At 38.5% G+C, this 121,896-nt stretch overlaps 5 protein-coding genes across 14 annotated transcripts; 4 read left to right on the forward strand and 1 right to left on the reverse strand.

The window, feature by feature from the left end:
- Nucleotides 1-9,020: 9,020 nt before the first annotated feature.
- Nucleotides 9,021-11,152, forward strand: LOC121634180 (melanocortin-2 receptor accessory protein 2A-like). 2 transcript variants are annotated; one of them, XM_041976693.1, is made up of 4 exons: nucleotides 9,021-9,209; nucleotides 9,369-9,509; nucleotides 9,980-10,079; nucleotides 10,619-11,152. In XM_041976693.1, the coding sequence occupies exons 2-4, from the start codon at nucleotides 9,392-9,394 to the stop codon at nucleotides 11,079-11,081; spliced, it is 681 nt and encodes a 226-aa protein (XP_041832627.1). In that variant the 5' UTR covers nucleotides 9,021-9,209; nucleotides 9,369-9,391; the 3' UTR covers nucleotides 11,082-11,152. The 2 variants fall into 2 exon arrangements, with proteins under 2 accessions (XP_041832627.1, XP_041832626.1); XM_041976692.1 differs by having other exon boundaries at nucleotides 9,021-9,509.
- A 4,402-nt stretch (nucleotides 11,153-15,554) lies between these two features.
- On the forward strand, nucleotides 15,555-46,816 carry LOC121634165 (beta/gamma crystallin domain-containing protein 1-like). Of its 3 annotated transcripts, none has more exons than XM_041976667.1 (22): nucleotides 15,555-15,853; nucleotides 20,258-21,651; nucleotides 22,168-25,615; nucleotides 25,784-25,963; nucleotides 27,169-27,207; nucleotides 27,987-28,105; nucleotides 29,870-30,026; nucleotides 30,245-30,384; nucleotides 32,289-32,415; nucleotides 33,472-33,507; nucleotides 34,036-34,196; nucleotides 34,321-34,441; nucleotides 35,978-36,123; nucleotides 37,381-37,507; nucleotides 38,963-38,992; nucleotides 39,112-39,224; nucleotides 39,747-39,879; nucleotides 42,446-42,585; nucleotides 44,732-44,855; nucleotides 45,036-45,194; nucleotides 45,591-45,753; nucleotides 46,260-46,816. In XM_041976667.1, the coding sequence occupies exons 1-22, from the start codon at nucleotides 15,851-15,853 to the stop codon at nucleotides 46,346-46,348; spliced, it is 7,149 nt and encodes a 2,382-aa protein (XP_041832601.1). In that variant the 5' UTR covers nucleotides 15,555-15,850; the 3' UTR covers nucleotides 46,349-46,816. The 3 variants fall into 3 exon arrangements, with proteins under 3 accessions (XP_041832601.1, XP_041832602.1, XP_041832600.1); XM_041976666.1 differs by lacking the exon at nucleotides 15,555-15,853 and adding an exon at nucleotides 19,909-19,977; XM_041976668.1 differs by lacking the exons at nucleotides 15,555-15,853; nucleotides 38,963-38,992; nucleotides 39,112-39,224; ... (4 more) ...; nucleotides 45,591-45,753; nucleotides 46,260-46,816 and adding exons at nucleotides 19,906-19,977; nucleotides 37,677-38,904.
- Nucleotides 46,817-46,837: 21 nt separating this feature from the next.
- Nucleotides 46,838-54,976, reverse strand: LOC121634176 (reticulon-4-interacting protein 1 homolog, mitochondrial-like). Of its 2 annotated transcripts, none has more exons than XM_041976687.1 (9): nucleotides 54,384-54,976; nucleotides 54,115-54,266; nucleotides 52,570-52,638; nucleotides 52,113-52,237; nucleotides 51,942-51,990; nucleotides 51,701-51,837; nucleotides 51,146-51,329; nucleotides 48,884-48,979; nucleotides 46,838-47,448 (listed from the first exon to the last, which is right to left on the reverse strand). In XM_041976687.1, exons 1-9 carry the CDS (start codon nucleotides 54,658-54,660, stop codon nucleotides 47,272-47,274), a joined length of 1,266 nt encoding a protein of 421 aa, XP_041832621.1. In that variant the 5' UTR covers nucleotides 54,661-54,976; the 3' UTR covers nucleotides 46,838-47,271. The 2 variants fall into 2 exon arrangements, with proteins under 2 accessions (XP_041832621.1, XP_041832620.1); XM_041976686.1 differs by having other exon boundaries at nucleotides 51,146-51,332.
- A 21,869-nt stretch (nucleotides 54,977-76,845) lies between these two features.
- LOC121634169 (sine oculis-binding protein homolog) lies at nucleotides 76,846-89,636 on the forward strand. 3 transcript variants are annotated; one of them, XM_041976672.1, is made up of 7 exons: nucleotides 76,846-77,182; nucleotides 79,741-79,870; nucleotides 80,122-80,316; nucleotides 81,811-81,962; nucleotides 83,140-83,235; nucleotides 83,342-85,285; nucleotides 87,419-89,636. In XM_041976672.1, exons 1-6 carry the CDS (start codon nucleotides 77,090-77,092, stop codon nucleotides 85,274-85,276), a joined length of 2,601 nt encoding a protein of 866 aa, XP_041832606.1. In that variant the 5' UTR covers nucleotides 76,846-77,089; the 3' UTR covers nucleotides 85,277-85,285; nucleotides 87,419-89,636. The 3 variants fall into 3 exon arrangements, with proteins under 3 accessions (XP_041832606.1, XP_041832607.1, XP_041832608.1); XM_041976673.1 differs by having other exon boundaries at nucleotides 83,363-85,285; XM_041976674.1 differs by having other exon boundaries at nucleotides 77,109-77,193.
- An 879-nt stretch (nucleotides 89,637-90,515) lies between these two features.
- LOC121634166 (rho-associated protein kinase 2-like) lies at nucleotides 90,516-121,623 on the forward strand. Of its 4 annotated transcripts, none has more exons than XR_006009197.1 (34): nucleotides 90,516-90,606; nucleotides 90,716-90,970; nucleotides 95,912-95,993; nucleotides 98,693-98,793; nucleotides 99,403-99,540; nucleotides 101,006-101,266; nucleotides 101,812-101,956; nucleotides 102,177-102,315; nucleotides 103,670-103,761; nucleotides 106,179-106,338; nucleotides 107,448-107,544; nucleotides 107,645-107,724; nucleotides 108,322-108,370; nucleotides 108,472-108,607; nucleotides 108,811-108,902; nucleotides 109,557-109,803; nucleotides 110,654-110,760; nucleotides 110,855-111,014; nucleotides 111,358-111,518; nucleotides 111,793-111,977; nucleotides 112,277-112,346; nucleotides 112,563-112,666; nucleotides 113,224-113,410; nucleotides 114,506-114,599; nucleotides 114,878-114,972; nucleotides 115,268-115,456; nucleotides 115,833-116,001; nucleotides 117,060-117,127; nucleotides 117,219-117,307; nucleotides 117,539-117,617; nucleotides 117,758-118,025; nucleotides 118,302-118,581; nucleotides 120,043-120,133; nucleotides 120,945-121,623. XR_006009197.1 is itself a non-coding variant. In XM_041976669.1 (32 exons), the coding sequence occupies exons 1-32, from the start codon at nucleotides 90,875-90,877 to the stop codon at nucleotides 120,946-120,948; spliced, it is 4,224 nt and encodes a 1,407-aa protein (XP_041832603.1). In that variant the 5' UTR covers nucleotides 90,525-90,874; the 3' UTR covers nucleotides 120,949-121,623. The 4 variants fall into 4 exon arrangements, 1 of the variants encoding a protein (XP_041832603.1); XR_006009198.1 differs by having other exon boundaries at nucleotides 90,539-90,606; nucleotides 90,722-90,970; XR_006009196.1 differs by having other exon boundaries at nucleotides 90,525-90,970.
- Nucleotides 121,624-121,896: the final 273 nt, after the last annotated feature.

Here is a 121,896-nt window from a genome sequence, read left to right on the forward strand (position 1 = left end):
AACAAACAAAAAAGAAATTAAAAACAAAACAACGGGGAAGCATTAAAATAGTGAAAGTTAAGAGAACCTGAGACAAAGTCACAGAAAAATAGAAAAATTGTTACTGACACAGCCTCCACATTGCAGACTTAGCCACATTTTATTTATATTGTGTTTATTATGTCTTTAATAATGAACCATATTCTTTGCTTGTTACAACATTTGACATGACCCATATACTGCTGAGACATCTAACTGGCATTGTTCCAATTTGAAAAAGAAAAAATTAACAGTGACTTTTAGCCAGGAGACTCCTGCTGGCACTAATGACTTCCAGTACTCTTATGTCTTGCAGCAGATCTGACAAATCCTCTCAAAACACACTGTTTACTCCTCTCCGTGTTGTGCAGAGGGCGTAAAGAATTTGCAGTATTCTTCTCTGTACAATCAGCTCAAGCAGCCATGGTTACTTCAGTGTCGAGTCAGCCTTGTTGATGAGTTTGTTCAGTTTCTTCAAGTCTCTGACTTTGATGCTGCTGCTCCAACAGCAAAGTAAAAAAGACTTTACAGAACAGACTTCTAGAAGATATGAAACATATTGGTGAAGACACTAAAGGACCTCAGCTTCCTCAATAAGTTGAGTCTCCTCCATCCTTTCTTGGCTTCCGTAGATAGATGGATGGATGGATGGATGGATGGATGGATGGATGGATGGATGGATGGACAGACTTTTCTTTAGAAACCATTTGACTCCACTGCAGTTCTGCATTTGCAACACCTCAAACATGTTTAAATTTAGGCAACAACATAGCCCTTCAGGCTTGGAAAAGGATCATGTTTTGGCATAAAATGCAGCATTTTAAACCCAATGCATGAGATTTACTGACTTTGGATATGTAGTAAAGTTTTATTCACAGGACCACTATAGAAGACTTGATAGCAAAACATATTCAGAAGCTGCAAAAATAGCTTTCAAAAATAATTTCTTGTGATATTTTTTAGGGGTAAGACTGCCTCAGATTGTCGATAAAGCTTATATATCTTGAACGTACATTACCTCCTAAATACACAACATATTTTATACATCTTTCTCCTATTTAAAGCCGGTTTTAACCCTTTAAAGTTCACACAGGGGAAAAGGCAAGATAAAAATCATTGTTTTTAGCAAACAGTTGGGATGAAGGTTAATAATAACAAAACAGTAAAACGTTCAAAATTAAGACACTTACTTCAAGTGTTACATACCAAAAGCAATTAGTCAAGGTGGCTCAGGCAGGTTTATTCTCACAATTATTTTAATAAAATTCACCATTTTGAGAGCAAGAGTTAAGACACTGCCTGACCAGGTTTTTTTTTTTCTTTTAACATCTGCATGCTGAAGAGAATGTTTCTTTTATGCCCTATCTTCAAAGAAAATCAGATGATCAATGACCACCGAGGCACACAGCCTGGAGGTAGATAATTGCAGCCAAGCAACAGGGCTAATAATGCATCTTTTACCCATCAATAATCCAGTGGTATTTTAATTAACTCTATTTGGCATTCAGATCCTCATCCTCAAGGAGCTGCAATTCAATAATATTATGGCACATAATGTCTAAAATTTACTTCAAGATTTGTACTTGATGTTATATGATGCATTTATGTTGTCATAAAACAAACAGTACACGTTTACTGAGAATGGCTGTAGAAAGGGTCAAGCTGGTCCAAAGCCCAGTAAACTGAAGTCCAGAGTGTTCCCTAGGAAACCATCTGATGGTGGAAAAATTAAGTGTTAGTAGAAGGAAGCATGACTCAGAGAAAGATATGTGAAAAACAAGATGCAAGCAATTCAACCAAATAATAGAACTTGGAACAGATCAGGATATTGGAAACAAAGAAGATAAAATGAAGTCAGGGAGACTATTGAAGCTAGAAATTGTTTTTTTTTTTATGAATTTAGGTAATTGATTTATGTTTTTATTGTTTTGTTCGCTCAGTGCTTTCTTCCTCACTCGACTCACTTTCACTGTTCAGATCCAAATTTAAGACTCATCTTTTCAAACTCTGCTACTCCCTATCATCCTTAATTTGTCTCTTCTGTGATGTTTTTTTATTTTTTAATGTTGCCTCATGTTTATTTAACTTATTTATTTCACTGTATTCTTCTTCATTTTTAATATCTTTTATTGTAACATGACCTTGATTGTCATGAAAGGCCCCCAATTATTATTATTATTAGTAGTAGTAGTAGTAGTAGTATTAGTATTATTATTAGTCCATTAGCTTGATTCCAGACACCATCCATCCATCACAAAATTACCTTAAGCCAGAAAACTCAAAGCAAGGGTCAAGATGACAGTGCGCTGTCTTTTCCTTCTGCTCTAGGCAGCTGCTCAATATGCAGCACAGTTTTTGGTTTATGCTGACAGAGACAGAATTGGGACACTGCCATTTATAAGCTGATGCACTGAAAAATAGCACTTGTGAGAGTCAATTTAGATGACAAGGGAAGAAAGAGGGAGTTTTTAAGATTGATTTTGCAAATCAAAAGAAGTTTGAAGTAAAAATGTGAGTTTAGAAATCTTGGTTGGGGTGCATGTGCAATGTACAAGCCTCAGTATAATCAGCTGAGTGAGTATGTGCTTTTTGAAAGCTTAAAAATTAAATGAATCCATTACCACACATATAAGGGAAACATTTTGATATGTAACAAATGCATGAGTAAATCTTTTTTCTGTCTAAAAACAAGAAGTACTAAAAGTAAGGCCTTAAAGAAACCTGAATAGTCTGGATAATATTTCACTGCAAGTAAATGAAAGGTTGAAGTTCATCTCAGCAACCTGCGCAGAATTATGCACTGCACGTAGTAGCAGTGCTGGTAGAAGATCTATGAATATTTAACAATATCTGTTTAGGTGTCTTCAATGTTTTTATCTTCTCTAGAGCAGTCAACGTGCTGGGTGGTAGCAGCTTTAAAGCTACAGCAGATATGTGATCAGCATGTAATTCTGCATGATGTGGAAATGAAGAAAACAAAATAAGCATCAACACAGGAATTTGTATTGACTCTATGTTTTTGTGTACACTTGCAGAGTATTGATGAAAGAAAGTGAATTGGAGGGGTTATATATAAATATATACCCCATTTCTTTTTAAGAGGAAAAGAATCTTCTGTGTTGAATGGTACTGAATCTCAATTGTGTGTCAGAGAGACCAGAGTCCGGCAGTCAGTCATTTAAATGCAGCAAAAGTCTGCAAGCTTCTTGGAAAGGTTTGAGCCTCATTATTGTAGATTATTTTGCATCAAGATGGCTGTGATCATCATATGCTGGCAACAGGGTGAGCTTTAACACAGGCAGTTATTTAAAACTATTAGGTTAGCTTATGGTTATTGTTGTCCATCAAATCTGATGATGACATTCACATGTGTCCTTCAACGGTGAGTTCTTTGATGGCTAAAAAGGCCAATGCGGGAGCCACATATTTATTGCAGGTATGTGAGTTGCTGTGGTGCTGGTAGTAAGGGGTGGGTTCCTCTTGTGTTTCTCTCGTCTTTTCCGCTCTCTCCTGGCTGTCCTTTCCTCCTCCAGCCTGTAATCAAGGCAGAGAGCAGCAACAGTCTCCAGTTCCTCAGGCTTGATGTTGCACTTCCTCAGGGAAGTTTTTAGCTGGTCTTGCCTCTGGCTGAGCTCTGGCCATGGTGGAACTGGCCATACAGCATTCTGCGGGGTAGACGATGTTGGGGCATCCAGATCACATGTCCAAGCCAGCATAGTTGGTGATGGGCAATACTTCTGCAGTTTGCTCTATCAAGTATCTCAGAATGAGGCACAAAATCATGCCAGGTGAGTTCCTGGATGTGCCATAGATATCAAATGTGGAAGTGCTCCAGGGACTTGATGTAGTGGCTATATATGGTCCTTCATAGCTATAGAGGAGGTTAGTGATGCAGACAGCCTGGTAGTTGGCAACCTTGGTGGGGGGATTGAGATTTTTGTTTTGAAAGACACGGCATCAGAGTCTCCCAAAGGCAGCCTCCTCCGGTTTTGTATTTCGTGGTCCACGTTGCAGTCCACAGAAAGGATACTACTCCGATATTTGAAGGAACCGTTACCAGCTGGTTATGGTTAATGGTGAAGATGGGCAGGGTGTGTAGGATAGTGGAACTCCATTAGGAGACCACTTCTGTCTTGGCGATGTTGACCAGCAGTCCCATCCCGCTGTAGGCCTGTACAGCTACATCAAGGATGAACTGACGGTCCTGTGGAGAGTGAGCCACTATAGCACAGTCATCTGCATACTGCAGCTGTAGGACCTGCTCCTGAGATAGCTTGGTGGTGGGTTGGAGCCTCCTGATATTAAAGGGGTTTCCACTGCAGCACCACTTCTGTCCTAAAGCTCCTTATGGAGAAGTCGGGTGACACATAGGAGGAAAATGTTAAAGATCACAGATACCAGTACACAGCCTTGTCTCATCCCTGTATGTACAGGGAAGGATGTGGACTCTTGGCCGCCAATGGTGACTCGATCCAACATGCTGTCATGCAACATGTTGGCAGCATGCATAGGCAGGCCACGACAGACTGAGGCACTGGCAGCTGTCTGCAGCTGGTGGAGGATGCTGGCTGTCTTCAGCCTCCTTTGCCACTGGAATTCACCCTTCCACAGTCAAACAGCGCTACTGAGAAAAGCACACTCTCTGGGGCACTTTAAAAACCTCTTTGCGCAGGTCTCCACTCTGACCTTTGTGAGAGAACATCTGGAGCCGCGGAAAACTATTACTGTAACACTGTCACACAGTTTCAGAAACCTCCAAGATCTCTGAAAAGATAATATAATTTAATTTCCAGTGTATTTTAGATCTAAATTAACAGGTACAACATTCATTTTGATTTTATTTGCAGTAATAAAATTTTGCTCTTGGTTATGAAAGCAAAGAGAGGTGGAGTCTAGTGAGGTTACTTTCAGAAACACTTTGGCTGACAAATAAAAAGATATAAATTACACATGTAACAATCAGCATTCTGAGAGTAAAAGAGAACGTATACCAGATGTAACTTTAAATGAGTGGCTAGACACCACGCAGCAAAAAATGAAAACAGAGCAGAAGATTTACAAGACTTTAAAAACACACACACATATTTTATTATTACAAAGGCAGCACAGCTAACACTTGTCTCATGTTAAATGAAAATAAAAAGGTGAACAAAAAGAAAATTATTTTACACATGTAATTAAATGTTGATTACTGTATGTATTTCAGTGACTGTACAGCACATTGATTTAATCCTGTTGCAAATAAATTTGGACTGAACTAGACTGGCTATCGGTGAGATTTAATGTATGTACAATCTGTGACTAGAACTTGATGTCTTAAGTTTCTACTGCAAACTATCAGCTGAGCTTAGATGCCATTTAGATTAATAAAGTTAATGAGATGGTTTGATGTTTCATCTTTAGTGTGCCTCTGTTTTAAAGTATACAATTATATTAGCAGTGACAAAGAAATTCCAATTCATTAAAAGACTGAACTAAATCAATATCACTGAACTTGACATTTTGGCTGCTGTTTACATTTTATAACAGATAAAGTCATTAAGGAGATTTACCTTGTTGGTATCCACACAAAATTATTGTTTTATTATGTGCCTAAAACACAATGAGATGGGGAATCAGATGATGAAGTCAGGGGGTTCTCAAGGGAGGAGAGACAGTGAATCAAAACATAAGATTTGATCTTGTATAATTAATATAGGCTGATAAGAATTAATTAATTTGAATCCATTGTTGTGTCCTGTTAATATAAATTAAAGAAAAAATCAAACATCAGGGTGGTGCAGCTTTTCTTTTGATCAATTATGACAGTAAATCTTCATTCTTGCTTTCCAGTGTGAATAAAATTAGCATATATATATATATATTTATTCAGTCCTGTATTTTGCTGATTGTAGTAGAGACGCAATAAGCTTTTTCATGGTGGAGTGTCTGAGTCATTTTGATATCAGCAACCATTTGAAGCACTTCTTCTGATCAAAGCCCTTCTAAGATTTGCTGTGAAAATAACAGTGCATTACATCTTTACAGATCCCTACAACTAGAGGAGAACAAAGCAGATCCTGTGGGACAGCAATGAGAAAGTCTGTGTTATTGAAATATGCATTATTGATTCTCAGTTGAATATAAAACAGAAAAATGCTGTACGCCAGCTTTAATGCATTTTAATGTCCATTTCAGCTTTTTGCCAAATGGATACAGACAAAAAGACAAACTGAGTAAATATATGTAATCTAGTTATGATCTCAAATTACTGAAAAAATATATTAACATTTCTTCATTATCATTATTTCATATGTCCTTTAAAAGAGATGAAAGATGTGACGATACCAAGTGGAGGAGGGGTGCATGAGGATGTTAATGGCCCAGGATGGCAGAGAGAGCTGAGGGAATCAAATAGATCAAGAAATGTAAGTTGTGAGCAGACGATGGAGCCTGACTGACAGAAAGGCTGATCACCTGAGACACAAGAAGAAATGTGTTAAACCCAAAGCCCCTACAAAACGTAACAAATGATTAACTAGAAATATAACCTATGGCAAAAAATATCACAGTGGGAAAAAGAACAAACAGGTGATGACTTAAAAAAGACCAGGCAGGTAGAACACTGCAGGGCATAGAAAAAGATGAAAAGCTGTGCTGGTAAACAGAAAAAATAAGAAACACACAAGACACAAGAAAAAGGAAAAAGAGAGGGATCACAGGAAAAAATAAACTTACAAAGGAGGTTATGATTTATCTTACTTCCATTTTATAGGGTAAAGAGGCACAACTAGTATAGATGGTGAAAGTAAAGAAAAATAACATTAGAAACATGGAGACATTTTTTAAGTCTTTTGAAATTACATCTGCAGATCCAGGAGTTTTCTTCCCTTTCTTTAACACTTTATATACAAAAACATATTTCAGGGTTGAATCTATCAAGAAACTATCTGTCCAGTTGTGCCAGGATAACAAGCTGCAACACTACCAGGTTCTGGGGCCATCTAATCCATCTCATGCAAGTAAAAACTGCCATTGCAGTAGATTCTGCTACACTGGGGACCTCATTTTTGTAGCTATATAATAATTTGACACAATATAACTTGACGCAGAAAAGCAGTAAATGAGAGAAGTGTGAAGCTTAACTTAATAATCATGATCAGTTGGATGCTTATCTGTCTTAGGACTGTACAGTGGTGTGGTTGTTAGCAGTACAGTGGTGTGGTTGTTAGCGGTACAGTGGTGTGGTTGTTAGCATTGTCACCTAACAAGAAGGTTCCTGGCTTGAATCCATTTCAAATCTGTGTGGAGTTGCAAGCTGTCCTAGTTGCAAATTCTCCATGCACACTTACATGCACATCGTTAACCATGATTGCCTAAATAATTTTTAAGGTTAGCCTAAATATGACTTAGGGAATTGTGCTATGAGGCTAATGAGATGTAAGTGTGCATGTTTGTCTCCTTTGTGTCTGTGTTGGCCATGTGACAGACTGGCAACCTGTCCTGGGACCTGGCTCTTGCCTGAGATAGGCTCCACCCACTTGTGCAGCACTCTTCTGTGTTCAACAGCTCAAGAAGAACCCCCATTGCTGAGTCAGCCTCCTTAATCAGTTTGTTCAGTATCTTTAGGTCTCTGGCTCTGATGCTGCTGTACCAGCATGCTGCAAAGTAGAAAACACTTCCCACATAAAACTTTTAGAAGATATGAATCATCTTGCAGAGATTGAAGGACATCAGCTTCCTCAAGAAGTTGAGTCTGCTCCATCCTTTCTTGGCTTCTGGGTTGGATGGACTTGGATGGATGGATGTTAATGTTAACCGAGTGTTGTTGTTAGAAAATATTAACAACAACTCAGTATTAGTCACTACTGGTCATTGGCCATTACTGATACAACCACTACATAGAGCATGGTTAAGACTTTTTAGAGTTCAACATGGATTACAAGAAAAAGAAAAAGAATATCTGTAAGAGTATAATCAATACTTTGCCTTGGTACTATAAAAACTGTGTCAGCTCTACCAATGAAGGTACTTTAAACCAGGAGAGGGCAGACATGATGGTGCGAATTTCTGATTTCTTATTCACTGGCATCATTCCAACATAGTAAGTTAATCAAAAAGCACTTAAAGCACTGAGATGTGAATGTTTTATCAACATTTGACATTTTTTACATAGGGACTGCCATTTTCATAATATGGAAAATAGACTTTGGTTGAGTATTAATGCTTTAATCCTGCTCTCTGATCAATCTCGCTGCTCAACAGGCATTTTAGAAATTTCAGTAATATGGGACTTCTAATTAAGCCTGTTGCTTGAAAAGATTAATCAAAAGAAAAAAAATATGTAATTTAATGATGGATGGATGGATGGATGGATGGATGGATGGATGGATGGATGGATGGATTGTAGTTTTAATCAGAAACTCATTCCTATATTTTCTTATTAACTTATTACTTAACCTTTGAATGATTCTTCTATCCATTAAAATGTCACTATGTATGGTCATTTTATATGCTAGCAGGAATGATTTGCTATACCTTTCTGTCTTGCATTAGACTTGATGAAGCCTCACATCGAACAAACTATTGTTTCTTCACTGTGTTGTTTAGAGGATTAAATACTGTATGAAATACTGTACCATACATCTGGTCAATAATAATTCAGAAAACTGTTTGAAAGATTTGTTTATGATTTTTTTTTATAGATCCTGCAAAAACAATGTATTTTCATGGTGTCATTATTCAAAATTGTAAGTGTAAGTGTAACTTGATCATAAGTGACTGTTGCCGTATTTATCCAAATAAACTAATCAATTTTCATCTTTGCTGAATCTTACCACCAACAATTTTTCATAAAAGCAAATATGCAAAGAAAAAAAATCAGACCACCTTCATTCATACGTCTTTTTATTCATGTGACTATAGGTTGGAAAAACATTATGAACGCGAGAATAATTACATCTTGTTTAAAGCATCTCTGCAGTGTGTGGATCTCCCACTCAGGAGAGAGTGCGCCACCCCACGCTGTAGGATGGGCTGATGCGCACAGAGCTGCTCAACAAAAGCCTCCTGCTTCACTTGCAGGACTTACATGACCATGGACAGAGTTTTCGCGTAATGGTAAAGCGATGGATTTTCCTGCTCCGGATTGCAATTTGAGCGCTTTGTTAATAAATTACAACTGGAAATAACATCTCAAGACATCGCTCGCGGTAATCCCAAAATTTTTTTAGGCTTTAAATTTGTTTACAACAGCAGATAGATTTAATCCAGTCCAATGTACAGACTGCGGATTGCAAACTTAACGGATATAACATCCTGTTTATACGATGCTTTCTTTGGATTGATTTAATTTACCTTCTGTTGTTAAGGTACGTAAAAATATCGGTTTGAAATGTCCGACTTCCACAACCGAAGCCAAATCAGCGCACGTCGCAGTGACTACGTGTGGCAGTACGAATATTATGATGATGAAGAACCTGTGTCTTTTGAGGGACTCAAAGCACACAGATGTAAGCTGATTCATATATTGAGAGCATGTAGTATTATGTTGACTCTTCTTCACATAGCCAATTGGAAAAGTGTGCGTGCTTGTGTTTGCGTGTGCCTGTTAGTAGACTTTTAATTCATTAGGATTCATTTGTCCCGCATTATCTTTATTGCTTTAGCTGGAAGGTGACATGTTCTACCCGTTTTAGAGTGACACTGACCAAAGGGAACATTTGATGCAGCACCTGAGTAGTTTTTTTCTCCTCAGACAATTATGAATCCACCTAATGAGACAAAATTGGCTTATACTGCTAACAACCTATTACTGTAATCAAATATTGAGGAAAAATGTCTACTATAAATTTGGATTCATGGATTTTGCCCTCAGAGCAAGGGTCCCTAGAAGAAATTAAACTCCCATATAGAATATGCATGAAGAGATTAAATCAAATAAATAAAGCACTCTGTAAGAATTCCCTTTCTGACCTTTCAGACTCCATCGTCATTGGCTTCTGGGTTGGACTAGCAGTATTCGTCATTTTCATGTTCTTTGTTCTCACGCTGCTCACAAAGACTGGAGCACCACATCAGGAGTGAGTATAAGTCTTCTCTTTCTTTTAACTTTTAAATCTGGTTTCAGAACCAAAGAGAGCTCCCTTTATTTAATCAGTGGGTGGTGATGTCATGATGTGTGAGATGATGGTTAAAGGGTGCTTCTGCTTATACAGATGAAAGCATAAGACTTACTGTGAGTAAACCATGACTGAAATTTGGAGATAAAATTTATTTTAGGAGCTGTTGGTTCATTTCATCTCAAGCAAATGCCAGTTATTAAGACTATAAGGTCTGTCTGACAGTAGAGCCCCAAGGATAAGGCAGGATAAAAGTGGAAGTTTATTTGTTATCTATAAATAAATATCTACCCTCCATTTCTCAAAAGGCTGCTAGATTACATTTGATGATCATTTTCAGATAGCCTAGAGACAAAGAAAGAAAGTCATGTTAAGAATTTATGACATCAGAAGTCCTCATATTCTCAGAGCCTTTGTGGTTTTTTTTTTTATTTTATTTCATTTTATTTTTTTTTTTTTTTTTTTGCTCTCACTCTGATTCTTTATTTGATCCTTCACAGAAACCCAGACTCAGCTGAGAAGCGTCATCGACCAGGGAGCTGTCTGGTGGACATCAACGGCCACCAGGATGAAAATGTCAAGGCCTTCTCTCGCCCGCTGTTAGCAGGGTCCCGCTCATATTTTAATTTCTATATCAACGAGGAGGATCAAGGTCAAGGCAAGCAAAGAGAAGGAGACAACAGGAGTTCTACCAAAGACAAAAGAAGCAGATGTATCAGTACCTCTGGGATGGACGAGATGGAGGAGGACATTGAGGAAGTTGGGGGACACCAACCCCTTAATGGACTAATAAAGGAGAATAAGATGGACAGAGAATGTGCTTTTCTGTCTCACTTCAACATCCCCAACTTTGTGAACTTGGATCACAGTTCTACACTTGGAGAGGATGATCTGCTGTATGAGCCATCAGTTGTACTGGAGCATCAGTCTCAAGCTCGCCATGTTCACTGTGACCCCCACTGAGGCTGCTTCTACAAAAAAAAAAAGCATTGCTATAGCGGTAGTGTAATGTTATTTGCTTTCCATTCAGGCGTCAGTAATGAAGGGACAGAGGGAAATACATGCCCCTTGGAGACATGAGTTTTTCCCATAAAGCATTTGAATTGAGTTATAAAAAAGAATAGCATTCAGATTAACATGCAAAAGGGCACAGAAATAGTAGCTCACACCTGCATAACATTTTCCTTCTGTAGATGAGATTGCTTTAGAAATGATAACTGCTATTTTGATTACTTAAGCTTGAATTTTGAGTTGTGCTGCATCTGGAATTTATTTTCCACTCAGCAGTGGAAAATAATGAAAGAGCAATAGGGTTATGGGGGAGAGAAGCTTTGTAAAATTCATTCAGCTGTTTTTGCTTTCAACTTGTTCCAAGCAGTTCTGAACTCTGGGCAATATCCATCACAAATGTAAACTGGTAGACCAACAACATGAAAAGCATCGAACACAATGATTGTTGTCCTCAAATAAAATGCCTTCTATTACAAAAAGTAGAGCGTGCGCTGTTTTAATATCATGTTTTAATATCGAGTTTTAATATCATGAGTCACTTTTTCTGTCTTTTTGCTTACAAATGATAAATGGTGAATAAAGATGAAATCATTTTCAATGTGAGCTTCACATTTGTGTGGTGCAGAAAAGAAGAACTTAAAGCAGCATTGCTTATTGCATACTGCGCTGGATCAAATGCAGCATGCGTTTAGTCATCATGGAAATGTAAGGTGAGTGTTTTGCACAAGCTCTCATAGTCACCGACCTAGATGACCCAATGAAAATCTTTGGGTCAACCCAAGAATATCCTAGAACCAGAAACACTATGCATGAAAAATGTCTCAAAAGTTCCTAAACAAGCACTGAAAATAGTACAGGTTAAAAAAACTTACCTAATGAAAGTTTTTTACTATTCATGTAAATACTTTAGTAACACAAGCTGCTAGCCACTGAGCAGACAGACAAATTAACATGAAACTGATGAACAGAGCGGAGTGTTTTGCAGCCTAAGAGCCGGATGCTTCTCTCAGGAATCAATGGAGCTGGAAACTGAACTATAAAAGCTTTTTGATCTTGCATACGAGTCAGGTGAAGAAAATGAGTGGAATAAGACAGCTGTCTTACACACAAAACTGAATGCAGGTTTAAATCAAGCTTGACATTTACTAATATTTTCTCTATGGTAAAATCTTCAGTTTGGAGAAATCTGATGGAAAAGCTCAGCCAGTAAGACAGAGTATCATTTCTTAATTCATGCAGAAAATCATATTACACCAGTCAAAACAAAATAAAATTTGTTTTGAACAACACCAGTTGATGATTATACAAAAGAACATTGCTAGTTATCATTATCAGTTATCAGGAAAATTCAGAACATGAGCTACACACACTCCACTTCTCTGACAGAAGGATGTGCCGGGAATGCCAGAGTGCCCATCAACTTCAATGCAACACTGACTCAAACAAATCAATCTTTCATATTTTGACAAACAGTTCATTAAATTCTATTTGAGATGTTGCAAGGAACATAAATATAAAAATGATAATAGAAAGCAGATGTTTGTCATATCAAATGTTATTTGTTGCGCAAAACCATTTGCAAGAAAGCCTTATGCACTCAAGCATCTTTTGTCTGAACTCACTACAGGGAGCATGTTATTCCATTAGTATTTTTGTGGATTATCACATTCTAAAATAAAATGCATTTAAATATTTTCTTACCAGTGGGTTACCGTAGAAGGTTTTCTGGAGAAAACAGCAGGATATCAGTCAGAAAACCTTCATTATATTTAAAAAGCTACTATAACTCACATTTTCTTCTTTTCTTTAGTGTACCTGCAATAATGTTGTTGTTACTAGCAAGAAAGGCTGATACAGCCATTCACTATCCTTGAACTGTCACTTTATCAGAAGTAGTAATAGTAAGAGGTTTTGTTCAGGTGAACACTGAAAAACATTGATGCTCTAAAAACAAGTATTTCTAGTTCACTCAGGGTGCTGTAAGCTCTGAAATAGCGCCAGCAAAGTTCAGATGACAACAAGTAGTTTATACAGCAAACAGATCAACATGTGATAGATACACTTTTTAACTATGAGATCCACAAACAAACTGAAGGACATGTGTAACTTGAGACGATATCTGCAACACTGTATCACTGTATCACTATTACCTGAATGAATAATCTACACATCAGTGGCGATGGTTGCTGTGGTGATGCAAAATTTAATGGTTTGGAAGTAAAAAAGGGAGCAGCAGTGAATCACGTTCTTTTTTACCTTGTGAGTGAGAGGTGTTCAGTCATAATGTGCAATTCCAAAGACTAGTGGGTTGGCAGGTTGTTAGTGTGGAGAACTATTCAGAGAAAACTAAATCTTCATTTGTTTATTACATTTTCTTCATACGTAACCATGCTTTCATTCCCAAATGCCTCATATAGCTGAGTCTAACTCCTGACTGTAAAAAACTATTTGATCCACACAGCTGGGTTTGTGTCTCTCTAAGGGGGCTGGCATCCAAAAGTGTAGTGAGCAGGAATAATCAGTGGGTAGCGCAGTGGAGTTATACCACCTCCATGCACAAGTCTCCAAAAGTCCCAGAGATTTCCGCCCATGGCATTGTGGCTGCCAGTTGGTGGATTACAGTAATGACTCAACAAATGAGCAGTCGCTGGGAGGGACATGCAAGGCCGAAGAAGAGCAAACATTTGGCTGTTTAAATAAACTTTTCAATGATTTGGTTGGTGTTAAAAAAGATGTGCAATTCAAACTTGCTTGTAAGAAAATAGGGTAGGCAACATATTTATAACATTCATGCCCTGATATGATCAAGGACAATGTTATATATTAATTACTAAGAAATGCCACGCCCACTTCTGTTCTTATAGGTGTATTGCATACACACATAAAAGTACAATGAAGATGACAGCCTCCTAAGTAACACTCTGTGCCTGTACATCTGACTCATCTAAGTAAGTTTTGATTCTACATTAGCTTTTCATTGTTTATTTAAATGTCATGTAAGTGACTCAGATGAAACTCATTAATCTTTTTCAAGATGGTGAAATTGTCTGCAACTTAACTATTGTACTGTATGTTGCCTGTAAGCTAACAATCAAGCTGCCTTACTTATTGTTCAAGAACTGCAACTCAAATACGCTCTGGAGTTGGCAATGAGTCCCTGCACCCATATGTAACAAGTGCATCTTGCATAACATCTTGCGTAAGTTGCCAGTTTTAATGCATTTAAGCCTTATTTAGGTTAGTAGTGGCCACAGTAAACACATCAGAACCTTTTGCTGTACTCATAAGCCACCATATGAAGTTAATTTGAGCACACTCACTCTACAACTGCAATTAAATCTGAAAAGTCCACAAAAGAAAAGAAAAGAAAAGAAAACAAGATGACTGAGATGAAAAAAAACAACAAAAAAAACAAGATGGTTGAGATGCCAAGGAACTGCTCAAAACCTTCCCATAGTTACAGCACATCAGAAAAAGCAACTTTCTAATGGAAAACTCAGTTCGTGTCTCATAACCCTGACCATTCAAATCTCCTCTCTTTAGTAAACAGTATGAAAGCAGCTGTTAACACAACCCCAGAGGCAAAACAACAAAAGGAGGCCACTTGTAGAGAGCAGCTGCCAGGTATGTGTGGCTGCAACTGGAAGAGAGAGAGTGAAAGCTGGAAACCAATTCTTACACACACTTTATTGCTTCTTGGATGATGCAGTTCCTGAATATCTTCTTTTTACACCACTAATCATGACTGGACATACTGTTCAATACAATAAAATTGGTGTCTGTTGGATTAGTTCAGATCCAGTAAAGCTGGACTTCCATTAATTGTGATGCAAATAAATGCTAATTTAGATAAATTACATGATTTTCAGAATTTCTCTTCCAGCTGAGCAGGTCAATGTCAACGATTTATGTTTGCAATGCTTTAAATGTGGAAATCCCAATGTGCAAACAGACAACATGTAGGGCAAAAAAGGTGCTTTTAATCATTAGCACCAACCACTGTGTCAGCATTTGTTTTGTTGTAAAATGGTAAATCTGTCAAAGGAAGGTGTAAATTTTTCATAGGATGGAGAAGGAGACAGGTTTCAGTTGCTGCAGCTCATTAATAAGATATAGGAGATAGAAAACAGAGAGGGGGTGTAATCATGACAGCTAGTGTGCTGCTCAGTAGTTTACTGTTTATAAATAAAAGGAGCTCATATGCCAACAGCCTTTAAGTTAGTAGTCAGACAAAATTCCTGCATAAGGGCTGCACTAATTAAGACAGAATCTGATTTTTGTCTCGTTGTTTTCTCTTGAATTTTTTCCAAAGATCCATTACTCAGGCTGTGTCTTAAGCTGTTTATGAGCAAAAAGCGACCATAGTGTGCGTCTCACCATGGTTGCACAACCATTGCTGACTGTCGAGCTCAAAGCCTCGGGGTGTGTTACCTGGTCCAGGCAGATTCCTCTGCTGTTTCTTCCCACTTACTTGGGGAGGGGGGGGATAACGCAACATTCACAACAGTATCAATTCGACGCAACTCAAAAGTTAGCCGTGAAATTCTTTTATTTTAGACCACACTAAATATTAATAAGGTAGTGTGGTGCAGGTTCTGAGTGAGGGCCGGGTTACCTCTGCAAAGCAGCGGCTCTCCGAAAGGTCTCATTCGCTTCACAGCTTTTACAGCGGGCTACATTTGATCGGTTTATTCCCTAGAAAGCCAAGAGAGACTGTAATCATGGTAAGATCTCGCTCTCTGTCTCAGTTGACGTGCTTGTGAAGAAATGAAGTTGGAGCCTTGTGGGCTCTTCGGTCGATAGACTATTTGGCATGAATAACAGCTTCAGGGCGACCGCTTAACTTTTATGGAAAACAGACTGTGCAGAAACTGCGAGGGTTGTCAAAACCGTTTTATGTCAGTTGCTTTATTTTAGAGCTGGGCAAACACTTGAAACTTCAAAAACTCAAAGTTAAACGTATGTTTTTGAGAAAATAACTCGTGACACGAGTATTGTAAGAAAAAAGAAAGTAAAACAACAAATACTTTTCAAATAAGCAAAGACCACTCCCATATCAGCGGGTGGAGTTGGTGGTGCAGGGTTTTACACTGAGAAGAGAGCCCATCTGAAACCATGTCATGGCAAAGTCTGTATATTTGTTCCTTTATTTAAATACGAAATTAGATAATATATAAATGATCAAGTCAGTGGAAGTTAAATGGTTAATTTGCTCCACTAAACCGCATGGAAAGTCTGAGCTGAGCTGCTCGCCAAATGAAAACAGGCTACACAGATTTGGGAAACCAAAAAAACTGAATTTAACATGCTTCGAAAGCCACACGAGCAGTGCGTCATTTCCCCTGGAAAACTTAGTTTGGACACGGCTTCCTGCTGCATTCACTTGTTAAAATAAATGTCGGAATTCTCAAGAAGCCACGTATTGCAATGCTTTTCCTTTTTATTTCATGATACCACTGTGGTTTAATTTCAAGGGGACATGTTTACAACTAATCGGCCTATGTCGCGGATAGTAGGCCTAAGCGCATTTTGGACCAGTTTTATTCTCAACTGCCTGGTTTTGTTAATAAAACTATGAGTTCCAATCAAACTCTGTAGCTTTACAGGTATATGGAAAAAAATTACAGAAGTAAAAATGGACTAATTTATCTCAAGTGTAAGCACGTCTCAAAGTTGACATTGGAGCGAGACGGTTTCTTGTGCGTAGGTGTACTGTGTCAACATGTGTATCCTATTTGTGGCACGCTTTAACGCTGAATGCTAATCTTTATTGTTGCATAATGCTGTTTCATTGTTCGCTTTGTTGAATTCATTAAACAGAAATGAATTCGACTAATTTGTTTAGTGGATTAGGTCAAACCCACTTGTTCTCCATTCTGCTCTTGTGCAGCAAAGCTTTTTGACTGTGTTGCACAGTTTCTGAAGCAGAAGTATAATCTGCAGAGACCCAAATGCAAATTATATTAAATGATACATTCACTGTTGATGGCTCTTTCAGTTTCATGTTAAATATTGGATACCACATTAACATTTGACATCTCTGTAATGGCTTCGCATCAGTACAACAGAACATCTAAACTGTAGAGATTAAAATAAAATGATTAGGCAAATTAGCTGGTAAAGAGTCTAGAGTTGCCAGAGTTTCTTGTCTGTTTAGTGTCTGAGGAGGGTAATTTCTTTCATACAGCTCATTCAAGGCTATACTGATTCAAGTTAACTCAAATTAAAGCATATAATTGGCACTTAAATTAATTTCAAACTGCATTTGCTAAAATTCTGAGCTTAGAGCAAAAGGTTTTGACCGCAGGGCTAAATAGGTAATTCACATAAACATTCCTGTTAGCCTTTCAAACAGCATATGTAAACAGCTGTACGCAATCCTTGTTGCTTTAAAGAGGTCATACTATGGTTGGGTACATGGTTTCTACTGTCACAAATCAATTGGAATTCTGCAGATGTGCATTCTTTCCTAATTAAATTATCTTTCGTGTCAGCTGCACCAAAGCTTTCCATGCATGGGTGTGTAATTGGTTTGGACAGTGCCAATGCTGTCTCCTCAAAAGAAGTTTCCATGTTATTCTGCTCTTCTTAATCAAGTTTGGCAAGAACAGGGATCTCAGACTCCGATCCAGGAGGGCCATTGACCTGCAGCTTTTAATAATTTTCCTGCTTCAACACCTAATTCAAATTAAATAATCATTTAGAAAAACTTGACAAGGTGTCTTCAGCAGGGAATCATCTAAAATCTGCAAGATAGTGGCGTTTGAGATCACTGTTGTTTTTTTATTTTTCTTTCTGAATGGAGATGGTGTTTGTTGGTTGATGATAAAGTTTATGTCATACAGGCCTCACATGAGCAAATGTGGGGAAAATAGTAGGGATGCAGGATATATCGGCATTAATATCGGTATCGGCCGATGTTATTAATTTTTTAACATATTGGTATCGGTCCGATAAGCAAAACTGGGCCGATATTTACAGCCAATATTTATTTTCATATAATTGCTGATTGTGTACGTGTGTCGGAAGGTTTGGCCATGCAGCCATGTTTGGACAAGTGACAGCGATGCAGCACTACATTCTGGGATGTAACTAAAGCAAGAAGCAATTTCAGCTGTGTGGTAATTTTTACAGTGTAGAAAGAAGGTACTCGAAAAGCAGTATGCAATATCTGCAAAGTTGAAGTAATGCGAGGAGGATGCCGTGTGAACTCGTTCAGCACCACAAATTTGATATGTCATCTGAAAAACTGCCATCCAGAACTTCATAAACAATGGTGGGAAGCTAACACCCCTAACGTTAGCCTTATTTTCACTTTGTACAGAATTTGATTATCTTAAACCTTTTAAAACAAAATATATATATCGACATCGGTAAATATCGATTATCAGCCATAACAACAATATTAATATCGGATATCGGTATCGGCCAAAATTTTCATATCGGTGCATCCCTAGAAAATAGTATTTGTTTCACTCTTGGGGATTTCCCCCCTCTTGTTTACCATATTATTATTTCTTTGTTTATCTGTGGAGAGCTGGTTTTCAAATAAAGTCCACTCCATGCCAAAGACAGTTATCGCATAGAGGTAACTTCACCTGATCTCACTGAAATGTGTCAGTGACAGACAAGCATTTTCTTATTTTAGGTCTCTGCATCACAATGTGACACATTGTGAATACCTGTACAGTGGCTGGCTTGGATTAAAAACCATTTTTAAAAATGAAAAATTTCTTCTCATGCCACACTTTTGAGCAATCAAACAGAAAGGCCCCAGAATTCAATCTAAAAATGTTGCAGACAGAAGGTGGCATGAGAAGCTCTCTCCCTCTCCCTCTCTCTCTCTCTCTCTCTCTCTCTCTCTCTCTCTCTCTCTCACACACACACACACACACATATATATTGTTTGACATTATCATGTCTAACATGGTGTTGTCAAAACAGTTCCCTTATGTGGGTGGAATTAACACAGGTCTATCAAAAGTGACCAATAGCCAAAATTAAAGTGTCAGCCTCAAAATAAGCATAGCCTACCTCAGGCCCTTCAAAGTCTTAATGCTGGAATGGCTGGCATTATTGTAATGTTTCACAATAAAACAGAATACTATATTGGTACTAAGAATAACAGCTTGTGTTGCTTTAAAATTTACTCTTAAATTACAAACTAACCTAATTTATTTAAAGCAAACAGGCTAAAATGACTGATGATTACAGCCAAATTGAGTTTCTAAAACATAGCTTTCATAAGTTGGCCATGAGCCCCACTAACAAATAACTCGCAAAAAAAGAAACTGCTGCTGGGTGACTGCGTGGGAAAATCACTGGATGACTCGTCGGCTTCATTAGTGACGTTTAAAGTTTACGAGCCGCATTTGAAGGCATCATTTTAACCTCTGGGGCTGCGCGCGCTCTTGAAGGGCTGCACTTCAGTTGCACGCATACTTCGATCCTACAGTTTGGGGATGCTTAACTGGAGACAAGAAGGACAAACTCAACATGTCCATCAGTTAGACATGCATTTTAGAGAAGATCTTATTCAGGACTCATTTACAGCGGTTTACACTTAAGAGGTGAGAGAAAAGTTTTCTTCAAGTAAATAAGGGTGAGTTGATCTTGGATTGACGATGAAGACAGCTCTAATTTAGAAAGTTTTTGTATGATCTGTCACTTTGCTGAGGCAGATTGTTTGTCTCTTTATTATGTGTTTTTTCTGCTCTTTCACACTGTTCTAGTTTATTCTGGTGAAATGATTTTGTGTTTGTTTTATGCTCTGTAGGAGTTTTTGTTCTAAACCAAAATCATGTTCACAACCTACATAAAGAGTCTGAATGATATGGTATTTTCTACGGTAAGCTTACAGGTTATAAGCACCACTGCATGTCTTATATGCTAAGAGATGCATGGCTGCGTCAAAAATGTCTGAATATTATGACATATTTTCTTTGAGTCCTAAGCCTGCATACTCTTTCTTTGCTCATAGACATCATATTTGTACTATCACCTGTGATTACTATTATTTACATTTTAACTTAAGTTTGCGCATATTCAATTGAAATATGCATGTTTATAAACAGTAGCTGTATGCATAAGTAGACATTTATGTAAGCTATTTTTCTGGTTTACTTTAGTCTGAGAACCCTGAAGAGCAGCCGAGCACCGGAGTCTTGGGTCGTATTGGCAGTTGGTTCTCCCCATGGAAGGGAAAAGCTCCAAAGTCTGTCAGTGAAAATGCCTCCTCAAGTAGTGACTGTAGTCAGAAGATCGAAGGGGGAGAGGAAAGTGAGGATTCTGTGAGAACCAAGGCAGGGGAACAAAAGTGGCAAGAGGAGAATCCCAGTTCTCTGGATCTCTTCAGAAACATTCTCCCTTGTGAGGAGGAGGACGCCACGCAGTCTCCCCACAGAGACAGCTCTGTTGTGAGCAGCACTGAGACAGGAGGTCCAAAAGAGGAGGAGCTTGTGGAGTGCAGGAAGCAAAGAACAGGGCTGGGCAAGGAGAGGGAGGAGAGCAGCAACGATTCTTCAGCAAGTGGGAATCTTGTGAAAAATGTCAGTCATCTGACAGATCACTCTTCCTCCTTTAAACAGGGAGTGGTATGGGACTCTGACCGGGTCCACACCCAGACTCACACACAGAAACAAGCACATGTCCAAACAGGTAAAAAGCTCCAAGTGTACCTGGAGGAGACCAGTGTGATTCAGTGTGAGGAAGGCCCTTGTGTTGGACAGGAAGTTGTCTGCACTACAGTCAAAAAAAGCCTGCACGTCCTCCCAAAGGCAAAGTCTCCAGCACGTATTGATTCACCAAATAGCTCAAGCCTAACAAGTGCAAAAAATGTGAGGCCTGCAGTTGGGGCACAGAGTTATTATAGTGCTGTAGTGGGAGTGTCACTGAAACCGCACAAAGACTCACAGTTAGAGCCTGAACCTGAAAAAAAACAAACAGAAGCTGAAAGCATGGGGCGTAAAAATTCAGCCAGAAGGAAAGTCAGAAGGAGCTCACAGGGAGATGGAGGAAACAGTCCTCGGGAAAAAAAGCCTGCAAATGCTCATCCTGCTGAAGGATTCCCTCTACCAGGTAACTCAAAGGCCAGCCCCCAGGGCAAAAGTCCAGACACCCACATGAGAGAGGCATCTACAGACTCCTCCCTCAAGCTTAACCCCACCTTACAGGCCTCATCTGAAGGAGGGGAAAGTAAGATTACCTGCCCTGATACGGTCAAGCAGTTGGACAACCTCCAGAATTTAGCCTCAGTCACTCCCGCCACTCAGACAAATGAGGTGGATAGAAGTGCAGACATGGAGGACGATGACAGCAATTACAATGTTGAGAGGAAAACAGAGACACCAGAGTCCAAACGCAGGAGTATTAAGTGTTCTTACAGTGAAATGAAGATTTACCCAAAGTGTGTGCCTTTGAATCCAAAGAAAAATGAAGCAGAAGACCAACAGGATTTCAATGCAGCATTGAAGAATACCAGAGCTGAAGCAAAGGATGAGCCCAGAACAGAGATTGATGCAAGGTAAGTAGTAGTTAAGAGGGAAATGTTTATTAATAAAAAAAAAAACAATATATTTATTACACTTCCAATGCAGTACAATGTTTTAACAGTTGTACAGTCCACCCAGAATGCCAGTTTGTTGGCTGCTTCAGGGCTAAATATTTAACATTTTCAACATGTCTCCAATTGATGTCATTTTATCAAACTGTTTCTTTTGTCTAACATGACGATGTCAACACTGTTAAGTTATGTGGGTGGAATTAACACAGGTGTATCAAGAGTAAAAGCTGTGAGTCATAACACAAAGTTCAGCTCTGTGTTTTAGGGCAGGACTTATAAAGCACAGATTAGATTTAAAATGAGGTTATTCTTATCTTTGGGTAATTAAATAATTATAATAATTTAGCCTGTCATTTAGCCTGTTAATTATTTAAGAATTAAAGTAATATTAATCTGTGGCAAGTGCCATGGCTCGAGGTACTGTTGCAAATTATTATTTATCTTTTTTATTTGAAACATTTCTCTTGTTCTACACAGACGTCATGGCTTAAAGAAGATTTTGGAGGATTCTAAGCCAGCTAATGGCAGGATTGCAGATAAAATCAGCCTGTTTGAGCGGCACCAGCTTGATGGGGGTCACTACAAGACCTTTCAAACCCCAAGGAGTGCTGATGTCTCTCCAAGCAGAACTGTGACAGGCAAGTTTAAAGCAGACGTTCTTTTGTCAGAGCAGAGGTCAAGATCGACTGAACGTTACAGCTCGACCAGATCAAGCTCTGCGTCACCTGCAAGGGAGAAGCTGATATCGATAAAGGAACGAGCAAAGATATTTGCACAGGGTTCTAGGTCAGAAGCCAAAGCAGCATCGACTCAGATGCCAGCTAAGACAGGAATGTCTCAGAAATTCACCTCGTCTGTGGCAGTTGCGTCATCGAAGTCACAAGAACTGGACAATCAGGGTAAACTGGATACTAAAGAGCAGACATGTAGAAAAACAAATTCAGGGATAACAGCAGAACCAGATAGACGAGATAACTCTGCTACCGGGGTACAGATTTGCATACCAGAGGTACAACCAACAAACTCTGAAACAAAGGAAACGGTAGTTTCAAAAACAGCAGACCAAGATACGGAGTCAAAAGGTGTTGAGAGAGCTGGGGATCCAGATGATCCTGCAAATCTAACTAACAATACAAAACCACATCCCAAAGGCCCAAACAGAACAGGCTCCCGCTCTAAAAAGAGGAGAAGTAAAGAACCAGCCAGTCCCACCAGCCCAAATATCCTAAACAAACCAAAGGATGCCGCTGTAAAACAAAAGCAGGTGGATGATACAGAGGAGACTCCTATTGCCTCCAAACAACTTTCAGAGGAAGTCTCATTAGCATCTCCTAAACTTCCAGAGGCTACATCAGACAAACAACCACTGAATGACACTAAACAGAAGGCGTCTAAAAAGGAATCAGAGAAACCAGTGAAACAGAAGGATTCTTCATTTGAAAAGAGTGAGATTAAAAAAACAGCTAACAGGCAGAAGGGATTGCCTGAACTGCCTGTCAACAAAGATGAACCTGATACTGCTCCTTGTAGCAGTGGAACAAAGAAGCCTATTGACAAGGAGCCCATTATTTTACCCCAAAAGGAGGTAAAATCAGAGGAACACAGCCTTGCATTCACACCGGAAAGAAAAAATGCCTTGGAGGACAGCAGTGAAACTTCAGCTATCTCAACAACAACCTCATCAGGTGATCAGCCTCATGAAAAGTTTCCTGCAGCGAAGCAGGAGTCACCTGTTGAACAACCTACATTACATACAGAATCACCAAAGCAGCTTGAATCAAAAAGTGAAGGAAAAGGAACGATGCCTGCTAAAGACAAAACAGGAAAAACACAACAATCTCAAAGCAAGGCCACAGAGCTAGAATATCAAGCTGAGGCCGAAGCTGTGAAGAAATTAGACATGATAGGCAGTGAGAAAACAAATCACAGCGAGGAGAAGAGCAAAGAAAATACACAGCAGCCACTTCATTTAGACAAAAGCACCACAAAGGACAAGGTTTCATTAAAAGGACAAGCAACTCTAGGAAAAGAAGAGGGCATTAAAAAAGTCAAGCAACCAGAAACCCCAGGTCAGTCATCAGAAAACACAAGCAAATCATCTGCACTCTCTGTTCAAACACAGCATGCTGGTCAGATTGTGGCTGCACAGGTATTAAAAGCTGCTATTTGTACCATCACCCACACTGATGAGGCTGCCAGTGGCACAGAAAAGGATAAAAACCCTCAGATAGTAGAGACAGCTACAAATGTGCCCGATGAGCAGCAAATACAGCCTACAGAAAGCCCTGGAACACAAAGAGAGCTGGTGGTGATTACAGCAGAGCCCCCATCTGATTCTCTGTCTGTGGAAAAAACAGAAATTTCACTCGATGACTCATGTACACATGGAGCTAATGATGCTGAATTCTCCAAGTCAAAGCATATTACAGAAGCAACTATAGCAGATGAGGGAGTGAGTGCAAAAGTCCCCAATGGCAGTCCTGCACTTAGTGCACATAGTGGCACAACTCACAAGGTAAAGAAAGATTTATCTGCTGAGGAGCCCTCGCCTGTTTCTGACTGTAAATCTACTGTTGCAGGAGGCAGGCAGGATGATGGAGTAAAAAGTTCCACTGTCCAATCTGTGCTCTCAGAGGATAAAATCTCAGGAGACAAATTGAAAGCATCTTTGAGCCACACAAATGCAGAGGAGTCCAAACGTGCAGAGAGCAGCAGTAATATAGCCTCACTCAAGGATCAAGGAAAAATAACTCAGAGTCTCTCTGATAGCATCACTTCCACCTCCACAGTTAATGAAAAAGAAAATACAACGGAGAAAAGATTCACACTGCCAGTGAGTGAACTTTCACCTGTAGCTAATGGGGATTTTTCTTCACGTTCACTCAACAGATTACACAGATTTAAAAAGGAACCAGTTAAAGACAATACAAGTCCAAATTTAAAAGCTCCAAATTTCCCAGAGGCTAACAAGCTGATCCCTCGTACAAATCAGCATCCATCCTTGAAGAGGCTCCAGTTATCACCAGGATTTACCCAAGATGATTCATCAACACAGCAAGATGCCCCCTCTAGCTGGCTGGATGTAGACTTTCCCAAACGCAAGCTTAAACTCCAAGAGCGTAAACTGACCTCCTCTGGAAGCGAGAGCAATCTTCTGGACACTTCTGGTGAGCTAGATGATAATGATTTCGTTGAGAGAATTAAGAAACTTTGTGCTCCATTTTCCCTCCCACCACGTAAGCACAACCACCTCCGTACACCTCAGCCCCCCTTTGCAATGCCAGCCATCAGAGAGGACCACTTTGAAAAGACGTTTGACCCTGAGGAGTTTACATTTGGTTTGAGTAAGAAGAAACAGTCCACCTTGGACACAATTCCAAGCTTTTTAGGCAAGCTCCAGAGCACAGAGACTAAATCTGGCCAGCTACCTGCCAGAGCTAGTTTTGCTGAAAGGAGCATGTTGTTTAGTAGCCTGGAGAATCACTCTCGCCTCAGGGACAAGGATGAGGAGGATGTGAAGGAAGAAAAAGATGATCAGATCAAAGTGAGGTCTCGCTTGGAGAGGAGTTGTATCCTCAGCAGTCTCACCTCCTCCACCTTAAGAGGGAAGAGGAAAGGAATTCAACCCCAGGCAGAGGGAACCAGCTCAGGGGATTTGTCACCTGGTGAAGCCCCCCAGCTCAGCCCATTACCTCTACCCCAGCCAGCCACTCCAAGCCCCACAGCTAAAACTGGAATCAAAGACATTCTGGCCAAGCAGAGCAGAGGGGAAGTCCAGACTGCAGAGGCTGTGGTCAGTGACTCAGGTCCTCCACTTCCTTCTTTTAACGACATCAAGTTGCCGGACTATTTAGAGAAGTACCTCCCACTAGATCAAGCAACACCAGTGCAAAGCACACAAGGACAGGATCAAGTCAAACCAGAGGTTAGTGTTACTCTATGTAACTGAAAATGATCTGAATCATTAGGTAGGTGAGCTAAACGCAAAGATAAGTGTAAGAATAACATGTAAATAGCAACAAAGACCACTACAATACATTTTATAACCAGTCAAACTAATAACTTATTTGATTGTTTTTATTTTGTCCCTCAGTTTATTGGGAAAATGACTACGCTAGTTTCTGGAGGTAAGACGGACATAATCACAAAACCAAGTCCAGTGCTTCCTGAGACACTGCCTCCATGTCTTCCTGGTATTCCTTCAACCACACACCCTACACTCCCTGAGTTCAAACAGACTTTGACTCAGCCACAAGGAATAGTAAGAGATAATGTAAGTGTGCTTTATGCTTCACATACTCTTTTTTTTCACAGGATGCTTCATAGTTTAGTATTATAAATAAGCTTTGTATTACCTAGAAGCACAAAAGTCATCTTAGACTTTTAGTGGAATACTTGCCAGCTTGCAGTGTTGGCAGGAAACAATGTTTTTCCATAGTTTTCTTTAAAGCTGTACGACAAAGGATTTTCTTGGAAATGATTTTGTCTCACTTCTGTTTGTTCTTTGATTGTTTTAAATAAATAAGCAATGCAGCAACTAATATTTAATTGGTGAATCTGTCTTGTGTTGCCGTTACTAATTATTAAAACATTTCTCCACCAAATTTATTTACCTTTTACTTGTTTTCTTCTGGTGAAAGATGAATCTATATAACACAAAAAAACGTTGATTATTACGCTACACCTACCTTTACTAGATCATCTTCACAATTTCCACCAGAGCTACAAAGCAAGTTGAAAAGGCTCATTTTAAATGTCAGAAAGTAAAAAAATTTAGTTTAGTCTTTTTTTTACAAACAGATAACTGCTGGGCTGCAATGTCTGGGATATTTTGGTACATCTTATCAAAATTTTAATTAGATACAGGAACTGACCTTGGGTCTGCGCACAGTGTAGTAAGGTCACGCCTGGTCAAAAATAGTTGAAGATATTCAACTACTTATTGTTCTCATACTTTACAACAAATAATGTCAATATCTGCTAAGTTTATAGGTCACATGTTGTTCAGATTGACAGAAATATACTCATTTAATTATGGGTATACAATTTTCAAGCAGAGGCCTTAAAGGGTAGGAAAAGGGGGTTTGCATAAAGTGATAAAGTACAATTAAATATGCTCACTAACTTGAAGTTATACCAGTTAATAAAAGTCTTTCATCTCAGCTTATGTGAACTATTTTATTAAAACTTTCTTTCAGAAAGAAAGAAATGCTTCACCTTCCTTTTACTGCTATCTGAATGTCTCCTCAGAAGGTTCAAACAACATTCTCTTTAGCTGGTCTGTCTCCAGAGTGGTGTTTTATTGTAAAAACCCAGCTGTGTATTGCCAACAGACCCACTGTGTCTCTGTAAGTTTTGATCAAGGTTCTCCAGAAGCCTGGAGCTGCTGCAAAACAGCAATGCAGAACAGCGTGGTTAGCATTTCATAGATATTTGCTGTGTTTGTCACAATCATAATTATGTGCCTTTGCATTCCAGGTAAAATCTGTCAAGGGATTTCACAAACGCCCTGGAAAGGTATGGTTGGCACAACTTTGCCTTCACAGAATAGAAACAAGATGGAGAGAAGAATCTCAACAGACATCTCTCTGTTCTGTTAAAACATCTGCTTTTCATATGGTGTTCTTGGGGGTAAATAGAGCATTAAAAAACAAAGAGTCTAGTCCAAAATGCTCAGCTGGGTACTGTTACCATCATGAGTTTCAGTGCTGCTAACACAGTTTAAACTTGTGGATTCTTCATTACCCCTAAACTTCATTATAGCTGTAAAGGTATATATTTCCCCAGCACTCAGTATTTTCTAGACTCTTGCTTATGTCTTAGTGATGCATTAATTTAGTCAACTTGCTTCAGCTATGCTGGGGATCCACTGTCTGGAAATTAGAAATTTAGAAATGGAGTTTGAGTTTTGAGAAGCGCTTTAGGAATTAAAAAAAGAAAAAAAGAAAGCCTTATTCTCCTGAGAGGCATTTTTTCTGGTTAATTTCTTTGTCCTTCACCAGCCTCAATATTCTCTTGGAAAATTTTACAGCATATTGAAGTGACTCATTACATTAACAGTGCACTCTGTTAGGTGTCATAATTAAGTCCCTGTACGGGCTTTTTGGTGTGGATAAACAGCAGTATGCTCTAAATGTAGCAAAATAAGAATGCAAAGAATAGTGCAATTCTATTAGGCTGCTCTTAAAACCTGGTGAATTATTGTTTAATATAGAAGATTTAGCATTTAATGTTTTTTGCCATTTTTCTTTTCTTTCCATGCAGTTTTTTTCCATGCCTTTTGTGTCTCTATGCAGATGGTGTTGTTTGAAAAAGCTCAGCTCAACGGCCAAGCATATGAGATTTACAGGGATGTAGCAGATGCTTCGTCGCTGCAGCTCTCACCAGTCATATCAGTAAAGGTTGTTCGAGGATGGTAAGCATCAGTACACTGTACAGTCAAAACTTTCAGATGATGCACAGAAAATTTGTTGTGGAGTGTAGTTCTAATTAATGTCTAATTAAGTGTCTTTGGGAGGCTAGTGTTGGCTCTTAAGGCTTCTCAGTGGACTAATTTGGTGTAATATCTGAAGTGATATTATACCAAAGAGTCTCATCTTTGCTAACCACTCTCATCCTCCATAAATCCTCTTTAGAAAGGTTTTTATTTGCATTAGATATGTACATCCATATGTTCTTCGGGGGCTATTTCACAAAATTAGGAGAGGATTAAGCCAAGATTTTCTTTATTATTTCTTCCTGAATTTGACTTGGTGTCATGAAACCAATTATATATGCAGCTACAGACCAGACCAGCAGCTGGGCTTTATTATTCCTGTTGCCTTGCTTGTTCTCTCAGCACTCACTCCAATCATTTAAAATTGCCTATGTCCAAGCAGTTTATGATAAATTTCTTAGTTACATTAACGGCCAGGGGAAAGTGTAAAGATGTTGTTTCATACAAGAGGCCAATTACTTCTGAAATATAATGCATATAATGGCTTTACTTAAAGTGGTTAGTAAATATGTATTTTTTGGCCAATCATTAGGTCAGGGGTGGCCAACGTCGGTCCTCAAGAGCCACAATTGCTGGTTTTCCATGCATCCCTGCACCAACATATCTGACTCAAATTAAATGGATTCAACAGCCTATAAGGATCTGCACAATGACTCATTAGTTTAAGTCAGGTGTGTCGGTGCAGGGATGCATGGAAAACCTGCAGGATTGTGGCTCTCGAGGACCGACTTTGGCCCCCCCTGCATTAGGTCCACTATTTTTGTCTGCTACCACCCCACCCCTTTTTTTTTTTTTTTTTTTTTTGCAACATCATTATGCATTTTTGTTTCAGCATCAGTAAATCTCAGTGGCTTCAGTGTTAGGAAAATAAAGCCACTAACCCCATTAATCTAAATTACTTCAACCTGCTTCAATTAGTTAGACCTCCAGCACCTTTTCTTTAGCGTGGAATGAATAAAGCCAGGATTTCAATTATTTTGCATCTCTAAATACTGCATTTGTTTAATCGTGCTCTGGAAGTCAAGTTGAATACATCTCATTTGTTTGTACATTTTTATTTTGTATGTGCATCCTTTTGCTGAAGCACAAACTACAAGGATGCAGTCAAAGAATACCTCTTCAGTGTACCTTTGTAATACCTTTGACATTCAAGCTACATCTCTACAGTACAATGGTGCTCGACCAAAAATAGCACAAGGGAGAGTTATATACATCTGTCTGTTTTTGGAAAGCAATTAAGAACAAGTAGATATATTGATGCCAAAATATACCTTATAGTTTTATAAAGGCAGAAAGTCTTTGTCTACTGTTTCTATTGTGATAATAAGTAAAAAGAAAATTAGATACGGCCTTCTGCAGACACATCAGGGCATTTTATATCAAAGTTTTAACCTATGAAAGAAAGAAGTAAAAAATGGGGAAAGTCATATTCAAGTAAAATTTAGAGACACTCATTTAAGCCTATTTCTAGTTTGCAGAGAGATGTTTTCTTTTTTTAACATATCTTTGCAGCAGAATAATCAGACAACATTAATTGGGGAGCTTTAGAGATGTTGCTCTAGTCAGCCATATATGAGAGTAATCATTTGTCTGCAAGGAGCCAAATAATTGCATTTGCTAAATTGACAGTGTATTTTTACATCACATCTGCCTCATCTTTCATATTTGTTTTGTGCCTGCCAGCTGGGTGCTCTATGAGAAGCCTGATTTTCAGGGGCGCATCATTGCTTTGGAGGAGGGGGGCATTGATTTGGAAAATGTGTGGGCAGAGCCAGGACCAGAGACTGACCCACACAACAGTCCGCCAATGCAGATCGGCTCTATTCGACTTGCTGTCAGGGTGAGTGCACCGATTGTACACCCTGCACCTCATATTGCCTTCAGTATTTACATCATCTTTACCTGACAGCGAATTTTTTTTACTGATATACAGCCCGCTCCAGAAGAGAAAAGAAAACGATCTAGCTTGTTACTCTTTTCTATTCACAGGAAAAGATTATTGAAGGAGTGGTGAGGGCTACTGCTGATAGTTGTTTTGTTTGTTTCTCCTCTCTGTAGGATTACAGCATCCCCCATATTGATCTATTCACTGAACCAGAGGGCCGTGGCAGAGTAACACCTTACCATGACGACATTATAGAGACAGGCTCGTACGGCATTCCCCTGAGTACTGCTTCCATCCAAGTGCACTCCGGGGTGTGAGTGTGATTGTTTTTAACAATTTGATTTAATTTAAGATTAAAAAAAAAAAAAAAAAAAAAAAAGAGTTTTTCAACTGAATTCATTGCACTTTGTTTTGGTTTTCCTTTGCATCAGTTGTATCATCTAGTACTCCAGTCAAGGTTTCAAACTACATCAGAGCAACAGAAACCGCTGATTGGATAGAGAAAATTAACATTTGTCTAAACTGCATCTGTGCAGCATCAGTAAATTCTTGCACAACTGTTCCTTGAAAATGTGTAAGGGTGGTCTACACGTCTGTGGCAAATGACTGCAAAACCATGAGCATGCATAAAGAATCTGAGAGCAGAGTTTTGCATGGTTCTCTTTTTCTCTGCAAAATAGAGATGAGCTTTGTACTGAAGCACATAAATATATTTACTCACAAATATGGCTAAAACCTGGGAATATGGATGCAATATGGAGAACAACATGTGGTGATAAAATCAGATTCAAGTTGAAACTCTATGGGAAAAAATAAATTCAGGTTCTAAATGAGGAAAAAAAGTGTTTACAAGGTAATTAGACCCTCCCAGTTCTCCTGAATGATTTTTTGTTTATATTGACTGGCAGTTATCAGTGGTTCAGCAAAAGGGTGAAAAACCTGTCTGCTGTGTTCTGCACAGAGCTGCTTTTTAATGAGATCTTCTCTCTGTGTGGCTTCTACAAATACCTGAGATGTAATGATCTTTATTTTCTTCCTCCGTGTTGTCTTTGTCTTTGCATTTGATTCTCACTCCTTTGCCAGGAATGTCTGCCCTGCTCCTGCATGTCAGAAAAGAGAGAATGGAGTGGTTGGAACTAGACAGAGAGCGGGAAACAGATAGAGGTGTGGAGAGAACTTGTTAAAGCGGGAGAATGTTTTTCCACATGGGAGGTTTAGGCATGCAGGACATTTTGTGCCCTGCCCCAAAAGGAAATGAATAGCACTAGACCTTATTGCCCCACAGCTACTTTTGTGGCTTTATGTTGGCACCTTTGGTAGAAACCTTTCATTTAAGAGGTTGTTTTAAGAACTCTTAGTACAAACTACAAAGACTGTTGCTCTCACATGCCAGCTCATTCTTGCTCAACAGATAATCACCGATAATTCAGCTCTTCTTGTCGTGTTCACTACAACAAAATTGTTCAGAAGATGTCATTTTCTGTTGACTTCACAGAGTGAACTGACTCATCAGCTTCTGTTATTATAGATCTTTTAGCTTAGTGAGATTGGAATCACCTCTCAGTATCATTTCCTCAGTGCAAGCTGAAAGAGATGAGTTTGTTTTTTCCTCCCAGAGGCACACATTTGGTGAGTGGTATGAGGCATTGTGTTGTGCTACACAATGGCTCAAAATGTCAGAGTTATGGGGGCAGGATTCCAACAAAAGCTGCCCACGCTAAAAGTGAAGAATGAAGAAAAATCTTTGATCTGAAGCATGTTGCTCCAAAGATGCTTTTAATCAAAAACAAATGCCTTTTTTTCTGTCCAAAACTGAACCCAAATAAAAGAACGAGTTGACCAATGAAACTTAGTTCATACTTAATTATCACAGGTCGTGTGAAGAAAGCATATCTGCTACTTATTTAAGTCAGTTTTCTCATTCTGAGAAAATCATCTACTACAGCTGTTTATAATAACTCAATGCCAGGCCATGTTGTGATTTACAAACCACCAGGAGGAATTGTTTGGCATAATGTGAGGTGACCTTTTTGCACATGTTTTTTTGGTAATGCTTTACGATAATAGAACAAATCATATACTTAACTAATGCATAACTTATGGTTAACTAATGCATTAATTAGCACATGATCAATGGATAAAGGATAAAAATCACCATTAGCTAAGTATATGATTTGTGCCATTATCGTAAACTGTTACCTTTTTTATCTCTTTCAGGTGGCAAGTGTTCAGTGATCCTGGATTCCAGGGCACAGTATCTGTGCTGGAAACAGGAGTGTACCCTGTTCCCGAGACCTGGGGCTTTCCGTCACCCTTCGTGGGATCTCTAAGACCGCTTAAAATGGTGTGTAATTCTGTCCATCTCATGTGCACCGCTGCTGGCAATACATTTGATAAGCTGATTAGCTATTCTGAGCCATGTGGCTCCACGGCAGTGTTATCTGCACATGCATTTGTATTCACATCAACATTTCTCAGATGACATAGCTTACTGACCTTGCTGTTTCTCTGACTTTTCTTATGGTATTAACTTTTTTTTATGTGCAATATCTCTGCACCTATGGAGCATATTGCATAGAGTTTGGTATGCAATGAAAATATCTTAGCACCTCTAAAGGAATTTTAAGAAGATATTCATGTTTCTGAAAAGATGAATTATAATCGCTTTGATACTTCCCTTACTACCTGTCTCATACCCAAGTCTTACCGTCTTCTTTCTGAGCGGCAAGCAGAAGAGATAAAGCAAAAGGCAAAACTGTGTTTTTAAACCATTGCCAGTTCAACATAACATGACACAGCTGCATCATATTTCTGTGTTTTTGCTGTAACACAGCAGTGTATTTTACATCCTCTATCAAGATCAGCATTAACACTTTTGGACAATTTGTGTCATGGGTTTTTACTTATATCAAGGGCACCAAAAATCACATTTGTATCTTTAATATAGCTCTTCTGACAGACTTCATTCCTCCTCTTGCAACATGTGAAAAATTGACCCCTCATGCTGAAATTCATTCTCAGGTTACAGGTAGAAGGACAGAGGAGGCACTGAGCTGCAAATTCAGTCTAGCATATCCTTATATGGACTTTTTTAGATAGACTTATGTCCCTGACTTTTAATCATAAGTCAGATTATGACATTTGTCTAGTAGTTTGGTTTATAGTAGATTTTCCCATCAGTCTAGGAACATTGATTTTCTGTGGCTCTTTTCAAAGGATTTAGGTATGACAGAAGTTTGTTGGTATGTTTTGTGCATTCTTTGTTGTTTTCTTTTTTACTCCTGTAAAGGTTCAACCCATTATTTAATTTAATTTAAAAAATAGCTGTTTGTCTTTTATAGGTTGTGTTCATTTGATTAGAGAAGGAATGGTTTATAATTGAGCTTTTTTTATGTTCCAGGGCAATTTAAAAGTGGAGAAACCTGATGAAGTCAAGGTAAACACAGTTTTCTAGAACTTGAAAAGTTTTAATATAGCTAAATTATAGAGTTGCTCTATTGAGAAAAGTATAACTTTAATTTGAAATGTATGAATAATGAAATAATTAAACAATGAGCAAAGATGTTTGAGCTTTGTGTGTGTGGAAAATATAAACTCCTATTGGTATTGCATTGTGGATCCTCTGGCCCTAGTTGTGTTTATCCTACTTTGAGCTAAAAATAGATTTAATGTGGTGGAATTTCCAAGGCAGCCACAAAGAGGCAGACATTTCTAAAGCTCAGAAGAGAGCTGTGAGCTAAATAGCCTCTTTTTAAATCTATCATCTTGTTTTGTTGTTCTATTATTCAACAATGTTATACACTGAAAACACAGTAAGATGTTACAAAAAATAACCAAGAACAAATTTATTTAATATCCACGTTTTTATTGTGAATTAAATGTTATTTCACCATAAAGAAATTTTGCAAACAAACTATAATGGATCAAGTGTCAAGACAGAATCTGTGTCTTCTCTCTGTTGCAGGCAGTGGTTTATGAGAAGTCTGGCTTTGTGGGCTCCTGTGTGGAAATTGACAGTGATGTTTTCAGCTTTTGTGAGACTGAAGGAGGCATTGCTACAGATGGAGCAAACTTTGACACAAAGAAACTGAAGTCTGTGGGTTCTTTAAAGATCACTGGAGGATTGTAAGTCTTCTTTCTCTGTGTTGCTAGTACAAGTTCAGGATAAGGACCCAAATGGTGATTTTGAGGTTATGTAATCTAGGTAAGATCTACAAATACAACTCTGCATTTTTCTTATTTCTACCAGCTGGGTGGGCTACAGCCAGCCTGGATTTGAGGGTCAGCAACACATCCTGGAAGAAGGAGAATACTCGGACTGCAGTGACTGGGGAGGCCCCGAGCTTCTCTCGTTGCGACCGATAATTTCTGTGAGTTGTTGTGCCTTTATGTGACAACTGTAGCTTAATGTATATTAGTATCTGATAAATAGCAAGTGGATAGGGGTGTTAGAATTATAGCTTGACCTTGATGGGATTGTGATGGTTGGAATTAGTCTTAAGAGATTCTGACTAAACAAAGAATTGTAGAGAAAGCGAGCAACATAGAATATAATACAATAGAATAGAATAGATCTTTACTGTCCATCAAATTGGAAAATCGTCAGCTCACCAACACAAATGACACACACCTCTACAATACACTACTCCATAGTGCAATAAAAGCACAAATATGACAAAAATACTCTCAAAGGGTGCAAAAGGTAAAGATTAAGAGGTAAAAAGTGCAGCAGTTCAAATCAAACTTTGTGGATTGGTTCCTTTGTTGAGTTAAGAATGACTATGGCCTTTAGAATAAAAGACATTTTGAAAAGACCTTTAGCCAGAGAAACTCTAAATCGCCTTCGTAACTTCAGGAGCTTAAACTAAGAGGACAGAGGGTGATCACTATCTGCCAGGATTCTCTTAGCTGTCCTTCTTGTCCTTTCAGTATAAATATTCATAAGAGGCAATTGAGGTTTTCCCTAAACCTTTGCCAGCCTTTGCTATAATCCTGTTTAATTTTGTTTTTGCACTTACAACTTAAGTGACCAAAGCAAGCAGGGAGATGAAAATTTAAAACACTCTGAATATGTGAAACAAGTTCTGAGAGGACTTGAGGACTGAAGCCAAGACAGCTTAGCCGTCTGAGAAGACAGAGTCTCAGTGAAACACGCTCTGTGTCAGAAATTCTCAGCTGGTCGAGAAAGATATTTAGAGGTTTCCCCAGTTTTAACAAGTTGGCCTTCAAGTGAATCTGGCTCTGCTGTTGTATCTGGTTCAGTGCAGATTGTTAAAGTTTTTTTTTAAGTTTGAAACTCAAACTTCAACTATAAACGTCAGCATCTGTTATCCTATGACTGCATGAGCCAATCAACAAAGTCTACATGTCGCCTGCATAAAATTACTGTTCATTGCATTTCCTCAGTGTGCTCCTTAATCACAGTATGGGCCACATGCAGGTTGAAAAAAAAACACAAGTATTTGACTTTTTTTTGTTCCAGAAATGTATAATAGAACCATCCACAGGATTAAAGAATTAATATTGGTTACACAAAGAAAAAACCATAATAAAAAGTTCTTGCCTTTTCCACAAAATAATCAATATCTTGCCTGTAAAGAGAGGAAATTCTAGAGATGTGTTCACTTCAAAGTAGTGCTTACTGAGCACAACAGACACCTGTTTAATGCACATGAAATTCTTTATGATATAATCACAAGATCCCTGGTGTTGTTAGTGATTAATGAAACATCTAATCGCTGTAAAATAACATCCTGGGCATTTTTCCTCTTCTTAATGGCAGAGATTGAAAATTACTGCTTAGAGTAAATTCATTATTAGCTTTTTAAAAATGTTTTGAAAATCTTCATTTCTTGTGCTGTAATTTGATATGACTTAATCATGAGATGGTTTTATTCCTGCTACAGGATTTCCTTTCTCCATACATGAAAATGTTCAGTGACAGAGATTTTGGCAATCTCGGAGTCAACATTGATGTCACGACGGCTGTTCCTAACATGAATGACACGGGCTACGGCATGAGGACGCAGTCTGTTGATGTCGCTGGTGGTGTGTAAGTGTCACATGTTGTTCTAACCCTTGTGATCTTCATATTATCTTGTGATAACCTTGTGATATGTTTTGTCAACAGTAATTAGAAATAAAAAGTTTGGACAGTTTAAGCCTTTTTTGAAAGAGGGGGGGATCCATCCATTGCAATTCTTGCAAGTCTTTCCTCTGCAAGACTGTTGCACGCTTCATTAGAAACACATCATGATTCTCTACCTGTCCTTTCATTTTTGGCTGAGGAGAATTTCCTGTAGTGTGTGTTTTATTTAGATGCTTTCCTGCTGTTTTACCTGATAATTAGGTGGGCCCCAATTTCCAAATAAGTCTCGTATTGGTTTACTGACATTTGCTGCTGCTCAGGAATACCGACATGTTTGCCACACCTACACAGACAAGTTGAGACAGATCAACAGGTTCACTAATTATTTAGTGTACCCAAACCTCACTTCCCTATCTGTATCCTAACGTTAATCTATTCTGCTTTACAACCTGCTGCAGTGGGGGATTATATGAAATTTGTGTAGATTGTATAGAGGATGACTGATGGCTTAGCTAGCAAGAAATGCTGTTTATATTCTAATGGAGTATTCTTTTTCACCTCTTAGGAAAACATGTTGCAGAATAAGTAGAAGGCAGTGTTCATTTGCTGTTTCCTTGTATGAGTTTACTTGTGCTATGATCAGTTGAAAAAATGCAGAACGTTTGCAGTAAACAAAGCAGAAGCTAATAAGGATAATGAAATGCAGAACATGTAATACTGATTGCTGCTTCCCAAGGGAGAGGCTAACATAACGGTTATTAACGTGGAATGGAACATTTTGTCCTTTACAAGGAAGGACTCTCACACCATTGAAATTCTTCCTTTTCTGCTAGCCTGCTATTACACTGCACAGCCGTGTTGTGCTGCCGTCCCCCAGAGCCTTTGATTGGTTTGGTGTTTTGAATTTGACTTGCTGGGAGATCTGTTTCTGGTTTTGCATGCCAATAATCCCCCGAAGACATTCCATTTTTGACAAAAGAAGAAATGCTGACTTGCTATCACATGGAAAGTTTTTACCAAGTTGGTTTCTGAACAAGAATTGTTAAGATTTTTTAGGGATAAAATGTGCACAGCTTTGTTTGAAGTCTTGTGGCTTTCATTCTTAGCATTCATGAGCACATCAAAGACAGTTTCTCCCTACTAATTAAAATGAAATGAAAATAGAGAAAAATCACTGCTGACAGAGCAATCACGCTCCTCCTTCTCTCTTTTCTTCCACAGCTGGGTTGTGTTTGAGGAGCCGGACTTCTGTGGTGAGTCCTACGTCCTGGAGAAAGGCCTGTATGGAAGCCCAGAGGATTGGGGGGCGCTGCAGCACAGAGTTGGCTCCTCAATGCCTGTCCTGCTGGTAATGACTCACAAGTAAACTTGGTAGAAAAATTGTTCGGTTGTTAGTCAGACAGCCCAGCGACTGTAATATTTTGAGTTCAGTCACTACAATAGATGCTGTGTTTTGCTTCTCTTGTAGCTTTGCAAGATAAATCACTGGATGCTTGATTTTTCACTTCCCCTGACAGCATGACTTTGACTCATCAAGATATTTTGCTGCATGTGACTAATTACAACACACATTTTAAGATGGATCAGAGGAATCTTTGAGGTGGCAGGGAAACTCTGATGAAGTAGTTTGCAAGATGAGGCTCAAGCAAAACAAGAATAAACTGATCTGCCCAGTTTAAGAGGTGGGGGAAAATACTTATAAGACTGAAAGTGACAACATCAAAGATGACTCATTGCGAAGTTGTTTTTGTTTCTAACAACATGGTGACAAATAGACTCTGTATATGCCATGCAAAGTTTACTGTAGTGCAGGAACAACATTTAAGATCTAATAAAATGCAGATTTTTGTAAGAATTAAAATAGTAAAAACTTGCTGTTATAAACTCTCCCACTATTAAAGATATCTTCTAAGTCTAATTAAATAAAAGTGTTGTTATAAAAGCAACTATTTTCAAAGAGATTAGCAGATTCTCCAAGGAAGCTGCGTAGTTGTCAACTACATAGACGAAAATGGAAGTTTTGTTAGTTGTGCCTCATTTTCTCTCCAGTAAATGTAAACCTGCAGGTGCCATTCATCTACATGCTGCTACAATCCTGGTAATCCCTGTCTGTCACTCGGTCAGGAGTCTGATTCATTCAGCCACAATTCAGGAGGAAATGAAAATGTCTATTTTTGAAGGTTTCTTTTCAGGAGCCTCCCAAGTTTCTTTTATTCACACAACCCAAGGTTCTTTGGATCACCATTAAAATTGTTGAGCTGTTATTAACCGAATCTAATACATTTCAAAAGTATAGCCTTGGGTTAATATGGCTATCAATTTTAACATTAATACAGAGTTTTTCCCAAAAGCCTCAAAGGACCAGAAAAAAAAAAACTAATTTCAGCTTTCAACACTCACAGGACCTTTAAAATAACTTAGTGTTTTCAGAATTAAAGCGATATAAGGAATCATACAAAGTATTCACAACAGTACATTGACAAGGCTTAATGGCTGCTTTGCCAATAGAATTCTATTAAACATTTGTAGAAAAACCAAGAGACCCACTAAGAGGTAGAAATGAGGAATTGTACTGGAAGGTAACCTCTCAGCTCCATGCAAGGCTGTCGATTACAATGCTAAACTTGAAACCAGGCAAACCAGATCTCATGCTGTTATTATAGGTGAAGGATTTGTTTGTCCCCACTGACATGCTGCTGCAGACCTTCAGCACAAAAATATATAAAACTGCACAATTTTATACTAGTCTCTTTTGTTGCTGAGTTTTTACAAATCAGTGTTGCTTTTATTTTGTTCATTTCAGGATGACTTTGAGAGCACTGCAAAGTTTAAGGTAATTACAGCAATTTGTTTGAAAAACAAATGTAATCCTTCCGTGTTTTTGTCTGACATTTCTCATGAAGCACATGAACCGATGACTAATTCATCTTGTCTTACATGTGTGTGCCGCAGGTGCAGCTTTACTCTGAGCCAGGTTTTAAGGGTTCTGTCCTCAAACTGGAGGACAGTGCAGCCTCCATGCAGGACAATTTCTCAGTTGCCTCCTGCAAGGTTCTGGCTGGCAGGTGAGTAATTCTGCACTGTGGAAAAAACATCACACTGTAGTTCCTGTGAGTTATGGCATAGGTTGAAACACACTGCAGCAACGCGTAAATGCAGCTTTTAAGAACAGATGTCCTCGGGTGATCTGTCATGACTGTAGCTGCCTCTTGCTTGCATAACAGAAATACCTCAGAGCCTGCTACAGGCTGATGGTGCTGCACTTTCAAATATATTTCTCATATGGGACCAAATGTGACACATATTCTATGTCATGAATTAAAACATTGCAGCAGCTACATTTATGGTATTGTACTGTATGGCTTACCCCAGTATATTAGAATGAATGCAATATATTTTATTCTTCGAGCTGTATTTGTCACACATTCAGTAAAATCACTGCAATTTGGCAAATGATGTAAAAAAAAAAAAAAAGCTGGAAATGTTAGTACATTTTCAGTGAGGATATTCATTAGGCTGGTTTTGTACCCCTTGTGTATGTGTGTGTTTATATTTTTCTGCTTTTGTATTTGTGCAATGACTTTCAGCTGGCTGGCATTTGAAGGCCAGGACTTCACAGGAAAGATGTATGTGTTAGAAGCGGGGAGCTACCCAGATCTGAGGGCAATGGGTTGTGTCAGCGGGAGCTCATCCATCCTCTCGCTGCAGACTGTTGGCTTTGTAAGTCTGTTTTTCATTTTTGCTAACACCTTTCCACCCACTCAAATTTAGCACTTTGCTAACCCTGTGCTTTTAATGTGCATTTGAATACAAAATGTAATTAAATGTACTAACAACTGTATTTTATGTTTAACATTGGACCGTATGGTCTGAAAGCTGTCACCTATTTTGTGAGGATCATTACTTGCCACTGCTGCATCTTTCCTAAGAGTGTTTGTCATGCGATTAATTAAACTGAATCAAACATTTTTCAATGCCTGTTTGATTTACTGCGATTTGGTTTGTGTCTCATTTGTACAGCCTTGGAAGCTAACCTTTAAAGGTTTACAGGCCACAGATTACTAGCTACCCTTTTAAACAGAAGAAATCATGTGACTATGTCAGTGATTTACTCAAAGTAGTTTTACTTATTGCATTTAATTGCTTAACAAATTTTTAAACAGTGCAAATGAAGCTGAAAATGCTGTGTCAGGCTATAGATGTTTCCTCAGGTTTTTCACTGACTATTTCAGTGTTGACAGGATTTTCATATCTGGCACGTAAGTTTTGCATTTCAGCAATGTCAGGGCCCTTTTATGGTTGTAGATAACAAATACTGTTGAATTTCCTGCTTGACAAGCCTTCTTGTTCGACATCATGTCCACCGGCTTCAGTTGATCACAGGCGAGGCGAGGCTAACTCGTGCTGCTTCAAGGAATGCACACAGCTTGCTTGGTAGATAAGAGGTGGAGAGTTGGAAAAAAAGAACCAATCAAAAACAACGTTCAAATTTAAGTTCATCTGTCAAATAAATGAAGCCTGTCTATATGTAGGGTCAACAGCTATCAAGTAATTTATTATGCTGATACAGTACTTTGTTTCTCTCTAAAAAAAAAACTTTTTAAAAAAGCACTGCCTCTAGCACTACATGACAGCACCTGTGTCCAGCTGGACATCCACAGCAGTCTGACTACCACTTAATTAAGATGTCCCCTCCTGTTTGATTTCTTGCTTGTGTTCTTATTCTCAGATGCAATTCGCTTTGGTGAAAAGTGTCTGTTAAATGACTATAGTAGTTTTTGCCAGTGATTGTGGGTGTTATTTTTTAGTTAGAAGCTCTAATAGCAAAATTATCCCTATCTCCCCATAGAAAAAAATCTTTTAAAAATTCCTGGATTCGGGTGGTGATCCCGATTCACCCCCAAAATCTAATCACTTGTTCCTTTTACAGTTTCTAAGTTTTCCTGAAAATTTGATCAAAGTCCATCCACTTCTTCAGTTATGTTGCTAACAGACGGACAGACATCCAGACAGTCAAACCAACACTGATGAAAACATAACCTCTGCCTTGGCAGGGGCAATGAAGTCAGGTTTCCGTGGAGGGGGTAACAAAACATTTCTGGTACCTGCGATAAGCGCCTTAATGGCCCGTCTGATATTTAAGATTTTTTCTATGAAAAAGGAGGCAAAGTCATTCCAGGCTTTGTGGATAAGAATTCAGAAGCAACAGGTGCAGGGCCATTTGTCTGTCTAATGTGGTGAAGAGGGAACGACTATTATTGTTGTTCTTAGTGATAATGTAAGAAAAAATGGCCTGTCTTGCATGTCTTACTTTCAGGTTTTATTCATTTCTTTATAAATTTCATCATGAGCCAGGAGATTAGTTTCATGCCACATACGCTCAGCTTTCTGAAATACTCTTTTTCAGCACTGATCAACTCAAACTGTCTGAGAATCAAATGTTTTCATGAGATTTAGTGACATGTTTTAAAAATACTTTTCATTTGTTAAAAATTCTCATTATACCAACATCTAACTTATTAGCCAACAGCTAGTTAGTCTAATTAGTTTATACAACAGCAGTTCTAAAAGAAATTGGGATCTTTTGTAAATAATTTATTAAAAATGCTTTGCTAATCTCATAATCCAATGTTTTACTCACAATCAGAATACATATAAAATGTGAAAAGACATTTTACTGTGTCATGAAAAATATTAGCTCTTGAATTTGATGACAGCAACACATCTCAAAAAAGTTGGGACAAGGGCGATAAAATAATTGATACTAAACAGAAACAACTGGAAGAAGATGTGCTCAAATAACACATCTGAAAACTTATATTATAAACCCATACATGCATTTCTCAATTATAAATATAAGATTTTAAAATTTTAGAAACCATTGTTTGTTCAATGTGCCATACAGGAATGCAGATTTAACCTCTGTCACATTTAAATATGAGGCAGCAAGATTGTTTTTCTTATTCTAAAATAAAATAAAATCCAAATGTGAATAGTCAGTAATAGTAAGTTCTTAATAAATTTACATCAAATGGAAAAATTGTGATTTTCTGTTCTACATAAAGCAAGAATAAGGCAAAGAACTATTAAATAAGTCACCATCTGAACATGAGTGGCAATTTGGAAAATAACATGTCTTTTGCAGTTACAGACAGTGAACTCGCCAGGAAGCACAGAGGTTTGAGTGTAGTCTGTTTCCAGGGTAACTTTGATCTAACTCCTATTTCAACCTGCATGGCCTGCAGCTTGCAACATTAGTTAATGTATTTTCTATCTTTCTTGGCAGGAGTTCTCATTGCCATCCATCACTCTTTTTGAGCGATGTGATCTGCGGGGCAAGAGAGTGCTTCTAACAGATGGATCAGTCAACCTCCAGCTGGCTGGAGGCTGTGGCCGTGTCCAGTCTGTGTTGGTAGAAGGAGGCATGTGAGTACAGTACAGCTTTTTTTTCAGTTTTTAAAGGATTGAAGTGGTGTTGAAATCCAACGTACTGTATTACAACTGCATGAGAGATGTTTATCAAGTTAAAGCAAACTTTACAGGGCATAGGTCAAATTCAAGATTCTCTCCAGAATTTGCTAATGTACACATCCATAGTTAGATGCATAGATGCATCATCAGAATCTTATTCAAATAAAGGCTCCTAAAATTAAATCAAGGACACTTCAATTTTCTAAAATAAAAAAAAATTAAAAACCCACTGCCTGGCAGTTTATTCAGCTAACAATGGCACAACTTTTTAAAATGATTTTGTGTATACATGTAAGGTTTCAAGGCCACAAACTCACCTGTACAGAAGGCTGAAGAACAAAAGAAAACATGTCCAGGTCATGTTTGTTTTAAGTATTAATTTTCAAACATTTTACCTGGTAAATTAAGGGTAAAAGAAAAAGGAAAAAGAAAAAAAATCCCATTTTTGTGACTAAAGTTGCCTGCATTCAAACCTTCAGACTGAGATCTGGTGACTGTGGAGGCCACTGGAGTCTAGTGAACTGCTTTTCATGCTCAAGAAACAGTTTGAGATGAGTTAACTAACTGACATCACCTTAATAGATTTTCTTTTATTGCTTTTAACCCTCTACATTTAACTCAAACAAAAATTGTATATCTGTCACACCCACTGTATTTGAGCTGTAACTTCATAATTTCCCCATAGTTCCAATACCTTGGATTTCTCCATCATACAATTTTGAAGTTAGAAAACTAAAGCTCTGATTGAGTTGACATGGACTGACCTTACTGGAATGTAAAGCAGTTATCCAGCTGTATCTGACAGTGTGTGTTTGACAGGTTCATGCATGTTTGTGTTTCTGCCAGAGACCAAACCCACTGTGCTGTCAAAGTCATGTTTTTTCTGCCTGGAAACACACAAAACAGTATAATATATTCAATTTTCACGACAAGCATCTTCTTCAGATTTGTTTGTTGTCAGCAGCTTCACATATATATTGTTATGATTCTTAATTTATTGTTGTTCTTAATATCTACCAAGTCTACATGTTTTTGAAGCTTTGTGTTTGTGCATTCTCACCACAATCAGAAGTTGTACCCAACCACACCCATGTGGTCTGTTATTATTATAAAAAATAACTCAGAGTTGTTAAAAAGCAGCTGAATCTCAGTAGGCAAAGCAAGGTACTTACAAATAAAGATAATGGGTTTTAAGATGTTGAAAGAAGCAAGCAGTCAGGCTGTCAGTCTAAATAAGAGCCGTCTTTGTATTCTTTTGTCAGTGGTTATTTTTACATTTACTAAAAGAAAAGGCAAAACAAGTACTATCAATGTGACAAGGACGCAAAGATTTGAGTTATTTTTATAAATGGCTGTACAGGCTTTGAATTTTGAGCCTATAGGCTCAGACATAACATTAACTAGATTCACAAATATGAGATGCAGAGGGCAGGGTCAGCACATCTCATATTGCAGCATGCTGCACCATGGCTGAACTTGACAGATGGATCGATGATGGAAACTTGTTGCTGATGTGTAAGATTTAGATTGTAGGTGTGATTCCATGCTGAGGAAATAAAGCGTTTACAGTGAGGCAGAGCTGTCTGTGGAGTGGCACATTCCTACTGGAAGAGAGACTGTCTTTCTAGACTGCAGGTAGAAGTAGCATCTAGTGGCAAAACAAAACTGGACAAACACAAAGCTCTGCACAATTTAGGCTGATTATCTTTTACGAGGTGTTGCACCTGGACCTGAAGTCAGAAATAGCACTGTTACTCTTCGAAAGAAGCCTTTGTCAGGCTAAACTTGTTATAACATCAGAACAAGTCACATTTAAATTTAAGTGCTTACATCATAGAAAGGTTGAGCTAATTAAAGTTTGTTCTGTATCTTTGCTTTCTGGATTGTCTCCTGGCTCAAAGTCTCCACCAAAATGTAGAGACTATTAAATGAAGACCATTATAAATGTAAAATGGGAATAGTAAACCAGACAAGGTCTTGGGACAAACATTAGCTCAGGCCAGTCAAGGTGCTAAATGAAAATAGCTGATAAACGTTTGTATTGTTAGCGTAGCTGCTAAAATGTGATATTTGGCTGTTCTGGTCTTTTTATTATTGTCAGGTGGATATTATATGAGGGTATCAACTATCGAGGTGCTCAGATTTTGCTGAAGCCTGGTGAGGTTCTTGACTGGCAGAAGTTCAGCAGCTGGCCAAAAATTGGATCTCTTCGTCCTCTTCTACAGGTAAACATTCACACTCCAGACAAAGTACTAAGCATTTTTTGTCTTTGCACTTATAAAAATTAAATGTGCACATGTATACCAAACATATCACCTATTAGTGTTAATGTTTTCCAACCAAAGTTTAATCCCTGCTCTTCACTTGTTAAGCATCTATTCTTGTGGATGTATGTGTGTGTGCAGAAGCAGGTTCATTTCCGTTTAAGGAACAGGCACACAGGGCTAATAATGTCAATAACTGGGGATTTGGATGACATCAAACTGCTGCGCATACAAGAAACAGAGGAGACGGATGGGTTTGAGCAGATATGGTTCTACCAGAATGGACATCTGCACTGCAAGGTACAAGACACATCACACTGCTAATAAATGAGAAAGTTCTGGGAAGAAAAATGATATAAGCATTAAATTAATGCAGGGGCTGAAAAAAGAAATTCCTTTGATTGATGTTAATAAATCTGAAGTTAAATCATGGATAAGAATCAAAGCCAATTTAGTCCTAAAGTTGGATAAACTGTCAATTCAGGAGACTTAAAACTTCATTTTTTACTTAATCTGCCTCATTATTCCTCAAGTTTAAACAAAACTATTCTGGAAGTACACCACAGTGCATTAATAGATAACAACTGTAATTGTGAGAAATATCACTTCCCAATAAAATTAATCATCGGTCATTCTCTAGTAAAGATTTTTAATGATAAAGTGAAGTGAAATTTGTGCATCTTTTACTGCGTCCAGCTGTTGGAGGAGTGCTGCCTGAATCCCGGTGGCAGTGTCACAATGGCAGGAAGCAGAGTGGGTCTCACACCACAACCTGACAACCCAACCCACCTGTGGAGTATCACCCCTGAGGGATTTATTCGATGTACCAACACCGATGACCTTGTTCTGGAGGTCAAAGGTAAGCATTCATGTCTGACATGTAACTTTGCACTCAGTGTTCAGGTTCAGTGATTAAAGCTGAACCAACGTGTCCATCAATGTTAACACTTCTATGCAGACATAATTCAAAGATTAGCTTTGTGTCCAAATCCTTAAAGAACCTCCTGGCAGCATGAGGGCATGTATGTACAGAGAAACTGTTTGCATTGCTGTCAATTAGTGACACCTTGTGGACTGAATAGTGCTAGTGTAAACTACAAGAAGTCTCCACTGCAGTGAGTTTTATCATTCTTAGATTGTAACTGAGATTTAGCTAAACCTAAGCTTTCCTACAATTATGTTATTGCATCATCCATCTTTTTAATGTAAATTACATAGAAATATAAACTTATTCCAAAGTTGAGTAAGAAGGCAGCCACTCACAGATTAGACCATGATTAAAAAAAAAGAAATAAAAAAAAGAAAAAAAAAAAATATATATATACATAAATTTTGAATATTAATTAGAAATCATTTCTTTTTCAGGTGGCCAACACTACGACAAAAACCAAGTGATTCTGAACACATTTGATCCAAATAAACCGCAGCAGATGTGGGATGTGGAGATTTTATGAACGAGCTGAACTGAAGTGTTTCCAGTACAAGAGGAGACGGCTCTATTAGACTCGATAAGGTGCATCATTAGAGTTGCTTGACCTTTTCCATTAGAAGAACTGTAAAATGTTCGTTGAAGAGATCAACATGGAGAATGATTTCATAAGAATGTATTATTACCCTTGTAAACGTTCTAAACTTGAAATATTTTTTACCTTCAGTTATGTATATCTAGGTTCATATTTTACTTTTCCATTGGACAGAATAAATTTGGTTCTGTGTGACTAATTAACTTAAACAGTGTTAAGACTTTGTATCTTTTTAGAAAGAAGTTATATTCTGCATTGTCTTACATTCCAGCTGCATGCATGAGCAAACACAAAAGTCTGGGCTTTGTCATGTGTTTAATCAAATTTTAACACAGAGCTGTTTTACTTTCTGAATAAAACTATTTTTGTCAATAAACATCTTTAATGTTTTGCACAGCAGACTGAGCTGCAGTCATGTATAACACAGATCTGAAGTTTATTCATGTGCTGTTGTAAACAACATATCTCCAGATAAATTAGCACCACATAAATGCTGGTGATGCATTGAGGCGCTCATGTAGAAGTAAAATGACTTAATACAGAGGCAAAACAAATTAAAGCATAAAGTTGCCAGTCTAGTCATGTACCATCACCAGTAGGATGGTGATTTGATTGCCGTTAATTTGTCAACTTCAGCAAAACATGAAGGTATGATAACTCCGAGCACCTTGTGAGAATTCCAAGCCCATATAGGAGAGTGTCAACAACCTTTGGCTTGCTCCCATTAGAATCCCTGGTCACGCTTCTCATCTGCTGCACACAACCTTTCTTTTTGGATTAGACATTCTGCTGCAATCAAACGCAACCTTTTGGACGTGAGAAGAATCTTAAGAGTATTCCTCTTGGCTCTCTGTCTAGTTTGGCTGGGCTGTTTCTTGCACGTCTTGCTCTGACTCTGCAGTCTCTGTCCAGCTGTCATCCTCCTCAGCCACACTGATTACAGTCTTTCCTCTGGCATGGCCATGCTCCAACTTCTGAAAAGCCTGAGGCACCTGGGCAAATGGAAACTGGGCCTCCACAACTGGCAGGATCTGTGGCAAACCAACAGGCAAAAATATGAAAAATGTAATTTTAACATTCAATAAAAGAATTTATTTAGAAATCACCTGTTTTTAACACCGTTGTGTTTTGCATTGGCTTGTGCTGTGATTCATCATTTAGCGGCTTAGAGTCTCTAGCCAGACAGAATTTAATACCATCATTTTGGACTTATTGTTTTGCCCTGCAGGTTGTTGTTAGAGTGGGTCAAAAGCCCACACTGGGTCTCTCAGAGACTGACAGGCCAAAAACACACAATGTGGATCTGACCTGTTAACCACAAATCCCATAAGATTGCTATCTGTGGACTTTGGAGGCCAGGTAAACACATTAGACTTGTTGCTGGGTTCTTTGAACCCCTCCTAGCAGTTTTTGTGAGGCCCATTGTTGCCCTGCTGGGGGAGGTCGATGCATGTTATGTGACTGGTCTGCAAAAATAATTATGTGTCTGAGTAGCATCCATGTGGATGCCAGGATGCAGGTTTTCCCAGATAAACTTTGAACTGTTACACAATTTACCTGTAAGTAGTTTCAATATTAAGTTTGATCATTTTGCAATACCTAAAGCTTATTGGATGGGATTTCTTTAAAACTGGTTTAAAACCATTTTCAATAAAAACATGTGGAAAAGAAATAGGTTGAATGAGTTGAAATAAAAAAAAGAACCTGACAGAAAATGAACCATTTATCTAATTCAGGGTCACAAATACCTACAAGCTCTTAGCACTGAATCATCTCTGCTCTGCTTTCATAGTTGCAAATGTGAAAACGTGAGGGAGGGGTTTAGAATGTGATGAGGCTGGACAATCCTGCGCTAGTCCCACAACACAAGCAGCCAGGCTTGTTATTCTGGTCAGCATCTCTTGTCGTTAACAATGAATGGCGAGCATGGTGGCGTCACTGGAAACCATCCACACTTCTGCAAGCGAATAGGGCATGCCAAGAGTGTGTGTGCGTGTGGGTTTTGTATAGATGATAAGGGGGGGTTATGTGTGTCTGTAGCTTCATGCCCATGATCTGAGTGTGCCGCTTGCTGTAAGCCCCAGGACAAAAGGACAGAGGTCCCACACGCTTTTGCGAATGGCTGCTCAGCACTGTTTAAAAATCCATTCACCGTCTCCTGGCGCCTGACTCAATCACCCAGCAGCCAGCCGTGCACATCCCCAACTAACCAACCAGAATAGTGAAAATTTGATGCTTACTCCTTACAAAGCCTTACTAATTACAAAGCCACAGGGGAGCCTTGAATATAGGCATGTAGAGCATCCCTGGTATGTTCATATTTACTATGTTGTATGATCTCCATCACAGCATGGTTTCAACTCTGGGGATGTGACTTATGTGCAAATTAGACAATTTCCATTCTGTCAGTGCAAATGGCTGTGAATGCTAAGCATCTTTTATATGAATTTTAAGGCATTACACTACCTTCCCTGCATCCACCAGCTTGCTGACCTCATCCAAAGCGAACCCGTCTGGAGCATAAAATGCCCACCTGTAGAAGACTCCATTTGATATTATGTTCTAAGAGATTAACAGAGTGGAAGCAAAAATTAGAAATCAGGAGGCTGCAGGACAAACAAAACAGAAAACACAGAATGGTTATGTGGTATGAAAAAAGAAAGAAGACAGCTTAGGTCTCTTTAGAGTTACAATATCAGCTAATTTCTAACACAGAGTAATATATATAAAAGGAAAAATAAATCATCACAAATGTGTTTACAGACCTGGTAGTACACTAACTCCAAAGCAGCTGAAAATTTGAGTTTTCCTATCAATAAAATCTTTTTTTCACTTGGTTTACACTTAAAATAATATAATGCTTTTCCTCACATTTGTAAGAAACCTTTATTCCTATTAACAAGATGACTTAAAAGAGAGGTAGAGCGAAAGTGAAAATCAGAAATCGAAATACAACACTGTACGATTTATTTTTAACATACAATAACGCAACTAGATCAATCTGACCAACAGGGAAAACTCATCATTTATTTTGTCCACTTAATTCTATCATGAGGAAAAACTCAAGAGGGATCTTAAACATGGCAAATATTGTAAAAACATCACACCATACAGAATCAATGTCATGAATTATGAAAGAATTTCCTTAAGAGTTCTTTCTTGATTTTCTGCCCTACTGATTTGTACAGAACAAATGATTGATGATATATAAAAGGCTAAACACTTGTAACACAGCTGGATAAAACGAAAGAACCCTCCTCATTCAGCACAATCAAGCACAAATCTGCTTGATATTTAAGGATAACATTGTGTGACATCATTTTGCCACACCTCTCCAAGGTTCCGGTAAAGCTGCCCCTGCCTGCTTGAAAAAAAAAAAAAGATTATTCAAAGCGGCCAAGAAGTTGAACACTAGAGGGCTCAGTTGTGCTGTGATCTTTCAGATGAAACGGGTGTGATGTCCAGAGCTGAGGTCTGATGGTGTGATTGCTGTGGCTGAGCCCCGCCAAATTGACCAGCTGGCCTTGCTGGGGCGAGGTAGCCGGCTGCAATCTGAACAAACACCAAATACTGCTGGTTCAGCAGCAAACACGTGCACACACATGCACACTGCATCCTGTCTAGTGCCCACCATCACACCCACTGTCACCAGAGCCTGCACTGCCCAGGACAACTTGACTAAGTCACTAGAGCAGCTCCACCCAGTCCTCATCTGTTCATTCATACACCACAAACATGACGTACTCAGCTGGTTGTGCAGCTGGAAGAGCAAACACAATCAGTAATGCAAGACCAACACAAATGTAAGAACTCAGCTCTGAAATTCCCTCTTTATCTACACATAGTCAGATTTATTATGCCCTACTTCAGTGGTTCCCAAGCTGGGGTGTCTGGACCCCCAAGAGGGTCCCCCAAAGAGCACAGGGGGTCCCTGAGGCTTTGACAGTTCAGAGCTAGTGTGATTTCAATTAAGGCCACACAGAGATAAGTTAAGGTGTATACGCTTAAGTTTGGATGTTTCATTCACATGGAAGCAGTGTTTTGAGGCCAAAAACTTTGGCTTTGCACCATTTCATGAATGAGACATGTCTGAGAAATGCCCCAGTGCAGAGGATTTGTCTTAGTTTTGAAAAAAAAAAGTAAGGCAAAATGTTGAAAATTACCTTAACTTTGGTTTTATCAAAGGAAATGAATCAATCAGAATGCCTCATTTATGGTGAAAAGCAGCTAATGAAGGCATAAAACTAAGTATGGCTTTAACACAGGGCGGGCGCAGAGGTCAAGGGCCTTTTGGTAGTTGCATAAAGGGGGTCCTCTGGGAAAACAGGTTGGGAACCACTGCCCTACAGCATTTATTTACAATAAAGAAGCCTGAAGCTCACCAAAGGGAGAATATGTTACGATGCTTTTTCTAGTAAATACATGACTTTACCATCCCTGATTTACCTGAACTTCAACTTATCTGATCAACGAAATGAAGGAGACATTACTGGTGCCTAAACAGGCGTGCACTCACACAGCATTGTCTTTCCTTACCAAGGAGGACCATTTATATAATTTCATTATGGGAGTAACTACAGTCCACACCCCTAAGGGATTCTTGAGAAATACAAGATTCTGTGCATTTTGGGAAAGTGATGAAAGTTTGGGAGTCAACTGGATGTCCTTATTCACATCAGCTATTTTTACTTAGAAGTAAAATCAGAAATTTATTTCATTCGCACTTACCTGAATGGCTTTATTGTGCAAGGTATAGCCAGCATGAAAAGTCCCATCTAACAGCCCCATGGAGTCAGTGTTGAGAAGTAAAGGTGATACCAATGTGACGTACTTTGCCCCAGACCAAGGTTTGAGCAGGCCCAAAGCCCACTGCTCAGTATCGCCTCCCACATTGTCCAAAATAACATCAAACCTGCTGGTACAAACACGGGCTGTCAAACTTTCTGTCAAAGAAAGGTTTGAACCAAACACAAAAACATGTTTCCAATCCAGAAGGATATGAATTTATTATGATAAAGCTTTCTTGTTTCCATGGAAACAAGAAAGTGAGCAGTCGCACCATGCTGACAAGATGCTTTTTTTTTTTTAAATGAGGGGTTTAAGGGGTGAAATGCAGAATTCAGCCATTTCTAGCACCTTGAAATGAACTATTTCTGACTCTAATAATGCTTTAATAACAAACTGGAATGTTTTGTCTTTTAAAAAATAATAAAATGTTATTACATTCCATTTGATATGTACAATTTCATGTTAGTTATTTCTGAAACACATAACAACCCATACTTCTCCATCATTTCAAGCTGTTCAGTCGCATCTTCTGCTGTGTAGTCGACCACCTCATCAGCCCCAAGCCCTCTAACAAGTCCTTCAGCGTTCTGAGAGCAGGTAACAGTTACATGGGCACCCCACGCCTTTAACAGCTGGCAAAGCATAGAGAAAACAGAAATATTCTCAAAAGTGCCTTTACATTCTTGGATGAGTCAAGTGTACCTGCAGCTACAGAAATATATGTTAAATATCTTACCTGAATAGAAAATGTTCCAACACCTCCGGATGCTCCAGTGATCAAAACTCTAAAAAGAAAAGCCCAAGCAACCAGAGGGTCATTTAATTACTGTCTGACTCATTTTAGGAACTCTACAGAAAGAGATGGACATCCCATGGGGTGAAAAGAGATTTGAAAAATAATCCTTGCCTTTTATTTGACGAGCTTTCTCTGCAAAGGCCACCTACATTGACAAGTGCAGACAGAGCAGTGCTGGCTACATATGGGATGGAAGCTGCCTCTATGTGACTTACTGACTTTGGCTTAAGGGAAACCTGTAAAAAACAGCCAGCAAATATTGTCATGTTGACATATATTACCAAGTAAATGCTATTCTATGTAAGCTAACCAGAACTGCCAAATTAACAAAGTGTTTTTGTATCTGGGCTAAAGCAAACTTAATCCTTATCACTTCTTGTGATGCAAGATTACACTTATTTAATTCAAATAGGAGTTCTCAATCATGTCTTTATCCCATTTGTCCAAAATAGACTATACAAATAACTTATATCAGTTTTAGTAAAAGACAAGTAAATAAACATTTAACAATTGAATGTAATATAAAAAATGCACTGCCATATTCAGCTCTTCCCACTCTGTAGTTCACCTCATACTCTGTTAGAGTCACAAATTCTGCCAGGCTGCCTTGTTTCCACGGAGGAATAGCAGCCCACACCTGTAAGAAAAATATGACATTTAACACAGTGAACACAACTGAATTTAACCGCCTACTCACAGTCTCTGAATCTGGTTAATCGGTTATTAAGTCCTTCGATGACTGTTCCTGTCATTTCTCATAATTAGTTGCTTCTGAGGATATTTTTAAACTGATGGAACACAATTACTAGAACAGTTTATGAGGACATTTTTACTTCTGTGTTCTGTTATTTCATCACATCCACTTTAAGCTGAATTTGCATAATTGCATTTCAGAGTACAAGAAGACAGTAATATGGACATGTGGGAGACAGCACAGTAGGCGTCTAAGATTAGTATGAGTCACACTTGGGTGATGGGAGAATGTTTCCACCAAGAAATGTCTGAGAGTGATTTAGCATTGTAGTTGTGTGTATTGGGGTTAGCAGTATTACAAAGTTTACCAATATTTTACATATGAATTATGTCAGCATTTTGTCTTAGCATTTATTTTAAAAAGGTGAAGTCATATTTTAACAATGATTAAAAAAATAAATAAATAAATTTTATGCCTTGGTATAATGACTATCTTCTAATTGGCATGCTTATGTTGATTTTTATATGGGTTTTGCATCAATCTAGTAAATGACATGTGATGTAACGTCTACATATTTATGGTTACCTTATAATTTCTCAAAAAATAATTTCAAAACCTATTACATTACATTAATTTAGTAAATAGATGCTTTTATATGAGGCAACTTACAACTGAGAAACACATTGGTGGGCAATGTAGGGTTCAATATGTTGCACAAGGATACTTTGACATGTAAACTTGGGAATTTGGGAATGCAAAGAACCTTACACAACTGAAGGATAACCACTATACCTTCATTACAATAACCACCCTTCGTTTACTATAAAACAATATGCATTTTCTCTTTACTTTAAACAGTACACCAATATAATATACTGTAATCCAATCAAATACTTTTTGAACAGTTTCCATGTTTAGGAGCTATGACGTTTAGTTTTTGCCCACATAATTCAAGTCTAGTCTTTTGTTGAGTTTGCAGCTTATTGCTACATCTGCACTTGGCTTGTATTAAATTTTTTTTATTTTTTCTACCTGTTTTTTTAAATTATGTGGATAAAAAATCAGAATCAAAGTACAGCCTAATGTTGGTGGCAACTGCAGTTTTGGAGGTAGTAGGGTCATATGAAAATCAGGGGGTTGGTGGTTTGATTATATAATGTATATGCAGCCATTAACTTCAGTTATAAATGTTGATCTATAATAATATATCTTTGTAAGTTTCAAGTAGAATTTAATGTTGTTATCTATGTCAAAGTAGACTTAAAATCTATGAGGTTATGTTTTACATGTACCATCTCAAAGCTTGCATCGTCAGTACAGAACCAGTCCGTACATTTGACTGTTGCTGTTATGCACTTCTCTGACAATGTACTGTATTATGTCCATCTTTTATAGTTAACTGTGCAGTGAAACACCTACCTCATCTCCTGGAGCAAAATGGGTAACCCCTGATCCACAGTCCACAACTACACCTGAAAGATCACGACCCAGAATGAGTGGAAACTCATTATAGCTATTTATCACAGATAATGGATCCCTCCTTAAATTGAGCAATGTAGACCCATAGCCTCCTAGGGAGAAAAGCAAACAGGTAAGTTTTTAAAACTAAAAATATAACTCACTTTTTGTTTATTCTTGCTGCTTTGTTTACAATGCTGCATTAATGTTAATCTTTTTGCAACACTTACCCCTCATAGATAGATCCAGAGGGTTAAGACTGGCTGCATTGACTTTTATCAACACTTCACTGGCAAAATTAATGGTGGGGACAGTAACTTCTTCTGTGTATTTCAAAACTCCATTTGTGCCATACTGATCAATGACCCACGCTGACATCGAGCTTTGCAGCCTTGAAGGTGAACTACAGATATTTGCCCTGAAGCATGCATTGCATCCTGCTCGGACTGTTTTTATCGAGCCTGCTGCTTTTATATTAAACAAACACAGAAGCCTGATTGATGCCATAGCTCTAACAGAGCCTATTTAAACCGTCTTTCAGCGGACTGTACCTACAAGGTCAGTTTTTGATATAATATGACATTTACAGTACAGTACTTGTTACCAAGCTAGCAAGCTACGCAGCTAGAGCTAACATTTGCTCGCCCAGTTAGTCAACACTCTAAACATCCGCAATAAGATGCATAACAGTTTAAATAAATAAGCGAAAACGCCTATGTGCATTGATGTTGTATTGCATTACGAATAAATAACAGCCATTGTTCCCAAATCAACCGCTTTCTGACACAATGGTACACAAGTTACCAAACAAGCTAACCTCTGAACTTACAACTGTAGCCAATCAGAATTTAGTAAATAAATAATCTGACCAATAGTGGAAGAGAGTTAGTTCTGACGTATAAGTATTTTTTCTTTGCCATTTAAAACGATCTTCTTTTTAAACTTCATTATTTTAGTGTGCACTAATTTTCCAGTCTAATTTTAAAATTATTTAAATAATTAATTATAACTTATATATTTAAAAACAAAAACAAAATGTATGTTTGTAGGCTGTCTTTAAAAGAATTGTGGTACAATAACAAACCAAAAACATCAATCAACACAATCCCAAGTGCAAAAAAAAAAAAAAAAAAAAAGCTAAACTAAACAAAACATAATTGCATTGGCTCCACGAAGCCCCAAACACAAATAATCCATTATGTAGCAACAAAGGTCTAGTATCATAAAAATGGAAGTGCACATGGAAAAAAAAGTATAAACCCCATATGCTTAAAAGGGCCCCTTAACACTAAAGGGACTGCTGAGTGCTCCATCAGCTAAAGATAAATGGGCAGGGTACATGCCAGTTTAGCAAAAAACTAATGGACAAGGCACAAATCAGTGAGGACAACAAATGCCAAATGCACAGAAGACATGATTTGATTATGCTTGAGCAATACACAGGGGGTTATAATGAGATTTTATTTAATCTTTACATGATTACTGATACAGTTATAGCTTGGCATTAGCAGCATATCCTAAAGATCCATTTGGGAATTTGGTTGCAAACAAAAAATATAATACAACCAAGTATCATTGTCACCTTATGTTGTCCTTGTTGTAGGGCTATAAAATAAATAAATAAACCAAATAAGACTTGTCTGAAATGAGTGACATAAGCGACAAGACATGATGACGTTCTCTCTTTTTTTCCTGAAACTGTGGAGAAAGAGGTGAGAAAAGAAAAGCTGATGGCCAGTGGCTGTGTGTTCATGATTCAACATGAAACCAGGCAACAAACAGCACTGTCATTATGATCACAGCTCCCAGGGAAAAGAGGACACAGTGGAAATTGGGTGCTTTGTCTGTGCTGGCTCATTATAGTGAGTCTGTCTAATGAATTATACTCCTGGCTGCTGTACGAAAAAAGGAAAGAAAAAAAAAAACTTCAGTTCTGTGATACTAAATGAAGAGGGTGTTGTCTTCGTGACAGCTCCTTGACAAAAATAAGCACAGTTTAAATTCTTGATTGCTTACCCAACACAAAATTGGTTCAGATTTTGAGAACAGTTTTTGTTGTGAAATGGTATTTTCCGTGGGGGTCATTCTTTCACAGAAACACCATGTATAGCTTTTCTAGGTCTCACATATGTCTTGGGACCTGTGGCCCAAATCACAAAGTTGTTCTAAAAACCATTGCTTTGGACTGATTTTAATTTATATTTGATTGTAGAAAGAGCTGTCAGTTTTTAACAGAAGATATGTTAGGTCACCTTGCTGGTTTACACAAGGGCTAGCTATGTAAAACATATTTGCTTCAAAATACACCAACTAGAACTCTAAGATTTTTTGGCACACCATGACGAAACACTGAGTCCCTAGTGAGGCTGGGCATGAATGGACACTCATTGCTTGGATAATTATCACAAAAGCCTTGTTATTATGTAATAGACCAGCTCGCTTTGAGCAACAACAGGGAGAAAGAAAGCAGGGCACAGGACTGTATACCACTTATCTGCCTTTTTTTTTTTATAGAAAGAACAAAGGGTTCCTCTCCTTGGCGACTGCCAAATCTTTTTTTTTTTTTTTTTTTTTTCCCCAGATGACATATAATATGATGCAGATCAAAACTTGGTGGAGAGGTGGAACATGTGCAAAGAAAGAGCCCATTAAATCTTGGTGTAGATCCATGCCACAGAGGATTTGCCTTGGCAGATAAATGCTCTCCCCTTCATGTACAAGACAACAACAGTAGATATTAACTGTGGTGCAAAGAAGCTACAGGTAACATTTGTTCTAGATGCTTTTCTCATTGCATGTTCCCAGTTTTGTTTATTTGCTTATCATCAATGCAAAACAAGAATCACCAGGCTGAATTTATTGGCTCTTGGAAGAGAGGTGGAACACAGGCAAAAAGGGAACTCATTAAATTTTGATGGATCCAGATCACTTTCTTTATAATTGCGAGATAGGGCATTGGTCTTGGCAGAGGATAGCACTCTCTGAGTACTTTAGTATCAGATTAACGTAATTTTCATTTTCTTACGGGAAAGCTTAATTTGTGTTCTTTGTAGAAGGAAATGCATTTAATGAGCTTAACTACCATGTTGCATAGGAGTATTTAGATTTTAAAATGGTCACTAGAGGCTAAATTATGTTTGTGTGACTTTTGTTATTTATGTATTCCTCAGAGACACATCAGTGAACATGTAATCACAGTGATAGTGGAAAAGTAGACAAGACCATGACACATGCAGCATAGGTGACTTGTTACTCATCGGGAAAGGAATATGTTATTGTAAGTGTTTATATTTTTATCTTCATGTGTGATTTTGTCTTTGAATGTGCTATATGTGTTGTTGTATGACTAACCAAACTAGTCAAACATTTATTTTTACAAATCATCTCGGGTTCCTTTAAACAGATTTCACTCAGTTAAGAACAAGTTAAAAATCAATACATTTAATATCTTATATAAAGGCATTTATTCATTGTGTGATAGATTGAAAAAATAAGCATGATTCAGTAATTTTGATACATTTAACATGCATCTTACACCATAAGAACTACAAGCATTATGTCAATGTAAACATGGAAAGACAGATGAAACATGAAACAACTCTATTATAACATTATAATTTCCCTTTGAGGATCAATGAAGTACTTTTTCCATTTCATTTTCATTTCAACGTAATCCAGCAATGTTCATGAGCAGCAAAAAGAAAAAAAAAGTTAAATATTTAACAGAGATTCAATGTTTACATGAATAATCATGTAAAAAAAACCTGAAAGTGCATAAGTGAACTAATAATTTGGCCTAATTGGAATAGAAAATGTATAATATTTATTTTATTTTCTGAGCTGGGATTGTCATTCCCTTGTTAATGCTCAGTCCAATTCCCACTCTGACAGTATGAAACTGCTATTCTGTCAGGACCTCTTGGAATTGCGTATATTTACAGAGGATGTCTAAAGCATAATTTTTCATAGTGGTGGATGAGTGAAAAAGTAAATTTTGCATTAACATTATTATAAAGTATGATTCTAACAAGTAATGCATACTGTCTTAATCTAATCAAGTAGATGTGATGTTAAACCAGTGAGTAAAATAGCAGGTTAAAAATGTAAGCAGTAAATTCAGAAGTACTTGGAACCATGAGAATGAGATCAGGCTGGAAAGAGAGTGTTAGCAAAGTACCCCAGTCACTGTTGACCAGAGCAACCTCAGAAGAAGACGGCCCCCTCATAGAGTTGTGTGTCATGATTAATCAGACAAGAGGGTGATGTGCTAACCCAAATTATGCCAGAAGATTTATAGTATAGTTTTATCTGCGCTGATTAACAGGAACATTGTTCTATTTAGCTTAAATAAACCTCCAATTTAGCTTAAAAATGAAGGAGTAATTATTTATGCTATTGTGAATAAACAAGGTTTATTTCCTACAGCAGTATGTTTGAGGTGGATTCAGCATAAATTTGGCATTATTTTTTTCTGTATGATTAACAGGATGTAAATGGATATGTCCATTATTAAATGAGCAGTAAAGATGTAAAGATTACTTATTTAACTGACTGTGTCATCTGAGGATGGACTCAATTCTATAATAATGTGTTGAATATAAAGCATTTAAATTTTAAATCTAAAAAATAAATTTAAACTATATATTTTATATAACTATTAATGTTGTAGCAAGCTGATATTTTGCTGAGATGTCCATACACATGTGCATGCACTTACCATGGCTAGTCCAAAGAACGGACACAAAAAATGCAATGCACTCTGTTCATCTCACAGATAGCATCTTATCTGTAGGCTTCCTCCACGCTGCAGGGACAGCATAGGATTTATAGTGCCTTATTCAGTCTGTTCAGCCAGGGGATTAGGCTGAGCTATACTGTAGTATCCAGCCGTCAGAGTTAGGCCGAGCGATACTGTAGTATCTAACTGTCAGAGTTATTGTCAGTTAAAAACTCACATCCAAACACTGCCAGCGTAATTTCTAATAATAATAATGGATTAGCTTTAAATTTGCACTTTTTTGCTGATGGCACTCAATCCGCTTACATTGGATCCATTATTCACCAACTTCTCATTCATACTTGGTGATGTGTGTATCATGTAAGCTACATGTTTGCCACAGCAGACTGACAAACAAAACAGCCAATGTGTAGCAGTGGTAGGGCTGGGCAATTAATGAAAAACTGTATCAAAACCGACATTCAGAACCAATAATCAATGTAATCGTGCTCATTTCAGTTATTAAAATTATTTCTCTTAAATATATTTTTAAAAATTCATTAAATTACCATATATAGGTAAACGGTGTGTGCTTCCTTCCACTTATTTTAAAATTAATATCTGCTCTTCTATAATGAAAATATTTGCAACAAAACTTTCAGTGAGCTAAATAAAACAATACTAAACAATCTGCTAATTAAATGTTATCGAGGTAACATGTTCAATTAATCCTATTTTCAGGTCATATTGCCCAGTCCTGGGCAAAGGCCTCTCCAACCACAACCAAAACATTCATACACTAGCGACACCAGCACTGGAAATAAGGAGGGTGACATGTCTTGCAAAAGGACACAACAGATGACTGGGTGAGGGGGCTTGAACTGCCAAACTTCCAGTCATTGGACAATCTGATCTACCTTTCCAGCCACTGCCACCCACTGCTGCCCCAGTTTTTTTTTTCACATAACACTTTTAAAATTAGTCAGTGGTAAGGCAGATTTCCCATTCTACTGATGAATGAATTTGATTTTAAATTGACTGTTTAGACAGAAACTATAATATAAACCTATAACACATATCCACACAGAAACACTTAATTCAAAGTCTTTGACTACACTAGACTCTTTAAGTCTTTTCTTTCAAGAAAATATTGACATGTTAACTTTTTCTTGATTAAAAAAAAGTGCCCCAAATACTTGTAAATCATTGATAGTCTTAATATCACATCTGTGTCTATTAAAGAATATTCATATGTAACTGAAACTTTACTCAGACCCCCCAATCAAACCCCAAGCCTGAGTCTTAGTTTTCTGTTTTACTTCATTTTAAGTAATCAAAGCCATCTAATCATGTTTTATTATCTTTATTATCAATGACTGAATAATAATAATAAATGCACTGTCAACAAATGTTGGATTTATGCATTTTTATTGATTTTTATTTATTTATGATTTATGCAGGTTTATGTTAAAAATGACAGCATATCCAAATAACCAGTCATTTTAGCAAAATGCTCAACCACATTTAGATCTTTCTTATTACATTCCTGCCACCTGCACACCTTCAGCTACTCCTAAAAGGGCAATGATTGGGCTGCTAAATTTAAATTTATGTAGTCTGTGATCAAATTTCATACAACGTCAACATGAAACATGATAATCTATTGGTATACTGATGACACTCAGCTTTATTTATCTATGAAACCTGAGGAAACTAATTAGTAATTCAAACTGCAGGTTTGTCTTGGAAACCTATTGCCTGGAAGAGGTATGTTTTCTACTATAAACTCAGAGCTGAACCATTATTCTCAGCCCTTAAACCTTGTAGATCTAGCACTATACAGTACTTACTCTGGGTGGCACTACCCATTACTAATGTTAACATGCGTACATTGTGTTGTCTTGACATTTGTACATGCCTGCATAAAGTGTGAAAAAAATCTGTTAAATTTTCTTTAGAAATATAAATATAAATGATCTTGTCGAGAGTAATCCACTCTTGCCACTGTTGCGAAGATTCAACAAAACTTTCTCTTCAGCTCACAGAGTCTCACATATAATTGGGCAACAATCTGAAAATGAAGCACATTCATTATACAAATGTCAGGGCCTGCTGGTGGAGTGTAGGAAGAAGTGCCTGGAAGGTGGTGCACAGGGGCTACGAGTCAAGCTGACAGTCTGCTAATGAGACAGCATCAAGGAAAAAGGCTCCTCAGTCTGTTTAAGAAGAACTATTAACATAGCGGTTGGGTGTTTGATATATTGAGTAACACAGAATTAGAATTATGTACTATATCCTTTATGTTGTAAAATATTTGTAATCATAATTTTATCCCCATGCATCACCATCATGTTACATCAAGTTTTTTTTAACAGCGAATGGGTTGAACAGTAAAAACAAGGACACACAAGTTCTGCATATACAAAACATTCACAAACAGTGATATTCTCTTCTTGCCCGACATCACATTCCCTTTTCAAATTCACTCACCACATTGGTTTTTGTCAGTATATTACACAGTATAGTGACAGTGAGGGTCAACCTGATATTTTTTCTACCTTGGAAAATAGGTTGCAAAGAAAGAATGGTTCACACTGACTAATTATTCTTGCACAACAGTATTTGATATTTATATTTTGACATAAATTCATACAGGCTTGGATACATTAAAGCAATACAGATACCAGTGGCCCAAGTCCATATCTCACCTATTCTGTTACCATAGTAAGTATTTTATTATTGCATCTTTCATTTCAATTATCAGGTTTATTTTATAAATTATGAGCCAACTGAAATAAAAGAAGATAAAGCAGGGTATGCTTAAGAGTGAGGTTAAATGTGATTGAAAATCCATAACCAAGTAGATGTGTATAGTTGTTACCTGAATCAAACACTTGAACATATTGTCTGTTTTATAATTACCAAGGCCCAAATGATCTACTTAATGCTTCATAATTTTAGTCCACAAGCCAGTGGATGATGTTATTGACTGCAACCATCTATTCTATGCAGTTTACAAAACCCATGACAACAAAAATGTAATCATCCCCAGTGTAGGAAGAAATTACAGAGTCCAATCCTATTTGTCTGGAAAACCTCCCAAAGTTTGACTATATCATAGTAAAAATTACAATATAGTTATAAATAATGTAGTATGATTTGTTTCCTCTAGTTCTGTAAGATTAATTGATGTCATGTATATATGGAATGTACTATTTTCCCTGGGCGGAAGGATATGTGTGGACCGTTGGTCCCGGGGAGACTTTTCAGAATTGAAGCGCTCTCTTGAGGTGGCAAGAGAAATAAACACCTGTCCCGCAGAGTTGATCCCTCTCCGTGTGCTGAGTTTCCCACGTCCATCTACGGACTTGTAACACCCATCAACAACGCAAGAATAGACGTGTTACAATAATATAATAAATTGCATGTAAAGGACTCCTTCTGATCACTGAATAAATGAGAATGTATGATATACGAATAGCTTATGGATACTAAAATTTCAAGTAAATAAGTTTTGTTGGAAGTTAACATCATCACTCCATTCAACAGAAGCAAAGTCAGCAGCTTTTTTGGCAGAGTTTCCAGATGACTTCTGCTCTTGAAACTGAAGGATGTGACTCACTTTGATAACACAGTGGTGCAGCACAGCAATGAAGTTAAAGAAACATCAGGAAGAAGAGGAACAGAATAAATAACTATTTTTGTGTTTCTGACTCATGCTGAGCAGCCTTTGGGTCCACAGACAGCTTACAGAAATATCTGTGATTCGATAGTTTAAAAGCCATTTTTGTACTGATAAATCATCAGTCTGTGGGAGTCTGCGCTTAGAAAGTGTAGATTCAATTTTACAAAAAAAAAAACAAACAAAAAAAACTGTTGCCTTGTGAAAATGAAGTCAATTTTCTATTTGTCAGCTGTTTCAAAAAGTGAGTGCAGATTGATGTTAAAGTATAGACCTTGTGTTGCCATTTTGGCCAAAAGTTCTCATATAGCTTCTTATAACACATTTTCCCAGAAAGCAGGTGCTGTTCTGCAGCATTAGATTTCCTTCCAAAAGGTTAAACAGAGCAGAGGGGTTGGTTTGTCCTAGATATTCAGTTAGTAGGATCGGAGATGCTCTCGGAGGAGATGCTGAGTTTGGTAACTGCGGACAGCAGGGAAAGTGGTGCTGTAAATCTAGGATACAGCCCGATGTGCTTATAAAAATCAGGTTAGCGCTTTAGACTTTCACTCGTGATGTTTAACAGGTCACAAAAGAATGATGACGTCAATGACAGTAGGTCAAACATGGAGTTGTGTTTTCTTATGCAGTGTCATCCATCATAAAATCTCTTCATCTGTGACTGAGTCAGCAAAGTCACACTGTCCTTAGAGGACTGGTGTCAAAAATCTTTCCATTGTTAGATTTCTATGGCAACCATAGCCTTGGATATCAATTACTCAAAGAACAGAGGATATATTTGTGTGTCTAACTGATGAGCCACATGTGAAAATGAGAGAAACCAAACAGACTCCCTTTAAGCAAGTTGATATTTGTTTTACTTAACACAGGAAAGGAGATGCTCATTGTGTCTAATAAAGCAATAAGCCACCTAAGAGAGGTAGGGCAGAAAAATAAACACAGCAGACCATTTGGCAGGAAAGACTTTTCATCTGATTTCCACCCTTCTGGCTGCCTTCTCCCTTTTCCTTCCTTTATTTTAAGTTTTTAAGGCAATCCTGCACTTCTTTTAAAAATGAATTCACAAATAAATTGAATAACAGAAAACTGCCTTCAGTAAAGTTTTAGGTTTTAACATACCAAAGACACAGTGTTGTTACATCTTCAAGTAAACAACAAGAGCCTTTAACGAATCAGCACTGAACATCACCTGTGGGTGTTGTTTTATTGAACTGTTGAAAGAAAGGGTTTAGTTGTACTAAAAAGATTGAAATCTTCCACTGTCTACTTGGTTTTGCAATAAAATGCAGAAATACAAGGACTCTTATTTTATTTTATTTTATTTTAATTTATTTTATTTCATTGTTTCTTAACAACTCATGGAGTTGTGTTTTCTTATGCTTTTTAACCTTTAAAAAAGAATAAAATAAGACAAAAAAAGATAAATAAAATAAGATTCTTTCTGTCTTTTGATTTCAGGCTCAGCATTTAACCTCAAAATATTTTCTACAATGACAAGCTGACCAGCTTTGGCTGAATGGGACTGACAGTGAAAACACAGACGGATGAGTGATCTGCACACGCAACAGGAAGCAGCAGCCCGTTCTGTTCATGAAAGTCAAATGCTGACAGGAAAAGACAATTTGCATTAACACAGTACAAGAGAAAAAAAGTCAAAGACAATACTCTTATGCTGCTATTACACCAAGCCCACACGTTCTCAAAGTAAATATGTTGGACATTGATTTTAATCTGTGTTCAAAATGCTGTTATCACGAGTTTTATTATCAATCGGAGAATGGAATTTTCAACAATTCATGGCTAGTTTTTAACCCTTTGGGAGCCTGCATCCTTACTGAGAGATCTTATTTGCAAAAAATTTAAATCTAAGTAAATTGTCCTTTTCTAACAAGAAGGTTGAGAAAATTATTTTCTTTGTTTGTGACATATTATTTGGTTCTTAGCAAATTTGGTTTTGTGTGAGAAGGACTTACTATGACATGAATGAATTTGCATTATGTGGTCGTGCCACCTGCTTTGAGGGCTCTTCACATTCCTCTATTGTTGAGTGTAACTTCTCTTTCTCTGCAGCAGAGTTTAGTTCCTCTGTTTGTTTATATAATTTCAGATTAATTTCATTCTGTGAAATCACCTCTGATAGGTGTGAGTACTCAGAGCAGCACAAATACATTTTACAGCAATTATTCATCATCATGAAACAGCTTCAAAGTTTAATGTTCAGATATTTTGGTTATTTGGACTAATATATATTATTGTTCTTATCTGCTAATCCATTTTTATTTTGTAGCAGAGAACAAGGGCAGGGCCAGAAGGGGAGAGACCTCTCAGGTAACCTCAGATGTCCAAGTTTAAGTGAATCCAACACAGAATCATCCTGCCAACTGCCAACATGGGTGGTTTGTCTGTCCAGACTATTTACATTTTATGAAGATGATGTAAAAGTCATGAAACCAGCGCATGTGAAGACTGTGCAAAAATAAACAGTCGAGAATGCTAAATAAACAACTTGTGATTTGACTCAAAGCAAGTTTTTCCTCATTATCAATGAAGTATAAGTGTTTATACAACAGTGATTAAAGCCATAATGTGCAGGATCATCCCCATTAAACAACTGCTGTTAAAAAAAATAAAAATTGTCTGTTTGTTTTTACAAATTTTGCTTTACTTATTAAATTAGATGACATCTTTATCTATAACAATCAGTTCATTACTTCCTAAAATCTAGATCTTTTTTATTTTTTTTAAGGGTTATGAGAGGATTATGAAAGGGTGAATACTGTAAACAGTTTCCCTATTTAGAGTGTATTATGTGCACTGACCTTATACATGTTCTGTATACACAGCAGGCCTCATTTCCACTTCTTAAAAAGTGTAATGTGAAGCAATGACAGCAGCTACCTCTTTTCGCCTCTGTTTTTTCTCACTCTGTCTCTCACTCCCTCCTCTAAGCCAACTAAATGCTGGTTCTATGGAAACTGAGTATCTGGAGTGTGAGCAAACATCTATTGCTGATTTGACCAAAACCATTTTGACTCACTCATTCTCTGACTATGAATCAGTCTGGAAGGTGTTTTGGGATCTAAGCAACAAGATCTGAAGCTGGAGAGGTGTCATACTGAGCTGTGCCACATCCAATGTGTGAACTAGATAATTCTTGAATTTAAATCAAGCTTTCAGGCAAAGAGCAATCACAATCTCACATACAGTCCACAGGAAAGCTAAACTAGGCATTCCTGATAAAAGTAAAAAAGATGCTAATTACTGCTGCATATCTATAATTTAGGCATAATTCTTTCAAAAAGCCACTTTTAACTTCCCGTTGTTGTGTGTCTTCTCTTTCAGACCTGAAACTTGACACAAGCCAGGGAGGTGCAGCCCACAAAGTACTTTACCGTAACTCTAATATGAGTCTTTATTACATAAAAATACAAATACAGTATTATTTCTGTTCACAGAGTAATGAGGAAGATTCATATACAAACACTTGTCTCACATTTCATGGTATTGTGTTTGAATAATGACACTGTGATCTCACCACTTGTTTTAACACAACAAAGAATGCATGACAAGTCCTCAAGATAAGGGTGTTCATGTGGGTTGGGACTGGAACATTATATGTGTGTGACATTGTCCCTGCAACAGTGGCAGCCATCTGAATTATTGAGCTAGCCGATCAATGATTAAAGGTCTGTTTACACACACACACTACAGTGCAGATGACTGTGCTGTGTGTTACAGTGACTGGTATGGAGTTTGTGAATTAAAGAAAGCAAAACTGAAGATTTAACTTAGCATGATTTTGATCTAATCTGTCTACTTTCCTTTTTTTTAAAATATAAGAATCAGTTGCTGATCACGTAAAGAGCTAGAGTGTCTCTTCCACTTCCTGTGTTATTTATTTCAGATTGCATTGTGGCATAGATGTAACTTAATAGCATTTTTATCAGGAAAGTTTACAGTACACAAGGCTAATGCGGGTACATTGAGTCTAATGATTCTTTCCAGGAAGAAAAAGCTGGCCCAGGATGTTCTGCTTCTGATGTTACTGGAAGCAGCAACTCTGGTCAATTAGCACTTTTTCAAAGCAAACTTTAAAAATGATTCCTCATCTGGTTTTAACATTCATGAAGAAATAGGCATTAAAAAGTTACAAGGAAATATTTCCCTGGTGAATATGCTGTATTTGTCATTTTGAGCACAGAAGATAAACAAGGAAGGGTAACTCATACATCTATAATTCCACAGAAGTAACTCAGACAGCCCATTCATACTGAACTAAGAAAACAATGAAGTGGAAAGTCTATATGAATCAATGCAGAACTGCATGTACTCTGCTACTGCTCGACTCAAATGTTATTCAAACAACAAACTTATTTCCCCACCAATGTAAACAGTCTTTGTTGGCAAATAAATAAATAAATAACAGTTTTTTTTATTACAAAAGGTTACGGACTTAGATAATAACTTGAACAAAGTTTTAATGTTAAGAATAGATGTCATACTTTTGTTATTTATTTTTAAAGCATTTACTACTTTTTCTTTCTCTGTATTCTGATTTAATGTAGAAAAAATTAAACTGGAGGAAATTAGATCCAAAGCATCGCTATCCTTACAGTTAGACATAAAAATGGCGGCATCATTATGTGGTGATGTTTTTCTGCTTCATATGCTAGAACAGTTCCCAACCTGGGGTCCAGGATGTCCCAACGGCGTCGCCCAAAGAGCACGGAGGGTCCATGAGGCCTTGAATATTCAGAGCCACTTTGATTAATTTCCACACATTGTCCCTATTTTAATAATAAAAAAAAAAAAAGGAAGGCTATATGCTGTTAATTTACCTTTGGTGTTATCGACTGACAGGACTCAACCAGAATACATTATTTTTTATGAAAATTTAATTTTTGAAAACATAAAACCAAGCATGGTTTCAGCACGGGGTGAGGCAGGGTGTCCACGGCATCTCAATATTTCCATGAAGGGGATCCTCATCCTGATAAGGGATGTAGTCAGACATAAAGTATTTTATGAAAATGATTAAACAGGAAAATTGTGTTAATTTTCAACTGTTTCTCAATGTTTCTGCCCTAATTTTGACAGAATAAGACTGAAAATGTTTTAGTGCAAACATTAATGTTTAAAAAAATTATGGTAATCATCTACAGCACGTGCATGCTCAGTGTTAGCATACTGTTATTCTTAGTCAAATAGGCTCAGACTCAGGAAACAAAACATATATACATATATATCTAAGAATATAAATATGAACCTTTATAAGGTGAAAATCTTCATTTACTTTGATTCTGTCTTTTAGATGTCTTCTCTGAAAATATGGGCAGGGCTTATGGTGAAATAAGAAAGATGTGTTCAGCTTGCAGGAGCTATAGTAGATGAATCTGAAACATAATAAAAGAATGATACATCTTCATGCAAGCTAATGTCGAGGAGTAAAAACTGGCTGTTTAATCATTTGTAGACAATGACAGACAATTGTAAAGTAGAAAACTTACACTATTTTGATCTTTAAAACAACAATACTTAAACTTGCACAAAAAATGTAAAGGTTATTATGATTCTGTTTGGTAAATATAGTAGAAACCCTTCCTTTAAGTAAAAGGAAAGCACAACATATTTCACTTTAGCTTCTTTATTGCAATTTACAAGTGGATTAAACTGACTCCACAAGATAAATAGCACAGATCAACAGGAACAAACAACTTCTTTAGAGCTGCTGCTGCTGAAATTCTTTTCTCTAGAACATTTTCTTTCAGTGAGCAGTTTCAGTTTCATATGGCAGTTTTCAAAGATGTTGTCCCAGAGTTAATCTGGTTTCACACAGGGAGCAACTGTGCAAGATACAAAATTATTTCCTTACTTATCCAAGTTGTAATTTTCAGACAAAAACAATTCCACTATATTGACTATGTATACTTCTGAAAAACATCCCAGATCATTGTTATAATGATTCAGAGTAATGCTAATATTGTCATAAAACACAATGGCATTTCAGAAAAAGAAACACAAGATATACAATTTTCTTATACTCTTTTTATTGTATGTGTGTTATGTTTGGTAAATGCTCATTCTGTTTGCTTTTTCTATTGCTTGATTGTTTCCTAAAACATTTTCTTTTGTACCTCATGGTTGTCAGATGGATTCTTCCAGTCTCTCCAGATGTAATCCTGTATAGGTGGGTCTGAATAAAACGAAGCTAAATTAATCTAAGCAAAAGTACTTATTTTTTGTAAAGCAATTTCACCAATGTTCTCTTTGTAGAACCTATTGTTTGCAGTTGATACATGAAGAGTCACCAAAACTGGATGGAGGGGTGACCCATCCTGTTCACCTCCAGGCACACAACATCCTTCTCATGATGCATTGCAAGCATAAGATTCAACTTACGTAAGAGCACACAGTAAACAGTTTGCACTACACTGAGCTGCCATACTGTAGCATCAACTTATTTTAAAAAATGTACAATGAAAGTGTGTTAAGACAGAGTCTCCTCATGTTTTGTAGGGCTTCATTAGACTGATGCTTCAGATTTTTGATGTTAGTGGTGCAGGAAATGCGGCATCTGATTTGGTCCTGTCGCTGTATAACTTTAATACATCAGTGGAAACATTGTTCTTTACATTTGTGAGACCATGTAAAGATGATCATTTATTAACTCTTAAAAGTATTTCGTTTGTCAGGGTTCAGGACACATTAAATTTGGACATTTTCCAGTCTTCCATTTTTTTCATAACGTCTATAAATTCAGCATAATAAGAAGCAATGATCCTCTTTTTCACAGATTTCTGTGGTTCTCAGCTACAATATTTTACAGTTGTATATATATATATATATATATATATATATATATAGTAAACACTATAGAAATTAAACTTTGACATACAGAATATCAAAGTTTAGTTTTTATACTCTGGTGTCCTATATATCAAAGATTCATTTCTATAGTGCTGTCCCATGAAAAGATATGAAATATTTGCAAAAATGCGTGGGGTGTACTCACTTCTGTGAGATACATTATATATACATATATATATATAGGCATTTTCAGCAAGATTTTTTAAAAAAAAGCCTTGGGACATTTTTGGAAATTTGTTTAGTAACCTGTCAAGAGTGCATGGAAACGGGGAAAGTATGTTAAAAGGGAGAAGAGGAAGGGTTAACAGAGCATAGAGAATCAACAGACAATAGGCTGAGATAATGAGTTATTAGGCCGGCTTTGCTGGTGCACAGACATTTCTGAGCCGCATGCTGCTCATTTTGCCATCATAGTCCTCAGTTTGATGTTTTTACTTTGTAGCATTCTTTGAACTTCAACTTGTCTTGTATCCCTAAAAGTTGGATTAAAAATAAAGCTTCTATGTCAAAATGCTCCAAATTTCAAACACCAAATCCAAAGACACTTGTTCAAAAGAATGACTAATTCATGTAAACTTGAGCAATAATCTACGGTACATTAGATCATTTTCTTTGCAGATGCTGACATGTCTGCAGTTACTTTCCACAGCTGCTAAAAAAAATTAAGCAGGGAGACAGAACTAGACAGAGCTGAGTAACAGCCAAAGTCAATCATGCTCAAATCCCCAAATCAAATTTGACATTGTACCTTCCTTCAGGGCTCAACTTTATTCTACAAGTAAAAGACAAATGGGTTTCTACACACTATGCTGCATGACTTTGCTCCATTCGTTCACTAAAAAGGAAAAAAAAAAAAAATTCCAACTTTTGTTGAATCACTAGATCAGATGATGTTTTCCATGCAGTCACCTTTTATCTGGCATTAATCCAGATGAGATTGTGGGGGAATCAAGAAATGCTGAGTCCATCTCTGGCCTGCTGCTCAGCTGCTGTCTGTCTAGACTGCCTGGCAGCTGGATGAATACGTCACCACACCCTTTCAGTCTATGGGATGACTTAATTGGTGGAGTTACACACAAACCTTAAGGGAAATAAATAAAAAACTAACTAAAATTTGGACAAAATGGGAATCAAATCACACTTGTCAGTTTTCACAATTTATTGTACATAATTTCTACCATTATCTTACACAAACTAATAAACAGTACATTTCCATTTATACAAAATATAAACTATAAGAGGGAAATATAAATCATCCCTTCCCATATGGTTACACAGTCATTTCCTGGGTCTAACCCATGGATGAAGGGAGGAAAGGTATCACACCATGATTGTAAAAGACCACAACTCTTTAAAAATCACAAGGCAAAACTGACAAGTTGTGTGGCGACTCATTTGCTACATATCTTAATCACAGTTCTAATTAGACCAAAGAGCCAAATTCTAAGGAAAGAAAACAAAAAAAGGAAACTAAAAAGATGTCATCCAGCTCACATTTCTTCCTCTTACAGTGGGTACCACAACTTCACTTTAACATACAAAAACCTTTTAGCTATATTGATTGCTAGATGGATTTGAAGCCACAGAGCCTTTGTACACACAAATGGTCCACATTTCAATCAAGACATGTGACATGACAACTGCAGCCCTGAGCATCTCCAATGTGATGTCATGACAGTGGAAACGCAACCCAGAAGGGAAGCTGGATGAACCACCATTCTTGGTTGGGAGGGGGACTTTGGTGATGTTCTCCAGCTGAAAATTAAACCCACCCTTTATTAAATATAGTGTCTTGAATGACAATTTTAGCATTATTTTAGGAGGAAAAAGAAGGTTGTGGAGTCCATCCCTGTTAGTCTTGTGGTCTCTGGACTGGGTGGGACAATGAAAAGCAAGGAAGAGCATTGAGGGAAAGAGGGGAGCTGTTCAACAGTAGCGCTGCAAGAGAGAGGCTGCCGTGATGACTGGGACCAGGACAGAGAAGGGGCCTCCATGCAGTGAGATGCCTGCTCCGGTGGGGGAGGTGGAGTTCACCGAACTGCTGTGGGTTTCTGTGGGCACTGTGGTAGCATTTGAGGTAGAGTTTCCCTCTGCTGCGGTGCCTGTGCTGTTCAGAGAAACCACCTGTTGGAGAAGGGAAGATGGATGGATTATGGGAATTTAAATTTTTAAAGAAAAAAAATCTCTAAGAACTGATTACATAGTGCCACTTCTATTTTGCTCTTACAGTATGTAACAAAGAAAGGAAAAAAAGTTTTGAAATCTGACACCTACATTTGGCAGCTGCACCAGAAAGAAACTTTAGATTCTTCCTCCACCTTCGCACAGGTGGATAGACAATACACAGCGCCTGAATCATTAATTCACTACAGTACTAGCTAAGAAAGGGGGTTTAAATTTTAATTTAAAAAGACAGAAAACAAAATTTTAAATTGATTAATTCAGAATTTGTTTCTCCAAGAGATCTCCAGCTTTAGTCCGCTATAATCCAAATCACTCTAGATAGCTATAATGTAAAATTGAGAGTCTAGAAACAGGTTTACACATATCCTTCGTCAAGACTCGCCCACGCCCTGAAATTAACAGCCAACTCCTGCCACTGAAAATCAATTGTAGAGCTAAACCCGGCGTTTAAAAAGAGTAAAAGTGCCTTCTTACCTGTGTTGACAAACAAATCACAAACACAACCACTCCCAGTTGAACGCTCGTCATTTTGTACATGTTTTTAATTTTCTGCAGAACTATTTTGGTCCGATGAAGAAAGATGCTCAAAGACGCCGCTTCTCTGAAATGTGAGTGAAGCGTCAGACGCGGCATTTATATCAGCTGCAAGTGGATGACGTCAGCACGGATTCCCGTAGATGGTGAAAATCAAGATTAGCAGTTTTTTCAAAATGTGACACAACCTATTGCTGAAAGATGTTTTCACAACGGTTACTTTTATTGAGAAGACTGTAGTGATTTTTTTTCTTTTTTTTTCTTTTTTTTTTTTTATTGTAAACACTATTTTAAAGCGTTTGGAAGCAGGCATTCTGCGCATGCACCGTCCTGTTCCTGCGTTTACAAGCCGCATGAATTAGTAGCGCGAATCATTGTTGAATGTAATTTATTTACCACAACAAATGCACCATGTAAGTCGACCCACTCTATTATTTACATTCATCTTGCCAGTGCCAGTATGGTGACATCAATAGGCTAGAATTTTGGTTTTTATTATATAAACAGACGTTTTTTTCAGTCGATAAACTTTCAGAGTTAAACATTTAACCGTATTTGAAGGGAAGAGACATGTAAATGGATAAATAAGTAAACGACTGCATAAATGTCAAACTGAAAAGTTACTTGGATGTAACCTGTTAAGTGGTTGGAAGATAAAGCAAACTATGTAGCAACAGCGACACCTAGCGTTAAGTTCTAGGAAAGTTGAAAATTTAGATTTATTGCAATGACTAGAGGGACAAGTCTTCAAATTCTTTAAGTTTAAGTAATAGTGAAGCAATTAATAAAATTAGATCAATGAATTTAAGAGGAACAAGCAGTTTTTTGCAAATTTTCTGGTTCCTCTGATATTCTGAGACTGGTGATACTGAAATTATAGTTAGCTTGAATTATATTACAGTGTTAAATTGTATGACACCGAATGAATCTGAGGTGACTAACAAGAGAGAAAATAAGAAAAAAAATTTGGAAAATTAACTGATCTTTTAAACACAGTTTCTTACCTGGTGCTACAAAAGAACAGTTTCTTTCTTGTGAGTGCAGTGAAAGTTAAACTAAAGGCTGTAATAAAAAGGAAAATTCCAATTAAATTACCTCAAAATTGCACTTTAACAAAAACAGAAACAAATGCAACTACTAAATATTTAATATTCTGTAAGAAGAGATTTAACCCTATAGTTCTAAAAAGTAAGAAAAAAATTGGGTAGTTCTAGGTGAATGGCCACAAATGAATGATCTATACCAGGGCAAAGTCAGATGTGTTGGAGCAGGGATACATTGAAAACCTGCAGGACTATGGCCCTTGTAGGACCCAACTGAGTAGACCTGTTTTAAACCTTTGAAAGAAAAAATAGCTTTGCAGTTTCATTTAAAAATGTTTAAAAATGACTCTTGTGGAATTTGATATATTTAATTTCTTTATGACAATGAAATTTCCTTCAAGTGTTTAATATTAGGGGTTTTCATTTGTGTTAGAGTGGTGTGAAATTAAGTTTTGTCAATTCTATGATTTCTTCTTTTTTTTCTTTTTATTTAATTAGTGGCCCCTATACTATACTACTTTTGTTTTTTTTGTTGTTTTTTTTTTGCTAATGGCAACATAAAATAACAAGAATAGTTCAACATTAACTTCCACACCAGTATAACCAAAAACAACATGAAACTTTTTTAAAAGTGGATAGTTGAAATGAACAGACATTACAGAATTTATTTATTTATTTCAGGAAAATGTTGTAAATTTATCTATGAGTGACAGAGATGCCAGGGCATGAGCTGATCACGTCAGGTTCTTATAATTATGCTAAATTAAGATTGGGACTTTAATCTTGCTGCATTCATTCATTTTAATCTGTTAACCGATAACAATCATCAGCTCCTTCTTTAAAAAACTCTTTCTGAGGTTTTTAGAAATCTCAATAGTCAATCTCTCAAGGCCTCAGTCGCCTCACACCTGAATGTCATTCCACTGATTGAAAATTAAAGCTGCTTTTAAAATACTTCTGTGTTATTTTGAGTCAATTTAATGGGCTAGAAACACAGGTGTCCCTATCATGATGACTATGTTTATGTAATTTGATGCAGCCAAAAACATAAGGCTATATTCATTACTAATGGATAGACATCGCCCTCTATCGGTGAAAATACACAACTTTTAAGGTGGTATCCCTCTGAACATAGAGACCAATATTTCCATCTTGTAAATTGCAGGGGATGTTGGCTGTAATCATGTGCCCGTTTACAGTAATGCAAGTAATCGTACACAAAGTGGCCAATTGTCTTGATTCGATCCAGATGTTGAGAATTGTAACTTAAGCTCCGAAGACTGTGCCTAGTCCTCTGTCATTTGTGTGGATTTCTGAGGAAATAGAGAGACGTTCTTATTCCTGCGATCACCCCTGGAGGAACCTGGAGGGACAGCGCTCCCTGCAGAGGCACCAGATGTGCGCTGTTATAGAGAGCAGGAGAGAGGGGCCTTTTGTGAGGCATCAGATAAGCCCTGTTCCCAAAGCTGGGTCGGATCAGGTATCATCAGCGGGTCTACGAGGGAGAGAAACCCAAGCCCTGCGCATTGGATCGGATTTCTGTTTACACGAACGTGGTCTCTGGATTTCTCCAGCCAGAACAGACCAAGGTAGGCTGGAGAGTAGAAAAAAAAAGTGAAACAGCCTTGGTTTCCCGCCTGACTGGCCTGAGTTTTAACCTGGAAGAAAAAGATTTGTGATGATGCTTTACAACAATTTAACACGTCTAACTGAGTGTTTTGTGGCAAAGTAGTCGTTTGTAATTAATATTTATTTATTTATTTATTTAATGAATTAGTCAGTTATTTTGTTATTTGGTTACATCTGAAAGCATGCTCATTCTCAGTTAAAATAAGTGATAAAAAGTTCATGAATGTCACTTGATCGTCTCCTTATTCCATCACCAGCAGAGGAACATGATATGGTAATAAATTCCCTGGGCTTGCATCAAGAATAACCATGGAACAAATGTTTATGTTCAAAGCTCTTGTTTGCGAAGAGAGACGGGAGCGCACACCTCCTCCGAAATCCTGCCCTCGGGCATGTGTCCTCAAATGAGGGCGGCTCTGGCCAAATGTGGACTTTTCAGGTGTTTTTAGTGCAGTGGCGCACGCAGGCTCCAACGCACAGTCACTGATCAAACAGATGCCATCTGAGAAAGCTCCTAACATCGTGCCTCGGTATCATTTAACTCGCAGCGCTCTTTCCATCTCTTTATTTTAGGACAAGAGCGTACAGACAGTGTTTGTACTGTGTCCCCTTAGATAAAACACAGTCTTTGCATTCCTTATGAAATGTATCTGTTGAGATTTGGGAGGGGTGGGCGCCAGGTGTTGGGTTACAACAAATCACAGAACCATCCCTACACAATGCGCACGAATGAAACCGGAAGTCGAGTGATTTTCCTTTCATATTAAAAATGTAGTGCTTGAAACACATCCTTGCATTATTAGTCAGGCTTTATAGGTTTCAGTAATACTACTTTGTTTCAGACAAGTAAAAATAAAAGGTGCAACATTACGTTTAAGGGTTTTCATATATGTAGGGGGAAAACAATGCAGTTATTGGTGTTATTTAAGCTAAACTTAGCACAAGAAGTAAAGGAATTTGTGTTTGGTTGATTATCTCTTCACTTTATAGTGTTGTGGTGTACATCACTGGAACGCCTGATTAGTCACCTTTACAATGAGGTGTAACTTTTAAGGATCGTGCTTTTGTGGAACGAGAAACACAGTTAATATAAAGTGTCCCCCCAAAATGCCAAAATATCCTGCAAAATGCTCCTGCAATAAGTTATTTAACAGAATATAATTTCAATAATAGCCAGGGTATATTCTCAATTAGATAAAATAATAAATTAAAAATATATTTCTTCACAAAAGAAAAGGCTGATTAGTGTTGCATGGCCATGACTTTCAGGTGGTACTGCATAGAAAAATGATATGATTCTGCTGTAGTACACTGCTTAGCTTAGAAACACATCTATAAACCATGATCAAAGAACAATTAATGACAAAAAATTAAAAGAAAAGAAAAGAAAAACCAAAAGAAATGCAGCCACCACTGAAACTGAGCTCGTTTCAAATAGACTGGGGCAATGTGAAAAACTGTCCAGTGCTGCAGCCTTATGTTAGCACACAGCTAAAAACCTAGTATCTGTGGTGGTATGGAAGTGTAATGCAGAATCGTATAAGCAGTGCAACATATTGTCTTCAAGATGGTGTTCATTTCAGCAAGTCTATACCTAATTCTTCTTCATAAATATCTAAATAAGACTGAAAAGCCCGCAATCCAGACATGTCACCCACAGAAAGCATTTAGTGCATGATGAAGCTAAATAAATATTGAAATCTTGAATCAAGCAAGAATCGAGTAAGCTCAGTTTTCAAAAGATCAGCAACCAGTTAGCTTTTAGGCAAAACGTAATACAGACTGTCTAAAATGTTCCACAGTCATATGCAGGACCCTTTTAGTTACAGCTGTTAGTATATAACTTAAGTTCAAATCAACAGCGAGTTACCTGTAAGGCAAAACGTGAAATAAACTCTCTATATTACTGATACATTTTGCTGATCTTGCTTAAAGATACAGCACTAATGTGTCTGTCGTCTGTATATTTAGTTTTTTTTCACATTTCCTCTTTGACACCTATACTTTGAAAGTCTGTACAGGAAGTCGTATATTAGGCGTCAGTAGCAACTTGGCAGCGGCGGAGTGGAGAGTGAAGATTGTTCAGTGGCGGAGCCTCCTGCGCGGACAGTACACGCATGTTCAGTGGACTCGAATGGTGCCCAAAATGAGGGACTGGGACGTCCAGGAATGACAGCCGATGTCACCGAGAGTGACAACTTTCACTCTGAGAGACTCCGCTAAAACTTCTCCAGCTGACATTCAACACTGATCCGGATTGGATCCAGCCAGACCAGGACTATGCCAGAGATGGAGAAAGGCAGACCGCCGGAAAATAAACGCAGCAGGAAACCAGCGCACCCCGTGAAGAGGGAGATCAACCAGGAGATGAAGGTGAGAGGAAGGTAGTGTGCCACTGACACATTAGGATTTAACGCGGGAGACTTTTTCGACCCAGTTTTAACTTCTTTACGCACCCAGCGTTTTCCCGCAGAGAGAAGCAAGAGCGTCAAATGCGCACAAATCTCTGCTTGGAATAATCGAGACACACTCCGGTTGTTGTCGATGAATGCTCTTACTGTGGCTTTTATTACACTAATAACTGCATGTGTCTAATTAGTAGTTTAGAAATGCATCTCAAACGTAAAGTAAAAAAAAAAAAGTTACACATCCAGACGCAGGACGTTTTTGGTTCCAGTTGTTAGTATTTAACTTAAGAAAAATAGGTTGATATTTTCCTTCTAGTGACGCCATGTTAGGCCAGCTGTGGCCGGACGCACACTCTAATGTCCAGCGGAGATCCAGATGTGCGTCACTTCTTCCCCGCTCCCCGCGGTGCGCTCACTTGATGCACCACAAAGGCTCACGAGAAAGGGATGGGGGCATTCATTTTCCTTAAATAACCTGCTTTGAGTTTTACTTTGGGAAAACTCAGAAGCGGTGTCACACAATTCTAAATGAAGGCAAACATCCTATTGAATTCAAGCTCCTGTCTACAGACAAAAAAAAAAAAAAGCTCACTAAAGACATTTGTGTTGGGAATCTGTCATCTGTTCCCTGTGTTGAAAGGCAGCAACTGCACAGGCAATAATAAGTTAAATCACAGTAACAGACACGATTCCCTCCCACCATTATGAGTGTTTTGCATGGAAACTAATCCAGGGATTGTCTGCTTTGTTTGGGTTTGGACACTGGCTATTTGAGACGCTTGACTGTGCTGGTAAAAGATATTTGAGCATCCTTCAAGCTGAAGCAGAGAAATCTAAAAAGACAAGCAGTTTTCTTGGGGGAGATTCTGGCCTTTTCGTGAGAGAGGAAATGTGCTCTTTTTTGAGTGTAAGTGGTTTGGATTGTAGCGTTTGATATCCAGGGGGGGTGTTGTGTTACATCTTAACTAATTTTAATCAAAACATGTGAAACACTATCCCTGCTTGATGTAAGCCTGCCTGGGCTGAATCTCAGGGTCGGCCCAAGTTTGTTGCCTTTGGCTGCAACTCTCTCCCTGGTTTGGGATATGGCTTGTCACTCTCACAAAGCAGATGTTTGTCTAAACTGCCAAAAAGAAACAAAAACAACATTGTGGGAAGTGGAGGGGTGAGTGAGGGAAATAAATTCTTTCTTTAAGGAGAAAAAAAAGACAAAAGTGACACATGGCCATACAGGAGGGAAGTTGCTGTAAGTATAGTCTTTCTGAGGAACAGCACAACACCAAAAATTGGCACAATATGGAACAAACAAGACTTAAATTACAGAGTGAAATCCCACAGATGTGCACATTTGAAATGAATCAAATTATGTAAAAGCAAAGGACAAACAGTGAGAGAAAGACAGGCGGGAAAGTAGAAAAACCGATTTCTAGTTCAGCTGAAGTCTGTCTCAGTGTTGTCTCTGTAATACATCTATTTCAACACCACATTCGGACCCACTCCCTCCACGTCAGACCTGAGCGCAGCACCAGACACCAGATACTTAACTTTAATCATCGTTAGGCATATTTAGCTGGATATGATACCAGTGCTTGCACTCACCCACGCACTCTCCCAAACACACACACAGAGCAGAAAGTGAGCAAGCAAGGGAGAGATCCATTTCTTTGAGGCCCTAGTGCAGAGCAGAGGTCGGAGTGAGGAAAGCAGGGGAAAGAATGTGCAGTCAGTACTACAGCACTACAACCCCACCACAGCAGACTGGCTGTGCTGGAAAAGGGTGAAACCTGAGAAGCAGTGCTGTGTCGGGTGTCAGGGCTGGAAGGTGCTGGGATGGAGGGGAAGATGTGGAAGATGGGAGGTGGAGGAGAAAAAGAGGCAAGGGGAGGGACAGAGAAAACTGGAGAAAGGGAAAGAGTGGTGGACATTAGAAAGACAAGAGGAGAGAGGAGTGGGGCATTTCCGAGAACCGTGGGACCTCGCTGTGGTGTAGGGTGTCCCGCTCTGATTTCTGCCCGTTCTGGATCACATTTCTCCTCCAATCCGGTTCCTCTAAAGCCACAGAGAGGTGGGTGGATAAAGAGAGAGACCTTTGTGTTGTTTTTTTCATCTGTTCGTAATAAAAAAAAAAATAAAAAAAACTGAGACCACACGTCCCATCTGTGCTGAAGAGTTTTCTTTTCTCCCCCTTTTTTTCCAATTAAAAGAGATAAACAAAGGATGATTCATAGATTTCACACTGGTGTTAGGTTTTAAACCTTTCCGTCTCAGATTTAGTGAGAGCAAACAACTTGAATACATCATGGAAAAAGAGTCATACTGTACTCCACTGTGCCCCTATTCATTTCTCCAAAGGGCTGGGGCTGAGAAAGAATCCCTCGCATTGATTCAGAGTAGGAAGGTCTGATTATGTTTAACATAGGATTAAAATGTTCCAATAAAAACCGTAAGATGCATGCACACAATTTCCCATTTGCAAATGGGCTCTGCTTAGAATTTTCATGTTATGCTCTTGTTCTTTTGCAGACATTTGCAGAAAGCACTATGAATGAGCTCCTGGGATGGTACGGGTATGACAAGGTGGACCTCAGAGAGTCTGAGGCCAATGAGATCAGAAACTACAGAGAGAGGCGTCAGCATGTGTCTGTGCTAAAAGGTGAGGGCAGGTGTCGACAGGTTACACTAACTAACAGGTTCTGCAGGTTTTGGTGCAGACATTGAGTCACTGCTTAAATTAGCTAGACATATTCTCTTGTGTGTTTGCAACATCTCAAGTTTCATTCATTCGGATGCATCCGTTGTTTGTGCAAAAGTTATTATAGTATCATGTAAGCCATACTGCAGCTTTATGCTATTCTGTTACACGAAAAAGCCTTGTTAGAGTTGCAATTTGTTCATGTCTTTCAGAAAACTCCTTGCCAAAACTCAAAAGCCTGGACACCAAAGTCAGTCACTCAGTTATGGCTATGAAAAGCGGAGAGAGAGAATCCTTCAGTGTCCCTTCCTCTTCATCCTCCTCTTCTTCAACAAGTTCATCCCTGACAACCCCCAAGGAGCACAAGAGTGCCCCTGTCATTGTCCCCCTCATAAAGCCTTCAGCAGGTACGGGGTTTCAGTAGCACTCTGGAGATGCTAAAATATGATTTTGGTTACAGCATTGCTTCCCTCAGATTCACATGAGCACTGATAATCCATGATTGGAATTCTATTTACTGTATGTGTTAAGAGGTCAGGGTGTAAGACCAGCTGTGGGTGATGGAACAGGTATTAGTTTCAGCTTTTTCCTAAAGGGTTCCTGAGCAGTAATAGAAGCTCTGGAGAAAGTAAGAAGGTGCTGCAATTACATGACATGTGTGCTTGTCCTCTTGTTACATGGCATTAATCATTTCAGTTTAGTTTAGTGTCCTTTTGGGAATTAATAACCCTCCAGATGGAATTATTATGTTAAATAATGCCAAAATGCCTGAAAAAGTTAGATATCTAAAGTCCTCTGTTAATTTCTTATTACTCTTTTGTAACAATCTGATATTAGTTATAAGTATGTTGCCATAGCAATACAAGACAAAAAAGGTCACATAACAGAAACTGAAAAAGCTAATGTTGCTGTACAGCCTAGACTTTTTATGTATTTTCTGTTGTTTTGATTGTGTTTTTTTTAGCAAACAGGACCCCAGATAAACATGATGTATGACAATAAAGCTCTTCCTTTACTGCATACTTTTATTTTAGGGTGTTTATATATATATATTTTTTTTGAGCAGTGTAGAAACTGTTACCCTCCCAGTCTGATAAATATATATATATATATATATATATATATATATATATATATATATATATATATATATATATATATATATATATATATATATATATATATATATATATATATATATATCTGTCACTACTCACCTAGGATAGATAAAAATAAAAGTCTAATGAAACTGACAGGATTGGTGTCAGTAATTGTTTCATTTCACTGTGCTGGAGTATCGAGTCAAAACAAAATGTCAGTGTCCATATACCTCTTAGTGCAGCATAACTTTTTGGAGCTGACAGTAAGGTAAAACAGAGATGCAGCGAGATCTGTGAACTCCCTAGAAGAATATCACCCTGAGACTCCTTTAATTAATTCACTGTTGGATACATCACACAGGAAGTCTGGAGTACATCCAGCTGTCGGCTAACAACCAGTGATTCATGAACATGCTCAAGTTATTCAGCTGACTCATGTCTCTTAAGTCCTGATAAAATTAAGTTGTTTTATAGCTTGTCTTAGCTTATTTTGTTTAGTGCCATTCCTATTTTCATATGATTTTCTAAAGCCAAAAGGGACCCATGGCACCTTGGCACTAAGCTGTCTACTAATACTGATGTACTGATAGGGTGCCTGTATCTCAGGAGGAAGAGCACTTGTGAGCCAACCAGAAAGTTGGTGGATTGATTCCAGGCTTTCACTGACAACATGCTAAAGTGTTATTCAGCAAAACACTGAACCGCATGTTGCCTTATGATGTGTTGATGGTCATTTACCATTTAATACCTTTTTATATTGATTGATTGATTCCCCTTTTTTCTTCTGCTTTTTCTTTGTAGTGGAAGATGTGCAGAATGTGCAGATAGTGTGTGTTTGGTGTCAGAAGGAAGGTGTAAAACGCTACTCGCTGTGTATGGGCTCAGAGCTCAAGAGTTTCTGCAGTGAGAAGTGCTTTGCTGCCTGCAGACGGGCCTACTTCAAACGCAACAAGGTTAGTAGAGACGGTTAATACAGACAATATGTAGCACTGTGGGAACTCATTCTCTTATGGCTTGTTTCTTTTCGATGATGTAGATTTTTAGACACAAGTATGTGCATGTGCCCACACTTTCAAAGACACGTAAACGTGAAGTTTATGCACACTTTGCACTGGCAGTGTTACTGTCCATAAACTGGACACCAAGCATCATGTGGTTTCTTTTGCAGGTATGCAGACCCTCAGAAACAGATAGCATGATCTTGTGGGGTCCTAAGTGATGGATTCATTTACAGGAATTTAAAAGGAAGGGAACTCGAAGAACACAGTTCCTAGTTAGAATGGAAGATCCACTTAAGGAAAGTGGGGAGGGAGGTCAAACTTTTTACAGGACACCTAGTATCAGTTTCACATCAATGCAGAAGGGTCTGGCCATTAATTGGCTTTGGTCTAGATAGAAAAGCTGCAACTAGGGTGAAATGCTCTAATGCACATGGCTATGATTTCTCACCTTCCGTTATGACATGAACATACCGCCGTTAGAGGCACAGGTTGACAAGCTGCTATATAGCTTTCACTCTCAGCGTTGTTTATACTGTGGTGGATTTATTCACAACAAGAGAGACACAAAAGAAGGCTGAACAGACTGCACGCAACAAGCCTTCTAGTTTTTCGAAGGCGGGGAGAAAGGCATTTCTGTTGGCTTGTTGCTGCTTGTTTGAGAGGAAGGCCAGGAGGCCTGGGGCGAGGTGTCCACTTTCAGTGCATACCTTAACTTCAGCTGCTTCATGTTTCGTAACTCAACACGACTCATTGGGTCACAGAGATGGGGGAGCACTTAGATCCACAGCCGATCAGCTTACATGAATCAAGAGGAATTTCCTATATTAATACTGGCAGAGGCATTAATGATATGACAATACATCAGTTACATTTTCTTCCAACTTGGATGTAGAATTATATCTCTTACAAAATCCATTTTTTCTCATATTGACCTTTGAGGTTTGGTGCCATGCATAAAGCTCCTTCATGACAAACCAATCAATTTGAAACTATAGTTTGTCTTGTTATGTAAGAAGTTCAAACTTGGGTGTCTGATCATATGATTATTCCTGTGAAGCAATGGAGAATAAACTCAGTCTGCCTTTCAGTAGTTTATCAGCTTTGTCACACTGTGGTTTTCCCCTGTCAGGCCAGAGATGAAGACCTCCACAGTGAGAGATCCCCTCAGCACCCTCATCCAGAGGACTCGCCCAGACTGGTGTTAAAGATAAACACCAGTGTCAGAGTAAGAAGACACTATCAGTGTATCTTTTGTTTTCCATTGTTAAGTATTAATATGAGCATGCTATGAAATTACAAGGTTTAACGTGCAGAGGTCTGACCCCCCACAGTCTCTCTCTCCTGTGCCACAGGTATGTGATTGGTGCAAGCATGTTCGTCATACTAAGGAATACCTGGACTTTGGATCGGGTGAGGAACGGCTTCAGTTCTGCAGCACCAAGTGTTTGAACCAGTACAAGATGGATGTTTTTTACAGAGAAGCCCGTGCAGCTCTCACCAGCACCAGTTCCAGCCCAAACAGAACAAGCCAGGATGGGAGGGTGGACGGCAGTGTTGTCGGGCAAAAACTACTCACTCCTGAGTCTTGGAACAGCAGCAGCAATACAGGAGAAGCACGTAACAGAAACCTCTCACCCAAAGGGTCTGCGCTAATTCATGGATTGGCAGAATCTGCATTAATCTCCCCCTCAGATGCTTCTTCCTCTTCCAAACTCCCTGTCTCAGGGCTGCGGACCCTGGAGAGATCCATTCAGCCACCTCCACTTCCCCCTTCTGTGGAGGTGTCATCCCATTCTTCTCCCCTTCCTCCTCCTCCTCCTTCTCGCCCACCTCTGGAACAAAAGCCAGTAGCTCAGATCCCTATACCTTTCATCAGGCCTCCTCTTCATGCTCAGGGCCTTAAAAGCCCCCTTGCCAACCCTCCTAGACACCCAGGCCCACCTTCCAGTCCCATCCATAGGCCTCCACACTCTCCTCACCTGCAGCCCCCCTCCTCTACTTCCATGAATCCACCTGGACTGATTCATCCTTACCCAGGAGCCTACTTCCCTAGCTTGCATTCCCCTCCTCTGAACATGATGCCAAGAGGCCCTGTCCCAATGCCTCCTATAATCAATTTTGGTATTCCCTCTTTTAGCCCTCTTCTGCCCCAACCCACTGTCTTGGTGCCTTATCCCATCATTGTTCCCCTGCCTGTCCCCATACCCATTCCAATTCCCATTCCGGTCCCTCCTAAAGCATCCATAGAAACTCCAATTCACAGTGGAGTTATCCAGCCTGTGCCAGAGGGGGTTGATAGGAGCAGAACCAGCGCAAATAGACCCATATCACCAGGTATTTCTGAAGGAGACAACAGATTGGTAGCCAACAAATTGGGTGGAACCTTTTCTCAAAGCCTCCGTTCACCAAGTGAACCCAACCTGAGGGACATGGATTGGGTTAAATCAGAGAGGCCATTTCTGTCCCCAGCATCCACACCTCAAAGTGGAGCATCATCTCCCAGAGCACAGTACAATGAATCACCCTGCCCTGCTGCAGGCTCAGAGGGACCGACAGACTATAAACAGCAGCAGACAGAGCGACAAGTAATCCAAAGGGTTCTCCCAAGGACCCCAGTAAAGCTGGAACCCAGTGCCAATGGAATGATGGAGATGTCAGGGCTAGGGGAATCAGGACCTGGGCAGGTTAAAAGATCAGGGCTTCATGAAATCATCAGACCCATCCATTCCCTACCACAGTCACCTTCACATGACACCATCTATCAGCAGCAGGACCCTCACAGTCCACCCTCTCACTCCCCACCCAGCCCCACTGGGAGCAGCCTTTTACATGATGCCAAGTCCTCTACCCTGACATCTCAGGAACATGGTCAAAATGGGGTGTCCTCATCATCTACGCCTGCCAATATGGACTCTTCCTTACCACAGAGATTACCAGCTCCACCCCATGACCCTGCACTTAGTGAGCTGGAAGCTGTCAAAGAGAACAAATGCTCTGTTGTCAGCCCAGTTGAGGGCCCCCTTAATCAGCTAGAAGGGCCCTTAACCATAGTTGGAGATGTAGGAGAGGACTCCCATGTTCCTGATGAGGACCATGCCTATGCCCTGCCCACAGCGCCAAAGACAGGTGGGACCACCACCCCACTGCTCTTACCCAAACTTAGGGACAAAGGTAGCCTACGAAGTCCCCCTAATATGCCCAGTGCTGGAGATATGGAGCCAGCTCTGAAGAGGAGGTGCTTACGAATTCGAGATCAGAATAAGTAGAGGGTGGAGGTGAGTTATTCTGCTGAAATATGACAAGCTATAGAAAATGCTGCTTTAAGAAGCTCTTATGTTTGAGCTGCATGTTGTTAGAAGGATCATACCTGCTTTGCCTCTTTACCTTAACTCTGCAGAGACTGTAAGGACATAGTCTACTAAGTTAACTCCTTTTTTTGTTTGCATAAACCATCTGTGATATTCTGCATTGATCCATAAATTATTTTTAAAAGCAGGTTAACCAGGCACTGGAAAATGTACTCATACACACATTCACACATGCACAGGGTAGGCTTAATCACAGGTCTGACAGTATGTGCGTGGTCACTAAACAGCATGGCGCCAAACAGAGAGAATCCCAGTAACCTGGCACTCCTCAGTGCTCTAATGTTACAGCAGGGGAAGGAGATGGAGGGCACAAGAAGTGAGAGTCACTTTGAAAGGTGATCACTTCACCACAACCTGACAGTCACAATACTTTGTTTGCATGGCTGCCTGTTTTGCAGGCTCAGATTTGCCAAAGTCTATGAGTCTGATTAAGATGGAAGAAAAGAATCTGACATTTTAACCAAGTAGGGCTCACATCAGGAGGAGTTTGCAGTGTATCAAAAGGTAGTGTTCATTATTTCTCCACTGAGCACTGCTGCTGTCTCAAAACTTTGACCTTCAGGTTATGGGATAGCCAGTCTAAAACAACACTCAGACAAAGAGACAGATCAAGTCTCTGTTTTGCAGTTCACTGACATCTTTCTGAGGTTGCCGTAGAGACAGAGGTGATTGTCAGGCAGACTACAAGGCGCTGTTAATATGAAAGGCAGCCCTCAGCTGTGATAGAGCTCTGGTGTTTTAATAGAAAACACTGGGGCAGAATCAGACCGATCCGATTACACGTGTCATAACGACACCCTGTTCTGGTTTTGGCTCGTCTCTCTCCCCGCTTATAAGTTTGCACTCTCCTCTCTCTTTTCAATGCTTTTCCCTTTCTTCACTCACCATTGCTTCCTGCTGCCAAGCAGATGTTGTTGTTAGAATGCAGCAGGAAAGCCTCCTTGCTTTAGACCAGTCAAAGGCCCTCTTCATTTCACTTGCCTGGTAGTCCAAATTTCTGCAACACCACCCACCATACTCACCCACTGGTATCTCATCATAACAAGATCATGTTTCCGTTTTGCTTTATGTGCTGAGATTAATCCGCTGATATTACAGTGATGGTTCAGATTTCAGCCAGCCTGCTTTTTCTTTCCGTATTCCACTCCAAGCCTCCAAAGGCCAGAGGTCATATTAATAATTGTGTTTAAAAGTGATCACTGCTGATAGAGACAGAACAATAGAAACCTTTATCTTGTAGCCCAGATGTTTGATGCCTAAAATCAACAAGTTTTCCCCTCCTTTACTCTTTGTCATTTGTTGTGCTTTCATGCATTGCCTTAGTAACCAATACATATGAAATCACAGCATGCTGCATGTGCCGAGCAGACGGGTTTATGGCCTTGTGTTGTGTGTAATGGGATCTGGTTACCGTATGTGAATGACTTTAGCTAGTCACCTCTGTGCTCCACACTGAACATTGCTGTCCTGTTTCATTGTCCCTCCTGCTAAAAGTTTTCTAAAAAAAAAAAAAAAATCTCTGACAGACTCAGCGGCCAACTAGAGGATTTCACCTCAGGAAACTGCCTGTTTTTTTTTTTTGTTTTTTTTTCCGTCTCAGTTTTCCTTGCCTTTATTTGGGATATTTTATAGCCCCGTGTAATCTGATCCCACCACATGGGTATTCGCTGAGCGTTTGAAACTAAAACGCAATGGGACGGAGGGAGTACAGAACCCCAGTTTGGCCCTTATTTGTGTGTTTAATATGTGTGCTTGAATAAAAAAGTGCGCAAGAGAGAAGAGAGGCCAGATGTTCCTAGTTTGATTGTGTCCTGTGCAACAGCTATCTGAGTGTTGACATGACTAAAAATCTCATTCTCTGCATTTGTGTAGAATAGGTGGATTAAGTAACGATGGTCCAGAGTAGGAGCCCTTCTTACAAGATATGGCAGAAATGGAAAATGCACAGAATCAGCCCAGAATCTTTAACATCTCATCACTATTTTTCTTTCTCTCTCCTTTCTGTTTTTGGCACTCCTGCCTTCTCCGTCAAATGAACAGACTCCCTGTTTAAGGCTGTTTGGCAGTGCCAGAATCAGTGCCACACCCTCTTGTGGACAACACCAGTGCTAACACACTCCAGCCTGCTCCTCAGCCTGTCAGCCCACCAGTGAGTGTTGCTCTGCCTGTAGACCAGCAGGGTGCCAACCCAGGAAGCAGTCCAGATGGCCGAATCATCGCAAGTCAGCAAGGGAGAAGAACATGTAGTCACAGTCACACAGATTTTTTTTTTTCTTGGACCAAAGAGCACCGCCAGCTTGGGTGTTACAGTGTTCAGTGAGCGCTAGAAGGGGAGAATCTCAAATCCTCTTCCTGTCTGACATTGCCCTAAAGGTAAATGTGTGCACAAGTTAGTGTGGCTGCCCAGATGCGCTCCTCCTCCTCCTCTCCTTGCAGCACACAGCAGACAGAGCTCTGATCAGCCTTGTGTGGTCTTCTCAGATGGAGCCTGAACATGATCTCTTTCCAGGGGAAACGGTTTGTTTTCTCTGCCCGGCTTGCACAAAGAGCCACATTGTTCCTCTCCCCATATCCCACGCTGACTCCCCACTCCAGGTTTTGGATTACCTGGCCGATGGGGCTCAAACTTCAGGAGTTTTTTTTTATTTTTTTTTTTTTTATAAGGAACAGCCAGAATTATAGTATAGCCTTCTAATCTAAATACAGTTCATACCAAACGCACTGGTTCTGAGGTTTTATCCCACATACCTGATTGCCCAAGATTCCCATTTTGTTCACTTCCCTTAAGAGAGGAGAGAAATATGCAGAGATGAAAACTTTATCTCTGGGCAATTTTCTCTCTGTTCAGAAAGTCAGGCTGAAGAATCCCCCGAGGAGCGTTTCCACTTCCTCTTCTACAACAATGTTAAATTACACAGACTGTTTGAGGGTGCACCTACTGATGCACAGTAGCTGAGATGATCTGTGAACACTTATCGTCATGAAGACGCTGGTACATAAATTTGTGATTTATAGATCCACAGTCATTTCACCTGATCACCCAAGTCGGACAGCAAATCGAAGTGACTTGTAGCACTGAGTGCCATGCATGTTTAAATCCTGTGACAGTTAAACTGATCCACATTCAGATTTTACTCTAAATGCTAATGGCTCTGATGTAATATTATCAAATGTGGTATTATATTCAGAAGCATCAAATGCTGTAGTAAGCAGCGATCAGTATTACAGTTCTTGCTGTTGGGGGATACATTAATCCAGCCAGAGTACTTGTCCCATTGTGAGATTTCAGTTTTCTAGTTGAACTCTTCACAGATAATATCTATTTGTTGTTATATTAACTTAAGGATGTTGCATCTATAGATGTTTTTCAAAAAATACTTTATTTCTTCTGTGCATTTTACTTGTATTTTGTGAGTGCCGAAGCCCTTAAACACCCCTTGTCAATGTGTTTAAATGCTGTATCCCCACTAGAGAGCAGTGTTTCCTTTTTGTTACTTTGCACCAGCCCTATTCTGACAGCAAACACCAGGAGGCCCAAAGGCAGTTGACTAAAACCAATCTCACTGGACACATCAGTGCACTCACCATCTGAATCTGAATGATACCAAATGCCAAATGGGTAGCCTGTCCCCCACCCCACACACACATCTTGCCTTTTTGTTTTTGTCTTAGAGTCTAAATACTGCCTATTTGAAGCAGCCCTTTAAAGTTTCTTCTTAATAAAGACTTCATGATCTGCTTACCCCTGCCATCATTCCAAAACCATTCATGTATGTGTCCCTACAGTGGCACACATTTCACAGTCTCCCCACTCATTCCAGCTCATATCCTTACCACAGGTCATGCCATTGTGACAGTGTCATCCTCAGTCAGCAAGAGGACTTTGTCAACAGCTTGTATGAGTCAGTGGTGACATAAACTACAAATAAATAGCTGCTGTGTCAACAAGGTCTTCTCCACTCTGACAGCAGATGCCAAAAATATATTGTAATAGCTGCCATTACTGGTTTAATTGCTTTTTTTAAAAAAAAATCATGGCCATTTTTCATCTGACAAAAGTTTTTGCAAAAATCCCTTTTCTGTCAGAAATGTGTTGCTGTTGTTGCTTGAAATGCTAGACACTGTCTAACCTCCCCTGTCACACATGTAGCCAACTATCATAAATGAAACTGTCAGATTGTATTTGAATAAAGATTAAGTAACTAAGAGCTTTGGTGGAGATCTGTTTGTAAAGTAAAATAAATAAAAGTTATTCTAAGAGCCAAGAACTGATTGCTGGGTATTTATTTATTTTATTTTATTTTTTTATTTATTTACCTTTCTTTTTTTTTAGAACTTTAAAGTTTTTATACGCTACTATTTAATTTTTTATTTAAAAGCAATGTTTTGTTCTTTGAATCTGAATTTTGTGATCAGCAAACAGACATATGTAACTGTTAACCACATAGTGAATCTTACACACTGTGGACCTGGTACGTTTCTATTTTTAGTGCGAGCTCTTCTGAAACGCAGCGCATCTGCATTCCTAAAATACTGAAAGTTGGTCAGAGCTCGTCCGTGGAGATAAATCAGATGAATGAGATAAGAGAGTAGAAATTCCGGCCTGACGAGGGCTTGCTGGGAATTATACTATAAGAATTATAGTTGTTTTTTGTTTGTTTATTTTTATTTTATTTTTTTTATGAGGGGAGTGACAATACAGCACGGGTAAACTACAAGAAACCACAATTTCGGGAGATAAGTTTTCGTAAAGGCGTAGAGGGCATGGGAGCGTCTTTAGATCAAGTTATCCACATTTAGATAGCACAAAACCGGATGTCAAAATAAGAAACATGAAAAACTACGATTTAGACAAAAATATCTATCTATCTATCTATCTATCTATCTATCTATCTATCTATCTATCTATCTATCTATCTATCTAAAGTACTGGCCTTCTGTTTTAAATGAATCACATAATAGACAATTGAAAAATAATTACAAAATTCCCTCTTCCTTTTTAAGTTTGATGTGTGTTTTTATCTTAAAAATTTCTAAACGCAATCGTCCCTTTACCTTAAAAGTGGAAGACAATGCCTGACTTTTAATTTGACAGAAATAACCGGAAGTACCTCCGCTCTGTTTTCATGTAACCCAACAGTGGCATGTCATAGACACTCTGCGGTCGACCGAAATTTGTTCCATCGACCTGGCTGTTATCAACGACGAGACGCACCTGAGAGAGAAAAGTGAGTTTCTTTCGCGCTCGAGACTACCGCTCGACTTTAATTTTCCTGTGAGCTATTAATGAAACTCAGGCGGTTTACTTTGGCTGAATAATTAACCTGATAACTCCAGCCGCAGTTTACAGAAGAGAGCAGACATGAGGAGTTGAGTCGAGCAGGAGAGGAAGGAGTGCGCCTCGACCGCCAGCCTGGGACAAAACACAGAGCCACAGGTGTTTTTTTCTTTTTCACATTCTCATGTGATTTTAACTGGATATACTTCACTGTAATCATGCTGGGAGCGGAGAGCAGACTGGAAAGCCGGCTGAAGAAGCTGGAGTCCCTGATGAGGAATCCCCAGTCGGCTCTGAACTTTGAAACCCTTCTAGTGAGTTTCCTTTTTTTATTCCCCTGGGGGTCTGGCACAGGTAACCTACTGGTGTCAGACTTTCTAAGTTACACCCATATTTATGAGTCATTATTCTGTCATGATCACAGATCGCCGGAAATGATATGGTTGTGGGAAAGAAATATGGGATATATATATATATATATATGTATATATATATACATATATATATATATATATATGTATGTATGTATATATGTATATGTGTGTGTGTGTGTGTGTAATCTAAAAATAGAGAAAGAAATCTGATTTAGTATATATTATTATAGCATGAGCGAACGGTTGGTTAATACATGTGTTCACCAAAACCTCTCCTTCCTTTGGCTTTTAATCAGATGTGTAGTGGAGGAAAGCCCCACCTAAGCTCAATGTTCAGCCACCTTTCCTGTCTGGAAGGAACTATTCTTCTACTTAAACTTACAATAGATTTATATAATGGGGAATGAAGGAAAACTGTGATACAATTATACAAGGGCTGATAAACTCACAGAAATGTAGAGTTACTCAAATGAAACAATCCATGAGATCAACAACAAAGTTTGTTTCGCATTTTCTTCAGTGCCTGCTTGTGATTACCTTTTAATCTCTTGGTGTGCTCTCTAAATGACATGACTTCTGACCTGGTTTATGGATTAGATTTTGTAAATGCCCCTCTGCCTTGACATGATTTCATATAATGTCAATATCTAAATTTTAGCTCTCTTTTGCATTATTTTTACATTCACCACTGTGCAGCACATGGGACACACATGGAAACTCTTAAAACTAGATTAACATATTATATACATGCATTACATAGCACTGTCTACACTCATGGAAATGATCAGGAAATTAAATAGTTTAAAATTTAGTTACTAAGTTGATTCATATAGCTTTGATATTAACAGAAGTCCACCAACCATGGTTCTCAGTTGGCCTGTTTTGGTCACATTTTGAGCAAAGTTAAGCTCAGACAGTCAATAAGATACTTGGACCATCAATAAGATAACATGATGAATACACGAGACAGCTCAGAGATGTTATGTTGTTGCTCGTGAGAGAGAGCCATATCTATTTTGAGTGTTGACGAGTCATAGGTAAAAGCCAGTGTAAAGCCACGGCTGTTAGATCAAGTCCAGCTCAACTCACATGGTGACATAAGCGGAAAAATTATGTGAATGTATTTTTGCCAACATTCAGCCAAATCTCAACAATTATCATTTTTGATTTGTATCTGTACAGTCAGCTTTGGCTGGCTTTATAAGCAGCTTTGTAGTCGACATAACAATGGTCATTATGCTTCCAAATGCAGGGAGCCACCACGCAGGAAGCTGAAGTAACTTCCTGGAATTGATGAGATAACTTGCCTTGACCTCACATCACCATTTCCTGTTTGTCTGCAATTGTTTTTGTATTGTGTGTTTTTTGTTTGTTTGTTTTTCCATAGAACAAATTTGTTTTATTTTACTGTTTTTTTTGTTTGAGCCGCTGCATTATTAGCTAAGCATTAAATTAATCATGTAACCAACTGGAAAATTAAAACAAAAACAACTCTTGCATTTGCTCAGTCCAGCTTGGGCCAGCAAATGTAAAGCTTTGCTGATTGGATTATTTTTCTACAGTCATTTAGCAGACGCTTTTCTCCAAAGCGACTTACATCTGAGAGTAAGAACAACACAAGCATAAATTTAAACAGGATGGGACATCGTAATTGAGTGGAAGTCAGGCTGCTGTGATTCCAGTAGGACACAGGTGCTGTCATGTGGTGCTACAGGCAGTGCTTTGTCTTCCCTCTCTATAATAGTTCTTTGCTTAATTACAAGATCTCGATTTCATCACACAATATCATTTTGGGTGTAAGTGCCCAAGATGATATCTTATTCAGTGCTGTGTTGTGCCAAAGAGCTGGACAAATCTTTCTAACTCATTCGGACGAGTAGACGCTCTTTAAAGGAGCAATTACAGCTGAACAGGTCCATGCTTCACATTGATGTCTTTGAAAGTTTTGTTTTACTCTCGTCTCTCTTCCCTGGACACCATGAAAACTACAAAATAAATAACGTTCATTTTCACACAGTGCATTTTCGATTCTCTTCAAGCTTCATGCTAACGTGCGTCACTGAAGCAGGTTCAAACATATTAGCATCCCAGAAATAAGATGAATGACAGAAATCCCAAAATGTGATAAAAAAAAAAACATATTGCAAACAGTAAAGCATTAGCAATAATGACTGAGTACCATGTTCACCTTTTTGGACCACATGCAGAATCGTGCTGAATCAGACATATGTCTTTCCTCTGCATCCAAGTTGAATCTAACCCACAATGACACATGTCTTTTGCTAAACTGGTCACATGACCCACAACACTAAGCATAGACTAAAGCACTATTTTGCAGTGTTAGTTTTAAACTGTAACAAACATTTTCATTATTTTTAAACAATTACATTTTGATGTTTCAAAAACTCATACACAATCCAACAAATACACAAAACAAATCTTTATCCACCTCTCTCTTTGACAGTTACAACAATGTTTAGGATTTAGTGACCTGTAGTGGCTAAAAATCAGGTTGCAGCCTAATGAAACCGCTCTATGCCTTTCTAAGCATGTGGGAGAAACTCGTATAGCTGCTGAAAATATGGAGGCCGGCTCAAAAGGCAGTTTGTTGACCAAACATGGCAGACTACAGTGCTAATATGTACTGTAAATTTTAGACATTGAAACTTTACACTCTGGTGAAGTCAGTTGAAACTTTGTCACATTTGGCAAAATATTGTTGAAAATCGGGCATTAAGAAGCTAAATATACTTTTGGCCTCCTCAGTATCTCTTTAAATTTCCACACATTCTTAATCAAAGTAATTGTTTTGATCTGTGGATTTTGGTTCTTCTTTGGACTATGTCTCGTCTGATTTCTGTTTTTAGTTTTTTTTTTCCTCAAGTTGGTCTGTTATCTTTGTGTTTTGAGATTCCTTGTTCTGTTTAAACTTATATGTCAGATTCTAATCTACCTTGTTTAGTATTCTAATGCTTGTGTTTAGGAGGTATTTTGCCACTGAACCTTTTTAAAATAAGATGTTATTTCCACATCATCCCAATTCTTGCCCTTGAGGCTGCATTTCAGTCCTCTTATCCATGCCTTATGACAGGTTTGGTTTCATTTGGTTGTGTCATAAGCAAAAGAAACCAAAGAGTGTTTATACAGAGGGAGCTAATTGCAAATGAAGAACAAGTGTTCTTTATTCAGTGATCAGGAAATAAAAAGTAGGTTGTCACAGAGGAGCAGGAAGTAAATAAACGGAATACACATGGGGATAAACTCTACTGAACAGCATGAGAAAATAAAACTTCAAATAGAAACCAGACAAAATACAGAACCGCAACCCACAGAAGATTATAATATTCTAAGTTCTAAAATTTAATGAGCCTCTCTGAGGACTGAAGTTAACAACCAAATTCTTAGACAATGATAAAATGTGGATACAGAATTATAATCTAGATTTTTAAATGAGAATCAGAGTGGGACTTTATTGCCATTAATTATCCTTAATATGAAGTTTAAGATAGTTTTACGGTTTTACATACAGAATTTTATCATCTGATGTCTAGAAACAAAGTTATTATGGGTGCTATTTTAAAAAGCTGATGCAGAGAGAAGCTGATTTTGGATGGAAGGGACAGGCAACCTTTCCATTGTGTAAATATGCTAAGATCTCGCCGAGCATTGGTAAGTCATGCGAGAGTAGGGTCACAGGATTTAGTCACACCTTCCCCAAAGACTCCCAATGCTTTCTAAATATTTCTTAAAATTAGATTGTGTTTACAAATCATTACATCTCTCAGACTCTTGAAAGTGGAATTCACCCCTCGCTGCCATTACCATGACGGTTATAAGAGACCCGCATACACACAAGCTGTGTAAAATGATCACAGATCCTCAAGCGCCCAGCTTGAATCCAGACTCATAAGCTGTTTGTCCCACAATAGCCTCAGAGCCTTTTAGGTCTATTTCCACCCGTCTATGGGGGGAGATCGCTCCTCATTTCTGCTATTTAAAGGTGTAGAATTGTTCCACATGCCACCGTCCACCCTCCCACATGTCCCCGAACAAACAGACTGATAGATACTGCCGTGGCTAAACTTTCCTAAACACATACCTGCTGGATGACTCCACTAGACCCCTAGTTTGGGGAAGAGGGTCACACCCTAATCCCACCCACCCACCTGCCCAAGTCCTCTGCCAGCCCCTTGCATTTGGATCACAGAGACATTTTAGATCTACATGAAACTCAACACCGCTGGTTTAAAAGTTGATGACACCACTGAGACCTCAGCCTCTAGTCAGATGCTGCCACAGTCCCACTGTGCTGAACCATATGGAGGGGTTTATGTGTGAGTGCTGGTGGGCCTGGTGGATGGTTTGTGTGTTTTGGGCTGGAGTCTGTAAAAACATCACCCCGACTAGTTTTTCTAGTTGCATGACTTGTTATGTCTGAATGTTCAGCATTAGCTGTCATTGCTTTTGCCACATCAGTGATTCACTTTTTCCTCCAACTCATGTTACATTTTATAGAACTCATAGGACCAAAATGTAACTATTTCTCCCATTACATCCTTCATTTATCTACTTTAGCAAGCGTGTGTCAGTCAGCCAAAGGTCATGGTTGCCCATTTGAAAGATTCAAAAGACTATTTTTCAGCTTTAAAATGGGACTTCAGTTTCATGCTGCTTAACACTTTAGTGAAAAATCCAGCCAAACCCAATGAGAATTTTTATTGTTGGATATGTGTTTCCTCTGTATGTTACTTGAGAATGCAAAACTCCTTTTTAACAAAGACTGTTAAGCATGTAAATCACATATTTACATTTAATGAATATCAGTATTTTCTAGTCTTTAACAAAACTGATTTCTTTTGTTTGTTTTTTTCTGTCTTTCAGGATTCCATGAATGCATTGGCCCATGATCTGAACTATCCTGCCCTGCGAAAGAACAAAAACATAGAAGCTTTTCTAAACAGATGTAAGAGATCCAGGTGTTTCATACAAATGCATAAAAAGTTTAGTCAGTTTTTAAAATGTGACTTAAAATGTATTAAAATAATTTAAACCATATATTTAGATGAAAATGGACAAGGTGTTTAAGGGCAAGCCATCATCGGGGAACACACTACTCTGGTTGCTGTCGCTGATTGTACAACAACAGCTTGATGTGTGTAAGCACACACTAAGCAGCTTCCGTTTGGCATGTATAAATCACTAAGGAGGAACAGCAGGTTTTTTTTTTCTTTTAAATCAAAAAGGTGCTGGTCCAGTGTTCCACGACCGAGATGAAAACCACTCTGCTCCTCCTAAATCCAAGGTTCGACTACCCGACAGACTCTCCTCTCCTGAACCCATGCATAGACCTTACCAGGGAGACTGAAGAGTGTGATCCCCTTGTAGTTGAAGCACACCCTCCGGTCCCCTTTTTTTGAAGGGGGATTGGAGTCTGCCAGTCCAGGGGAACTGTCACTGATGTCCACAAATGTCAACCAAGATGGCCCTACACCATCCAGAGCCCTAAGGAACACCTGGCCGGACCTCATCTATCCCCAGAGCCCTGCCACCGAGAAGCTTTTTAAACCACCTCAGCGACCTCAGCCCCAGAGATAGTAGAGCTTGGAGAAGGCGTTTGACTGTGTCCCTCGGGGACTCCCGTGGGGTTGCTCCGGGAGAATGGAGTGCTGGACCCCCTTGTATGAGCTGTACAGTCCCTGTATGACCGGTGCCAGAGCTTGGTCTACATTGCCAGCAGTAAATCAGATTAATTTTCAGTGAGGGTTGGACTCTGCCAAGGCTGCCCTTTGTCACAGATTCGGTTCATAACTTTTATGGACAGAATTTCTAGGTGCAGCCGAGGTGTTGAGGAGTTCTGGTTTGGTGGCCTCATGATTGGGTCTCTGCTCTTTGTGGATGATGTGGTTCTGTTGGCTTCATCAAGCCGTGATCTTCAGCTCTCGTTGGAGCGATTCGCAGCCGAGTGTGAAGCAGCTGAGATGAGAATCAGCATCTCCAAATCCGAGGCCATGGTCCTTAGACAGCTGCCTCTGCAACCTGACCCTCGGATAAGTGATAGAAAATGGATAGATGGACCAAAAAGGTGCAATCGATATGTAAAAAGGGCTGTAGTTAAGCAGTAATGGTGCTTTAACAAATGTGTTTCCTATGCCATGTGCCCAATGCATCAGAATGATGTTGTCTCTGTACTGATGACAAGATGGACAGTTGTGCTCTTTGTTTTTTATTGGAAGATACTGCTTCCATGATTGACAAACAGAATTTGGCAGTGATTTGTCTGACTACAGGACAAATAATCTCAGAGTCAAGAGATAATGGCGACATTCCTTAGTCTTGTTTATATGTTATTTTTTTCCCTTTCTTGTGTGGTTGATTTTAACTTGCACTTATAGGCAAGGCAAGTTTTTTTTGTATAGCACAATTTAATGACAGGGTGTTTTACAGAGACATTGAAACATCAGAAAATAAGAAGCATAATTTAACATTAAAAACAAAAGAAAAAGGAAAACGAAAGAACATTGGATAAAAACGGCATTAAAGAAAGATTTGCAATGTTGTCTTTTTACGATATTATAAAATATTAAGTTATTAGCATATAATTACATTCTGTTTTCAGACAGAATGGGGTAGTTTTATGTCTGAATGTGAACAAGAAGCTAAATGATCATGCTTGGCTTGTAATACTTACTTCATATACACTAGACTTTGAAGGAAGTGTCACCCCCTTGAAGTTTTCCCTCCAGATTGTATTTGAGAAGACTGACAAATGTTTGGTCATGTTGTGAGATCATCTATTACTCCCAGCAATTTGAACGAGTTTTAACGATTATTTGCTTTAGCCTTGTTTAACTAAATTTAATGTCATTTGGAGCAGAGCTTTGATTTTCCAAGGTTCAGTAAACCTAATGCATTCACATGAAATCTATTTAATAGAGGAACCCATTTCTATCTAAGATTGCTCAGGTAGTTTAAATAAAACATGGAAAACAATGGACAGGAATGTGAAATTGCTGGATGAAGCAATTCTTTGAAAGCCAGTGCATAACTATGGTGTGGGAGCGTGTTATCTGTGCTTCTTGTCAAGGTTATGAAAAGCACCACCTTCCAGATAAACGTCCTCTTGTGTAACATAACTTTCTACCCATAAAGAGAAGAAGAAAAAATACTTATCCAAAAAGGCCAACAGCTGCAGGCTATGGTTTAAACCATCTTATACAGATGTCTTGTATGAGCAATTCATTTTATGCAAAAGCTTTTACTACAGATCATCTCTGTGGTCTGAGGACTGATGGCCTTTGATTACTGTCTGGTTCTGACTGACTTGAAGGTAAAACTAGGACAACATGTTTGTCCTAAAGCGATCATGTTTTCTAACCAGCGTTTGTTACTGTTTTGTATAATAAAGCCATATACATGCCAACATTGTTGGCCAAAATGTTGCCATTATGGCAAAAATTTATATCAGCCTTGCAAAAATTCTTTTAAACTGTTAGCTACTTGCCATCTACTTTATCTTCTTCAAACCTGCCATGAAAACATTCAGATTAATTAACCTAGAGGAACTTTAAATGCTATTTTAAATGCCAATTGAAATATTTCAACCCAGGAGAAGGCAGGTTGACCCTATGTGTTTCTGTGGTAACATGTATGTCTTTATTGCAGATGAAAAGTTGGTGAGTCAGCTGCGAGAACTGCAAGTAAAGCTTGAAGACTTTGAAAAAGTGAAGCTGATCGGGAGAGGAGCCTACGGAGAAGTGCAGCTGGTGAGATGTTTCTCTCTGTAAAGGTCCAGTAGCCAAGTGTGTGACTTTGGTTTTGTACCTGTTAATTATTAACAACCTGTAAACAGCAGTGCAACGAAGAATTTCTCCATCTGTTTCTAAATTTAAGCTAGTATCAAAAGGCAGGTATTTATTAACCACTAGAGGGAGCAGCCTTCTACAAAAAGAATTGAAACATTTACATCTTGTATTTTGGATAAATCAGAATTATTATTAATTCAGCTGATTCTAAGGTTAAAGTTGGCAGTAAAAACTAAGTCTGAGTTGTATAAATGCCTGCCTCCTGTGTTGGTAGGATCTGGTATCTGCTGAGTGTTTGATGGTAGAAACAAGTCTAGACAGGCTCAATGTGTGGGGGATGAAGTCTGAAGTAGAGAAGGACTTGTGTGTGTTTGTGCTTAAAATCTTGTTTAAGCATTCCTTTGTATAGATGTGTTACAATTACAGCTTCCCATATCTGTGTGTGTCTCTGGTGTTATCTTTGTCATTGCGACATTCCAACAATCTCCTTCTTATTGTCCTTGTGTAGTGATTATCATTTAAATTTTAACATCTCTTTTTTGCCTCACCGCCTCCTCTCTTCTGACGCAGGTCCGTCACAAGGCCTCTCAGAAAGTTTACGCCATGAAGCAGCTCAGCAAGTTTGAGATGATTAAACGGTCTGATTCAGCCTTTTTCTGGGAGGAGAGGCACATCATGGCATTTTCTAACAGTCCCTGGATAGTCCAGGTGTGCAAAAACATTTGTTTTCTCTGCAGAGCATTCACGCTCGAGGATCATCGGCCTCCCACAACAGACTGTTGTTGTCTATCTCCATTAAATACACACAGTGAAAACACATCTTATTGCAATTACAAACACCATCTTCCAAATAGTCAAATGTATTAATACATTTATAGCCATAATTATAAAATACATGTATTTTTCTTTTATTAGATTATATTAACCATAAGAATAGATTAATAGATTAATAAATTGGAATGGGCCCAAACATGAGGAAGAGAGTTGCAGCTAGCAACTGAAAAACAGCTGACAATTAATTAAAGGGTGCAGTTGCTTGTGTCAAAGTAAAGACGTATATGTTTACTATACTTATGTACTAATACCAGGTCAAAAAGGTAACTTTAGCAAGTAGAAATAATAATATTTTATCTGTAGAAGGTGTTTCTGTTCTCAGTATAGCATTGTTTTGGTAAAGGATTTCTTTTTGTATTTGACTGAAAGTAGTGGTCTCAAACCTGATTATTTTGAAGGCACAGTGTATGGACGCAACTGTTTACATCCATCTTTAGCAGAGCCAGCCACTACTTCTAATCTAAATATGTAGAAAAATAAAGTTGGTTTAGTTTCACAGAGATTTTCTGTGCTACATTTTCTTTTTCCATTATCACTGTACCCTTGTCCAGAAGGCACTCTCTCTTCTTACTAGCATTTAAGACGCTGCCTTCCTGCAGCTTTTTAATCTATGACAAGATTTCAGGGCAAACCTTCTGTTATTTGTCAGAAACGTGTCTATCGCTGATTGAATCACTTCTATTATGTTGTCAGACATTTAAAACACAAAGAGCTTTCACATTGAGGCAGACTGTTGCCCCTTTAGATAACATTGAAGCTGTTAATTCCAGTGTTCTCACTCAATATTGGACTCATCATCGAATTTGTTCCCCTCCGAAAGATAGAAATAAAGGCCGAAGGTACATAAAAATAAAAATTTTCTGGGTTTCAGTCTGTTCACAGATTAACAAACTGCATACAGAGATACAATATATAAATATGAGAGAATAAAAAATAGTAGGAGAGAAAGTTAATTTTAATAGATATGCAATTATAAAGATTACCAAACTATATCGTGTAATGTGATGATTATGTTACAGATTTTAAAAAGAAAGTTTGTTGTTATTAGTATCAAATAGAATAAAATCATTTAGGTAAGAAAAGTAGTAAGTAATATCAATGTGATTACCATAGCACACACAAATTCAGTATTTAATATTAGGTGACAATAACCTACAATAAATGAGAAATATGTTGATTTTTTTTTTTTTGGATAACAATGGTGATTCCAATTTATTTGACTTCTTTCTTTTATAGAAGAGGAGCACAGATCCTTTAAAGACACATAGACACTCTCTGTGTTGTCATATTTTTAAACATATTCACATTCTGAGTAGTGACTGATCCCATCTTCTTTTAGCTTTGCTGTGCTTTCCAAGATGATCGCCACCTTTATATGGTGATGGAATTCATGCCAGGAGGAGACCTGGTCACCCTCACCATGAACTATGACATCCCAGAGAAGTGGGCTCGCTTCTACATGGCTGAAGTGGTGCTGGCGCTGGACTCCATCCACTCCATGGGCTTCATCCACCGAGATGTTAAACCAGACAACATGCTGCTGGACCAGCATGGACATCTCAAACTGGCAGACTTTGGCACTTGCATGAAGATGGACTCGGTAGGTTGATTATAAAGTTTTGTCATTGTGATTTTTAAATCTACCAGGATCTTTGTGAAGAAAATACATTTAGTGAATCTGCTGAAATGGGTGGAAATTTCATTTCTATTTCAGGAAAGGTTTTAAGGGCTCTGCTGCACCATCAGGTGTTCAGATAGTAGAAGTGGCGCTTAGTGCTACGCTCTTACAGGCTGCTTTGAAGGTTTTAGAAGTTTTTGTGCTAAGCAGCCAATCTAGAGTTCAGCAGCAGTCTGCCTCCACTGCGGGCCAGGATTTGTTTTCATCCTTTTGTTTTCACCACAGCAATTTCAGAATAGCTGCCTCTACTTATTTGAGCTCTCTGGAAATCTGCTGTTAGACAGATGGTGTCATGTAGTTGCAAAAGAAAGCTCAACAAGTATTTTTACACACTTGAACTCTAAAAACTGGTTTGATCAGTAGCTAAACAGGATTTCAGAATGTCTTTTAAAAACGTTCTTTGGCTGCTTTTTCACTCATATTCAGTCCAGTTTGTACATGATCATATGTGTATGGTGTGTCTGCAGACAGGTATGGTGCGCTGCGACACGGCTGTAGGAACACCAGATTACATCTCACCTGAGGTGCTCCAATCTCAGGGTGGTGAAGGACACTATGGTCGAGAGTGTGACTGGTGGTCTGTAGGAGTTTTTATCTATGAGATGCTAGTTGGTAAGTTTCCTTTTACTTATGCAGTCATGTTTCTACAAAGAAATATTATGTATTTAATATTGTTAGTTTGAGGCTGCAGTCACTAAATCAATCTGATCATATTCTTGCTTTATAGCAGTTCATACTAATCCTCTTATATTAAGCATTATACTGTGAAAGGTATATTTTGTTCTGTTGGTGGATCAGTATTTGGAGGTTTGACCTTTTACCCCTCTCACAGGTGAAACCCCTTTCTATGCCGAGTCCCTCGTTGGAACTTATGGGAAGATCATGAACCACCAGAACTCACTGGTCTTCCCAGATGACATAGAGATGTCTCGGGATGCTAAAGATCTCATCTGTGCCTTTCTCACTGACAGGTTTGTACAATGAATTTTAAAAGAATCTAAAACATTATTTATCAGAATTCAATGAATGATTTACAACTTTAGATAGTTGGATACAGGAGCCACCAGGTTATCTCACTTTGTGCTGTTATGTGACTCCGTTTGGATTGTATGTTGTTACTGTGAGGGTAAAAATCAAATTTTTTTTTTTTTAAAGAATCAGACTTGTGGTAAATTCTGGAAGAGCAGAAAGTTTTGTAATGATGACAATTAGTTGCTAAAATTGTCTTTAAAAAAAGTCTACGGTTCAGCTACGATTTAGCTATTATTTGCCATTTCAATACAAGGACTGCACATTTTTATTTTTTAATACATCAGTATTAAAGGTAGAAATTGCATAAATGAGTGTATGGGTCATGTTCTTTCTTTGTGCCCCCCATACTCCCTCCTGGCTGAAACCACTTCCTGTTTACATTAGTGACCCTGCCCCTCAGAGGGCTCAAACACAGACCCTTTTCTGCTTCCATACAGAGCAGCCTTTCATTTTTCCCCTCACTCAGTTTATTTACCTTCTCGCTCACTATTCTCTCACCACAGACAGAATCTCACATGTGTGTATGGCTTTCCATCTTCACACACAAACACACACACACACTGACCACATACACTTACCCACATGCTCTGTCACTGCCTTCCCATCTTGCTGAATCACTCATGTATCCACAACCACTCTGTCATTTTCAGATTCTTTAATGTTTTTTTTGCTTCATATGGTTTTGTCTCTCTTAATTTTTTTAATTTCCCCTCCGCTGTTTTGCCAGTTTCCATTTCACTGTTCACTTCTTCCTCAACTTTTTCCTCTGTGCTCCTTCAATTTTCTGGGCAGAGAAACAGAACTTCACGCCTGACCTTTCTCCTTTTCTTCCTCCCCACTCTTGCCCTCTCTTCATCTTGGCTGCATCTGGAATGTCCCACACGTGGCAAGCCCAAACTGCCGCACCCCTCTTCAGCTCTGTACCCAGAGTGGAGGAGGGAGAGCATGGGGGATGAGGCCAAGGAGCAAAGAGAGAGACAGAGAAGAGAAGGAGGGAAGTTGTAGTAGTTGCATTGAGTCAGGGTTGTTGATGTCTCTTTATGCCCTCTGATCTCACTCTGGAACTATATTATCTCTGGTCTGCCTGAATAGAGGAGGTTCTTTACACCAGTGGTCATGTGGCTCTCCATGCTGGTCACTGTGGTCAGTGCAGAGTAGTCATTCCACTAAGCTCTGTGTGTTTGGGATGACATGTTAGTGATGGTGGGTGGAGGTGAGGGGTGGGGTGAGTTTTGCGTTCACACTGAGGCAACTCTGCTTTCAGTCTGACTCCTCTATCTTGTCGCTGTGCAGGAAAGTTCGCCTGGGCCGCACTGGAATAGATGAAATCAAGCGTCATCCTTTCTTTAAGAACGACCAGTGGACCTTTGACAACATCCGTGAGAGTAAGTGTGTAAAAATGCATGTTTTTTATTTTTTATATATATAAAAATGTGTGCCTTCTTAAATCCCTAAAGTGCAGGTACAATTTCCTCTTTTCCATCTGTGGCAATTTGTTCTTGTTGCCATTTATGTCTTATCCTCTTCAGCCCATTCCTCTGCAGATCTGTTTTGCTTTAGCCAGAGACTGAAGTTTATTTCCAGCTCCTGAGCTAGTAAGCCTTCATATATGGTGCACATGCTTTCCATATGCTCCCACTCATACCTTACATTATATGAGTGGATGCTGTGCAGAGAAGCAGCTCGTGTTATGCAAAGATCCTGCTGGACAAATAGCAACATATGGGTAAATCCCCAAAAATACACATGTAAAAGAATGGAGAGGCTTTTCAAATTAGCAGTTTTATCAATAAATGAGACACATTATGGAACAGTTTTTGTCTGACAGTCTAAACAACCTGTGAAATTGAGTTATAATACATAGAAAGTTAACTGCAGACACTTTGGTATAAAATTTATCAGTCTTTTGTTAGTTAGATAGATCATTTATATCAGTTAGATAGATCATGATGAAAGCTAGATCATTTCCATGTTTCCAAACAATTTGGAATACTAAGAAAAATATAGATATGAAGAAAATATAATACAAGCAAACCCATAGCAGCTAACCATTTTAAAACATGGGGTGTATATTTTTCAGTCTGTTTCCTTTGTTTGTTTGTTTTTTATTTAAAACAAAGTTGGAATTATTTTACTGTTTTTGCTTACAATTTCCACAGTTTTTTTAAAAAAAATATTGTTATCATAGGTTTGTTTATTTCAAGATGTAATAAGGGATATTACAGAGTGTATTACAAAGAATGTAACGAGTATGCATCAATGAAAGTTGAAAAATTACTTAAACCAGTTTCCTTTGGCAAAAAATAAAATGAATAAATAAATGACATTTACATTTCCTTGCTTTGTTCAGGAAAAAAGAAATCAGTTTTCTTTTATCTGGTTTAAGTTACTACATAATCATTTACAAGAAAAGCAGAAACTAAAAAGAAGGCAGAATAAGAAAAGCATATATATTCGAAGTTTGAACCGGACCTTTGTGTCTGCTTGTGATTACATTCAGACTCTTTTGCTTCCTCTCCTCCTCTCTGCTTCACCTGGCTCTGATTAGAGCAACCAAAGACACTTCTGATCAGAGCCCGGCAGCCTAGAACATGAAACCACTGCTGTGCCACTGCTGTGCTACCCGGCTCTGTTCGTGTTTGCACATGCATGTCCTGTCTCTCAGACACACACACTCCAAACATGATCCTGCTTCCATTCTGGCATCCTGCAGGCCTGAATGTACTCCTGTGCCTTTGTGTTGGTTTAAGAAAGACATGACTCCCTGCTGTGTGTGGCTTTGACTCTGTTCAGGCTCAGTTTACACTGTTATCTACTTGTTTATTAAGCATTAGTCTGGTTGAGAGCAAAGAAGCCAACGCCATGGATGGATGATTGGATGTTGGATGGGATGGGAGGCAGCATCCCCCGTAGCGACGGGTGGGGCAGGCCATGTGGCCTGTTCTAATGAGAGGGGCGCCCCAGTTCGAAGGGTTTCTCCTGCTCTTTCACTCTCACTGTGGCCACGGCTGTCTGTCATTACTCTCCCGCTATCAGAGAGCATTCTGGGAAGTCATGCCACAAGGCCTCTGTGTCTCTTTCTGTCTCACCACACTTTGGCCTTTTTTCTGTCTCTTCTTTTTTATTCCCCCCTCATTTGTTTCATTCCTTTGCTTGATCTTTCGCTGTATTTTTTCCACCATCACCGAGTCACATTTGTCACACTGGGGGTTGTGTCTTGACCCAACAGTAATGAGCTCTTTGCTCAGAGCCAGAATTGCACTGGTCTGAGGAATTTGATCCATAATGGTTCCTTTTTTTTCTTAATTACAATCTATTTATAGACTAAAGGACTAGCTTAGTTTTATCTGATTGGCCCCTTGACGTATTTTGTCTGCATGTTGTGCAGACTTTTTAAAGTGTGCCTGCTCCTGAGAGAAGGGAGTAGAAGGAGGCTTCTCTGCTGCCGTGGTTAGGCTTCATTTGTGAAAGGCAACTGTGTGTGGGGCACAAAGCGAGCACTGTACGGGAAAAGGAGTGGTGTCAAGCTCACGCCAGCCTGCAGAAAACTTACTGCTACTACAAGCCGTGCCAAAGTTGGCACAGAGGTTGTTTAAACATGTGGAAGAAAAATAATAAAAAAAAATCTATTCAGTGCTAAGGCAATTTAAATAAAGTATTTTAAATTTAAATGCCCTCAGAATAGTTCAAACTTTGAATATGGCATTAATGTTAAACAGCATCTTTGTTTCACCTCATTCTCTCCTGGTTTGCACCTCCTCCTCACCCTCTTTTACTCCATGACTCTGTTTCTGTCTTCCAGCTGTGGCCCCAGTTGTGCCGGAGCTGCACGGAGACATAGACACCAGTAACTTTGATGACATTGAGGAGGATAAAGGAGATGCTGAGACTTTTCCGCCACCCAAAGCCTTCGTGGGCAACCAGCTACCATTTATCGGCTTCACTTATTTCAAGGAGGATCAGTAAGTTTTTTTGTGTTGTGATTTTCCAAGGAATTTAACTTTACTTTTGTTTTCATACTTTTTTAATTTTATTCTAGATGCTGGGATTATATTTGAAAGTTATACTGTATATCTTCTCTGTTTTGGGGGGACAAGCTTTGACATAGCTGTGCCTAGAATTAGAGGAAAAAAAAAAACTACCTCTTGACGCCCATACCTTTTTAAAACAGTCTTACCGCAGTCAAGACACTGTATCACTGTTTGAGTTCCACACTGCTGCCTTGTTCTGACAGTCTGTTTTACTGCCACCTTTGCTCTTGATTCATCCTACTTTCCTATCCAACTTCTGCTTGCAACAAAACAGAAAAAATAACAGTTTATTTATTGGATTTATGAATACTTTTTAGTGCTTTATGCATCAATCGTGGGTACCTGTGGCATGATTTAGGTTTGCAATCATCATGATGAAGATTCAGTTGTTAGTCTTTTCAGGCATATTAATCTAACCAGAGACAAGGTCATAACAATAAAGCTTTCAGTAAATGACTGGCTTGCTCTTGTAGCAATGCAGCTTCCAAATTCCTGATAGCACATAAATATTAACAAGATATTGACTGATGATACCTCTCACCCAGCTGAATTGTTGGCTGTTCTCATTTGTGAATTATATCATTATGACAGAATTGTTGTTGTAAATGCCATTGTCATCAAGCGGCTGCAGAGTATTGAGTCATTACAGTGTTTCAAGAAATTTAGTCAATTTTATGACGTTTTATTTTTTTGTTTTTGTTAAATTTTTTTGCTTTATTTTATTTTGTTGTCCATTTGGTTTGGTTTAGTTGTGTTTTCATTTCAGAGCCACTGTAGCTAAAAGATAAGTAAAGCTGACACATTCTCTTACTTGTTTTCAGAATATTATAGATGTTTTCTCAGTGGTGGCCGTTACCTCATATAAACTTTGTTTGGATGAACATAATGACAAACATGAGCCAGCAGGCTTTATAGGTCTCGTTATAAAAAAATTGGCTGACTTCAGGAGTAGAAGTTTGAACCTTTGGTTAAAGAAAAACTTTGTCTGGCATAGTGAAGTCATTACAGAGTTATGACTCTCACCTGTATTTGTCTTCCAGGCTGCTGAGGACAACAGGCAGTAGCTCTGTGGAGGATTCAGAAGACTGTAAGGAGAACTCTGAGGATAAGGAAAACTCTTTGGACAGTAAGAAAGAGGTTTGTGTCTGTAGGAGAGACAAGACAGAGCATGAAATATGGTCATGGATGTGATAATATTCTTTTTACTTTCTTGTTATTTGTCTGCCTACATGTGCAGCTGCAGAAAAAGCTTCATCAGTTGGAGGAGCAGCTCGACCATGAGATGCAGGCCAAAGATGAGCTGGAGCAAAAGTGCAAGTATGACCGAACACACAAGCACACATAATAATAATAAAAATACAACATTTAAAAGGTTGGTCTATGAACATGCTAAAGATCGATCTTTAGCTTGTTCATTTGTAGCTGTTGGTATAAATGCTCAACACAAAACATTTAACATCAGAACTGCCAGGGGTCATTTTTTTAATCCTTTCAACTTCATGTAACTCTCTGAAATTTAACCCAATGTATCTCATCCTTAATGACTTTACCTAAAGTGACAATTTTTGTCATATTCAGAATTTGTAAATTGTCTGTAAGACAAAATACAAAGGGACCACCTTCCTGTTACCTTATTAGACTGTTGTACCAACACCAGCACCGCACACAGGGAGGACCAGTCACAAAACATCATCACGGAGGAAGCTAGTCTGACATATGCCCGTCGTAACACTGAAGAACCTCTCAGTGCCTTTTTGTCTTATGGATCGAGTTGTACAGCACATGAATAGATCAGCTGTCTGTCAGGAAATATGTTTTTTTTTTTTTTTTGCTTTTTCGATATGCAGTGATCAATATCAGCTAACATCCAGCGCTCATCATTTTACGATATAATAAAATATCTTTTCTCCCCAGAAATGCTACCAACCGTTTAGACAAGCTGGTTAAAGAGTTGGATAAGGAGGTAAGAACAGATGGAAGGATACTCGTTCACCATGTTTGAGATGGTGATGTAGGTCAGTCCCGTCCCCCACTTACACTAAGTGTGAATGTTTCTCTGATCAGATGAACAGCAGGCAGAGAGTTGAGGCCTCACTGAGGCAGCTGGAGCGAGAGCGAGCGTTGCTGCAGCACCAGAGTGCTGAGAGCCTCCGCAAGGTGGAGATCGAAGCTGACAGAAAACGCAGCCTGGAGAATGAATGTGAGCGCCTCAAAACTAATTTAGCAGCCTTTTAAGACATCAGTGTATTTTTGTAAATCATACTCATGTTTTCAATTTTTTGACACGAGTATTTAAATATTTTAATTATACTTGAGGAATTTATGGGAGATTGTTGTACTTACAGCCTCTGCTCAATGTGTCATTTAAAAAAATAATACTAACCTCCTTTGTTTGCTCGTCAGTAAACAACCTGAGGGACCAGCTGGAGGATCTGAAGAAGAGGAACCAGCACTCACAGATCTCCAATGACAAAAACATCCAGCTTCAAAAACAAGTAAGGATGGAGCCTTTATGGGCAAATTTAAAGGATTTGAATCTGCTCAGAATTTTCTCGAGTTTTCTCACCCATCAACAGCCACTGGGTTGTTTAATAAATAATTTTAAGAAGAGAACACTGGACAAGGTTTTACACCTCTAACCAAAAAAAAAAAAAAACAAAATCAGTTGCCTGTAGAACAGAATATTGATCCTATATATACAGCTCAAACAGACGAAGGACTACCATAAGAGGCTTGGGCTGAAATTTTGTCTTTGCCTTCACAGTGCTTAGCCCCTGTATAAAGAAAAATCTATGTATAGATCTCATAATAGCAGCACATGTAAGATAGACTGATAATATGACAAAACTTTAAGACAAAAGTTTTTGAAGAAGGCATGGGAGAAAATCTCCAAAACCAAAACATAAAATATTTACAATATGTTATATAAGGGAGTAAATAGTATTGATCTCACTTAAGGTATTTGAGATATATTAAGTAAAACTACAAACCTTTTGATATCAGGCCATCTTTTATTCATCATTGATTCAAAATAACAGAATTTCTCCTCTTAACATCTCTAATTGTGTTGCTACATTGACCACATTTTGCTTATAGAGGAAAAGTACAACCTTATCTGTTTTTTTTTTTGTTTTTTTTTTTATCTATAGCTCGAGGATGTCAATGCTGTACTTCAGTCTGAGCAGGAAGCAGTGGCGCGGCTGAAGAAGAGTCAAGCAGAGGTGCAGAAACAAGCCCAGAGCCTTGAGGTCAACCTCAAGGAGATGCAGACAAAGTGCAGCCACCTGGAAAACAGCAAGATGGAGCTGGAAAAGCAGCTGAGAGGCCTGCAAGCTGAGCTGGAGGAAGAGAAAAGAGACTCCAACCTCAGGACAGAAACTATAACTGACCTGCAGGGTGAGACATGGCTCTCTTTTATAGTTTGATAATAGCAGGTATTAAAATGAACTGAGTATATGGCTTATTTGGATCTATATTTCTTAATTTGTCATACATTTTAATATTATAAGAGAAATCCATAAGCAATCAAACATCAGTAAAGTATGGTTGTTAAGTTCAAGCAAACTTCTGTTGTGTTGGTAAAATAACTAAAATTTTTAGAAAACAAAAAATGATTTACCAATACTCCAGTTTGCTTTCGTGGGCTCCTTCAGAGCTACTCCAGTAAACATCTCCTCATTTCTGGGAGAAAACCATTACACAACTTGGAGCTGTATTAGATGTGAACCGTTTTTTGGACCTGGTCATGGGAAATGTCCGATCATAGATGGAAACTTCTGCTATAAAGGTTGAGAGTGAAGCAAGAGGCTGTAAAAGTCAAAGCAAAACCAGAGCCAGAACCTCCTGTGAGATGCTGTTTGGAAACTTAAACGTGTTCTGTCCATGCAGAGAAGCCAGCTACTGAATTCAGAGGGGATGTGGTGAAACAACAGTGATGCCTGTTTGCTGCAATACCTCACATTTTTTTGTTTTTTTCCTCATGTTGGTGAAAACCTCTTGGTGGGTGGAGTGTGGGAGAAGAAAAATAAACTTAAAAGTGCCATGTTTTCAACAAATTTGATGCCAAACATGTGCTGGTGCATTATGTAATGTCTGAAACTGAACAGTTCAGGTGCATTCATTTAATTCACTGCATGTTTGTCTCAAGATGGAACTCGGTGTAATTCTTGCACCTTGATGAGTTTTACAGGTCACTTCAAAATCTTTCTTTATTATTTTTCACCTAATTCCTTCTTCTCCCTCTCAGGGTGTGTCTCTGGTCTGGAAGAGGAGGTGAAAGAGGTGAAATCCTCTCTGTCCAAAGTCCAAACTGAAAAGAAGGAGCTGCAGAAAAAACTCAATGATCTTGAAAAGGTTGGTCACCGTCTTTGTTGTTAAGTTTGTAGTTTAATAGCCAGGCTTGGCTATAATAACACGCCAGAACACTAACATCAATTTTTGTCTGCAGGAAAAGAGCAACCAAGAGATCGACCTGACGTTCAAGCTCAAGTCACTCCATCAGAGTTTGGAGCAAGAGGAGGCAGAACACAAAGCCACCAAAGCAAAGCTGGCAGATAAACATACAATCTACCAGTCCCTTGAGGAGGCGAAATCTGAAGCTTTAAAAGGTGGGCAAGTGGGAAGAGAAAAAGCAGTAGTTGATTCCAAAATATTAAGCCAACTGTACACAGACATGCAGACAAAAAGGAAGACAAAGATGCAAAAGAAACCTGCCAGTTATTGAAGTCATTAAGTGGATTGATTGATTGATTGATAAAGCAAACCTTTGACAATTAGCATTTGCAAGTACTGTAATTATAGCGTCCAACAATTTGATAGATTAGGAATAGATTTGTCTTTAGGTACTTTACTAAATGTAAATTTCTGGTGCTTAGTGCAAGTTTATTGAAAGTTGAAAGTGTTTATTTTTTGCTGAAGTGAGGTAATATCTTGTTTTTTCCTTTGGCCCAGAGATGGAGTGCACCCTGCAAGAGGAGCGCAGTTTGAAGCTGCAGGTGGAGGGAAAGCTGCTGCAGCTGGAGAAGGATCACTCCATGCTGGACTGTGACTATAAGCAGACACAGCAGAAGCTGGACGAGCTGCAGGCACAGAAGGAGAAACTCTCTGAAGAGGTGTGTTTTTCTTTTTATTATAGGGAGTATCAACAGATTTTATAATTATAACAGCTGTTCTTGAATGCATATCCTATGTCACAGATATATTTTAGGTGTATATATATTTTGTGGTGCAGAAACAACTGGAACCAAATAAATGGATATAAAATTACATCTTTGAGACTCTTTAGTTCAGTCATGTACGATAAATTATAATTACTTGCATATCTTTGCTCTCTAAGTTGATGCCCATATGTCTCAATGCTTAACAGATAGCTCTGTTTGTCTGCAGGTAATGCACCTTACCTTACGCTTGGAGAACGAGATGCATAAGCGGAGTTTGAACCAGAGCGAACTGAAGATACAGAACCAGCAGGTTTCTGTGCTTCGCTCTTCAGAGAAACAGCTCAAACAGGAGCTCAACCAGCTGCTGGACATGAAGCAGATCCTGGAGAAACAGAACCAGGAGCTGCGCAGGTCAGACTTAGACACAAAACAAGCACAATATGCATCCACACTGGTGGGTACTTCCCTAAAAGAATGGGATATCAATATAATGTAATATCATAACTTATATATGTAGTTTTCTATTGATATTGTGATAATTTTTTATATTAATGTTTTCTGTCTCTACAATCATATGTGGAAAATCTGATATAATAACCATAATCTATGCACAGAACAGCAGCATTTGGATTGTAATATTTTTGGCTGTCTAGGGTCTGGTGTTCAGCTGGCACTCAACAGGGACTGACAGATTTTTCATGCCATTTCAGGGAAAAGCAAGAAGCTGATGGCCAGTTGAAGGAGCTGAAGGACCAGCTGGAGGCACAGCAGTATTTCACAGTAACTCTCCTTTTTCTCTCTGTCAAATGACATTGACAGCCAAATATGTAAAATTCAGCCCAACTAACATGATTAGTCATCTTAGTGAAAAAATATATATCAAAGACATGAATTCTACTAAATAAACTTTCCTTTTCAAAACCAGTATTTCACATGTATTAAACAAAAAACTCCTTGTGTGTGACATTAAGTGATTTAATGTTGTTTTTGTCAAAGACCCTTTACAAGACACAGGTCCGTGAGCTGAAGGATGAGTGTAATGAGAGGAATAAACAGTACAAAGAAGCTCAGCGGCGACTGGCAGAATACCAGGAGGAAAGGTAACTGTGGCTGTGAAGCTTTGCCTACTTAAACAACACAATCTTCTAAACATGTGCAAAAGAAGAAAGGAAATGTGTTTAATGCAACATGAGACATAAACACGCCAATGCGACAGAACAAAATATAAGTGGATAGTAGGCGAAACAATAAAGCACAAGCTCTTGTTTTCAGTCAAATATCAGTTCCAGTTACTCATATTCAGCAAAACAAAGCAGATATTGTGTTATCTGTACTTTTAAGAATGAAACAGACTTTCCAGATTAGTGTAATTTGCCCTACGGAATTAATCTTGCAGCCAAATGACTAATACAAATTAGCAGCAGTTCCAGACACACTAAATCCAAAAACTGTTTTAAACAAACTTATTCAGTCTAATTCTAACTTGGAAAGACTGTCAATGACAAAAATGTCATTGACTTATTAACATATGGTCACACTATAGGCAGGGAATTTCTAACTGGGATAATAATGATAGGGATTCAGTGCTGTTCAAAGGCTTATTCAGCTCCAGCAGTTTGGTAATATATTAATGGTTCATGCTTTCTTTCCCCTGCAGGGATTCTCTGGCTGCCCAGCTGGAAACCAGCTTGACCAAAGCTGATTCTGAACACCTGGCTCGATCCATTGCTGAAGAGCAGTACTCTCTTTTGGAGAAGGAGAAGATCATGAGGGAGCTAGAGATCAAAGATATGATGGCGAGACACAAACAGGAGCTCAACGACAAGGAGGCCACCATCACCTCGGTAAGATAAGTCACCTGTGTCTCCACGAAGCTGAGTTTGTCATTCAAACACAATATTTCAGACTGATCAGAAAATGATAGTTTTCTTGCATCCACATTTTTTTAAATTTACGATAGAGTATGTGCTATGCTCAAAGATATCTGCCACAGAACTGTTTGATTTATATTATAAAACCTATAACAACCCCCAAAAATGGATGCATACAGTATACAAGAAGGTAATATACACAGTCTGCTCTGTTGACCTATTGGGTTGTGCTTAAGTTGAACAAGTTGAACTCGTTTACTCGGGGTAAGGGTCGGCTGTTGATGCATGCAGTGGTGCTTCATCACAATGGACTGGACATTCAGTTACTTGCAGGGTTCAAATTACACCGGGGCTTTTGGGAGAGCCTTGTTTTCAGGTGTGCACCGGGACTTCCCAAGTCACGTGCACGCGTATATACATTAGTGCACAGCAGCATGGTTGAAAACAGGGTTACTGCCAAAACATTCTGCAACTACTGTAAGAAACATCTCTTACATAGCAAACAATACAGCTGTCCACCGTGCTGAAACAACAGCTACTATAGTAAGTCAGTGTCATTGAAAGAGAATGCATCTTAGTTGAGAAACATACTCGTATCATCATCAAAACATTAAAATTAACCAATGATTAAAAAAAAGGACTAAGGTCAGTCCTGTGTATTAGCCTACCCTGAGTCAGTAGTGGCCACAGTGGCCTGGGCTGTAAAACAGTTTTTTAATTAGAACTTCCTCTTAGTGTCTCAGGTGAGTGTTTTCTGGGGAGATCATTTCTGTAGTTTGAACCATTGATACATTTCATATAAATAAATGCCTGAAAAATTTGTACTCATCAAATCTTTGGTGGAAAATCACAGAAGTTTACTGTTTTTGTGAAGAGAATTTGTTATTAATGTGGTTCTCCACAACACTAATATACATCTTCACGATGCAAATCTCTGATGGAAATTAACGAATAATCTTCATTATATTACAATCCACAAAATGCCATTAAAAATCAAAATATGACAACTCTTGCTTTTTACTATATCAATGCTGACACTAAATAATATGTGCCCTGTCTGTCTTACAGCTGGAAGAGTCCAACCGCACTCTGACAGTGGATGTGGCCAACCTGGCCAGTGAGAAAGAAGAGCTGAACAACCAGCTAAAAGAAATGCAGCAAAGTGAGTTTCATTCGGAGTTAATTACAGATAAAACAGGCTTCCACTGAAATGTCATTTCCCCATATCCCTGAAAAATGTGTTCGGAGTTGTCTTTCATGTCCAGATAATTTTTTAGGAGAAATATATATAATGATGATGTCTTTGTCAGAATACATTGCCTGGATGGCAGAATTTTGGCCTTAAAGTTTGCTCTGCAAATACTGGGTTATTTCTGCAGAACCTGCTAAATAAAAACAAATTTGATGCTATTAAATCTATATTATTTTTATGCTTTACAGAACTCCAAAATGCCACGGAGGAAGAAAAGGAGATGAACTCTCTGAAAGTGATTCTTGAGAAGCAGCTGCAGAATGAAAAGACACTGAAAATTCAGGTGTGTGCGCCTACACAGGTCTGGAAAGCCTGAAGTATCTTCTATACTCTCATGCTTTCATATCTATTTCACAGACAGCTTTTATGCCAACGTTATTTGTTGTTCAGAATCACTTTCCTCTACAGGCTTGTGTTGAACTTTGGGCATTACCTGACATCTAAAAACAAGTTTAAAATGTATTTTTTGCAACAACATTGATATTCCTGCAGGCTTCCCCTTTTTGTTTACTGAGTATATATTTACCATAAAGAGCGCTTTGTAAAGTCTCAGTCTCAGTGTGCTGTTCTGCTCTCAGGCTGTGAACAAGCTAGCTGAGGTGATGAACAAGAGAGATCCGGGGCGGGGAGGCCATCGAGGCACCGACACCGAGGTGCACAGGAAGGAGAAGGAGAACAGGAAACTGCAGCTGGAGCTGAGAGCAGAGAAGGAGAAATTCAGCAGCACCATCATGAAGTACCAGAAGGAGCTGACGGATATGCAGGCGGTCAGTGTGCCCACGCTCCCAGAAATATACACAGAGTATAGAATTATTACCAGAAAACATCTTTTTGTGAGATGCAGGGGAAGCTGACTTAAAAACAATGAATTCATAGCAGTGAGTGGATGAAAAAACAGAAAAATTTACATAAAATTACCAGATTTTTTGAGTAGCTTGTTAATTAACTGTGCAAGTCAAAAGATCTTGAATTTATCTTTTAAGGCATCCGAGTTTAAATTCAAATTCTGTCTTGTTTGCAGCAGATGAGAGAAAAGGCACTTTATTGGAAAAATAAACTATTTAAATTTTGTATCTCTCCTTAAAAAAAAACCGCTTGGACAAACAAATGAAGCAAAACTGAGTGAAACTTGTGTATGTTCAGCTGATTGCAGAAGAGAACCACATGCGTCTGGAGCTTCAGATGGTATTGGACAGTAAAGAGAGCGACCTCGAGCAGCTTCGATGCCAGCTATCTTCTCTCAGCGTCATCTCTCTGGACACCACCAGCATCAGCAGTGGCAACGATCTGGACATTGCTGATGGATATCCAGGTAGGCTCCTCACACTCATCTCAAAGTTCAGTTCCCAACATGTATAATAAACTACTCAGAGACACTTCTGCATGCACTTCCTGTATTCCTCTACTATTTGTTTCCACTTTTTCCTTATTATTTCCTTTTTCTTCCCTTCATTCCACCTCACCCTTTCTCTTCGTGGTCCGGTGCAGTGCGCATTACTCACTCTCACACCTCAGAATCAATGTCCTTCACCTACCAGCGCACACACAAATCTGTCTGCATTGACACACGGCCCAACCTTCACTCGGCTTGCGCTCTCTTTGACTCTGCGTCCGAGGATGAAGAAGAGTTTGATGAGCCTGAAGAGCAGAGCCAGCAACCTCTGGCCCTCACCTATGAACAGCCTTCTGAGTCTGAAACTGGAGGTGACCCTGCATGGGGGTTTAAAACCAAGATAGGGATGAAATTTAATACTGCAAATGCATTTTTTTTAACATTTGTCCAATAACAGTATCTTTTTTTTTTTTTGCTTTTCTCCCACTAAATTCACTTAGTTTGAAAAGATGAAGGTTGTGGTGAAAAGAAATAACCCCAACTCTAGTTCAGCCCTGCAATCAGGCAGCTAATCCCCTTACTCTGTTTACTCTCTCTGCTGCACTTTAATCCTTTTTAATGTTCCCTGGACATGTTAATACTCACAGCATGACACCGCTCAAACTGGTTGAAAATTATTTTGCTACAAATGATCTGAAGAGATTGAATTCTGTGTGGAGATTGTTCCCAAACTAATTCTTCAATTATACCTTTTAAGTTGATTTTCCTTTACTAAAATCTGCTATAATTTGTGAAGAAAACTCTTGCTGTCTCCTCTGAACAGTCTTGCATTTTGTTGAGGCACGGAGGCAGGATTTCCGCCTTCTGCCCTTTGTTTTAGCGAGGATTCATTTCCTCTCTCAGTGATGAGCGCCTGCTTAAGGAAAATGCCACAAAAGCTTAAAAATGTCACAGTGTTCTTTCAAGTGATTCACACGATTAAAGGTTGGCCTTCTTTTTATGTTAACATCTTCCTGTTTTTTCTCTCTGCTTGCTAGACTCCAGGCTGGAGGGCTGGATTTCACTTCCTACCAAGAACACCAAGCGATTTGGCTGGGACAAAAAAGTAATTAAGCTTCCGGTCCTCCTCACAAATGTGATTTCCTGGTAATGAGTCATATCCCATTTTAACTGTTTTGATACATTTTCTGTTGCAGTATGTTGTGGTGAGCAGCAAGAAAATACTGTTCTACAACAGCGAAGTGGACAGAGAGCAAGCCAACCCTTTCATGACTCTGGACATTGAGTGAGTCATTAAAAGCAGCATTTATATGTCTGATAGACAAGTGTTAAAAAAGAAGTACTGCTGAGATTTCTCCAGAACCTTTGAATATTTTAATAACATTTGAACTGTGTGATAAGTATAATAATTTACATTAGTTACATTAAAATGAATCCCTTTACATCTAAAGTGATAATTACAAGCATTATCCTCCATAAGTGCTTTGCTTTAACAGTTTTTCTTTCCCTTCTTCAGTAAGCTGTTTCATGTCCGACCTGTCACTCAAACTGATGTGTATCGTGCAGATGTCAAAGAAATTCCAAGGATATTCCAGGTAACAAGCAAGAAATGCTCCTGTTTTCTTCTCTTTCTATCTCATTTCAACTTTTTCACATGCAGCCTTTATAAATCAAGCATGCTGTTTTCACCCATTTCTGTTAAGATGCATTTTACATCATATCTCTCCTCTCTCAGATTCTGTATGCCAATGAAGGCGAAAACAAACTTCAGCAGGAAGTTGTAGTGGAGTCCGCATCATACAGCGAGCGCCCGTCCTACATCAGCCACAAAGGCCACGAGTTCATCGTCACTCTTTACCACTTCCCCACCAGCTGCGAGGCCTGCACTCGACCCTTGTGGCAAGTCTTCAAGCCTCCTCCAGCCCTCGAGTGTCGTCGCTGCCACATTAAATTCCACAAAGACCACCTGGACAATAAGGAAGAAGTCATTGTACCCTGCAAAGGTAAATATGATTAGTTAGGTTTTTTATTGAGCTTGAACATTGTAACAAAAACTTCTCTGAGCAGCATGGAGCTCATGTACATAGATTCCTACATTTTACTATACTGAATGACTTGATAGCATTGCTCATAAATTTGTATTATTCCATTTCATGATGTAAAGCAAAAAACAAAAAAGACTCCCAAAGCCACATAAGTGCAATGGTCCTCAGTCAGAAGGCGGGAAAAGCTCTCATCTTCATCCTGATTCACATCTGTTTATTCTTTGTCTTTGCCAGTGAACTACGACATCTCCATTGCTAAAGAGCTGCTGCTGCTGACCAGTTCTCAGAAGGAACAGCAGCGCTGGGTCAGTCACCTCCTCAAACGCATCCCAAGAAAACACCCGGCAGTGGGTCCTCCCCCTGCAGCACAGAGCAGCCCTCACGAATCAACTTCACGCATGTCTCCGCGGATTTCACCACAGCCTTCACCTAGAAATTCTCCTCACTTGTCAGCCCATCGCAGTGCCATAAAGGCCCATCCCAGCAAACATCAGCAGACATCTCGGAAGTCCAGGTGAGAGACTTTTTTTTTTTAATACTAAAACCTTACCTATTTGGATATAATGACTGTATGGCCATCTAATTTCTGATTAAATAAAGTTGGCTTAGGTTTTTCTTAAGGCTATGAGGTGTGTTTGAACACATTATATCTAACAGGCAATACCAAGCACTTAAAAGTTGATTCAAGTTGTTATAAATAAGTAATGTTCTATAACACAGATAAAACAAAGATTTGTTTCCTAGCAGGTAGAAGGTTACTGGGACAGTACAATGAAACCAATATCTTTTTTTGCAGTTTTAAAGAAAGCAGAATGGATCAGTACCAAAATATAACTGGGTCTCCTTTTGCTGATGCTTCTCAAGTTTAATAGGTGTCATTAATTTGTCAAAAGGGTAGACAAATAAATGACACTGAAAACATTTTCACTTACAAGATTTAGAAGTGAAAATGTGACTTTTTAATTTAACCAGCATTCTATATAATAAGTTTTAATATTTGCAACAAGCCAAACTGCTTGAAAATATGTTGACATTTAGTAAGAAATTATGATTTTAATGTTGGATAGAGCTTCTGCTTCCATAAACAGGAGTGAAGGTGCAGTGTGCTTAAAATGACCAACATGTTTTATTCTACTAGGTTAGGTAAAGTTCTTGCCTGATAGATTTTTTATGTGCATTAACCTTTACAGAGTAGCTACTTAGTAATGCTCGAGCACTGCTGACACATGGCAAGATGCTTCAACTGACAGCTGCTGCTTTGTCTAATGCAGCGTTTGCTGATTACAGGGAACTCAGATTTCCTAAAGTGAATTGGAACAAATTAAAGAAAATATCAGAAAAGGTCTTTTTTTCTGAATTTATAAGTCAGGTATTTTGTATACCTTTGACATTTTTATTCATATTCCAGAAAAAGGAAACTTAGCATGTACATTTAAAGTATGTTCTGTGAAAAGCATTAGTCAGTCTTTTACTTGTAGCTTGAAGTGAACTATAAATCTGCTAATGAGCATAGTTTTTGTTGTTAAGAACAAATTATTATTAATTTTGAACATCCCATTTACAAGGGACATCAAATGCAACATGAGAGCTTCCCAGCCAAGCCCCAACTTTGTGAAAAATGGAAGGAGGGATTCAAAAAAAAAAAAAAAAACTTTATAAACTTTTGTTTTGCAATTCGCAATATATTATGTGACATTTTATTATTATTCGGCTTTTAGTTAAATTTAGATGTGGACAGCTCTTTTTATCCCAGGAAAGGGTAATCTGGACCCCTCTCTGTTCCCTCTATAAATTTTGCAATGCTTCCTAAATTATTTACACACACATAAGGCTGTATGCGACATTAATGCTCCAACATGGCATCCCACTCGTAGTGAGTTAATACAGTCAGAACTAACTGTATCCGTCTCATTTTCTGTGACTGTTGAGACAGTCAATAGTCTCAGCCACATCCTAACTGGCTTTCATCCTCCAGCGCTGGCCCCATGCTCCGAATCATCCTCCACTGACCCCTGACCTCCTCACCTTTGACCCCACTATTCTAACGTCTCTTGCACTGGGAGACTGTAAGTAGCAGAGCTCAGTGAGCCTCTCCGCCTGCTGCATCGCTGTGCTGATGTGCCTATTAACCCCTCTTCTAATAACAAGTGGCCTGCAATCACCCATGACTAACTCAGCTCCACAGGGCCCCCTGGTGAACATGGCACTTATTGTCCCAGTAGTTTGGTGAATCACTCCTTGAACCTCATCATTTCAGGGAGCTTGAGTTTGACCTGAAAGGCTGGAGTTGGTCTTTGGATGATGTCGATGATGATGATGATGATATATTCTTCTAAAAGAAGTGAGAAAGGAAGGACAGAGGGTAACTGGGCCTCTGCATGAAATTGTCAATTCTGTTGGAGGCTTTAATGCAACCAGAAGCATGTTTTTTGTGTGTTTTCCTAACGTGTGGTTGAGTTTGGATTAAAAACTTTGCAATTTGTCGTTTTTGCAGGTTACAAGACATTTTTGGGAAATATTGCTCAACTAAAAAATAGACAGTTGGGGAATAGTCTTGATGTACATGTTTGAATAGTTTGACATTGGTATATTCTGTTTCTGAGCCTCATATTTAGCTTACAAAACAGCAAAAAGCCACCAAAATATCAAAGTTCATTATATATATATATATATATATTACCTCTAGCAAACACACAGACAAGATTATTCCTCTCTGGCTGTTTTTATGCATTTTACTCCTGCTTTGTGTGGATGCTGTGTAGTTTTCTTGTTTAATATGTGTGGATTTTGTGTGGGCGTACCTTTGAATTCCTGCCACTCTGTTGGTTGTATCCCAGGTTTTCACACCATTCTGTTTATTTCCCTCTCTCTTCACAGTTAACCCCGGCTGTATTTTCATCTGCGTGGATTAATGATGGTGGTCTGGACACAGTTGCCTACGCATATTATTTGTTCACAGAAAGAAACTGACAAAAAAGCAAACGCATCATGGACAAACATTCACAGAAACTGGCTGTTGTCATGAGAACTGTGATTGTTTTTGTGTGTTGTTTTGTTTTGTTTTTTTTCCTCTCATTTTTTTTAAACGAGGAAAATTAGCAGTCTTCATATTGAATCTGCCTTATTTTATAACCACCATCAGACTCATTTAAATTTGTGTTTGTGAAATGTTAAGAGCTGTGTGTGTGTGTATGTTTGAGCATTTGTATATAAGACAGAGAGATGTGTGCATTGTCACGCAGAAATTGTAGCTAATAGAATATGATTGTTTTATTTTTTAATGAATATAACTGCAGTAGATTATTTAGTATACGAGTGTGCTGTAAATGTATGAACACAGTTTTCTGTTGTTGTAAAAGGAGATTTTATCCTGTTGAGCCTTGAGACCATGGACTTGTTTCATTACACTAAATTTATCCATCACAACATGAATTATGTGATATAAACAAAATAATGTGCCTCCTCTTCATAATTACTGATGTTATGATATGTATGAAATCCCATGTGCAGGATTTGGGGGTTATATATTAAAAGAAAAAAAACATACAAAAACTGAGCCTATGTATTTTAGTTGCTTCAATGACACATTTACTGGACATCTGCAATCATCTTTGAGGATAATGTAAATACTCCAGCACAGCAGAAATGATATACACTCACCAACCACTTTAGTAGGTACATCTTGCTGTTCCCTGGTTGAACCCCCATTTTCCTTCAGAACTTTCTCAGTTCTTGGTGGCATATATTCTACAAGGTGTTTCCTGTGATGTTTTGGTCCATATTAGCAGATATTTTAGTCACACATCCATGATGCAAAGCTCTCATTCCA

Source organism: Melanotaenia boesemani, chromosome 22, assembly GCF_017639745.1.
Source record: "Melanotaenia boesemani isolate fMelBoe1 chromosome 22, fMelBoe1.pri, whole genome shotgun sequence".
Classification (NCBI taxonomy): Eukaryota; Metazoa; Chordata; class Actinopteri; order Atheriniformes; family Melanotaeniidae; genus Melanotaenia; species Melanotaenia boesemani.

Coding starts and splice junctions, on each gene's coding strand:
- LOC121634180 (XM_041976692.1), top strand. CDS start 9,392: ATGTCCGACTTCCACAACCGAAGCCAAATCAGCGCACGTCGCAGTGAC. Junction 9,510..9,979: donor GGGACTCAAAGCACACAGAT/GTAAGCTGATTC, acceptor CTGACCTTTCAG/ACTCCATCGTCATTGGCTTC. Junction 10,080..10,618: donor ACTGGAGCACCACATCAGGA/GTGAGTATAAGT, acceptor GATCCTTCACAG/AAACCCAGACTCAGCTGAGA.
- LOC121634165 (XM_041976666.1), top strand. CDS start 19,930: ATGTTCACAACCTACATAAAGAGTCTGAATGATATGGTATTTTCTACG. Junction 32,416..33,471: donor CTCTAAGACCGCTTAAAATG/GTGTGTAATTCT, acceptor TTTATGTTCCAG/GGCAATTTAAAAGTGGAGAA. Junction 34,442..35,977: donor CGTTGCGACCGATAATTTCT/GTGAGTTGTTGT, acceptor TTCCTGCTACAG/GATTTCCTTTCTCCATACAT.
- LOC121634176 (XM_041976686.1), bottom strand. CDS start 54,660: ATGGCATCAATCAGGCTTCTGTGTTTGTTTAATATAAAAGCAGCAGGC. Junction 54,267..54,383: donor TCTGGATCTATCTATGAGGG/GTAAGTGTTGCA, acceptor TTTTCTCCCTAG/GAGGCTATGGGTCTACATTG. Junction 51,333..51,700: donor CAGCTTGAAATGATGGAGAA/GTATGGGTTGTT, acceptor TGTTTGTACCAG/CAGGTTTGATGTTATTTTGG.
- LOC121634169 (XM_041976672.1), top strand. CDS start 77,090: ATGCCAGAGATGGAGAAAGGCAGACCGCCGGAAAATAAACGCAGCAGG. Junction 79,871..80,121: donor GCATGTGTCTGTGCTAAAAG/GTGAGGGCAGGT, acceptor CATGTCTTTCAG/AAAACTCCTTGCCAAAACTC. Junction 80,317..81,810: donor CCTCATAAAGCCTTCAGCAG/GTACGGGGTTTC, acceptor TTTTCTTTGTAG/TGGAAGATGTGCAGAATGTG.
- LOC121634166 (XM_041976669.1), top strand. CDS start 90,875: ATGCTGGGAGCGGAGAGCAGACTGGAAAGCCGGCTGAAGAAGCTGGAG. Junction 98,794..99,402: donor CCTACGGAGAAGTGCAGCTG/GTGAGATGTTTC, acceptor CTTCTGACGCAG/GTCCGTCACAAGGCCTCTCA. Junction 108,903..109,556: donor ACATCCAGCTTCAAAAACAA/GTAAGGATGGAG, acceptor TTTTATCTATAG/CTCGAGGATGTCAATGCTGT.